Here is a 144,179-nt window from a genome sequence, read left to right as displayed (position 1 = left end):
CAGGGTCACGCTGGCAGTGTGTTTAGCGCTGCTGCCTCACAGCGCCAGGTACCAGAGTTCGATTCTGGCCTTGGGTGACCGTGTGTGTTGTTTGCTTGGGTTTATTCCAGATATTCCGATTCTCTCCCAAATTTCAAATAAGTGCAGTTCATGTGGATTAGCCCACTAATTTGGCCCTTCGTGTATAAATGCATGTATGTTACGTGGATGTCCTCTGAATGTGTGCCCTGTGATGGTTTTGGGAGTAACCTATCTACCATCCGGTGTCTGCCAGAATAGGCTACAATTCCCCTGAATAGGAGTAAGCGGTTAGTAAATTTTATCCTACTTTTGCCTCAGTTACATACAATCTTACAACTTCTATATACCCATCTTGATTTACATATCAAACCCACCTCTTACCTTTGTTTCAACGCGTGCCATGACTGTTTCTTAATCTAATTATTATAACCCCACAGAATAACCTCACAATCCCACCAGAATGTTTATAAGAAATGTAACTTTGATATCATGGAAACAAAAATATTACAATACCTTGTTTTTTTATGTGACTCTTCTGTGCTCTCCCTAAACTCTCCAGGTCATTCCTTAATTATGGAGCCCAGTTTTGGACACGATAACACTAGTGCGATCTAACTCATCTTTGATGCAGGCTTACCGTAAGGTTATGCCTTTTTTGTAACCTATATCTCGATTTATAAATCCCAGGATCAAGTTAACAGCTCTACTTACCCGTCTCATTACCTCCAGAGTTTTTTTCAGTTATCTCAGGTCTCCATGTACTTGCACCCTTGACAAATGTGCACTATTTATTTTTTATGATATTTCCACGTTTACCTAATCTAGTAGCTCACGTATCTGTCAGTCCCATTAAATATTTGAAAGACTGAAACCAGTTTTCATTCAATGCTCCAAACTCAGTCTGCAGCTCTCAACAACATCCTTCTCCCTGAAACAGATTGAATACAGACTTGGTATCAGGTATTCACAGCACCATGAAGACCGCTTGTTTTTACATTCATCTTTGCCTCTGCTGACCCACTCTGGGAATTCTCTTATATGTAGACTCGACTATTCCAACACATTTCTGGATAATTGCTCATATTTTACCCTTCAGAAAAGTGAGGTGGACAATGCTTGTTTCTGAGATCACACACAGTCCCATTTCCTATCACATCTATGTTTGAGGAAGTGACGAAGATGATTGATTAGGGTAGGGCAGTGGATGTTGTCTACATGGACCTCAGTAAGGTCTTTGACAAGGTACCTCATGGCAGACTGGTGCAGAAGGTGAAGCCGCACGGGATCAGAGGTGAGCTGGCATGGTGGATACAAAACTGGCTCGGTCAAAGAAGACAGAGGGTAGCAGTGGAAGGGTGCATTTCTGAATCGAGGGCTGTGACAAATAGTGTTCCTCAGGGATCAGTGCTGGGACCTTTGCTGTTTGTAATATATATAAATAACTTGGAGTAAAATGTAACTGGATTGATTGGTAAGTTTGCGGACGCCACAAAGATTGGTGGATTTGCGTTTAACGATGAGGACCATCAGAGGATACAGCAGGGTATAGATCAGTTGGAGACTTGGGCGGAGAGATGGAAGATGAAGTTTAATCCGGGCAAATGTGAGGTAATGCATTTTGGATGGTCAAATACAGATAGGAAATATACAATAAATGGCAGAACCCTTAGGAGTATTGATAGGCAAAGGGATCTGGGTGTACAGGTAAACAGGTTACTGAAAGTGGCAATGCAGGTGAAGAATGTAGTCAGGAAGGCATACGGCATGCTTGCCTTCATTGGCCGGGGTATTGAGCTTAAAAATTGGCAAATCATGTTGACGCTTTATAGAACCTTTCTGAGGTTTACCTAATATAGTGTTCAATTCTGGTCGCCACACTACCAGAAGGATGTGGAGGCTTTGGAGAGGGTACAGAAAAGATTTACCAGGATGTTGCCTGGTATGGAGGGCATTAGACATGAGGAGAGGTTGGAGAAACTTGGTTTGTTCTCACTGGAGCGACAGAGGTTGAGGGGAGAGCTGATAGATGTCAACAAGATTATGAGAGGCATGTACAGAGTAGATAGTCAGAAGTTTTTCCCCAGGGTGGAAGAGTCAATTACTAGGGCGCATAGGTTTAAGGTGCGAGGGGCAGGTTTTAAAAGAGATGTACGAGGCAGATTTTTTACACAGAGAGTGGTGTGTGCCTGGAACTCGTTGCCGGGGGAGGTAGTGGAAGCGGATACGGTAGTGACTTTTAAGGGGCGTCTTGACAAGTACATGAATGAGATGGGAATAGAGGGATATGGTCCCCGGAAGCGGAGGGTGTTTTAGTTAAGTCAGGCAGCACGGTCATTGCAGGCTTGGGGGGCCAAAGGGCCTGTTCCTCTGCTGTAATTTTCTTTGTTCTTTGTTGTTCTTTGCATTACGCACTCAATGTGAGTCAATTACTCCTCACAGTGTGTGTGAGTGTCAGCAGCAAATTGATGGAGGTGCTCTCTCTCCAGTCTGTCCTCAGAGGCAGTAAATAAACCCAGAGAGTGTGTGTGAGTGTGCATGTGCACGTATGAAACCCAGTGTGTGTGTGTGTGTGTGTAGTCCTGGATATGAATGCACGTGCATGGATATATTTGTATGCTTGCATATGTGCGAGAGTGTTTTGGTATGTTTGTGTATATGTTACCTTGTGTGATTGTGAGGATTTCAATGGAGGGTAATGTGTGTCGGTGTGCGCGTGAGAGAGAGAGAGAGGGCATGTGGTTGTGATTCTATGCTTTATTCTGTGTGCTCTGCTGTGTGTGAGAGATAGTGAGCAGTGTGGACTTGTGAATGTGTGATTTGTGACAAAAAGATTAATAGGATCCAGGACCCTAACCTCAATGTATACTATAAAGTCAGGTTGGACTCCAACATTATTATTTTTTCAATTTTCGCATAAATAGGAGGAAAGGGGGCTTCACTCCAGGTGTGATTCCACTGACAATTTGCAGTTCTTTTTTTTATCAAACCAAACTTTATTCATAACACACTTTAAGTGAATCTCTAACAAAATGAAACAGATTAACACTTAACAGTTGAACAATCTTCAAAACTGAAAAAAAAACCTTTACTTCTAACTCATTACTGTTCAGTTCCGATTAAGAAATATTTCCCTTACAGAATTAAAGCACGATTTAATTGTCGTTGCCAAAACATTGACATACCTGCTCTGACTTGGGTCTTTCAGAGTGATTCTTCAGAGAGAGAGAGAGAGCTACCTGTAGGCTGCTAACATTAACCAGCCCTCGAGAGCAACTGCCTTCTTTTAAAATAAAAATGAAAGTGTTTTTATGTTCTACGAGCCTAGGTCCTCCCCGTGAACTTATTTTTTAAAATGCTCTGTCCCTGCATGACTAACGCAACTTTCATTCTTGCCATCAAAAACACCCTGTTAAGCCTTCTGCCAAATAAAGACATGCATGGCTAAAATGAATAATGATAATGCATTCCAGCATCTGTCCTACGACTGCAAGAAAAACTGACTGCTTGTCAAAAAAGACGGAATCTTAAAGCAGTAAGGAGCATATGGAATATTTAAATGATTTTTTTTATTATTTAAATGAATTGTTCGTTTGACTACAGAAGGCGGTCTTTGTGGTAACGCTGAATAAATGTATCAATAGCACAGTTACATCACACTTCTCACCTTAAAAATGAACTGGCAATATAAAGAGATGACTTTTTTTCTGAAACCTCTGGTTTTCTCGCACTATTTATACTCTACATGAGATATGTCACATTACATCTAAGCATGCATAGTTAAACAGTTGTGTAGTCCAGTCCAGTCTTTCATTTCAAATGTTGGACGTTCCGTCCTGCATTCACATCAAAGTCGTGATAAAGCATCTGAAATCACATTCTCTCTTCCTACCACATGCCTTGTTTTCAATTTAAATGATTCTAATAATCAACTCCACTTAAAAAGTCTTTATATTTTACTTTTAAACTTCTCCAGAAACTTTAATATATAATGGTCAGCATAAAGAATTGTCTCTGATGTATTGCTGGTAAGATAAAAGTTAAAATAAATTCAAATTCCAGTACCAGACTAAATGTCTCCTTCTCGATGGTCGAATATTTAGTTTGATGAATATTTACCTTTCGGAAAAAATAACCATGAGAACTTTCTATTCTTTTCATCACTTTCTTGTAACAGTACAGCACCAACATTTGTATCAAACGGCATATGAAATTACTTTGCGTAATTTGGTGTTGCCAAAACTGATGTGGTGACTAAGGGTTTCCGATTGTCAAATTCTCCTGACATGCAGATGTCCACTGAAATTTTCTCTGCTTTCTCGCAGTGCAGTCAGTGTAGAAACCAACCTGTTAAAATTTAACACGAATTTCCCATAAAAATCACTCACGCACAGGAATATAGTATTTGTCTTCTCGTTGACAGTATTGCGAACTCCTCAACACGTTTTATTTTCACTTTCTGTGGGGGCTTCTGTCCACATCCAAAAAACGTGAGAGGCTTTTCTTTCAAATTCACTTTTAGTCAACTTTACCACAAAGACTGCCTTCTATAGTCGAACGGACAATTCATTTAAATTTTCCACATGCTCCTCACAAGTCTGACTGAAAACCATCTGATCGTCTAGGTACATGGCACAATTGCTTAGTCCCAGAAATTACCTTTCTAAATAGCATTTGGAATGATTATGGCACATTGTTCATTGCAAACAGCATGACTTTAAAATGCTAAGGCACATTTGGTGTCAATGAATCTGAAATCTTTGTCACTCTTTCGGAACATTGTACTTGCCAGTGTCCTTCAAGTAAGTCAAGTTTAGTGATGAAATTCGCTTGCCCCACCGTTAAAATACAATCTTCCAAACGAGAAATAGTATACTAATCTGACATAGGAACTACACTGACTTTTCAATAGGCCACACGTACTGTTGTATACCATCTGGTTTTGCAACTCACTTTAATTATATCTTTCTTAAGCATGCTTTCAATTTCCTTTCGAACAACCTTAGTGGATTAAGTCTATACCGATGTTGCTTAATTGGAACAACATTTCCTCTACTTCCATCACGCAAAATGAATGTGGTACTTCCCAGTTTGTTCCAACATATAGTTCTACCCGATTGTAACAACTCTTTCTGGTCATTTTGTTGTCCTTCAGGAAGTTACGAATTAATTTGTCCCAATTTCTGATTCTTTCCTCATGGCCGCATACAATTTTCCGAATTTCAATCGAGCATCTAACACATTCTCATTCTGTTTTCTGACGGAATCAAAATAATGTTTGAGCATATTCACATGTCATGCTCTGTGATTTTGCATTCTTTATGGTGGAGTTCTTATCAAATAATTCACCTCATATAACTTTCTTTCGGCATGATAAGGTCCTTTAAACCTTGCATTTCATGGTTCACCTAACAGTGGTTAAACTACTAAAACTTTCTCCCCACAAGCAAAACTGCAAATTTTTGATCCCATATTTGCTTATTTTTTCTTCACATTCTGTGCCACCTTTAGATGCTGTCAAGTGAACTCACCAGTCTGAGTTAATCCCTCCCAAAAGCTTGATGCACTGTCCAACAACGTAATCGGAGATCACTGACTCATCAATTGCTTCTCGATCAATTTACCTGATGCCCAGAAATTAATTCAAAATACTGATTTTAGTTCATTCATTAGCTGCATTCCTAATTGCTAAAAAAGTACAAATGGAAATCCTTTAGCCCAGATCGCTGGATAATTATAACTATAGCCCCTCAGCATGGTCTTTCAAGCTTGATACCAGATTTCTAATGCTCCATTTGATTTTGCAGGTTACACAGATTACACAGTGAATAACATTGATGCAACATTGGATCATTGATCTGATGGGATTACTGTGGGCAGTCCATATCTGGTTTAAAAATAAAATAAATAGCTCCTCTACAAGTCTCTTCGCTGTAAATACTAAATGGAATGGCCTACAAAAATGTACTGGACACGTCCACAATGGTCAACGAACATTGATTCCCATTTTTCATTTTACGAAATAGTTCCATGCAATCAATAAGGACGCTAATGACTAGTTAATCAAATACCATTTGATGGAATTTAATTAACCAAATAACATCAAATTTGGATGCTGTTTAATCACCACTTAAAATTTTTCTTTTACCTGAGTCCACGCCAGTAAAACTGTTTTCCGATTTTCATTTGAGTCTTCCTTACTTCTAAATGACCTCCAACTGGAACTTCATGCAGTACCCTCTTAACATGTTTTTTTTTCCAGAACGCATCAGTAATAAAATTTGATGAACGTCTGCCAATTTTTCATCTATCTCTATATGCAAAGGTCTCCACTTTGTTATTATACCTGATCAGAAATCCGCAAGGTATAACACACAGTCAGACTCACCACAACCTTTTGCTGTTTTTGTGTTAGTTTGAAGAAGGATGTTTCAGTTCAGACACAATTCCACTGACAGACTGGGAAGTTTTTATTGAAACAAAATTTATTTAATGACACAGTTTAACTAAAGCAAATAAATTAAATTAAGATCTAACAGATTGCCAATATTTAAACAGGGCAAGCTACAATTTGTAGCTGCTATCCTATCCCTATGAGTTTCAATTCAAGGAATATCCCTCTTCCAGGTTTTAAGTTGTCTTCACAATTCATTAGCAAAACACGGTTTTACTTGCTGGTATTTAGATTGCCAGCCCTGTTGCTCCCAGACACCTTCGAGAGAGAGAGATAGACAGAGAGAGAGGGAGAGAGATAGATAGATAGATAGAGAGAGAAAGAGAGACAGAGATTGAGAGAGAAAGAGAGAGAGAGAAAGAATGTTTTCTTCTTTCAGAACTGGGTAGTAACTGATTGATTTATTAATAGAAGATTAGCTCACAGAGTCATAGAGGTTTACAGCATGGAAACATACCCTTCGGCCCAACTTGTCCATGCCGCCCTTCCTTTTCTAAAACCACTAAGCTAATCCCAATTGTCCGCATTTGGCCCATTTCCCTCTATACCCATAGTACCCATGTAACTATCTAAATGTTTTTTAAAAGACAAAATTGTACCCGCCTCTCCTACTACCACTGGCAGCTTATTCCAGACACTCACCACCCTCTGGGCGGCACGGTAGCACAGTGCTTAGCACTGCTGCTTCACAGCTCCAGGGACCTGAGTTCGATTCCCAGCTCGGGTCACTGTCTGTGTGGAGTTTGTTCATTCTCCTCGTGTCTGCGTGTGTTTCCTCTGGGTGCTAGGATTTCCTTCCACAGTCCAAAGATGTGCGGGCTAGGTTGATTGGCCATGGTAAAATTGCCCTTTAGTGTCCTGAGATGCGTAGATTAGAGGGATTAGTGGGTAAGACATGTAGGGATATGGGGGTAGGGCCTGAGTGGATTTGTGGTTGGTGCAGACTCGGTGGGCCGAATGGCCTTTTTCTGCACTGTAGGGTTCTATGATTCTGTGTGAAAACACTGCCCCTCTGGACACTTTTGTATCTCCCCCTCTCACCTTATACCTATGCCCTCTAGTTTTAGACTCCCCTACCTTTGGGAAAAGATATTGACTATCTAGCTGATCTGTGCCCCTCATTATTTTATAGACCTCTATACCATCACCCCTCAGCCTCCTACGTTCCAGAGAAGAAAGTCCCAGTCTATCCAGTCTATCTCATTATAACTCAATCCATCAAGTCCCAGGAGCATTCTAGTAAATCTTTTCTGCACTCTTTCTAGTTTAATAATATCCTTTCTATAATGAGGTGACCAGAATTGCACTCAGCATTCCAAGTCTGGCCTTACCAATGTCTTGTACAAATTCAACAAGACATTCCAACTCCTGTATTCAATCTTCTGACCGATGAAACCAAGCATGCCGAATGCCTTCTTCACCATCTGTCCACCTCTGACTCCACTTTCAAGGAGCTATGAACCTGTACCCCGAGATCTCTGTGTTCTGTAACTCTCCACACAGCCCTACCATTAACTGAGTAAGTCCTGCCCTGGTTCAATGTACCAAAATGCATCACGTCACATTTGTCTAAATTAAAATCCAACTGCCATTCGTCAGCCCACTGGCCTAATTGATCAAGATCCTGTTGCAATTGGAGATAACTTTCTCACTGTCCACTATGCCATCAATCTTAGTGTCACCTGCAAACTTACTAACCATGCCTCCTATATTCTCATCCAAATCATGAATATAAATGACAAACATCAGTGGATCCAGCACTCATCCCTGAGGCACACCACTGGTCACAGGCCTCCAGTTTGAAAAACAACCCTCTGCAACCACCCTCTGGCTTCTGTCAAGGACAATAAGAGTTTTAACAACACCAGGTTAAAGTCCAAAAGGTATATTTGGTAGCAAATGCCATTAGCTTTCGGAACGCTGCTCCTTCGTCAGATGGAGTGGAAAGCTGCTCTCAAACAGGGCACAGAGACACAAAATCAAGTTACAGAACGCTGATTAGAATATGAATCTCTACAGCCAACCAGGTCTTAAAGGTACAGACAATGTGAGTGGAGGGAGCATTAAGCACAGGTTAAAGAGATGTGTATTGTCTCCAGACAGTACAGCTAGTGAGATTCTGCAAGTCCAGGAGGCAAGCTGTGGGGGTTAGAGACACTGTGACATAAACCCTACATCCCGGTTTAGGCCGTCCTCATGTGTGCGGAACTTGGCTATCGGTTTCTGCTCAGCGACTCTGCGCTGTTGTGTGTCGTGAAGGCCACCTTGGAGAACGCTTACCCTAAGATCAGAGGCTGAATGCCCGTGACTGCTGAAGCGCTCCCCCACAGGAAGAGAACAGTCTTGCCTGGTGATTGTCGAGCGGTGTTCATTCATCCATTGTCATAGCGTCTGTATGGTTTCCCCAATGTACCATGCCTCGGGACATCCTTTCCTGCAGCGTATCAGGTAGACAATGTTGGCCGAGTTGCAAGAGTAGGTACCGTGTACCTGGTAGATGGTGTTCTCACGTCAGATGGTGGCATCTGGCATGTCTTGCAGAGGTTGCTGTGGCAGGGTTGTGTGGTGTCGTGGTCACTGTTCTCCTGAAGGCTGAGTAGTTTGCTGCGGACAATGGTCTGTTTGAGGTTGTGCAGTTGTTTGAAGGCAAGAAGTGGGGCTGTGGGGATGGACTTGGCGAGATGTTCGTCTTCATCAATGACATGTTGAAGGCTCCGGAGGAGATGCCGTAACTTCTCCGCTCTGGGGAAGTACTTGACGACGAAGGGTACTCTGTCCACCGTGTCCCGTGTTTGTCTTCTGAGGAGGTTGGTGCAGTTTTTCGCTGTAGCATGTCGGAACTGTCGATCGATGAGTCGAGCGCCATATCCTGTTCTTATGAGGGCATCTTTCAGCATCTGGAGGTGTCTGTTGCGATCCTCCTCATCCGAGCAGATCCTGTGTATACGGAGGGCTTGTCCATAGGGGATGGCTTCTTTAATGTGTTTAGGGTGGAAGCTGGAGAAGTGGAGCATCGTGAGGTTATCCGTGGGCTTGCGGTCCAGTGAGGTGACCATCCTTAATGGAGATGCGTGTGTCCAAGAATGCAACCGATTCCGGAGAGTAGTCCATGGTGAGTCTGATGGTGGGATGAAACTTGCTGATGTCATCATATAGTTGTTCCAGTGATTGTTCGCCATGACTCCAAAGGAAGAAAATGTCATCGATGTATCTAGTGTATAGCATCGGCTGAAGGTCATGTGCGGTGAAGAAGTCTTGTTCGAACCTGTGCATGAAGATGTTGGCATATTGAGGTGCGAATTTGGTTCCCATTGCTGTTCCGTGTGTCTGGATAAGAACTAGTTGTTGAAGGTGAAGACATTGTGGTCCAGGATGAAGCGGATGAGTTGTAAAATTGCATCTGGAAACTGGCAGTTGTCGGCGCTGAGCACTGAAGCTGTTGCAGCAATGCTATCATCGTGGGGGATGCTGGTGTAGAGTGCTGAGACATCCACTGTGACGAGGAGTGCTCCTGGTACAACTGCTCCATGTGCGTTGAGTTTCTGTAGGAAGTCCGTAGTGTCGCGACAAAAGCTGGGGTTTCTTTGTACAATGGGTTTCAGGATGCCCTAGACATAACCAGAGAGGTTCTCGCACAGGGTCCCATTGCCCGATACGATGGGGCGGCCGGGTGCATTTGCCTTGCATATCTTTGGGAGGAAGTAGAGATCCCCAACGTGGGGAGTACATGGGATGAGAGCACGGATGGTGCTCTGAAGGTCCGGATCAAAGGTCTTGATCAGAGTGTTGAGTTGACGGGTGTGTTCTTTGGTCGGATCTGTCAACGAGCCAATTTTGTATCCATTTAGATACCTCACCCTGGATCCCGTGAAATTTAACCTCATGCAAAACCTGCCATGTGGTACCTTGTCAAAGGCCTTGCTAAAGTCCATGTAGACAACATCAACTGCACTACCCTCATCTACTTTCTTGGTACCCCTTCAAAAAACTCAATCAAATTTGTGCGACATTGTTTTCCACTCACAAAGCTATGCTGACTGTCCCTATTCAGTCCTTGTGTCTCTAAATGTCTGTAGATCCTGTCTTGCAAACACCTTCCAACAATTTACCCACACTCACTGGCCTGTAGTTCCCAGGACTTTCCCTGCAGCCCTTTTTAAACAAAGGCACAACATTTGCTCCTCCCATTGAGCCCATGTCCCAATCCCTGCCAATCAACCTAATCACAACTCTACTCTGAAATCCCTAGTAAAACCTACTTAAGCACAAATGTATGAGTTCAGCATAAAACAAACACCCCAAGTACTTATCCTGTTGTCTTATCTACAAATTTAAAATATTTCTTCGAAAAATCTAAACCTTGCAAACTAGATCGAAGTTGAAACACAACTTGTAGGAAACATGATATTCTTACATGTGTCAAATGCACAGCATAATAATAATTAATTAATTAGTATCACAATTAGGCTTACATTAATAATAAAAATCCTCTAATTGCCGCACTCCAGCGCTTGTTCAGGTATACTAAGGGAAAATTCAGCATGGCCAATGCACCTAACCAGCATTGTGGATTGTGGGAGGAATCTTGAGCACACGGAGGAATCCCACACAGACACGGGGACTTGCAGACTCCACACAGGCAGTAACCCAAGCAGTGAATTGAACCTGGGTCCCTGGCGCTGCTAATCACTGTGCCACCATCCCGAACTAGCATTGCAGCTTACTCATTAAGACATTATTTGTAATGTGATAACACTCCGGTATGCATTCAGATTTTCGTTCTGTCTATGATTTCTCATACAACTGCTTTATTTAAGCATTTTTATGTTCTAATTCTGCCAACGTTCCCGAACTAATGATATCTGCTTTATCCTCCACATGTTCTTCTATTTTAGCACACATCTGGAGAAAGATTTGTTTCTGATAACTGAACCTGTCTCCTTATCTTTGCACTCCGCATTCTTCTTCTCCTGACAAAATAAATCGTTGTGATGTTCTTATCACAGAGTCAAAAACATCCGAGGGTATGCTTATTTCAAGAGATCATCTTTTGATTTTTCTCTGGACATTCAACCACAGTTGGCATCACTCCCACCCCCTGTGATCCAGCTATATCGTTACCCTTGTTTCCCTGAAAAAGTTCATTTATCTATTACTCATACCAGCACTTCCCCATTTTTCAGCAGACTCTCAATTCGTAACTTACCATGCAAGACACGACTCTTTTCATCATTAATTTCACATATTACCCTCTTTTCTGGCAATACTCCTTCCAAACGACACATCTCCACACCCCTCGCCATTAGAAATTGACTTGCTCCTATATACCTTAAGGTCTTACCGTCCTTACAAATTTTTCCTGGCATAAGTGAACCTTATCCACACAAATAAAATCCCAAAAAAACACTGGCAACTGATGATGAACCAACTTCGAAACCACCTGTACATTCTTGTGTACCTCTTGGGGTTCAAGCTTGGTTTACTTTGCTAATTAGCAAACGCCACAGACTTATCTTATTTCTCCCCACCTCTCTTCCAGGAATTATTTTAAGTAACCAGCACTGTGACTTGGTGTGTCCAACTTAATGATGACAATCATTTTAAGATTATAAGCGGCATGGACAGAGTGGACAAGGTACAGCTGTTCCAGTTAGTTAAATGGCCAGTTACGAGGAGACATAGGTTCAATGTGAGGGGCAGAAGGATTGGGGGAATGTGAGGAAAAAACGTTTTACACAAAGGGTGGTGATAGTCTGGAATGCGTTGCCTGAAAGGTGGTAGAGACGGGTTGCCTCAATCCTTTAAAAAGTATCAGGATGAACACTTGGCACGTCAAAAGCTTCAAAGTTATGGGAGAAATGCTGTTAGGTGTTAGGTGGGAGCACCGGTGTTTCATGCATTTCGATGCAGACTCGATGGGCCAAAGGACTTCTTCTGCACAGTGTGATCCTATGATCCTTACTCATCTTCTACTCTCACACATTGCCATTTTAAGTTGAGGAAAAGTATCTTACCTATTTCTACTGAGATCTCCTTTGCCTTGACTACCTGTGGATTTTTCCTTTCCCCAGATGTTCCCCTCACAGATTGCAATTGATGTCGAAAGCAAAGCCTTGATTCATGAACTAAGTCAAGATCTCGTCCCATTTCTGCTGCTAGTCTCGCAGTTTTAATCCTTTGTTCTTCCACATGAGTTCTCATTTCTGTGGGAAGTGAATTTTTATACTATTCCAAAAATATCCGTTTCCTAGAGAGTGACAGACATTTGTTAACGTTACTTTGAAGTCCATTAAAATTCTATGTACGTTTCATCTGGTTCCTTCTTGAGATTTCTAAACTTCTGTGTGCAGACTTCTAGCATTACTTAAGATGGCTTTCTTCGCCTACTCATATCCTTAGACACCTCCTCTGATAGTGATGCAAACACATCATGAGCTCTCTCTATCAACTTTGTTTGAACCAACAACACCGACATGATCTGTGTCCATTTTCATTTCGAGCTACATTGTTAAATTAAATGAAAAAGGCTTCCACATCCTTCATCACAAACCTTGAATATATGTAAATGTATCCCCACTTGGCCTTTGAGAAAAATGCATTAATTCTTCCTTATTTTCCTCATCACTTCACTCAGCTTTTGCGTTTTCATCCGCCATTTTAAGTTGATTTTCTTTCTCATTTCCAATTTTTGAAGTTCATAATTTCTGTTTCCAATTATTTTGCCATTACTACTCCCTCTCTCTCTCTCTCTCTTTCTCTGTCTCTCTTTCCATTTGTTCTGTGTGTGATACTCGCTCTATTTTCTTTTACCCAGTAATTAGCCCTCTCTATTTCCTTTCCCTCCATCTCTCATTATTTTGCATCTGATTCAATTAGTTTTAATTTTTACCTGAACATTAGCCAGTTCCAATGCTTCAAACGTGTCCAGTTCATTTCTCAACGCTCAAGGTAAAGTCAACTGCAGCCTGTTCGCCAGCTCCAACAAATTCGCTTTCACTACCCCCTTGTAAAGCACTCCAAACGACTTCTTGCACATCCAGGAAACACTTAGCCACTGAAAGAGCCATTTTCAACAAGGCACACCCTATTTTAAATAAGTGAAAACAACATGTTAAAAAATTCCTGTTCCTCAACATCGACTTTCTTTAGTTCATCAATCCCAAATCAAAGATAGACTTATAGTTTTTAATCACCTAAGATCCTCCAATTTTGTTAGGACAGTGGACATGAGCCCCAACGTACAAGATAAAGTCAAATTAGACCACAACAATTATATTTTTTTGTATAAGTAGGAGGAAAAAGTGCTTCTTCCAGATGATTCTAATGACAATTTGGGTTCATTATACCGGCATGGAGCTGATTACGCAAAAAAACACTCAGTGCCAGAGATGCGTGAAGGCCATGATGCCCAGCGGGAAGACCATGAAACGGCCTCCATTGATGTCTCCTGGCCCTCTGTGCTACTCGAGCAGTGCAGCGGACTGGGAGATTCGCCCCCGATGTCTTTTTCACTTGTTTGTTTATTTCTGTGCATGACTGTATGCTTCAGTTTGTGTGCGTGCGTGTGTGCAATTGAGAGAGGAAGTTGTGTGTGTGTCTGTGCATATGTGTGTGTGTGTGCGTAATTGAAAGAGGGTGATGTATGTGTGATTTGGATGTCGGTGTTTTTGCGTGTGTGTATTTGTATGTGATCCTGTGAGTAAGTGGGGAGTATTCCATCACACTTCTGACCTGTGCTTTGTAGATGGCGGACAGGTTTTGGGGAGTCAGGTCGTGGGTTATTCGCCACAGTATTACTAGCCTCTGACCTGCTCTTGTCGCCACTGTGTTTATGCGGCGAGTCCAGTTGAGATTCTGGTCAATAGTAACGCCAAGGATGTGGATTCAGTGATGCTAACACGATTGAATGTCAATGGGCAGTTGTTAGAGTGACTCTTATTGGTGACGGTCATTGCCAGGCATTTGTGTGGCACGAATGTTACTGGCAAACGTGTCAGCCCAAGCCTGAATATTAACCAGATATAGTTACATTTGCACGTGGACTGCTTCAGTATCTGAGGAGTAGCAAACAGTGCTGAACATTGTGTAATTATCTGCAAGCATCCCCACTTCTGACCTCATGACGGAGGGAAGGTCATTGGTGAAGCAGCTGAAGATGGTTGAGCCGAGAACATTGCCTTGAGGGACTCCTGCAGAGATGTCCTGGAGCTGGGATAACTAACCCATCATAACCACAACCATCTTCCTATGTAGCAGGTATAATTCCAAGTAGTGGAGATTTTGCCCCCTGATGCACATTGATTCCAGTTTGCCAGTGCTCCTTCATGCCACATTCAGTCGAATGCAGCCTTGATGTCAAGGGCTGTCACTCTCACCTCACCTATGGAATTTAGCTCCTTTGTCCATGTTTGAACCAAGGCTGTAATGACATCAGGAGCTGAGTGACCCTGGCAAAACCCAAACTGGACGTCACGGAGCACGTTATTGCTGATCAGGTGCTGCTGCATAGCATTGATGATGACCTATTCCATCATTTTACTGATGATCAAGAGTAAATATTGGGCGGTAATTGGCTGGGAGGAATTGTCACGCTTCATGTGTACAGGACATACCTGGGCAATTTTCCACATTGCCTGATAGATGCCAGTGTTGTAATTGTACTGGAAGAGCTTCGCTAGAGAAGCAGCAAGTTCTGGATAATAAGTCTACAGTTCTATTGCCGGAATGTTCGCAGGGCCCATTGCTTTTGTATTATCCAGTGAAACCAACCATTTCCTGACATCATATGAAGTGAATAGAATTGACTGGAGAGAGGAATTAGACGGAAAACACTGGAGGAGGCCAAGTTGGATCATCCACTTGGCACTTCTGGCTGAAGGTTGCTGCACATTCTTCAGCCTTATCTTTTGCACCGATATGCTGGGCTCCTTCCACGTTGAGCATGGGGATATTTGTTGAGCCTCCTCCTCCATTGAGTTTTTCATTGTCCACCATCATTCACGAATGGATATAGCAGGACTGCAGAAATTAGATCTGTTCTGTTGGTTGTGTGATCACTTAGCTCTGACTATCACTTGTTGCTTCTGCTGTTTGGCATGGAGGTAGTCCTAGTTGGTAGCTTCAGCAGGTTAACACTTCATTTTCAGGCATGCCTCGTGCTGCTCCTGGCATGCCCTCTTGTGCTCTCCATTGAACCAGGGTTGATCCCCTAGCTTGATGATAATGGTTGAGTGCGGAGTATGCCAGGCCATAAGATTGAATTGTGGAGAAGTGCAGTTCCTTTGCTGTTGATGGCCCACAGCGCCCTCATGGATGCCCAGTCTTGAGCTGCTAGATCTGTTTGAGTCTGTCCAATTTGGAATGGTGATAGTGCCACACAACATGATGTATTTTATTCTCATTGTAAAGATGGCTCTTCATTTCCACAAGGACTGTACGGTGCTCAGTCTTACCAATACTGTCATGGGCAGATCCATCTGCAGCTGGCAGGTTGTTAAGGATGAGGTCAAGTATGTTTTTTCCCTTTTGTTCGTTCCTTCATCTCTTGCTACAGACCCAATCTAGCAGTTATATCATTTAGGACTCGATCAGCAGTGCTGCTGCCGAGTTGCTCTTGGTGGTGGACATTGAAATCCTCCACCCAGAGTACACGTTGCGCCCTTGCCATCCTCAGTGCTTCCTCCAAGTGTTGTTCAACATGGAAGATGACTAATTCATCAGCCACAGGAGGGCGGTATGTGGTAACCAGTAAGAGGTTTCCTTGCCTCTATCCAAATTGAAGCTATGAGTCTTCATGGGGTCTGGGTTGATGTTAAGGACTCCCACTGCAATTTCCTCCCGACTGTATAGCACTGTGTCACCACTTCTGATGGGTCTGTCCTGCCAGCGGGACAGGACCTATCCAGAGATGGCAATGGTGGTGTCTTTTGATTTGATTTGATTTGATTTATTATTGTCACGTATTAACATACAGTGAAAAGTATTGTTTGTTGCGCGCTATACAGACAAAACATACCATTCATAGAGAAGGAAAGGAGAGAGTGAAGAATGTAGTGTTACAGTCAGAGCTAGGTTGTAGAGAAAGATCAACTTAATGTAAGGTAAGTCCATTCAAAAGTCTGACAGCAGCAGGGAAGAAGCTGTTCTTGAGTCGGTTGGTACATGGCCTCAGATTTTTGTATCCTTTTGCAGAAAGAAAAAGGTGGAAAATAGAATGTCCGGGATGTGTGGGGCTCTTAATTATGCTGGCTGCTTTCCCGAGGCAGCGGGAATTGTAGACAGAGTCTATGGATAGGAGGCTGGTTTGTGTGATGGATTGGGCTACATTCACGACCTTTTGTAGTTCCTTGCGGTCTTGGGCAGAGCAGGAGCCAAACCAAGCTGTGATACAACTAGAAAGAATGCTTTTATGGTACATCTGTAAACGTTGGTGAGTCTGGGGTGATATCTGTAAACAGTTTGCACATTTTTCCCTGTGTCTGATTGAGTTTTGACTGAGATTCTGGTTTCCTCCGTTAATCCAAATATGTGCAGATTCGGTCGTCTGGCCATGCTTAATTTCCTCTTGCTGTCACAAGATGTGCAGGTTAAATCGATTGGCCATGCTACATTGCCCCTTATTGTGCAAAGACATGTAGGTTAGGTGTATTAGTCATGGAAAATTCGTGAGGTTACAGAGATAGGGCAGAGGCGGGGGTTTGGGCCTGGGTGTGATGCGCTTTTAGAGAGTTGGTGCAGACTCGATGCTCCTTCACTGCAATGATTCTACGAGTATGTTTCTGTGCGTGTCTTAATGTGTGTGTGTGTGTGTTTGTTTGTTTGTCCCAGGGTGAGATAATGTGTGTGAGTGCATGTCTGTCTGCATATAGGTGTGTGTGTGTCAAAGAGAGAGAGAGTGATTCTATATGTGAGCTGTGTGTGTCTGTGTGTGAGTTGGTTTGTATGTGGGTGCTTGCATTTATCTGGATGTTTGCGTGTACCAGTGAGTTGTTGTGCCTATATGTCTGTTTGCATACATGTGTATGCACGTGCATATGTATGCCTCTGTCTGAGTATGCATGTGTGTTTCTTTGCTGTTATGTGTTGTTATATATGTGTGTGCCGGTGTGTGCCTTTCTGTGAATATGTATCTGTGTTTCTGTGCGTGTTGATGTGTGCATCTGCTCGTGTGTGTGCTGGTGTGTGTGGGTGTGTGTGTGTGTGCATGTCTGTCCGTTGGTGTGTTTGGTTGAAACCATTTGGTGGGAAATTATTGAGAGAGTGCATGTGCATTGGTTTGTGAATCTGTGTCTGTCTGTGGTTGCGAAAGTTAGAGTGTATTCCTGTCTGATTGTGTGTGAGAGTTTGTGTTTACTTGTGATATTTTGACAGAAAGAGAGGGAGGGGATGATTTTCTATGTAAATGAGTGTGTTAGTGCCCTCGCGAGTGAAATTGCAAATTTATCACTGTTTGTGCACGTGTCTGTGTTTCTGTATGCGAGTGTGTCTCTGTTTCTGGGTTGTGTGCGTTTGTGTGTGTGTGTTTGTGTGTTTATGTGCGTGTCTGTGTGTCCGTGCCCGTGTGTGATGGAGCGACATTGTGCACCTTTGTGCATGTGACTTTGTGACTGTGTTTGTGGACATGTCTCTGTTTTTGTGTATGCGAGCTTGGACTTATGTTCAACTGCCGCTCCGCATCTCGGCCCCTTGCTCCTCAACCACTCCATGTCCTCTAACTCACATATAACCCTCTCCCTTTAAGTTCTTCACAGACGAATTTAAGAACAGACAGCAATTTACAAGAATAGATGATAAAGTTTTTTTCTAAAAGACTATTTGGCTCATACAGTTTTCTTTCAGTCTATGAAGGGATTTCCAAATTCACTGAGTGTGTCTCAGCTCTGTGGCTTGCTCTGTCTCAGTTGAGGTAGCAATATCTGAGTAGCAGTCGGGTATTTTGCTCTTTCAGGAGGTGTGCTAATGCAGACCTTTACTCCAGTTCGCATGGGAAAAGCACGAGGGCCTTCCTCTGAAACAAACTGTCCCACTGAACGTGGCACTATCGAACAAATATGACTGATGTTTTCGCATTATTCTTCCCTGTATATATCATATTGCATGTTTTTTTTATTTAAGTAGGCCTACACACCTCCACAGTTTTATTCCTTCGATTTCAATTGCATAGGACACAGGGCTTGTTTTTGGTATGATATTCCCGCTGATCAAGGACGGACCAATTTTAAGTTGCTAACAAATATGTCATTTACCTCGAATGACCTGCCATCATGAACAATGTCATGATATCTCTTGTTTTATACCTTGTTTCAAAGAACAAAGAACAATACAGCACACGAACAGGCCCTTCAGCCCTCCAAGCCTGCACTGATCCTGTGTTCCTAACTAGACTATCCGTTTGTATCCCTCTATTCCCAGTCTGTTCATGTGGCTATCTAGATAAGTCTTAAATGATCCTAGCGTGTCTGCCTCAACCACCTTGCTTGGTAGTGCACTCCAGGCCCCCACCACCCTCTGTGTAAAATACATCCCCCACATACCTGTATTGAATCTTGCCCCCCTTACCTTGAACTTGTGACCCATTGTGTTTGTCATTTCTGACCTGGGAAAAAGCTTCCAACTGTTCACCCAATCTATGCCCTTCATAATTTTGTAAACTTCTATTAGGTCGCCCCTCAAGCTCCGTCTTTCCAGGGAGAACAACCCTAGTTTACTCAATCTCTCCTAACAGCTAATACCTCCGTACCAGACAACATCCTGGTAAACCTTTTCTGCACTCTCTCCAAAGCCTCCACGTCCTTTTGGTAGTGTGGCGACCAGAACTGGATGCAGTATTCCAAATGTGGCCTAACCAACGTTCTATATAACTGCAACATCATATGCCAATTTTTATACTCTATGCCCCACCCAATAAAGGCAAGCATGCCATATGCCTTCTTCACCACCTGTTCCACCTGTGCTGCCACCTTTAAGGATCTGTAGACATGCACACCCAGATCCCTCTGCGTGTCTATACTCCAGATGGTTTTGACATTTATTGTATATCTCCCCCTGAATTAGATCTACCAAAATGCATCACTTCGCAATTATATGGATTAAATTCCATCTGCCATTTCTCCGCCCAATTTTCCAGCCTATATATATATCCTGCTGTATTTCTGACAATGCTCATCACTATCCGCAACTCCAGCAATCTTTGTGTCGTCCACAAACTTACCAATCAGACCAGCTACATCTTCTTCCAAATCATTTATAGATATCACAAACAGCAGAGGTCCCAGTACAGAGCCCTGCGTAACACCACTAGTCACAGACCTCCAATCAGAATAAGACCCCTCCACTGCTACCCTCTATCTTTTATGGCCAAGCCAGTTCTGTACCCATCTTGCTAGTTCACCTTTGATCCTGTGAGGTTTAACCTTTTGCACCAGCCTGCCATGAGGGACCTTGTCAAATGCTTTACTAAACTCCATGTAGACGACATCCACGGTCCTTTCCTCATCTATCATTTTTGTCACCTCCTCAAAAAAGCTCAACCAAATTTGTGAGGCATGAACTTCCTCGTACAAAACCGTGTTATCTATTGCTAATGAGATTATTCAGTTCTAAATGTTTATAGATCGTATCTCTAAGAATCTTCTCCAACAATTTCCCTACCATGGACGTCAAGCTCATTGGCCTATAATTACCCGGGTTATCCTTGCTACCCTTCTTAAATAACGGGACCACATTTGTTATCATCCAATCCTCTGGGTCCAATGAAAAAACAATGATTTATGTTAGAGGCCCAGCAATTTCATCTCTTGTCTCTCTCTCAGCAATCTAGGACAGATGCCATCTGGCCCTGGGGATTTTTCTACCTTAATGCTTCCGAAAACACCTAACACTTCCTCCCTTGTAATTGAGATTTGTTTGTTTGCACCTTCCACGCTAAATTTGAACATAAAATCACCTCTTCTGTCACACCTAGGCCAAACAAATTTCAGCTGTTTCATCAACAACATTCCTTCCATCTTAAGTTCAGACGTTGGCACATTTGCTGATGATTGCAGTTTGCCCTGCCACCAGCCACTCCTGAGGTTCTGAAGCAGTTGATATCCAAACGCAGGAAGAACTGGACTATATACAGGCTTGGACATACACGAGGCAAGTAACATTCATGTCACACAAGTGCCAAGCAATGACCATCTCAAGCAAGATAAAATTTGCCCATTCCTCCTTGACTTTCAATGTCATTGCCATTGTTAAGGAAGACGATCAACGTCGTGAGTTTACCATTCATGAGAAAGTCAACATAAACATATTTATGTGGCACTATTGTGTGCCGTACTTATGTGAACCTGTGTTTCTTTGCGTGCCTCTGTGTGTGTTTACATGTGTGTGTTCGTGCATGCACAAGTGTGTCTGAATGCGTGTGCCTATGTAGTTGGGTGTCCATGTTCTTGTGAGTGTGTGTGCATTTGAACAAATTGGATTTGTGCGTGTATCTGAGTGTCATTGTTCTGTTTATATGTGCTTCTGGGTTGGCTTGAAAGTACAATTGTGAGATTGTGTAATTCCTTGCATTCGTGTGTTTGTGTGTATATCTGTGTGTGAATGTGTGGGTGTGTGTGTGTGTGAATGTGTGCACGTTTGTGCGTATTTGCATGTGTGTATGTCTTTGTGTGTGAACGTGAGTGTGTTTGTGTGTTTTAGTGCATGAATGTGTACATGCGCGTGTATGTGTAGCGTATGTGCACAGTTGCACGTACGTGCATGTGTATCTGTGCGTATGAGTGCTGGCGTCATTTTAAGGGTGACACCCTCTTTCTGTCTCATCTCTGGGATGGCGTTCACTCAGATTGAGAGTTTGGTTTTCAGGGTGTATGTCGAGGCGAGGTGACAACGTAGTTTATCATTTTGACTCTTGGTTTGCCCTTCACTCACAACTCCCCCACTTTTTCCCGCTCATCTGGTCTGGTGATATCCCTATGATACTTGCTGGATCAATGGAGGATAACTGGCAAATTGTTTATAAAGGGAATGTTTAATGGATAAAAATTGACACCCAACATTATGTCCACAGAGCAGGGAGACAGTGCATGATGCACAAACATTTCATAACTGACATTGCACAATGTAAATGCTTGAAACATGGATTTACTAATATATGTTTGGAAGTTCAGAAACCAATTGATTTTATGAAAGATGAACGTCCCCTAGCCAAGAGATTTTCATCGGAAATTTGAATAACCCCGTTCAGAATTCACATCACGCAGTAAAACGGTGATAAATAATGTTTTGCTTCCTGTTATATTTAGATTAAGAACTGTTTCTGTCAGCAGAAAAGACAAAAATAGAAATGATCCGACATATTTGACAATAAAGCACCCTTCACCTCTGGCTCATCACTGTCACCCTCTACTCCCTAGTCTCTCCTTTGTCCCCATTTTACAGTACTAATCAAGATGGCCCAATATCCTGCCCTCCCTACCTCTCGACCCCCCCCCCCCCCCCGCCCCCACCTCCATCCTCACCTGCAAATCTTTTTTTTTAAATCCCAGTTCGCTCCACTTTATCACAAACCTCTCCCTTTTTCCTTTCAGGTTTATTGATCTCATTAACTCAGAAGATGCTGTAACATATTTCACCCAAAATAATATCATTAATTATTTCATTACATTACAGTGAACCTAATCACAATTGTGATCCTGAAGTGCAAAAACTGTGCTCTGTCGAAATGTGTCACGTGTTACCTGGTGGCCATGGCAGCAGCGGATCTACTGGTTGCTATCCTTGACTTGCTGTTGAGACACATTCCCATTGTTTTTCCGGAACAATTTGATTTCCTGTATTCCATCCCCGTGTGTAATATCCACGCTGTCCTGCTTTATGCAGCCACTGACTGTTCCGTCTGGTTCACCGTCACATTCACGTTTGACCGATTTGTGGCCATTTGCTGCCCAAAGCTGAAAAGCAAATATTGCAGCGAGAAAACTGCGGCTGTGGTTCTGGGAACGATTACTGTGCTCAGCTGTTCAAAGAACATTTTTTGGTATTTTATGTTATTAGGTCGATACTCGCTGAATAATGATCCGTGGTTCTGTGAGTTCACAATGGATGTTCTGCTCTCTACATTCTGGGGAATAATTGAATTCCTCCACAACATTCTAAACCCGTGTCTCCCATTTGCCCTGATACTGCTGCTCAATGTTTTCACCGTCAGACACATTTTGGTGAGCAGCAGAGCCCGCAGGAGACTCCGGGCTCACAACAGTGGGGAGAGTTCCAGAGACCCAGAGATGGAGAGTCGAAGAAAGTCCATTATTCTACTGTTTGTTATCTCAGCCAATTTCATCATGTTATGGTCAGTTTTCATGTTTTATTCTATATGGAACCGGATGCAATGGTTAGGTTATAAGTCTCTATGGTTGGATTGGTTTGTTGTGGAATTAGGCTTTATGCTGCAGCTCCTGAGTTGCTGCACCAACACTGCAATTTATGCAGTGACACAAACGAAGTTCAGAGAGCAGTTTAAGAATGTGCTGAAGTATCCTTTTACTCAAATATTGCGGTGTATTAAATGATAAGAGGAAATTAATTACTGATTTTCAGGAATGTTCCAGTTTGTTTAAATTCACATTTCAGGATGAAGTGGAAGAATATGTCGAATAGCCCTTTTCTGCAATTTTAAAAATAGTTAAACCTGGGAGAACTGAACCATTAAGTGGTTAAATATACATTTATTTTACAGTACAAACAACAGTTGAAGATTGTGCTTAAATTGACTCAAATTCTTCAATTCATTCAGTGAATTCACTTCTTTTTGCATTTCCAACTGTCCAGCATCAAACCCGCTCATACTGATTGGACAAGATAAACATCTTTTAGCATCTCTGCTCTCCCATTGTGCACTCTGTCCAAACTCGAACTCCCCCATGATGATTAGACAAAAAAAAACACTGATCTGCCAGTTCCATCCCCACATGTCCAGTCTGCCAGTTAATCATTGCGCTCCTTCAAACTATCTGGACAAAATAAATACCTTCTGAAATCTCTACCGTCCCATTGGCAAACAAGTCTGGCAATTATCATGTCCCCTGACACAGATTAAAGAGCAAAACGACCAAAATGGCAAACAATACCTCTTGCTGGAAATCAAACTGTGCATCATCACTTCCCCACGCACTAATTGGACAGAAAAAAAAACCTGGCACCTCTTCCTGCTTATTGGCAGGTCCAACAATCCAGCATCACAACCACCGGAGCCATTGGCGACAGGAAGAAGCAACCTTGGCACTTCAACCCGGCACACCCCTGAAGAGGAAAAAACAATGACTCTGCCCCAGAGGAGGGAAAGGAAATAGGATCTAACCCTCATAATGACGCACTGGCATGTACAGGGGAAAACACATACGCACACCCACACATACATATAGACATACACAAACGCACACACACACACAGACACAGAGACACAGACACTTAAAGACAGAGATTCAGACACATTCGGACACAGTAACACAACCGAGCGCAGGATCATTGGCATATACACACATATCAGACGGCATGGTGACATAATGGGGAACACTGCTGCGGCACAGCACTAGTGACGCAGGCAACATTCGTGCCTTGGCAGGTTGTCTGTCTGTGTATAGTTTGCCCATTCTCCCCGTCTATACATAGGTTTTCTCTGGGTTCTTCAGTTTCCCCCCACAGTTTAAATATGTGTCGTTTAGTTGGATCACTCCTGCTGAATTGCTTCTTACTATCCCACCATGTGTAGGTTGTGCGGTGTAGCCATGGTAAGTGTTTATTTTTTGGGGACAGAGTGGATGGATAGGACTGTGTAAGCTGTTGTGCCGCAGACTCGTTGCAGACTCAAAGGACTTAATGGTTTCTTCCTGCATTGTAGTGGTTTATAATAACAAAAAAGTAGTCAGGCTCCGAGATAAATGCATAAGAGACACACAAATAAACGGGCACACATGTTAAACATAGAATCACGCCACTGCTACACACATACATGAAAAGCTACACACATTATCCCAGTGGAGGTACATAAAGGAGGGCTCCTCCTTCTGTTTGTGGAAAGCAGGCATATGAACACACAAAACACATACACAAACTACTCTCATGTAAACATGCACACACACACATGCACAAACATGCTCTCACATTTTTGATGGTAGTCCCGCCATTCATATATGCGTGTATGATATCTATAATATATTGATGTATTTACATTTCAGGAGAATGTTTAAAACTCAGCTGTGTTCCACAGGGAGTCAATATGTCTGGAAAAAAAATTAACTCAGATGTTGTAAAAGCAGAATATTCATTTCAGCTAAGATTCTTTTTTTACTTTGACTAAACCAATTGTTTTTGTTTGCACAAAAGATTGTGTTGGAACTTGATTGACAGAGTTATGTGATAATGTGCTTCATGGACAGAGCTGGGTCTCCAGCAGAGAGGCAAAGATTTTGTAGCTTATTGCTGCAGTTCTAACTTGGGATTGATTGAAGACAGAAGCTTCTACAAGTTACTCTGAAAGTAACTTTCCCTCTGAAAAATTTAAGACTGTCTACACTCATTACAGAACGTATATTTCAGGTTGCTAATGGTATTTCAAGTGGCATTTAAGTGGGTGTGGGGAATACTTTTTTTTTTGGAACTGAGACAGTCATGTTAGAAAGTAGTTTTATTTTCATTTTAAATGATGTTCAACTGTTAATTGTTAAGCTGTTTCATTTGATTGAGCTATATTAATTATTAAATAAAATTTCTTTTATTGTAAAATATCTCTAATTTTTCGGTGGAATTACTCCTGGAACGAAGCATCCTGCCCTTACATTCATGGAAGAAATGGAAGAAAAGAAATGTAGGGTCTAGTCTGGTATTCTAATATAACTTGGGTTTCTGGTACAGTTCCCTAACAACACACAAACTCCTCACACACAAAAACACACACCACATGTATACTGTTACCAACACAGGAACACAACACAAATACAGAGCGCAACACTCAGGCACACACAGAAACTCATATTGTCTCAAACACATTCATATATTGACAGAAGAACACACACACATTCATAGACATATGCACGCATGAGAGAGAGAAATCCTGTTTCCTTTCCCTCCTCTGTGGCAGAGTACACACTCCGAGTACTTCTTTTCCTCTTCAGGAGTGTGCCAGGCTGCAGTGACAACCTTGCTTCTTCCTGTCCCCCCTTACTCCAGGGGATGTGATGCTGGACAGTGGGATTTGCCAATAAGCAGAAAGAGGTGACAGGATTTTTTTTTTCTGTCCAATCAGTATGTGGGAAAGTGATGATGCATAGTTTTATTTCCAGTGAGAGGTATTATTTGCCACTTTGTTAGTTTTCTTCTTCAAGGACACACAGTGGCACAATGGTTAGCACTGCTCACAGTGCCAAGGACCCAGGTTCGAGAAACTCCGAGAGAATGTACACATTCCACGCAGGACAGTCACCCAAGGCCGGAATCGAACCCAAGTCCCTGGCGCTGTGCGGCAGCAGAGCAAACCACTCTGCCACAGTGCCGCTCTTGCTATGTGTTGCCAAATCATTCCAGTAATTCGCACATCCTGCACTGTGTGTAAAATCAGTAATGCCCTGGGTAGTCAGCATGATCATTTGTGCCTCTGGCTGGAGCAACAAAAATCCAGGTTTTTGCATTTGAGTAGCAGCTGCGGGCACAACAATGCATTCACAAGTCTGAGAAGTGTATTGATAGTACATTGCAGGATGTTGTCACCATGCAGCTTAGCTTGACGAAGTTCAGGCAAAAAGGGAATGGGTAACAGCCCCAGGCAGAGGATATAGTCGAGGCAGAACCTGAGGGAATGATCCAATTATATATTGCTCGCAAACCATTATTTAACCTTGAAAAGTGGTAAGACTGGTGGTTCCTCTGTGGAGACCAACCAAAGCCAAGGACTTGGCACTGTAGGTATTCCAGTCGCTCCTTTCAACAGAGGGGGCAGGGGTGATGAGTTGTGGTCTGGTTTGTGTAGAACGGAACTAGTGGTTGTATATTCGTTTGTGAGAGGTGTCAATAGATGCCTGTGCAGCCGCAGATAAACTCCAGGATGCTGGATGTTGTGTTGCCTTCCAGGTGCCAGGGTCAAGCCTGTCACACAACTGTTGCAGGACGTTCTGAAGGAGGAAAGTGAATAGTCAGAGATCATGGTCCAAGATTGGAACAATGACATAGGAAGATAGAGATGCTGAGTCCTGCAAGCAGACTTTAGGGAATTAGGTTGGAAATTGCAAAGCAGGTCTTCAAGGGTAGAAATCCCCGAGGTCTCCCAGTATCACACTATAATATGTATAGGAACAGAAGAATAGAGCAGAGGTTTGTGCGATGGAGAGATGCTGAAGGATAGATGCTGAAGGATAGAAAACGTTAAACTCTTGGGGCACTGCGACAATTTCTGGGGGATGAGGCACCTGTACAATTTGAACATTTTAAATCTCAACTGCAAATTTCGGGAAAGTGAAGAAGATTGCATGCAATAAACTTTGGTGGGTAGAATATTGTTTTTTAATGATATAAAGAACAAGCAAATAACTAGAGAAATTATCGAGTCAATTAGGGACCGTGTAGATTATGTGTGTATGGTCCTGATACACATGGGGAAAGTCCTGAATGATCACATTCTGTCAATCTTCAAAATAGAAAAGGACCATGCAGATGTAGACATCAGGGTGGAGGAGTGTGAAATATTAAAGGAAACTAACATAGAGAGAGGAGATACTGGCAAGTTTAACAGCCTTAAATGTGGATAAAACCACAGACCTGGGTCAAGTCCAGCCAATGCTGCTGAGGGATGCAAGAGAGGAGATATCAGAGGCACTGTCAGATATTTTCAAATCCTCTCTGGCCAGAGGTGTGATGCCAGATGACTTAAGGATTGCTATTGTTGTCCCATGATTAAGAACATTGATTCAGGGATTGACCAGGAGATTAGATGCCAGCCAGTTTAAACTTGGTTGTCAGAACGTTACTTGAAAGAATTCTGAGCGATAGAATTTCCCTGTGTAGCTGGAGCAAGAATGGCTACAACAATAAATTAACAAAAATGGCAATTGTGGCTTTAATATGGCTATGCTTGCTGAGAGATAAGCATGCTGGAATTTTTGGTCAACTTACAATTCAAACTAGGTGCAGGTTGTTAAGTTGTTCAGAGTCAGTTATCTGGTTTGGGAAGGGTGATTTGAAGCTTCCTGTGTTGGTCCAATATGGGAAGTTGTTTAAGTCGATAGCTCCAAGGTAATGGGGTATATGTGGAAAGCATGCTGGTCTGAACTATGCATTTCATTGGATGATTGAACTGTGTGATCAGTTTCTGGTTATACAGTTGGCTGGGTGAAAAATAATTTTCTGGAAGCAAGTGGATGATATGGAGATTAAAGACACTGCAGTCTTTTGTTTGCATGCGACAACTGTAAAGAAATTAACCATCATAAGACATGTGACCTTCAGGATGCTTCAGCGAAGATAGATTCTGCATCGGGGATATTTCTGGGCCAAGCTTTTTCCACAACTCTCAGCATCTTTTTTCAGTTAAATAATTAAAGTTATTTTTCAATTAAAGTTGATATTCAGTTAAGAGTTAAAGTTCAGTTGAGAGTTGATCTTCGGTTAAGTGTTCAGTCAAAGAGTTAGTGAACTGCAACTGTTTAAGTTTCAGTTGGTACTGGAAGTGTTAAATAAGGAAATAGTTAATTTACTTAAAGAGTCAATTACTGCTTTTGTTTGTCTCATTAAACTGGAATGCTTGCAAAGTGTATAAATTGAAAGCTGAATAATATGTGTATTTGCATAGACAGAGATTAATCAGGTATAGTCTGCAAGGATTGAGGGAAGGTCGTGTTTGAAGGTTTGATCTTTTTCTTTTGGAGATAACTAGGAGTGTTGATGGGGGTAATCAATCTGAAGTGGTCGGTATGGGCTTTAGAAAGGCTTTTGATAAGATTCCTCATAACAGACTGATAAAGTAAGTGAGGGCAATTGAGATCCAAGGCAGGGGCACATTGTATCCAAAATTGGCTGAGAGGCAGGAAGCAGAGAGTGATGGTAGAGGAATGTTTATGTGACAAGGAGTCTGTTTCCAATGGGTTTCCACAGGGCTCGATGCTGTTGTCCTTACTATTTTGGATATAATAATGATTTGGACTTAAATTTAAAGGATATCAAGAAGTTTGAGTAAACATTGCGAAGGATAGCCGTCAAGTGCAGAAAGATATCAATGGATTCAAGTGGGCAGAAATGTGGCAAATGGATTTCAACCCGGGAAGGTATAAGTAATACACTTGCAAAAGGCTAACAAGGTAAAAGAAACACTATGAATGGTAGGGATCTGGAAAGTACTCAAGGTCAGAGGGACCTGGGCATGCTGTGCACGATCCTGAATGTGGCAGGATAGGTTGATCAATTGGTGAAGAGAGAAAATAGGAAATTTACCTTTATTAGCTAAGGCACAGATTAAAAGAATGGGTTTGTCATGCTGGAACTGCATAAAATATTTGTTCGGCCACAACTGGAGTACTGCTCACTGCTCTCATCACCACATTGTAGGATGTGATTATACTTGAGAATGGGCAGATGAGATTTACCAGGGTGCTGCCTGAATCAGAGGGTCCTAGCTATGAAGGAAGATTGGATAGACTGGGAGTGTTTTCCTTCAAGCAATGAAGGTTGAGTGGGGACCTGACAGAGGTATATTTTATTTGCTTTATTATTCTCACATGTATTAGTATACAGTGAAAAGTATTGTTTCTTGCACGCTATACAGACAAACCATACCACACATAGGGAAGGGAAGGAGAGAGTGCATAATGTACTGTTACATTCATAGCTAATGCATTAAGGTCAACTTAATACGAGGTAAATATATTCCAAAGACTGATGGCAGCAGGGAAGAAGTTTTTCTTGAGGTCGGTTGGTACATGTCCTCAGACTTTTGTATCTTTTTACCAACAAAAGAGGGTGGATGAGATATGTCGGGGGTGCAGGGTCCTTGATTATGCTGGCTGCTTTTCTGAGGCAGCAGGAAGTGTAGACAATGTCAATGAGTGGGAGGCTGGTTTGAGTGATGGACTGGGGCTTGTTATATCATATACAAACCTATAAGGGCGTAAATATATTGCATAGAAAGGCATTTGTTCCATTTTTGGAGGGGTCGTTAACCACCTCAAAGTGATGGAAAATGAGATGAGTATCTTCAGATCTTTGTTGATCGGCATCAAATCGATGGGTGATTGACCTGTATCTCTTCTGTGAATGCTGACAAATCTATCAATCTCTCATTAGCTCTAAAACATTCACACACTTTCTATCATAGTGATTGAAACACAGACACAGAACACACAGGAAGACAGATTCACTCTCACACAGAATGACATATTTTGTCACAAATACACAGAGAAAGACTATCTCGCTACATGCACACAGAGACTCACTCACATACATACACAGGAAGATGCTCAAAAATAAACCCAGAGACTCACTCAAATACACACAGAGAGAAATACTTGTCCACAAACACACAGAGGAAGACAGAGGAGCTCACATACACACACAGACAGACCCACTCATACATGCGTACACAGACTCGCTCACATATACACATAAATAGAACAAAGATAATAAGAAACACACGCACACATCTTCAAAAAGACACAAATGCTCACACAGGCAAACATTCATGTACGCATTAACATATTTGCATACAAACACAAGTGTACACACAGACTTGAGTGCAGATACAGACACAGGCAGAAGCACACAAACAAGACAAGCACAGGATGTCCAATGGATATATAAGACACAAGCCTCCAGAACCAGCTTGGAACAGGCACACACACAACAACAATCATACATGGCACACACATGCACATGCAATTACACACACACACATATACACTCATAACAATACAGAAGCGCACACAAAACACTGACTCTCAGACACATTCAAACTTGAATAAACAATATTGCACCAAGTAACACAGACAGGAGCTTCATTCATACAGGTAGAACCACAGACACAAACACGCACACAAATATGTAAACTGTATAGACGAGAAGACCGTATCTGTGAATGTTTGTGTACATTTGTTTTTGTGTGACAGAACACACAGACACGCAACTCACAATGCGCGCGCATGCAGACAACACACACCACTCCACATTTGAAGTGAAAGGATGTCCGTGAAAGAGCATCCAGAGACTGCTTCAGCAGACAATTCATGATCTGGGGGAAACAAATCATAACAATGCAGCAAGATCCCTATTAATTTGATGGTAACTTTGAATGTAAATTTCAAAGCCAGCTCATTGAACAAAACAATTTGTGAACAACATGTAAAATGTGATGGGGAAAATTGGCCTGAGCTGTGTCTTTGTTAGTATGGATATGTCATTTCTGTTCTGAGATTGTGCTTAACTCACATTCTTAACGCACCTTCACAGTGTGGAGTGGAAAATATAAACATGGGGGATGCTTTAGGCACTTACACACACACACACTAAAATTTAGTGAAATTGGCAAAAATAAAAATCCACAAAAGATCTCTGAAAAAATCTCTATTCCCTGTTTCCTTGGTCTTACTGCGAGAGTTTGTGGAGCTTGTGTGAAATCATGGTTTGGAAATGGGGTGAGACAACCAACAGAGACAAGGAATATCTTTTCTAAAATTAAGCAGACAAAAATGACAGGCCAGTTCTGAAACCATTAAAGTCCTGGGATCAATGTATTAATAGGAGCATGGTGGCATCTCCTGCTATTAACATGCCAATGGAAGGTTTCCTGCCTTGGGAATTACACATCAATGGGCAGACCTCCAAGGGGAAGGACAGAGATATTCCAAGTGTTCCAGAAACGTGAGGTGGAGTCTGCAAACTGCTCACTCAGGATAAATGCGGGTTAGGAGATTCCAGTCCAAAAACCAAAGTATTCTCCATTCTGCTTCTACGTGCATTATGTTCTTTGCTTCTGAAGATTAGTTTTGGTATTGGATTGTTAGAGAAATTGAGATGAGTTTGAAAACTAACCCCTTGTTGCACAATGTTGTTCGGTTGAATAATTCTGTAAATTTGAACAAAAATAACAATACAACACAGGAACAGGCCCTTCGGCCCACCAAACCTGTGGCGATTACATTGTCCTATCTAGACTTACTTGTATCACTCCATGCCCCACCTGTTCATGTGTCTATCCAGATAAGTCTTAAATGTCACTAACGTGTCTGTCTCAACCACCTCACTTGGCAGTGTATTCCAGGCCCCCTCCACCCTCTGTGCAAAAGACTTCTCCCACACATTCCCACTGAACCTACCCCCCCTTAACTTGAACTTGTGCCCCCTGTAATTGTCATTTCTGCCCTGGGAAAAAAACTTCCAACTGTTCACCTTAACTATGTTCCTTATAATTTTATAAACTTCTATCAGGTCGCCTCTCAGACTCTGTTTTTTCAAGGAGAGCAATCCAAGTCTATTTAAACTCTCCTTGTAGCTAATGCCCTCCAAACAGGCAACATCCTGGTAAACCTTTTCTGCACTCCCTCCAAAACCTCCACATCCTTCTGGTAGTGCTGCAACCAGAATTGGACATACTATTCAAAATGTGGCCTAACCAATGTTTTATGCAAATGTAACATAATTTGCCAACTTTTATACTTGATACACCAGCCGATGAAGGCAAGAATTCCATTAGCTTTCTTGACCAACTTTTCCAGCTGTGCGGCTACTTTTAAGGAGCCGTGTGTGCGCTTTTCATTTTGTGTGTGGGCATTATTTTTAGGGGTGTGGAATGTGTGTCCACGTACGTTGGGATGTGTCTGTACAAATGTGCAGCAGGTGTGGAATATGGGTTTGGCTCTGTTTGATTATGTGGCTGTACGTGTGTGCATCTCTGTTTTTATGACAATGTATTTCTCTGTCTGTGCCTGTGTGGTATTATATTGTAATTGTGTGTGTCAGTGACTTGAGAGATTGAGAGTATTAAGCAGAAACACATTTCACCTTTGGGACAGAATCACTTTAAACATTCTGTGCATTAAAGATGGCAACAGTTCCAGAAGAGAGGAAATAGAGCATTTAGGTTATGTTCATGGAGTTTTCAACAAGGTGGCAATTAGACTCAGGAAACCAATGTCACAGGACAAAAAGTAAAAATTTCCAAGACCAGTGATCAATGGGAGAAATTATCTCAATGGTCATAGATACAGAGTACCCAGACCTCTCAAACAAGTTCTGAGGTGATCACTAAAAAAAAAACAGAACAATTATACATTTTTAAAATCAGATTCCCCACTCTTCATTAGTTTTAAAATTAATTTAATTTCACATACACACAACAAAAATCTCTTGTCAGTACTTCAGCCAACTGCATTGTACCTTCCAGCATAATGGTATCTCATTCGTCCATTAAATCTGGATGCTAGCTCCCTCTTTAGCTAAAGCTACTTTACTGTTGGCAGGTTACACTGGACGCTACCGTAAAGGTCAAAGTGGGTGTTCCCACCAGCCTACTGCCAAGTTGAATAGACATGTGTTTCTGCATCCAGGGGCTTATCCATTCTGTGTCTGGGCAGTGACGTTGCAAAATATCTCCTCATAAAAAACTTCCTGATATGAATTCTACTAATCAAAGGGATCCTAGGACTTTGGCTCCGAAATACTTGCCTTTAGCATCATGCCTTTCGGTAACTTGCTTTGGCTGAGTGAACAATGATTCACACAATACTTAAAATACATTAATATCTGCCTTTATGTCTTAAAATCATAGTTACTTGTTTAATTCTCTTTCTGGATTCACAGATATGTAAGCTACTCTCTTGTTTTAGGAATCATTTAACTCTGTCAGTGACTTATATATGTTGTCTAAAAACTAAGAAAAATGCATAATAGATTCCAACTGAGGTGCTCTCTCTGTATCACCACAACCTGTGGAATTGTACACCAAGAGCTGCAAAATGGGAACAGTTTCTTTTCTAGTTGAGTGCGGACAGTGTGAATAAAGACTGAAAAGATGTAAAATAATAAATTTGGCTCAATAGAATGTTTGTGTTTTCAATGTTCAAAGAACCAGTCTGTTGAGACTATTTCAATGGAAACATAAAAACATTAGCAAAATGCACTGTGTAAGATTAGCCATGATCAGGGTGCAGCAAAGTTCACCCACTCCCATTCTGAATGACATTAGTATCTGATAACTGTACCAAATGTACACATTACAGCCTGATATAATCCCCAACTACAATCTCCAGATAATGTCTCCAATGGGGAATGAGGGAACAAGAGTTCATGTGCAGTGTCTGGTGATAAAAGGTGAATTCACCAGCCGAGGTTGCTGCTGCAAACTTCAACCTGATAATATTGCTCAATATTTGCACTTCAGCAACCGGTTCCAGGTGCAGACATGGGAGTTACTGAACTTGTTTGAGGCTCACAAAGATCAGTGCCTGCAGTAGCTGTAAGTCACGAGCAGATGGTGGCATTGTATCACTTTAATGACAAGCTTGGGAAACAGGTTTTAAGGGGAGGCTTGTGGAATATTCATTCACAGTGACAGAGAGGAAACTCTCAAGGCCTTTACTAATCTGCTCTCTGCTGGATACACTCAGAATCATACCCGCACACTTCTCTCTGGAGAAATATTTTTGCTGCTCCCTTTTGAAAGGTAGATGAAGACTTTGGTGCTGAGAACACTGACAATACATTGTTGTTTAAACAATGGTTTCCAGCAATATTTCCTTAAATGTGGAGATCAAAACTGCACACAGTTTTCGAGCTGGGAATCTCAATCAAGTAAGAAGTTTAACAACACCAGGTTAAAGTCCAACAGGTTTATTTGGTAGCAAAAGCCACACAAGCTTTCGAGGCTCTGAGCCCCTTCTTCAGGTGAGTGGGAATTCTGTTCACAAACAGAACTTATAAGACACAGACTCAATTTACATGAATAATGGTTGGAATGCGAATACTTACAACTAATCCAGTCTTTAAGAAACAAAACAATGGGAGTGGAGAGAGCATCAAGACAGGCTAAAAAGATGTGTATTGTCTCCAGACAAGACAGCCAGTGAAACTCTGCAGGTCCACGCAACTGTGGGAGTTACAAATAGTGTGACATAAATTCTGATTCTAGGATCGCATGATAAAGACTCAGGAGGAAAAAAGCAGAAATATTTATGTGAAATAGTGTGACATAAACCCAATATCCCGGTTGAGGCCGTCCTTGTGTGTGCGGAACCTGGCTATCAGTTTCTGCTCCGCGACTCTGCGCTGTCGTGTGTCGCGAAGGCCGCCTTGGAGAACGCTTACCCGAATATCAGAGGCCGAATGCCCGTGACCGCTGAAGTGCTCCCCAACAGGAAGAGAACAGTCTTGCCTGGTGATTGTCGAGCGGTGTTCATTCATCCGTTGTCGCAGCGTCTGCATAGTTTCCCCAATGTACCATGCCTCGGGACATCCTTTCAATCAAACCAGGTAAGCAGGAAAATCACTACCTGGCTGGATGGGCTGATGAAATAGAGAAGGAGGTGGGCAGGAACCAAGGATTTGGAAGGGGCTGTCGAAGATCTTCACAACAAGTCAGAAATTCACTAAGCGGTGGAGCAGCAATGCTTATCAATTGAAATGTTCACAATATCACATGTAATCCCGGTCTGGATTCCTTCAGAGACTCCAGCTGCTTCCTTCCATTGAGACTGAAGTGATTCCCTCCCAGCCTGAAACAGATTCAAGATGAAACAGGAAATAAACAGATTGAACAACTGTGTAAATAACAGGAGACTGGAGTTAATGGGACATATCTTCTGATCACTGGATCATAGACAGACGTACGATTGAAGATGAGCATCAGGGCACTGTGGATGTCGTGATGCATGGATCTACATGGGAATTGGCCCATAGGTTTGAATTCCCCTGTTGCCAGGACCCTATGCCAATGTTTCTGTTGCTGTGATAGGACAGATCCAGACGATTGACCTGGACAGCTGCTCAGGTAATGTTATGATGTGGAGATGCCGGGGTTGGACTGGGGTAAACACAGTAAGAAGTCTCACAACACCAGGTTAAAGTCCGACAGGTTTATTTGGTAGCACAAGCTACTAGCTTTCGGAGCGCTGCCCCTTCATCAGGTGAGTTCTGTTCACAAACAGGGCATATAGACACACAAACTCAATTTACAAAATAATGGTTGGAATACGAGTCTTTCTTGCATCTTTGTAGAAACTTGATGTCTGTGTCGATATGCGCAATCTTCTTAGAGATCTTCTCCACTTGGAGCTGGCAGTTACCGCAAACTGTTTGTGAACAGAACTCTCACTCACCTGATGAAGGGGCAGCGCTCCAAAAGCTCGTAGCTTGTGCTACCAAATAAACCTGTTGGACTTTAACCTGGTGTTGTGAGACTTCTTAACAGGTAATGTTAGGCAACACACAACCTGGTCTAACATCTCTAACTCCACAACTGAGTCCTGCAGTCACCGCCCACTGACCAGTATAATACACCTCCCACAATCCGATCTTCCCCCGATTAATCTCAAATACCCCCAACCACCCCACCAATCCGACTACCACCCCCTCACTACCCCCTTGAACAAATCTGACCACAACTTGACCACACCCCAACCCAACCTCTCCTGACAGAACTACGCCTAACTTCATTAACTGTGACCCAACCCGACCCCACTACTTTCTTCAACTCGATTACTAACCCCAGCCCCACACCATTCAACCAGATCGGATTAGACCCCAACCACATGATCAATCCCCAACTACCATCCAAACCCCTGATTAACCCTTGCAACCCAACCACTCCCCCCAATATTCAGAATAATTCCTCCAACCACTCCCTGATACCCTCAACTATTGCTCCAAGCTTTCCCCAGCTCTATGATTAATCATTCATTCTGCTACAAACCCAACCCATTCACTCCACCATTAACTAACATTAATTAAATGTCTGGAGCTTCAACCTTACCATGTAGCAGCTAGTGTTGTAAATAAGGTGTGCTCTCTCACTTCCCCGACTCTACTCTGCTCTGGTGGAACTCCCCGGGGTCCCTGCGCTGTAAATAGGGTGTGTGCTCTCTCCTCCCTGCCTCTACTCTGCTCTCATGGAGCTCCCCACATCACTGTGCTGAAGACCCCAGGAGAAATATGCAGCAGTTTCAGGTTGGGAGAATCTTCACACACATCGGCAATCTGCTTATCATTGTTGCTTCTTGGAAGATTCAGGTCTATTTATATTTTAAAATTCCATTTATATTTTAATCATTACACTAAAAATTAACACAAACACTCACCAGATCCACTCCAGACTCCTGCAGGTCTCTATAAAATGGCAAAGAGCAGGGACAGATTGGTCTGTGAAGGAGTTTGATCTCAGGTTCAGAAACCTCAGTGACTGATTTGTACTGAGAGCAGAGGCGAGATCCTCACAACAAGAATCTGTGAGAGTGTTATTGCGCAGACTGTAGAGAGGGGAATCAGGGTAAATCCCAGTGTTTTAAAGAATACTGTTAATAACAATAATGTATCGTATGAGACATTCAAAAAGCACAACTTGCATTTCGATAGAACAATGAATTACTAATGCTGAAAATTAAATATAAATAGAATATACTGGAAATAATCAGCAAGTTAGGAAAGAAAAGTTTGAACTTTCACTAGAACTGGGAAACGGCACTGAATTGACAGGTTTGAAGTGACAGCAGTGGGTGGCTGGGGAAGACACAAAGAAAGGACAAAATTGAATTGCAGGAGTGATGAAATGACAAAATGGATACCGGGACAAGACAAAAACAGAATGCCCATGTCCTTATCGGACAGGCTCAGGAGGGATATGGGATGGTCAATGCAGTACGTGGTGAAGTTGAAGATATTGGCTGTGATTTTACCAAAAGCTCTTAAGTCCCAACATGGGGATCGGAAATGGGTGGTGTTTCTGTGTGGGCAGGATCGGTAGAATTATGAAGGTGATATTATCAGAGGTGGACAATTAACGGCTGGCAGACAGGGGGTGGTCCACTCAGGCAGTGCAGACAGGGGTTAGTCCCGGTTCAGGCAATGCTGGCACCATTCTCAAAATGTGGAGATGCTGGCGTTGGACTGGGGTAAGCACAGTAAGACGTCTCACAACACCAGGTTAAAGTCCAACAGGTTTATTTGGTAGCAAATACCATAAGCTTTCGGAGCACAGCTCCTTCGTCAGATGGAGTGGATATCTGTTCTCCAACAGTGCACAGACACAGAAATCAAGTTACAGAATACTAATTAGAATGCAAATCTCTACAGCCAGCCAGGTCTTAAAGGTACAGACAATGTGGGTGGAGGGAGCATTCAACACAGGTTAAAGAGATGTGTATGGTCTCCAGACAGAACAGCTTGCAGAATCTTGCAGAATCTCACTAGCTGTTCTGTCTGGAGACAATGAAAGACTGAAATGACAAAGCAGATCAAGGGTTCTCAACAATCACTAATGCCTCCCCACAGGTGCTCCTTCCGGCTGCTTAGGCTCGGAGGGAGGTCCTATTCCCTCAGTATGGGAGATTATCCCATTGATTCAAACAAGTCTGGATGGAGATTCCCAAAGAGGTGAGCAGGTGTGAGACACATGTTTGCAGCGAGGCAAAAGGATCAATGTCCAGATGTGTTCTGATAAGGTGATATGCACTGTCTGATGTGTGAATAAGGATGAAAGTGAAATTCGAGAAAGAATACCTCCACTCAGACACTGGCAATGCAAAAGCAGCAGCATTGATTGTGAGACACGTCAGTTAGACTGGCACCAACAGTTTTGACCAAAAACTTTGCATATGGCAGTGGGGACACATTTTAATTTTTTTCTCACTCAAGGTGCTGATGAGCAAATTTCAGAATGATCAAGTTTGGTGCAGCATGAATTTCAATTAAAAACAAAACAGATATGAACAGAAACAAGTTGCTGAGCACAATAATGAGTAATAAATGAGTATTATGGTTTAATCCTGATCAATCACAAATTGTTTCTCTTCCACATTAGCTGTAGATTGGCTCAAAAACCTATCAGCGGCAAACATGGGAAAGAAACAGCATGTGATTGGAGGAGCAGCTCCATACAGATGCTTCCATTCAGACGCTTCCATTCAGACTTCACTCAGACTGATATTTTGAAAACTGGCTATGGGGACCACATTGAGTGGCTTTGAGGGTCACATGCAGTTCTTGATCCACATGTTAGGCAACCCTGGGTGAGTGCATGTGCTTGCTGGGTGAGTAAGATTTGAAATGTGTGTGTTTGGATAGAGAGCAAATGACGTCAGGGAATGATTTAGTAAGAGTGGAGATGTCCAGAACTTGCCATCTTTATACCAATGGAAGATGAAATGTCCGATTCTGCCTAAATTCTTGCTATTGTCTCCTTAACTTTTATCTTTGACAGAACATGGACGAACAAACCTGTAGTTTCCTGCTCTCTATCTCCCTCCTTTCTTGAACAGAGGTGTGTATTTAGTGATTTTCCAACCCCCGGGACCGTTCCAGAATCTTGGGTATTTTGGAAGATCATAACCAAGGTATCTACTATCTTTGGAGACACTTGATATAAGACCATCATGATAAAGTGCAGGGGATTTGTCAACTTTTAGTTCCAATTGTTTGCCTAATACTTTATCCCTGGTGGTTGTGATTGTTTTAGTGTCTCCTTTACAATTACCTCTTGATTTTCAAGTATTCGTGGGATGATTGTATGTCTTCTACAGTAAATACAAACCCAAAATACCCGTTCAACACTTCTGCCATTTTTATCTTTCTCATCAGAAACATAGAAAATAGTAGGCCACTTGGGCCCTTCAAGCCTGTTCCACCATTCAACAAAAACTAGAAGCAAGAGTAGACCATTCAGCCATTTGAGCCTGCTCTACCATTCATTATGATCATGGTTGATCATCAAATTCAATATCCTGATCCTGTCCCCACCCCACCCCCATGTCCCTTTATCCCCAAGAGCTATATCTAATTTATTCTTGGAATCTGTGATCGTGAATTCCACACATTCATCACTCTCGAGGTGAAGAAATGTCTCCTCATCTCAGTCCTAAAAGGATTACCCCTTATCCTCAAACTATGATCCCTAGTTCTGGACTCCACACCATTGGGAACATTCTTCTTGAATCTATTTTGTCTAATCCTGTTAGAATTTTATAAGTTTCTATGAGATCCCCCCTCACTCGTCTAAACTCCAATGAAGACAATCCTCACCGAGTTAGTCTCTCCTCAAATGACAGATCCAACATCACAAGAATCAGCCTGTTCAAACTTCATTGTACTTCCTCGATAGCAAGGACATCCTTCCTCAGAAAAAGACACCAAAACTGCACACAATATTCCAGATGTGGCCTCACAAACACCCTACACAACTGCAGTAAAATATCTCTATTCCAATACTCAAATCTTCTCGCGATGAAGGTCAAAATACCATTTGCCTTCTTCACTGCCTGCTGTACCTACTTTCAATGACTGATGCACAAAGGTCTCATTGAGTGTCCACCTGTTTCAACTTACATCAATTTAAATAATAATCTGCCTTCCTATTGTTGTTACTAAAGTGGACAACCTCACATATATCCACATTATACTGCATCTGCCATGCACATCCCCACCCACTCAGCCTGTTCAAATCATGCCACAGCCCATCCTCCTATCCAACTTTATCATCTGCAAATTTGGAGGAAAAACACTTCGTTCTCTCTTGCAAATCAATAATGAACAGTTGGGATTCTAGCACTGATCCTGGTGGTACCCTAATAGTCACTAACTGCCAATCATTTATGCCAACTCTTTCATTCCTATCTGCCAACCAGCCTTTTATCCATTTCAGCATACTACCTGCAATCCAATGCGCCTTGATTTTGGAGTAATCTTATATGTCAGACCCTGTTGAAAACCTTCTGAAAGTCTACACAGACCACATCCATGATTTCTCCTTGGTCAACTCTACTAGTACATTCTCAAAGAATTCCAATTGATTCGTCAAAAATGATTCCCTTTTGTAAATCCATGCTGACTGTGTCTGATTATACCACTACTTTCCAAATGTTGAGCTATGAAATCTTTGATAACGAACTCCAGCAACTTCCCCAGGACTGACAAAGAACAAAGAACAGTACACAGCACAGGAAACAGGCCCTTTCAGCCCTCCAAGCCTGTGCCGCTCCTTGTTCCAACGAGACCATTCGTTTGTATCCCTCCATTCCCAGACTGCTCATGTGACTATCCAGGTAAGTCTTAAACGATGCTAGCGTGTCTGCCTCCACCACCCTACTTGGCAGCGCATTCCAGGCCCCCACCACTGTGTAAAAAACATCCCTCTGATATCTGAGTTATACCTCGCCCCTCTCACCTTGAGCCCGTGACCCCTCGTGATCGTCACCTCCGACCTGGGAAAAAGCTTCCCACTGTTCACCCTATCTATACCCTTCATAATTTTGGACATCTCCATTAGGTCTCCCCTCATTCTCCGTCTTTCCAGGGAGAACAAGCCCAGTTTACCCAATCTCTCCTCATAGCTAAGACCCTCCATACCAGCAACATCCTGGTAAACCTTCTCTGCACTCTCTCTAAAACCTCCACGTCCTTCTGGTAGTGCAGCGACCAGAACTGGACACAGTACTCCAAATGTGGCCTAACCAGCGTTCTATACAGCTGCAACATCAGACTCCAGCTTTTATACTCTATATCCCGTCCTATAAAGGCAAGCATACCATATGATTTCTTCACCACCTTCTCAACCTGTGCTGCCACCTTCAAGGATTTGTGGACTTGCACGCCTAGGTCCCTCTGTGTTTCTATACTCTTGATGGCTCTGCCATTTATTGTATAACTCCCCCCTACATTAGTTCTTCCAAAATGCATCACTTCGCATTTATCCGGATTAAATTCCATCTGCCATTTCTCCGCCCAATTTTCCAGGCTATCTATATCCTGCTGTATATTAGGCTCACTGTTCTATAGTTACCTGTTTTCTCTCTAGCTCCCTTTTTGAATAGCGGGTTTACATTAACAACTCTTCAGTCTGTAGGAACAAGTCCAGAGTCCAAAGAATTTTGGATAATGACCATGAATAGATCTACTATTTCCAGGACCGCTTCCTTAAGTACTCTGGTATGAAGATTATCAGTCCCTGAAGAATTATCCATCTTCAATCCCATCAATTTCTCCAAAACCATTTCTCCACTCATTTCCTCACTAAAACTTGTTTCTCTCAGAACTTCTGCATTATTCACGTCATCGGGCGGCACGGTAGCACAGTGGTTAGCACTGCTGCTTCACAGCTCCAGGGTCCCGGGTTCAATTCCCGGCTTGGGACACTGTCTGTGTGGAGTTTGCACATTCTCCTCGTGTCTGCGTGGGTTTCCTCCGGGTGCTCCGGTTTCCTCCCACAGTCCAAAGATGTGCGGTTTAGGTTAAAATTGCCCCTGAGATGTGTAGATTAGCGAGTAAATATGTGGGGGTAGGGCCTGGGTGGGATTGTGGTCGGTGCAGACTCGATGGGCCGAATGGCCTCCTTCTGCACTGTAGGGTTTCTATGATTTCTATGATCCTTTGTGAAGACAGAAGCAAAGTATGAATTTAGTTCCTCAGCCATTTCTTTGTTCCCTATTATAAATTCTCCTGTTTCTGACTGTAAGGGGCCTACATTTGTTTTTGACAATCTTCTCTTTACATACCTATAGAAACCTTTACAGTCAGTTTATACATTCCCTACTAGCTTACTTGTGTACCTGTTTCCCCCTTCTTCATCAATCCCTTGGCCATCCCTTGCTGAATTTTAAACACCTCCCAATTCTCAGATCTATGTTTTTCTTCTTGCAAGTTTTTATGCTTCTTCCTTGAATCTAATACTAACTAAAATTTCCCTTGTAAGCCATGGTTTGGCCACAATGCCATTACCAGTCTTGCACCAAACAGGAATAAACAACTTTTGGAGTTCACCTATTTGTTCCTTAAACAGGGAGGCGGTGGCCTAGTGCTATTATTGCTGGACTAATAATCCAGAAACTCAGCTAATGTTTTGGGGACCGAGCCCTGCCACGGCAGATGGTGGAATTTGAATTCAGCAAAAATATCTGGAATTAAGAATCTACTGATGACCATGAAACCATTGTTGATTGTCAGAAAACCCATCTGGTTCACTAATGTCCTTGAGGGAAGGAAATCTGCCGTCCTTACCTGATCTGGCCTACATGTGACTCCAGAGCCACAGCAATGCGGCTGACTCACAACTCCCTTCTGAAGTGGCCTAGCAAAACACTTAGTTCAAAGGCAACTAGGGATAAGCAATACATGCTGGCCAGCCAGGGACGTCAATGCCCCACGAATGAATTTTTAAAAATGCCTGCCATTGCTTGTTCACAGTCCTTTCTTTAAATAATGTTTTCCATACACGGTACATACTCTTGCAATTCAGCCAACGTTGTCTACCTGATACGCTGCAAGAAAGGATGTCCCGAGGCATGGTACATTGGGGAAACTATGCAGACGCTGCGACAATGGATGAATGAACACCACTCGACAATCACCAGGCAAGACTGTTCTCTTCCTGTTGGGGAGCACTTCAGCGGTCACGGGCATTCGGCCTCTGATATTCGGGTAAGCGTTCTCCAAGGCGGCCTTCGCGACACACGACAGCGCAGAGTCGCTGAGCAGAAACTGATAGCCAAGTTCCACACACACGAGGACGGCCTCAACCGGGATATTGGGTTCATGTCACACTATTTGTAACTCCCACAGTTGCGTGGACCTGCAGAGTTTCACTGGCTGTCTTGTCTGGAGACAATACACATCTTTTTAGCCTGTCTCGATGCTCTCTCCACTCACATTGTTTCGTTTCTTAAAGACTTGATTAGTTGTAAGTATTCGCATTCCAACCATTATTCATGTAAATTGAGTCTGTGTCTTTATAAGCTCTGTTTGTGAACAGAATTCCCACTCACCTGAAGAAGGGGCTAAGAGCTCCGAAAGCTTGTGTGGCTTTTGCTACCAAATAAACCTGTTGGACTTTAACCTGGTGTTGTTAAACTTCTTACTGTGTTTACCCCAGTCCAACGCCGGCATCTCCACATCCAGGGGAGAGCCATGGACCACTGAGCAAGAGGACAGGACCTCAGTGTCCAACACTCCATTATTCCCCTGCACCCTCGACACAATGATTTGTGGGACTGGCATCCCATTGCCTCGGGATCAGAGACAGAAGCACTAAGAGTTAGAGTAAATACAGTTTTTGCCACTAATAACTGACACCAATAGCAATGAACAGTTTTTTTTATACTAATACCAGTGCGCAAAATATATTGTTGGATATTCAGTTATTATAAACAATAATAACAGTCTGGTACTTACAGCAGTGTCTGTATTTTACAGTCCGGTTTCCTCAAAGCAGCAGACAGTGTTTTCACTCCTGAATCTCCCAGTTTATTATCATCCAAATTCAGATCGATCAGCGACTGGTTTGTACTGACAGCAGAGGCGAGGTCCTCGGCACAAGATTCTGTGAGATCATTACGATAAAGACTGGAGATCAGAGTGAGAAAAACAACAGGAATCAGGGTAAATCCGCAATGTTTTAAGAATACCATTATTAACAATAATAGTGTACAGACTGGGACATTCAAGAAACACAACTTTAGTTTATACAGAAGACAAAATATGATTGATGCTGTAAGTCTGAAATATACATAAAATATGCTGGGACCTCTCAGCAGATCAAGCAGTATCTGTGAAGAGAGGAAGATAATTATTTCAGTTTGATTACCTTCAATTAGAACTGGGAAATAGCAGTGAATTAAATTGTTTTAAATGACAGAGAGCTGGGGATGGGCGGGTGACAAGCAAAGGACAAAATGGAAGTACCGGAGTATTTAAATGACAAAAAGGAAGATGGTGCAAGAGAAAAGCACAGAATCCCCATGTCCTTACCCTGAGTCACTTGGGAGGGACATGGGATGGTCAGTGGCTCAGGAATGGAGTTTGTGGTGGGGTTGAAGATGATGTGAGAAAAATCTTTTTCACGCCGCCAATGGTCGAGTCTGGAAGGCAGAGCCTGCAAGTGTGGTGGAGGCAGGCTGAATCGAAGCATTCAAGAGGGCATGAGATGAAAATGTCAATCAAAACAATGTTCAAGGGAACAAGGGAAAAGGTAGGAGAATGCCACTGTCACACTGCTCGTTTGGAGAGCTGTGCATCACAATGAGCTGAATGGCCTCTTTTTGCACCTTAAAAATTCTGTGAAGATAATTGTTGGAAATTTACCAATAATTCGACTGGAAGCTGGTGTTATGGCAATGTGGACAGGGTTAGATAACTTGACTGTAGTCCACAAAGGACCATTGGTATCTCTCTTCAATAGAGAGACACAATTTGTTATCTGTAGCTTCAGGAGCACAACTTAGTAAACATAGGGCAATGGGAGGAGATGTGATTCCATGAACTTCCACAGCCCCTATGGGAGTCAAACCATTGAGATTAACATCACACTACATCACAATCTAGACACCAAACCAACTGAACTCAACTCCTCCACACACAATTGCCAAATCTGGCACATTAATACCTGACAAGTGAGGGGAAGATGTTCGCTTGGGCAGCACAGGAAGAATCACTGGATTGTTACAGAGCAGAAGGAGCCCATTTAGCCCATGTTGTCTGCACTGACTCTAATAATGCGCAATTCACTAAGTCCCATTCCCCCACAACCCTGCACATTCTTCCTTTTCAGATAACGGTCCAATTCCCTTTGGAAAGGTTCAGTTGAACGCGTCTCCACCACACTCTCAGACAGTGCATTCCAGACCTTAACCACTCGCTGCAGGGGAAGTCCTAGTTCAGGCAATGCTGGCATCATATTTGAAGGCAGGCAGCAACACTTTCAAAGGCAGCAGCTTTGGAGGGAGTAGTGAGGGAGCCCTGGTTACTGAACAAAGGGCTGAAGTGACAGGACGCAGATTAATTGTTCCCCCCCCAACACCCAATTCAATGATGCCTCCCTGGAATTGTTCCTCAAGGTTGCTTGGACTTGGAGTGAAGTTCTGTTCCCTCAGGATGGGAGAAGATATTCTGCCCATCAAACCAAGGAAGTCAAACCTGAGCAGGCATGGGGCATGTGTTTGTATTGACGCAAAAGGATCAATGACACTATGTATTCTGACAAGGTGAGTGGGGCAGCTTATAGCATTTAATATGAGAAATGTGGAGCAAAATGAGAATAAATGTGAAATTGGTGGGACATTCTTAGCCGGACACTGGCAATGTCCAGATAGTAGCATGGACAGTAAGAGTCAACCTCTCTGTGGAGGGCCTTAATCAGTCAAAGGTGACTCCTGCACTGCCAGGATGAAGTGGTCACATCCAGGAGACATTCCTGAGAAGATGTGATGGACAGTCAGGCTGTCAACAGCATAGGCTAGTGTGTTTTTGATAGCTGAGTAATGGAAATTTATGTGCTTGTAGAAGAGAGCACACAATGTCAGGGAATGAGCTAATCATGGGGGCAGCATACAGATCTTGCCATCCTTACACCCATAGAAGATGAAGTGCTGGAGCTGGAAGTCCTGGAGACAGAGCAGGAAATCGCTGATGGTGAGATGGGTTATGGAGCTGAGTGTGAGTGGTCGAATGGATGGACACAGGAGACCCTCCTCAGAGGGTACGCAGTCACATTATTCCCCCACCCTCATGACAAAAATTTGTGGGACTAACATTCCATTGCCTTGGAATCAGAGAGAAATAACAGGAATCAGTGAAAATGCAGTTTTTAGTCTGTTTCATGGGACATCATATCTGGGAGGCGTCCCAAAAATCCATTGGAGAAATACGGGAAGACATGAAAGGCTGCAAAGCAATTGACTTGGAAGTTCAAACTTCTGTTGAGCAATTGCCCCGAAATTAAAACCATCTAATACTCTGATTTTAAACCTAAATCTCAGATGCTTCCAACTTACATTAATAGTTAACCAGAAAAATGTTAGAACAATTAAAACTGCTTCTCAGTAATGGATAACTATAGTTCTGACCATCACAACTGTCCGAGAGACTCCTCCAATTGGCCTGACTCCCCCACGACGACCCCCCAGATTACAGCCCACCTCCGATTCATCCGCACCCCGCGCCAACTAAACTGCCTAGCCTAGTTACCTTCTCAATCCTGTAAAAAATGCAAGTATTTCTTCTTTCCATTCAACTCTCCCGCACTATACTGAAGGGGTTCAATTTTCCAGCCCTTCCCGCCATCAGAATCATCCAGTCTTGCCAAAGGCAACTGCCATGTTGGGTTGAAGGGTGGTGGAGGGTGTGAGCCACACAAAACACCGTTGACATGGGCAGGACCAGAAGATCCAGCCGGCAGTTAATGGTGAGAGCCCGAGTCAAAAGGTGGGGCTGGGGGGGGGGGGAAGGAGAGAGCGAGCGGGAGATCAAGTGAAAGGTGCGGCTGCATTTAAGGGTAAATTGCATGTGGTTTGGCAATCGGACTCTGATTGTCACTCCTCATGTAAGTTACGGCTCTGTCACTGATAATAATGAAAACTGTTTATTTGTGATACTAATAATAGTCCTCAAAATATATTGCCAAATGTTCCGTTAATACAAACACAATTGCTCTCAATCCGATACTTACTCCAGTTTCTGTACTTTACAGTCCGGTTTCCTCAGAGCCACAGACAGTAGCTTCACTCCTGAATCTCCCAGATCATTATAACCCACATTCAGATCTATCAGTGACTGGTTTGTACTGAGAGCAGAGGCCAGGTCCTGAGCAGAAGAATCTGTGAGATCATTGACACTCAGACTGAGGAAGATGAGAGAAAAAAAATGACAGGAATCAGGGTAAATCCCCAGTACTTTTCAGAATATCATTGCCAGTAAAAATGTGGAACACTCAAGAAATACAACTGCCATGTATACAAAACAAAAAATGCTTTTGATGCTGTAAATCTGAAATATAACAGAATATTCTGGAAATATTCAGTGGGTCAGGCATTACCTTGGAGAGAGAAACAGATTTAATGTTTCAGTTTGATGAGTTTCAATTAGAACTGGGAACTAGCAGTGAATTAAATTCTTTTTAAGTGACAGGGAAATGGGGATGGGGTGGGGGAGGGGGGGGGGGGTGATTTACTAATTCCTGCACCTCCAAGGAAAGAACAAAATGGCGGTGCAGGAATGAGTAAATGACAGAAAGGATGATGGTGAAAACAAAAAGCAAATGATTGCCATATCCATATCCTGGGTCACTAGGGAGGGAAATGGGATGGTCAGCGGCTCAGGAATGGAGCTGTTAGTGGGGATGATGCAGTATGGACAGGGTTAGGCAATTCAGCCATAGTCCACAAAGGGCTATTGTTATTTGTCTCCATTAGAGAGACAATTTGTGATGTCTACTTTTACAGACACAACTTAACAAATCTGGAGTAACGGGAGGAGATGGGACTCCATGAACTGCCATAGCCGGTGTGGGGATCATAGCCTCAATGGGCAGCACAGTGGCATACTGGCGAACACTGCTCCCTCAACCAAATCCTCCACTCACCTGATGAAGGAGCAGCGCTCCGAGAGCTTGTGCTACCAAATAAACCTTTTGGATTTAACCTGGTGTTGAGAGACTTCTTACTGTGCCTTCCCCAGTCCAAGGCCGGAATCTCCACATCATGGCCTCACAGAATCAGGAACCGAGTTCAATTCCGAATCTGGGTGACAGTCTGTTTGGAGTCTGCATGTTCTCCTTGTGTCCTTCCTCTGGGTTCTCCGGTTTCCTCCCACAGTCCACAGATATGTGAGATAGGTGGATTAGCCATGCTAAATTACACCTCAGTGTCCTAAGACGTATGGTTAGGAGATTAGCAGGGTAAATACATGAGGTACGGGGAAGGGCTACGAGGATAGGACCTGGAAAAGATGCTCTGTGTCTTGAATAAATTCTGAGCTGGTGCAACAAATAAAGAATCCTTCACCGCATTACTGGATCTTTAGCAGTTCACTGGTAATTGTGAGATGGGAAATACAACACCAAATGCGGTTAATACATTTCCAATGTCTTTTCCTCATGTAGTGATGACTCCAGAAAAAATGTTAAACCATTCATTCAAAGGAACAGCAACAGGGCTGCAGAAGATGGAAGATTCATTATTATATTGAATGGGTGTGCGAATGAGGCTCATGTGAAACGTGTCTGTATGACTGAATCTCAATCCTCCCTGACACATCCCATGGTCCTTGGCCTGTGGTCTATGCAGTTCTTCGTGTAGCGTCTGGTCAACAACCATATCCTCATTAACAGAAGATCAATCACACTCTGCGATGTCCTCATTGTTCAATGCTTCTCCACTCTAGCTCTCGGTTGTATAGAGCACAACACAACACCAGGACATTCGAGCCCCTTGCTGTTTATATTGGAGGGCTCCACCAGATCTATCCGGAGAGCAGAATTTCATCTTCAGAAACCCTCAAGTTTCCCTATAGCAGGTGTTATATTTCTGCTCTGTAACTGTGTTTGGGTTATACACAGGCACAATTACCCATCCCTTCAATGGTAGTGCATGTCTTGTCTTTCGTAATTCTTTTATGTGATGATATCGTCACTGGCAAAGCTAACACTTGTAGCCCATCCCTAATATTCTTTGAGGAGGAGGTGGTGAGCCATCTTAAATTCTGCAGTCCATTTGGTACAATGCTGTTAGAAAGGGACAACCAGGATTTTGATCCAATAGCAGTGAAGGAAAAGCAATATATTCAAAGTCAGGAAGGTGTGAGGCTTGGAAGGAAATCTGAAGGTGGTTGGTGTTCTATTTTTATGATGTCCTTGTTCATCTCGATGATAGATAATGTAGGTTTGGAAGATGCTGTCTCAGGAACCTTGGTGAGTTGCTGAGTCCGCCTTATATATGGTACACGCAGCTGCCACTAAGTGTCCATGGTGGAGGGAGTCAACATTTAATTTGGTTGATGGCCTGCTGATCCAGTGGGTTCCTTTGTCATGGGTGAGCTTCTTGGGTCTTTGGAACTGCACTCAGTCAGGCTAGATGAGAGGATTCCATCACACTGCTGACTTGTGCTGGGTGATCATTTGGGAGACAAGAGATGAGTTACTTGTCTCTGAATTCCCAGTCTCTGACCTACTCTTGGAGCCATAGTATTTATAGTTCAGTGTCTGGTCAATATTAACAGCCACCACATCCATGCCCCCTCAAAATGCTGTGGGGTTTGGGGGGATTCAGTGATGATAATGCCACTGAACGTCAAGGGAGGATGATTAGAGTTCCTCTTGTTGGAGACAATCATTGCCTGACAGTAATGTAATGTAGTGAAAACATTACTTTCCATTATCAGGCTAAGTCTGAATATTGTTCAGGTCTTGCTATTTATCGGCATGGACAGGTACAACACGTGAGGAATTGTGAACAGTGTTGAAAGTTTTACAATCATCAGCATACATCCTCAATTCTGACTCCATAAGGAAGGTCACTGATAAAGCAGCTGAAGGTGATTGGGCTTAGGACATTACCCTGCGGAACTCCTGCAGTGATGTTCATAAGGCACTGGAAAGAGAATGAAACCAAAAGAGAAAACGCTGGAAAATCTCAGCAGGTCTGGCAGCATCTGCAAGGAGAGAAAAGAGCTAACGTTTCGAGTCCAGATGACCCCCGAGTCAAAGGGTGTTTGACAAAGCCTTGACAAAGGGTCACCTGGACTTGAAACGTCAGCTCTTTTCTCTCCTTACAGATGCTGCCAGACCTGCTGAGATTTCCCAGAGTTTTCTCTTCTGGTTTCAGACTCCAGCATCCGCAGTAATTTGCTCTTATACTGGAAGGAGAATGACACTTTCTGATGATCAAGAGTAGACTGATGGAGCAGCAATTGGCCAGATTAGATTTCTCCTGCTTTTTTCTCCCACGTTGTCAGGTAGAACAGCTTGGCTAGGGGAGTGGCCAGTCCTATAGCACTGGTCTTCAGTTACATTGCTAGGATATTGTCAGGCTGACAGTTTTTGCAGTATCGAGTGCCGTCAGTCATTTCTCTCCATGCAGTGAATCAAACTGGAGGAGGCCGAGATTAATCATCCACTTGGCATTTCTGGCTGAAGATGGCTGCTAATGTTTCAGCCTCGTCTTTCGCAGTGACACTCTGGGCTCCATCAGTGACAATGGTGATATTTGTGCCGTGTCAGTGGCATGCCCAACATTTGTGGGATGCCCAACACCATTCATGACTGGATGTGGCAAGACTGCAGATCTTTGATCTGATCCATTGGTTTTGAAATCATTTAGATCTGTCTATCATGTGCTGCTTCTGCTGTCCAGTAGGCAAGTGGGCATGTGCTATAATTTCTCCAGATTCACAGTTCTACAGCTCATTTTTAGATACACCCAAGTCCAAATTGTTAACATATGTAATGAAAAGTTATAACACCATACTGATTGCTGGGGAAAGCCACTGTATGCTTCCTCCATCTGAAAAAACTACTGTTCACCACTACGGTGTTTCATGTAAGTCAGACAAATTCATATCCATGCTGTGACCGTCTCTTTTATTTCATGGCATTCCACTTTTTATGCGTCTATTAATAATGAAGCGTATTTTTCATAACACAAACACGGATAGTAGCGGTACATTTAGTATAATTGCGATATTAGAAACACTTTTCATTATTAACGGGTACATAATTAGACTATTCTGTACTGTGATTATTACCATTGGCAGCTGAGTTGAGCCTTGAGCTGTAAGACCTGGAATTCCCTTCCTAATCCTCTCCATCTCGATATCTCCCTTCTCTTTTAAGATATTCCTTAAACTCTGGTTAACACAAATCTATGGGTGGATCCCCTGGGATGTAACTCATCAGAATACAAGGTTGTTGGTTAATTGCCTTACCAGGATATGGCAGTGTTCTATTTTTAAGCAAACTGAGAAGCTTACAAACAGGGTGGCGATAAAGATAGATACAATAGTAGCGTTTAAGGGGCTTTTAGATAAGCCACATGAATATGTAAGGAATAGAGGGATATGGAGCAAAGGCAGGCAGAGGGATTAGTTTAATTAGGCACCATGCTCAGCACAACACTGTGGGCTGAAGGGCCTGCTTCTGTGCTGTACTGTTCTATGTTCTATCTATAATCTGAATTAATTAAACTAAATTAAGCATGTGACCTGCCATAAATTATAATTGTATCAACATTTAATTATTTTGTCCATCTTTTTAATCTGATGCATGTTTTTGAGAATAATTTGAGATTGATATTTATAGGTTTCACTCCTGAATCTTGCAGTTTATTGTAACTCAGGTTCAGACCCATCAATGACCGGTTTGTACTAAGATGCAGGATGAGAATATCTGAGACTGTTACTCTCCAGCCTGGAGATCAGAGAGAGAAACATTATGGGAATCAGAGTGAATCCGTCGTGTTTATCAATTTTTCCTAAGATTTACAGGAATGATAATGTGCAGTGATTATTAATGACACTATTGCTGATACTAATAAGTAAGTTACAATATCAGACAGTTATTATAAAAACAATCTCATACAATCAGGAACTTACTTCAGTTTCTGTATTTTACAGTCTGGATTCTTCAGAGCTGCAGACAATTGTTTTACTCCTGAATCTCCCAGATTATTGTAACTCAGACTAAACAGAGAGAGAGAGGGAGAGACACATTAAAATCAGCTAAACTTCCACCAGGCAAAATAAGTTGGGTTTACATTCGGGTAAGAAACTTACCACCAGTGGGGAGCTAATTAAAGTTACGATACAAGAGCTCAGCCAATTGTCCTTCCAGTTGAAAGAAAAGTTTTGAGGTGTCCAGATCACCAACAATCTGTCCTGCCCACTCCCCCCCCATGCCAATACTATCGATAAGAAAGCCCAGCAACGCCTACATTTTCTCAGAAGACTAAGGAAATTTGGCATGTCAAATACGACTATCAGCAATTTTTATAGATGCACCATTCTGGTTGTATCACAGCTTGGTATGGCTCTTGTTCTGCCCCAAGACCGCAAGGAACTACAAAAGCTCGTGAGTGTAGCCCAATCCATCACGCAAACCAGCCTCCCATCCATTGACTCTGTCTACACTTCCTGCTGCCTTGGCAAAGCAGCCAGCATAATTAAGGACCCCACGCATCCCTGACATTCTCTCTTCCACCTTCTTGTGTCAGGAAAAAGATACAAAAGTCTGAGGTCACGTACCAACCAACTCAAGAACAGCTTCTTCCCTGCTGCTGTCAGGCGTTTGAATGGACTTACCTTGCATTGAGTTGATATTTTTCTACACCCTAGCTATGACTGTAACACTACATTCTGCACTCTCACGTTTTCATCTCTATGAATGGTATGCTTTGTCTGTACAGCACGCAAGAAACAATATTTTTCACTATGTTAATACATGTGACAATAATAAATCAAAGCAAAAATCGTGAGCAGTGAAAACTGCAAATTGACATCACTGCAGGAGTTCCTCAGGGGAGTGCCCTCGGCCCATTTATCTTCAGCTGCTTCATCAACAAACATCCTTCCATCATGAGGTCAGAAGTGGAGATATTCACGGATGATGCACAATCAGCAGCATTCCCAAATCCAAGATAGTGAAACAGGATGTGTCCATATGTAACAAGACTTGGACAAGATTCCTGGAAGAGCTGACAAGTTCCAGGCAATGACTATCTCCACCAAGAAAGAATCAAACCATTTCCCTTAACTTTCAATGGGATTATAATCCCCAGAATCCCCTACTGTCAACATCCTGGAGGTTACCATTGACCAGAAACTGACTAGCCATATCAATACAGTGACTACAAATGCAGGTAGTGGCCAAGAATTCTGTGGAAGGTAACTCACCTCCTGACTTCCCAAAGGCTGTCTGCCATCTACAAGGCACAAGTCAGGAATTTGACATATTATTCACTTGCTGCGTGAGTGAAACTCCAGATTCAAGAAGCTCGCCACCATTCAGGAGAATGCAGCTCCCTTGATTGGCACTCCATCCAGCACTTTCAACATTCACTCCTTCCACTACAGAGGTACAGTGTGCACCATTTTTAAGATACTGTGCAATAACTCACCCTTTACGCAGCACCTTGCAAAACCATGATTGCTAGCACCTAGAATGACAAGGGCCACAGATGGATGAGAACTTCACCACCTGGAATTCCCCTTCCAAGTCACACACCACCCTGACTTGGAACTAGATCGCCGTTCCTTCACTGTCATTGGGTCAAAATCCTGGGGACTCTCTTTCTAACAGCACTGTGGATGTATCAACACCACAAAAGTACCTGCATGCCATGATGGTGATATAATAGAGAGAATAGCTGCTTTCCAACCTGTAGATATGGGTTTAATTCCCAGCCATCACATTTTGTTGGAGTGGGTGAAAGGAGGATGCAGAGGCAGAAACCACCACCTCGCATCGTTCAGTGAATCCAATTCAGTCCAGCTGTGGCTCCAGACTTGAGCAGTTGTGCTCAACTTATCTGGGAGTTGGAGAGACAGTGGATTGTTCAGCTACTTAATTGGTGCAGACTTGATGGGCCAAATGTCCACTCTTTGCACTGTAGGGTTTCTATGATTCTGTGAACCGGTCCACGCTGAGTTCGAAAGGAAAGTGGTAAATCTAATAGTGATATCACAGGAAAACTAAGTTCATTGGTTGATAAGAAACTGCCATTTGGGCCGGCCTTTAAATTGCTGTAAATTGAAAGTAAAAAAGTAGAAGTAAAAAAGTAAAAGTAAAGTTTATTTATTCGTGATAAGTAAGGCTTGCATTAACACTGCAATGAAGTTACTGTGAAATTCTCCTAGACACCACAGTCCGGCGCCTGTTTGGGTCAATGCACCTACCTGCACGTCATTCAGAATGTGGGCGGAAACCGGAGCACCTGAAGGAAACCCACACAGATATGGGGAAAATGTGCAAACTCCACACAGACAGTGACCCAAGCTGGGAATCGAACCCAGGTCCCTGGCACTGTGAAGCAGCAGTGATAACCACTGTGCTATCATGTTGCACTTCAGAAGATGTAACAAAGGGTCGATGACAATTCTGCTGTTGATGCTGTCTAGATGGACATTCAAAAATAATTCGATACAGTGCTACACAACAGGCTTGTGATTAAAGTTCATGAAACAAAAGGAAAAGTAGCAATGCGGATTAAAAATTGGGGGAACAAAGTGTAATTTCAATGCATATTTTTCAGGCTGGAGGATGTTAGTGGAGAACTCATGGGTCGGTACTAGGATCCCTTTTCCTGATGTATATTAATGATCTTGTTCTTGGAGTGTTTCAATTTGTTTTTACCACGGGAAACATCAAAGCATTGTAAACAGTGAGGAGAAAGTTTGGAATTTCAAAACGTACCATGGCAGATGAAGTTCAATGCAGAGATCCATTTTGGTGGCGTACACAGGAACAGCCAATAAAAAATAAGGGGTAAAATTCTTAACAGAGCGCAGGAACAGAGGGACCTGGAAGTATATGTGCATATATCATTGAAGGTAGCAGGGCAAGAATAGGGAGCAGCTAATAAAGCATAAGGATTTTTACTGTTATGAAATAATTTATGTTTGTGGGTATTAGATAATAATCTATAAATTTAAGCTTAATTTGTGTTTCTGTGTTTGCTTGCTAAGAAAGGGTTAAAACTTTAGTTCAGCTTCATGTTAAACAAAGGTGCCTGCTTGTCTGCGGTTTTGGTTTCGCTTAAACCGTGCCTGCATTTTAGAGTGTCATCCCCTTATCTGCTATGCCTGAAATTAGATTCCTAACCCTTTCCAAATTCTCTGTCCTATTATTTCTGCTGGAGACTTTAATAACCTCTCCTCAGTCTCATTCCCCTTAACGACACAGCAATACCTCCCTCCCCCACTTTCTTAAACTTCCACATTTACAATGTAGAAACAGTTATAGAGGTTAAAAAAGAGCTGTTGCTTATAACCATGAAGGATAGAAGCACTTATGTTCAGTTGGAGCCAGGTAACCCAAGAAGCAAGATGCTGTTCACAGAGGCTGCCAATACAGACAGGACAATACAGGGGTGCAGAAATAGGTCCCAGAAGCTAAAGAACAATCTGAAACACAGAGATGAGGTAAATGTGGAAGTTTAAGAAAGTGGGGGAGGGAGGTATTGCTGTGTCGTTAAGGGGAATGAGACGGAGGAAAAGTTATTAAAGTCTCCAGCAGAAATAATAGGACAGAGAATTTGGAAAGGGTTAGGAATCTAATTTCAGGCATAGCAGATAAGGGGATGACAATGAGAAGGTGGGGGGGGGGGGGGGGGGGGGTCAATGCAGGACTGAGGGTGTTTTATTTGAATGCATGAAGTATACAAAATAATGTAAATGAGCTTGTAGCACACTGAAATTGGCGGGTACAATGATGTGGGCATCTCAGAGATGCGGCTGCAAGGAGGTTAGCGCTGGGAGCTCAGTATCATCCTATCAAAAAGACAGACAGGTGGGCAGAGGGGGCAGGGTTGCCTTGTTAGTAAGAAATGAAATTAAAGCGATAACAAGAGGAGATATAGGGTCAGAAGATATACAATCTATATAGGTAGAGTTCAGCAACTCCAAAGGTAAAAAGACCCCCGTGGGAGTTACGTGCAAGTCAGGATGTAGGGCAGAAAATACATGCCTTTTCTGTCGCTGGCTGCAAGAAAGGCAATGTTACAGTGATCATGCGGGATTTCAATATGCAGGTGGACTGGGAAAATCAGGTTGGTTGGGGACCCCAAGAAAAGGAATCCCATGGAATATTTATGAGATGGCTTTTTGAAGCAGCTTATGGTAGAGCTCACTAGGGAACAGGCAATTCTGAATTTGGTGATCTGTAATGAGACAAAGTTGATAAGGGAGCTTAAGGTGAAGGAATCCTTAGGAGGCAGTGACCATAATATGATAGAATTCACCCTGAAGTTTGAGGGGGAGAAGCTGGAATCAGATGTAATGATGCTCCAGTTGAGTAAATGTAACTACAGAGGAAGGAGCTGGCCAATGTGGATTGGAAGAGGAGCCTAGCAGGAAAGACAGTGGAGTAGCAATGACAGCTGTTTCTGGGAGTAATTCAGAAGACACAGCAAAATTTAATCCCAAGGAAGAAGAAACTTACTAAGGGGAGGACGAGGCAACCATGGCTATGGAGGGAAGTTAGGGACAGCATAAAAGCATACAATGTGGTGCAGATTAGTGAGAAAGCAGAAAATTGGGGGGGCCTTTAAAAACCAGAGGACAACTAAAAAAGCAATAGAGGGTAGAAGATGAAATGAGGGTAAGCTAGCGAGTAATGCAAAAGAAGATTGCAAGAGTTTTTTTTTAAGGTATATAAAGGGTAAAGGAGAAGCGAGAGTGGACATTGGACCAATGGAAAATGATGCTGGAGAAGTAATGATGGGGACCAAAGAAATGGCGGAAAAACGGAATAGGTACTTTGCATTAGTCTTCACGGTGGAAGACACCAGTAATATACCAAAAGTTCAAGAAAGTCAGGGGGCAGAGTTGAGTATGGTTGCCATTACTGAGGAGGAGTAAGCTGAAAAGTCTTAAAGTTGATAAGTCACCTGGACCACATGGACTAGATCTCAGCGTTCTGAAGGAGATAGCTGAAGAGATTGTGATTGCATCAGTGTAATCTTTCAGGAATCACTGGAGTCAGGGAGGGTTCTTAGAGGACTGGAAAATCACTAATGTAACACCCCTGTTTAAGGAGGGAGGGAGGCAAAAGATGTTAGTCTGACCTAGGTCCGATTTTAGAGTCCATTATTAAGGATGAGATTTTGGAGTACTTGGAAAAGCATGGTAAAAAGGGCAAAGTCAGCATGGTTTCATCAAGAGGAGGTCATGCCTGACAAGAGGAGTGTCGGGAAGGCTGAAGTCAAAGAAGCAAAGAACTGGAATCTGAACAAGCTCATTGAAGTTAATGAGAGGGGCAGAGAGAGGCTTCCAGTTAAAGACAGAGCTGTGAGGTGAAGACATGGTAACGTTTGCTAACGAGATTGGTTCCAGGGACGAGAAACTTCAGTTACGAGGACAGGTTGGAGAGGCTGGCACGATTCTCCTTGGAGGGAAGAATGCCATGAGGAGATTTGATAGAAATGTTTAAAATCATGAGGGCACTGGACAGAGCAGATAGCAAGAAAATGTTGCCGCTCCTACAAGAATCAATAGCAAGATTTAAAGTGAATTGTCAAAGAAGTAAATGTAATGTGAGAAAAATAAACTTTTTTAAAAAAGAGCATCTGGTTCAGATGTGGAATGCACTGCCTGGAACTGCAGTGGAGGCTAGTCTATACCAAGACTTTTTACGAGGCTAGTCAGAACCATGGAACATAAAAACTCGTGGGTTGCTGTAACTTAACGGGGAGGTTTGTTATCATAACTGTGGACACTGTAAGGTTTACTATAAGACTGAACCTCCACTGCTCCCGACTGATAATGTCACCAATGCTAATGTGACTCACCTCAAAGAAACACTGTCCCAACATCACTTACACTAACTATAATACATAACAGAAGCAGGTTCAATCAAGGAAGCCAAGACGGAATTAGATGATTATTTGAACAAGAAAAATGTACAATGGTCACAGGAAAAAGATGGGAGAATGACACAAAGTGATAATGCTCATTTTAGAGCAGATGCAAACACAATGGACCTTCTGAATCTGTAACAAATCTATAATACTATGCGGTTCTATAAGGCAGATTTTCATGGAGAAATAGGGATGGGCAATAAATATTGGCCTAGACAGCGATGACGACATTCCTTGAATGAATACAAACATTGTTGCAAGAAATAATAAATAATTACAACTGTAAAGGTCTTTGTACAAAATCAAAAAGGATATTTCACTCTCTCGAACCGAACCCATCTGATTATTTACAATGCGATAAAGGACTTGGTTTCCCTTGTGTTCAGTATAGCTTACAGTTTATGTGGTTAATCAGGATTATTTTCCCTGCACTTGTGTTCATTATGGTAGAATCATGGAATCCCTACATTGCAGGAAGAGGCCATTCAGCCCATTGAGTCTGCACCGACTCTCCGACAGAGCTGCCGACCCAGGCCCAGCCCCTGCCCTATCCCCGTAACTCCACGCATTCATCCCACCAATCCACCTACCCTGCACATTTTCGGACTGTGGGAAGAATCTGGAGCATCCAGAGGAAAGCCATGCAGGCACAGGGAGAACGATCAAACTCCACACAGTCACCCAAGCTGGAAATGAGCCCGGGTCCCTGGAGCTGTGATGCAACAGTGCTAACCACTATGCCACCGTACCTCCCTATTGTAACATCTATTGACAATAAAACAATATTCTCTTCTTGTAAACAGATTTCACTTTTCTTTGCATCTTAATTCAATGCTCAAACTCTGAGTCACCATTCAGTAAACCAACAACTTTTTAGCAAAGGCATCATTCTTATTTTCCACTCATCGTCTTAGTTTGTAACGATTTTCTGACTGTCCGTCTTGGTTCAAACTGGAAGGTTATACTTAGAACAAAATAAATGGCTCCTCAACAATTAAAGTATCAGGTATAAGACCAAACAAGCAGTTACCTCAACTCCTGACATTTGTGCAGAATGGATCCCAGCTGCTGGAGTCCTTCACACTGAATGTAGCATTCCTTTAGATTGAGATGTTTTATTGTATCACAGAGTCCAATGACATGAGACAGGATCACACAGTCAATCGGGGTCAGTCGCAATTCACTAAATGTAAGTTCTTTCACAGATCCCACTGTGTTCTGAGCCAGTGCTTTATTCTGAGACTCAAACAGGTAGTGCAATGTGTTCAGGAGGTTCCTTTTCCTAGTTTGACTCCCTGTATTTCCAATCTGCCCTTCAACCTTCTCCTTCACCCAGTCAATCACTCCGCAAGTTGTTTGATGAAGAAATGGACCCAGAAACTTGTCCAGGCCTCGAGCTGACCGTGGGGAGGAGAGACCAGCAGCAAAACGGAGAAATATCTCAAAACGCCCATCTTTCTCGCTGTGAGCTTCACTGAGGAGTTTCCCGATGTCCCTGGGATTGGGAGTCAGGAATTGAGAGAGTGCAGCTACAAACTCTTGGATGGTGAGGTGTGGGAATGTGTAAACCACACTCTGGGCAGAATGATCTCTCTCCAAAAGTTCCATCAAGAACCCAGACAGGAACTGGGAAGGTTGCAGATTGAACTTGATCAAATCGTCCTCGTTAAACACAATCCTCTTCTCAGACACTCCGGTGAAGGCCATCTCACCAAGCTTCAAAAACACATCACGGGGGCTTTCAATCTCTCGGCTATGGTTTCTCAGAATATTGTAAATATAGTAGGAATATAGTTGGGTGATGGTCTTGGGAACTTGTTGCTGTTCCCTCCTTCTTTGTGTGAAGAAGGGACCCAGTGACAGACCGAGGATCAAGCAGTAAGAAGGGTTGTAACACATGGTGTACAGGATCGCGTTCTCTTCCACGTATTTGAAAACAGCTGCTGCCACCGTCTGATCATCAAAAAACTTGTTGAAATATTCCTTCCGTTCTTCGCGAACAAATCCCAGGATTTCAGCCCAGACACTGATCTCAGCCTTTTCCAATAAATGTAATGCAGTGGGGCGGCTGGTCACGAGCACTGAACATCCTGGGAGTAGCTTGTGTTGTATTAAATTGTACACAATGTCAGACACTTCACACCAGCATTCAGGATCTGTGCACATGAACTGAGGTTCTGTATTTCTCCGATTGTCGGCAAAATCAATGCTGTCCTTGAATTCATCCAAACCATCAAATATAAACAGCAATCCCTCTGGGTTCTTCCAGAGCTCTCCCAGACTATTCCCAAAGTAAGAATACTGGTCCAATATCAGATTCCTCAGATTTATTCTGCCGTTAAAAGTGTTCAAATCCCGGAATTTAAACCTGAAAACAAATTGGAAATGTGGGTATATTTTCCCAGTGGCCCAGTCATAAACCATCTTTTGCACCATTGTTGTTTTTCCAATTCCCGGGACTCCGCTCACTACTGCTGAACTCCCAGATTGGGATTTTCTCTGGGAAAAGCTGCTCTGGAACAACTGATCAGTTCGGATTTTTTCCAGTTCTCTGTGGAGAAGTCTCTCTCTCCACTCTTCATGGTCTCGGCCTCTTGCCAGCAGTTCATGTTCGACAAGTGTCCGATCTCGAACAGTAGAAATAACCGTTAGCTCAACGTATCGATCAACCATTTGGAAAGTCCTAACCTTCTCCTTTATTAGGATAGTGTTCACTCTCAGTGTTTCAGTTTGTTCCCGGAGTGTCTCCTTGTGTTTCTGTTGTACATCTTCAATTCAAACAGACAGAAAGTTATTCTTAAAGTTAGTTGTATTGACATATCAACTTCCTAATAACATTGCACTAATCCATAAAATATTGAAGAGTTAATTAGTTCCAAAATAGATGTGCACATGACAGTCCTGTCCAACGAACAGCCTGTGAGTCAGATTCAGCCCACTCAATATGGCTGGACAGCTCGGCTCTGAAGAAGTCAAATCGGAATCCAAACTTTAACTCTGTTTCTCTCTCCGCAGGTGCTGCAAGATCGGCAGAGTTCTTCCACCATTTTCCCTTTTTATGTAATTTGCTGTACAATAGAATTAGATTGTTAAAAATGACTTGAAGCTACTTGTCCAATCAGAAATGCAGCAAATGTGGGGAGAAACGAGGCTCTGACCGGATAAGCAGCAAAGAGTTGAAAGCTAAGTATTCTCTTTCAGTTTGCTGCTTACAGAACTCGTAGCACGGCAGCCAGTAACAGGGGTCAGGCTGGGGCAGGGAAAGAGCCAAAATACTGGGGGACAATTACTGCGGGTGGGTGGGGGTATTTTTGTGTGTGTGTGTATATGTATATAATATATGTGTGTGTGTGTGTGTGTGTGTGTGTGTGTGTGTGTGTGTGTGAGAGAGAGAGAGAGAGATAGTGCATGAGAGAGAAAGACAGAGATTGAGAAGGAAAGAAACAGAGTTTGTGCGAGAGTGTGGGAAAGTGTAAGAGTGACAAAGAGAGTGAGAACAGACAGAGAGTGTGAGGAAGCATGAGAATAAGATAATGTGAGACTGAATGCGTGAAACAGAATGAGAGAATGGCAGAGGAAAGAGTGAGGGATAGAGGGTGTTAGAGAGAATGACAGAAAGGGCGACGGAGCGTGAGTGTGTGAGAGAAAAAGAGGGGGTGAGATTGAATAGGTGAGTCAGAATGTGAGATTGTGTGCAAGAGAAAGAAAGAATGAGAGTGAAACATTACATTACCAAGTTTATCTGTGTAAATTTGAGATGTAAGAGAGCATGAGAGAGTGAGAGTGTTTTGTGTGTACATGAGTGAGATTGTGAGTGTGTGTGATAGGAAGAGCGAGAGAGAGATTATGTGACACAGAATGTGTGCACAAGTGAGTGCATGGGAGTGTAGGTGTGTGAGCGATAGCATGTTTGAGAGAGAATGAGAGGTAGACATTGTGGAAGAGAGAGTTCGTGGGAGACAGTGCATGGGAGAGGGTGCGTCGGAGACTTTTGTTTTCATTATTAATTTTGGGATGAAGATGTCACTGGCTAGGCCAGCATTTATTGCCTATCCTTGATTGCCCGAGAAGGTGTTGGTGAGCTGCCTTATTGAACTGTTGCAGTCCTTAAGCTGCAGGTACACCCATTGCGCTGTTAAAGGCAGCATTCCAGGATTTTGACCCAATGACGGTGAAGGAAGGGCTGATACATTTTCAAGTCAGGATGGTGAGTGATTTGGAGGGGAACCTCCAGGTGGTGGTTTCCCAGGTATAAAATGATTATACAGCTTATAAAAATGCCCTTTGGTCGCTCATCTCTGTGCCAGTCAAAGTCAAACCACTCACTATTCTAATTCCAGTTCCCAGCACTTGGTCCATTGCCCTGCATGACTTGGCATGGCAAGCATACATCTAAATACTTAAGTATCGTGATGATCTCTGCCTCCACCATCCTTCTACGCAGTGAGTTCCAGACTCCCACCAGTGTGTGTGAAAAAGATTTTCCTCATCCTCTCGAAACCTCTTGCCTTAAATCTATGCCCCCCAGTCAAGCGGTCTGCTGCTCTTGTCCTTTAAGATAGCAGTGGCTTTGGAAGGTGCTGCTGAAGGAACCTTGGTGAATTCATGCCATGCATCCTGTAATTGGCAGACACGACTGCCACTGTGCGTCAGTGGTGGAGGGGTTGAATGTTTGCCAAAGAGGTAGCAATCAAGCAGGCTGCTTTCTCCAGGATGCTTGCTAGCTTCTTGGTGCTAAACTCATCCAGGCAAATGGAAAGTAATCCATCATACTCCAGACTTGTGCCTTCTGGACAGTGGTCAGCCTTTGGGGAGTCAGGTGGTGAGTGACTCACTGAAGTCTTTGATGTGCTCTGATAGCCACAGTATTTATATAGATAGTCCAGATGGTTTAGTCAAGGTAAATGTGCAGGCTGATGGGGATAGGGCAATGGCCAGGATGTTGATAGTGTGAGAGGAAGAGTATGTGAAAGAGACTATGTGACAGAGAATGTGTGTGCACGTGAGTGACAGTGAGTATGAGAATCCATGTATGTGAATGCAAGTGTGCGAGTCTGTGTGATACACTGAAGGAAAGAGAGTGTGTGCGTGAGGAAAGTGCAGAGAGTGCATGGGAGTGGGTGCTGGAGTGTGTTGTGGGCCTATGGACAACAACTGGTCAGACAGGAGTGTTTCGGGGGACAATGGGATCTTGATTAAATTAATCTCATTAAACAGTCCACCCCAATCCAACGCCGGCATCTCCACATCATCAAACAGGAATATCCTGTTGATTTCAATTAATGAGTTTAAGTCGTAATGAGATGAGAGAACTCAGGCCACACTACCAATATCCTGGCCATTGCTCTATCCCCATAAGCCTGCACATTTACCTTGGCTAAACCATCTGGACTATCTATATAAACACTGTGGCTATCAGAGCACATCAAAGACTCGGCATCCTTCAGCGAGTCACTCACCTCCTGACTCCCCAAAGGCTGACCCACCGTCGACAAGGCACAAGTCTGGAGTTTGATGGAATACTCTCCATTTGCCTGGATGAGTTTAGCACCAAGAAGCTAGCAAGCATCCAGACTCACCACCAGCAGAAATTGGATAAAAGAACATCCGTGACTTTAGGAGTTAAGTCCTGGAGGACCAACCATCTTGGAAGGAGGCGCCCTAAATCCAGGACTTGGAGAAGATGACGACCCAGCCGGGAATGAGACTGATCAACTCACCTTGCAACGGGTAGTTTTTGCGTTAAAGCCATGAGTCTTATGCTTTGATGGAGCAAATAATCAGTATTTCAGCAAGTGTTGAGTAAAAAGGAAGTTTAAGTATTTAAAGAATCGAGGGTAATCGACATTCCGGCAAGTTAAGGAAAGAATAGCTGATGTTCGTTGAGCAGGCAGTTATATGGGTAAGATGGGTATAAAGGGATATGGGCCAAATGCGGGCAATTGGGACTAGCTTAGGGGTTTAAAAAAAGGGTGGCGCGGACAAGTTGGGCCAAAGGGCCTGTTTCCATGCTGTAAATCTCTATGACTCTATGAGTAAAAAGGTTGAGTTTTATGAAATCTTGTCCATAAGTGTTTCTTTGTCCGCTACATCACTTGAAACCCTATTCTGATGGTCAATATTTGGCATCTCTGGGTGGACACAGTCAAGTGATCATCTTAATGTCATGCCGTGTCTGAATCACAGAGCCGTTGGACAAACAGCGATAATGGAAAGTTTGGAACACTCGGAGTGCCGACGCAGGAGTCTGGAACCTATACAGCAAGGCACGGTTAAATGATTGCCTCAATCTTACACCGTGTGCAAATTAAAATTTCAGGTCATAATGCAGATATGGAAAGTGTATTCCGGGAGTCCCTAACTGACAAATTGCCTAAATTGGTTGAATATGCCGATAAACCATTTGAGGGTCCTGGACCTCTGGACAGCAGCACAGAGAAGAGGCAAGGGAAATATGCCTCCAAATGGAGTAAGGCTACAGCGATAGATATTTGCATGAGAAAATTATCAGGGAAGCAACTAGAAGATGCAAGGTTAAAACTGGAAAAACAGACAACACATGTTTGGAAAAAGCTAACTAACAATCTGGAAAGGAATTTGAATCATTGCATTCTAATGCATATTTAAAACACAATGCACGTTGATGAGGAAAACTAGTGTTTGAGTAAGTTTGTGTGATTTGATAGCATGCAAGAAACAATACTTTTCACTGTATACTAATATGTGTGACAATAATAAATCAAATCAAAATCAAAAAGTTGATAAGGAAAACTAGTTAAGTTTATGTCTGTCTGTATGTTACAGGTCCATGTGATTTTTCTTGTTAGTGAATTTGTGTCTAGTGTCTGTATCATTGAAATCTTTTGGGTAGCCCTCTGTGGTCTGGTTCTGTTAGTTGTTTTAAAGTTGCTTGTTTAATGTATGGAGTTGTACTTTGAATTAGATTGAGTAAGGAGAAGGCTAAATTGTAATAAAACGAGACACGAGTTTTTAAAGCACTTGCCTTGTTCTGGCGGGATAGCGGCGAGAATGGGGCAATAAATGCAATGCTTTACACTTCGGTTTAACTTCGAATGATATTTGTAGCTTTGAAAGATTGTTAAACTTACAACATTGCTTCTCATTTCTTGAGAAGTTACCTTTATCTTTGAGTTTAATTACAGTTTTTTGAGAAAGAATAATGACAACTACTGTCTTAACCTATTTCCCTTGTTTTCTTTTAATATCATTTCAGTTTTAAAGTATTAACAGTGAATGAAAGCAAACTTGACTGCTATGGATGCGAAGCTTCCATGAATGAATGAGAATGAATGTCTAATAAATCACTTGTATGGATATTTCTTTGCTCTGTTGCTAGTTTTAATGTTTATGTAGTTTTTCACCAAATTGTGATTTTGCAATAATAGTTTCAATAATGAGTTTAAAATCAAATGGGAGCCATGAGCTGAATTAAAAGTGAAAGTTTATATCCGGTAAATGTTTGAAACTTCTTAATCATGGGATTGGTTTCTGGTCACATCTTTTGTTTTTTAAGGGGCGATGAAGGTGTAATTATATTTGAAAACCTCAGAATCCTTACAGTGCAGAAGGATGACATTCGGCCCATCAAACCTGCACCGACAACGATCACACCCAGGCCCTATCTCCGTAACCCCACGCATTCACCATTCTAATCCCCTTGAAGGGTAGGTCGTGCCTCACAAACCTTATTGAGTTCTTTGAGAAGGTGACCAAAGAGGTGGATGAGGGTAAAGCAGTTGATGTGGTGTGTATGGATTTCAGTAAAGCGTTTGATAAGGTGCCCCACGGTAAGCTATTGCAGAAAATACAGATGCATGGGATTGAGGGTGATTTAGCGGTTTGGATTAGGAATTGGCTAGCTGTAAGAAGCTGTAAGGTGGTTGATGGGAAATGTTCATCCTGGAGTTCAGTTACTAGTGGTGTACCGCAAGGATCTGTTTTGGGGCCACTGCTGTTTGCCATTTTTGGATGACCTGGATGAGGGTGTAGAAGGATGGGTTAGGAAATTTGCAGATAACACTAAAGTCGGTGGAGTTGTGGACAGTGCAGAAGGTTGTTGCAGGTTATAGAGGGACATAGATAAGCTGCAGAGCTGGGCTGAGAGGTGGCAAATGGAGTTTAATGTGGAAAAGTGTGAGGTGATTCATTTTGGAAGGAGTAACAGGATTACAAAGTACTGGGCTAACGGTAAGATACCTGGTAGTGTGGATCAGCAGAGAGATCTCGGTGACAATGTGCATAGATCCCTGAAAGTTGGCACCCAGGTTGATAGGGTTGTTAAGAAGGCGTACGGAGTGTTAGCTTTTATTGGTAGAGGGATTGAGTTTCGGAGCCATGAGGTCATGTTGCAGCTGTACAAAATTCTGGTGCGGCTGCACTTGGAGTATTGCGTATGGTTCTGGTCACCGCATTTTAGGAGGATGTGGAAGCATTGGAAAGGGTGCAGAGGAGATTTACCAGGATGTTGCCTGGTATGGTGGGAAGGTCTTTTGAGGAAAGGCTGAGGAACTTGAGGCTGTTTTCGTTAGAGAGAAGAAGGAGGTTAAGTGGTGCCTTAATAGAGGCATACAAGATGATCAGAGGATTAGATAGGATGGATAGTGAGAGCCTTTTTCCTCAGATGGTGATGGCTAGCATGAGGGGACATAGCTTTAAATTGAGGGGTGATAGATATAGGACAGATCTCAGAGGTAGGTTCTTTACTCGGAGAGTAGTAAGGGCATGGAATGCCCTGTCTGCAGCAGTAGTGGACTCGCCAACATTAAGGGCATTTAAATGGTCATTGGATAAACATATGGATGATATTGGAATAGTGTAGGTTAAATGGGCTTTAGATTGGTTTCACAGGTCGGCGCAACATCGAGGGCCGAAGGGCCTGTACTGTGCTGTAATGTTCTATGATACTGAGGGCCAATTTAGCATGACCAATCCACCTAACCCACACATCTTTAGACAGAGAGGAGCCGGAGCTGAGCCCTTATATATAAGTAAATCTGAGATAGAGCTTTGATCAGCAAGGGAATCAAGGATTATGGGGAAAGGGAAGCAAAACTCCAGATACAAGCAAGGATAGGCTTTCAAAAGTGTATTAACCAGAGTTCAGGGTAAGCACATTCCTCTTCGAGTGAAGGGCAAGGCTGGCAGAAGTAGGGAACCCTGGATGACTCGGGATATTGAGGCCCTGGTGAAGAAGGAGGAGGCAGCACATGACATGCATAGGCAGCTGGGATCAAGTGAATCCCTTGAAGAGTATAGGGGGTGTAGGAGTAGAGTTAAGAGAGAAATCAGGAGGGCAAAAAGGGGACACGAGATTGTTTTGGCAGATAAGGCAAAGGAGAATCCAAAGAGCTTCTACAAACACAAAGGCCAAAAGAGTAACAAGGGAGAGTGTAGGGCTTCTTAAGGATCAACATGGTCATCTATGTGCGGATCCACAAGAGATGGATGAGATTCAAAATGAATCTTTCTCATCAGTATTTACTGTTGAGAAGAGCATGGATGTTAGGGAACTTGGGGAAATAAATAGTGATGTCTTGAGGAGTGTACATATTACAGAGGAGGTGATGCTGGAAGTCTTAAAGCACATCAAGATAGATAAATCCCCAGGACCTGATGAAAGGTATCCCAGGAAATTGTGGGAGGCTAGGGAGGAAACTGCCGGTCCCCGAGCAGAGATATTTGAATCATTGACAGTCACAGGTGAGGTGCCTGAAGATTGGAGGGTGGCAAATGTTGTGCCTTTGTTTAAAAAGGGCTGCAGGGAAAAGCCTGGGAACTATAGGCCGGTGAGCCTCACATCTGTAGTGGGTAAGTTGTTGGAAGATATTTTGAGAGACAGGATCTACAGGCATTTAGAGACGCAAGGACTGATTCGGGGCAGTCAGCAAGATTTTGAGTGTGGAAAATCATGTCTCACAAATTTGAGTTTTTTGAAGGGGTAACCAAGGTAGATGAGGGCAGTGCAGTTGATGTTGTCCACATGAACTTTAGCAAGGCCTTTGACAAGGTACCGCATGGTAGGTTGTTGCACAAGGTTAAATCTCACGGGATTCAGGGTGAGGTAGCTAAATGGATACAAAATTGGCTTGATGACAGAATAAGAAGTCTCACAACACCTGGTTAAAGTCCAACAGGTTCATTTTGTACCAAATACCATATGCTTTCGGAGCGGTGCTCCCTCGTCAGATGGAGTGGAAATGTGCTCTCAAACAGAGCACAGACACAAAATCAAGTTACAGAATACTAATAATCAGTATTCTGTAACTTGATTTTGTGTCTGTGCCCTGTTTGAGAGCACATTTCCACTCCATCTGACGAAGGAGCAGCGCTCCGAAAGCTTATGGTATTTGCTACCAAATAAACCTGTTGGACTTTAACCTGGTGTTGTGTGACTTCTTACTGTGTTCACCCCAGTCCAACGCCGGCATCTCCACATCTTGATGACCGAAGCCAGAGGGTGGTTTGTAGAGGGTTGTTTTTCAAACTAGAGGCCTGTGACCAGCGGTGTGCCTCAGCGATCGGTGCTGGGTCCACTGTTATTTGTCATATATATTATTGATTTGGATAAGAATATAGGAGGCATGTTTAGTAAGTTTGCAGATGACACCAAGATTGGTGGCATAGTGGACAGTGAAGGTGGTTATCTTGGATTGCAACGGGATCTTGATCAATTGGGTCAGTGGGCTGACCAATGGCAGATGGAGTTTAATTTAGATAAATGTGAGGTGATGCATTTTGGTAGATAGAACCAGGGCAGGACTTACTCAGTTAATTGTAAAGCTTTGGGGAGAGTTATAGAACAAAGAGATCTAGGGGTACAGGTTCATAGCTCCTCGAAAGTGGAGTCACAGGTGGACAGAGTGGTGAAGGCGGCATTCAGCATGCTTGGTTTCATTGGTCATAACCCTGAATACAGGAGTTGGGATGTTTTGTTGAAGTTGTGCAAGACATTGGTCAGGCCACACTTGGAATACTGTGTACAGTTCTGGTCACCCTATTATAGAAAGGATATGATTAAACTAGAAAGAGTACAGAAAAGATTTACTCGGATGCTACTGGGAATTGATGGTTTAGAGGGTTAAAAGGAGAGGCTGGATAGATTAGGACTTTTTTCTCTGCAGTGTAGAAGGCTGAGGGGTGATCTTATCGAGGTCTATAAAATAATGAGAGGCATAGATCAGCTACATTGTCAATATCTTTTCCCAAAAGTAGAGGAGTCTAAAACTCGAGGGCATAAGTTTAAGGTGAGAGGGGAAGGATACAAAAGGGTCCACTGGGGCAATTTTTTCGCACAGAGGGTGGTGAGTGTCTGGAACAAGCTGCCAGATAGGCAGGTACAATTTTGTCTTTTAAAGACAGTTACATGGGTAAAATGGGTATAGAGGGATATGAGCCAAATGCGGACGATTAGGACAAGCTTAGGGGTTAAAAAAAAAGTACAGCATGGACAAGTTGGGCTGAAGGGCCTGTTTCCATGCTGTAAACCTCTGACTCTATGAAGCTGGTAGACATAGATAAATTGGAAGAAAGGATTCTTGTCACTGAAGGAATTAAACAGAATTAAACAGTACTTTGGGCAAGTACTTTGAAAAGTATGAAACTAACAGTAGATTTTTACTAAGACTTGCAATGGGTCACAAAACAGTTAGCTGAAACTCAACAAATTTTTGTCAGTCATTCAACAAACAGGGAACACCAGACAAGAGATTGAAGCAAAGAAAATGAAACCAACTGCAGGGATCAAGTTTGGAATTAGGGTACAAATGTACATATACAAACATGGATAAGAATTGCTTTGCATGTTGTAATTATTATTGTAGTTATGACTGATGTATCAAATGCATACTTTGATCGTAAATGCTGGAGAGTTGAAAGGGAACAGAAGTACGAAATTGCATTGTATACAACACATGAATAAATGACGGATACAGCTAGAATGTAACATGGCATGGATTTGAATATCTGGTTAAACATGGCAAGGTTTGAGAAGGCTCAATTGTGAACCAATTCCCCCATGTTCAATGGATCAAGAGGAGGGCTGGTGACTTATGGGCTAACAGCAGAATATCTGCAGAGCATGAAGGGGTAAAAAGTCAACTTTACACAAGCTTGTGAATTGTGGCAGATAAGGAACAAGAAGAACAATAAACAGAGGCCATCAGGCTCGAACTGGCTAATAGCTGGTCAGACAGGAGTGTTCCAGGAGACAATGGGATCTAAAATAACTTAATGAGTGTGTTTGTCCAAGCTCGAGTGAGTGAGCAGAATGTAAGTGCAAATTAGAGATGGTGACAGACATAGTATGAGAGACAATGTGAGAGAATCAACATGAGAAGTGAGTTTGTGAGAGAGAGTGAGAAAGAATATGAGGTGAGTGAGAAAGCATGTGCAAAAGTGAATCAGAGTTTGAAAGTGTGAATGAGTGTAAAAGGGAGGATGTGATAGAGAGAGTGACCGAGTGAGTCAGAGAGAGAGATGATAGTAAATGTGAGGGAATGAGCATGAGTGCGCGCAGGCACGAGGGAGGGAATGGGAGAGATGGAAAGCTTTTTTGGGAGGGGAGTTTGGAAACCCCTATATGACAATCATCTGACGGGATTCTGAGGAGATATCCGCAGATACCATCTTGTGTGCTAATGAGACAACCGCAGCTTCAAATGTAAATTGTCACGCTTATTACTCTGAAAATTTGGGTGTATTGGGGAACTTAAAGCAGGAGTAAAGGAGTATTGTATTATAATCCATTTTTCATGTTTAATAAATGTTTCTTTCTTGTTGTTAAAATTAATTAGTGGTCCTGTGCCTCTTTTCCTGCACGTTTGATTTTTTAAAAAGGTTTGATATGTCACATATATTAGTATACAGTGAAAAGTATTGTTTCTTGCGCGCTATATAGACAAAGCATACCGTTCATAGAGAAGGAAACGAGAGAGTGCAGAATGTAGTGTTATAGTCAGAGGTAGGGTGTAGAGAAAGATCAACTTAATGCAAGGTAGGTCGATTCAAAAGTCTGATGGCAGCAGGGAAGAAGCTGTTCTCGAGTCGGTTGGTATGTGACCTCAGACTTTTGTATAGTTCTTCCGACTGAAGGTGGTGGAATTTCCTTAGTCTTCTGAGAAAGTAGAGGCGTTGGTTACAATCATAAAAAAGTTAAGATCTTTTGAGTCGTGAATCCATTCTGGGATCATTACAGAAGTGAGGACCCGCCTGGGATTTCAAAACTTCGGGAAAGGTTTATTGGATTCTTAGTAACTCATTGGAAATTTGAACACATGGAAAGCAAGTTACTGGATGCTAAATGGTAAAACTTAATTTGGTATTTATTGGTAAATCGTGGGATCTGTGGATTCTTAAAGTAGGGGACTGAGGTCCGGACAAAAGATTTGGAGTTACTGTGCGGTATATTGTACAGGTTAAAATCAAAAATGCTGTTGGAAATTTCAAAGACATTCCTAAAGATGGAAGATGCAACACTGATGGGTTTACTGAAAGTAACTAAGAGTTAGTTAACTGAATTGGAATTAGGATTACCTGCAAGGGTAAGGAAATCAGAAATTCAACAAAACATTTAAAATTGCAAGAATTGCCTGATAGACCAAGTTCTCTGAGAAGTGAGGAAACTGGACACTAGAGGGAGCAGGAGAACCTAAAGGCTGCCTGCTGAATGTTGCCTGATTTACCCCAACATAAATCCACTTCCATCCACTAATTAAATCATCCCAAAATACTTACTGTGTATAGATATAGACACAGAATGGGCCAAGCCATGAGACAGAAGAATGGCAAGTGCTTGAGGGAGACAAACAAAGAAGCGAAAAGTCACAGTCCCTCTCCAAATGCCAGCATCACAGCTGCCCAAGCCCCACAATCAGGTATGGAAAAGTCAGAGCTGAGCACTGTCCTGATTGAATGGAGAAAAATCCGGAAATAAGTTAATGACGCCCTTCGGAAAATGAACAATTCCATCTCAGAACTGGAGCAAATTGTCAGCGGGTTTCAAAAGTGGGTAGTGGAGTCTGGGATCACAATTAGTAATGTTGAGGATAGCAACATACGCAGCGACAAGGTACTCTCTTATTTATTCTGGAGAGACAGGTAGTTAGAGGATAGATGTGAAGACCTCAAAACTTTCAGGAGGCAGAATAACCTGTGAATTGATAGGTTGCCAGAAAACTCAAAGCAGGAACATTATCCAGTGGGTCAAATTCTCTCTCAAGGACCAACATAAACTCCCATTCAATTTTCTACAATTAGAGGAGGCTCAACAAAAGCCATTGGATGCTAATGCACCCCCAAGATCATCTGTGGTAAAATTTCTCAGATTCCGGATGAAACACTATATTCTCACCTAAACTTAGAGTGAGAAAAGCCTCCAGTTGAAAGGAAGGTGAACCATGCTACTTCTCGCCAACACTGCAGCAGAAAAGATGTAAATATGTAGATATTAAGCAGCAGCTAAGGGAGAAACACAGAAGATTCCAAAACGTTAACTGGCGAGGACAAGACAGCATCAAGGATGGAAGCAAAACCTTTTCAGCAGCACGGGGGCTGCAGAGGGGCTGAAACATCTGGGCATTACTGTGAGGCTCTTGGAGGGTAAATGGCTGGAGAGAGACATGCGCCCATGTACTGCATCGGATGGCACACTGCTGATAAAAATCAATTACGATGCGATTTCCTGATTAGCCGCCCATGCAGAGATGCAATGGGAGGTGGTGTTTAAACAGTGGTGGTGGGTGTCTCAGATATCAGTGGGAGTGAATGGAACTGTTTAAATTGCAGACTCTTTAACTTGTACAATACCTACAGACTGAATTATCTAACTAAAACTCACTTGTGTCCAGCTTGATAGGTGCAGCTCAGTGTCATGTTAGGTCTCCTGCCTGGTTGCCACCCCCAATGCTTTCTTCTCTGATATCAGGCTATTTGTCAAGCTGGCCGCTAATTGAATAAAGATTATTATGGATATGTTCAAGGTAACTAGCTGTAATGTGAAAAGTAATATAATGTGACATAACCTATGAAGAGAAAATACTCTCAGCTGAAACATCTAAACTGGAAAATTGCATTTTTACAAAGAACACATTTGTCAGACATAGAACATAGTAAGCTGGGCAGATCTTGGGCAAACCAGGTGTTCTTTTCCTCTCATACATCTGGGAAAAAATGGGTATAACATCCTTATTTCAAAGATCAGTGAACTTCTGTATCTATGCACAACATAAGGACAATGAAGGCAACTGTATATTGCTTAACAGAACGGTAGATGGGACAGAGCTATTATTGATAAATGGATATGTCCCAAATGAGGATGGCCCACAATTTATTAAAAAGATCTTCAATCTTATGTTAGATAAAAGTACAGGGTGCTCTGATTGGGTGGGGATTTTAATTGTGTTCTGTCCCAAATGGCAGACAGGCTCTCAGCATCATCAAACCCCTGCTCCACGATAAGCAAATTGTTGAAATCATGTTTTGGAAGTGGGGCTTGTAGACACATGGCAGCATCTGTATCCGAGTAGCAGAGACTTTACATTTTACTCCAACAGGCACTGTTCTTTCTCTTGTGTTGACTACTGCTTTACAATTGAGTCAAAAAGCCCATAGAATGATTGACAGTAACATCCTCGCTATAACTCTCTGATCATAGGCCCATAGCTGTGACTTAGGATCTGGGTCAAAAATCTCCCTCAAAGGTGATGGAGCTTGAATGCATCTCTCTTAAATGATAAAGTACTTGTTGAATTTGTCAGAAAATAATTACAACTCTGTCTACAACTTAATGCAGCACCGGATACCTCATTCCTGACGCTATGAGACTGCGTGAAAGAGCATTTAAGAGGTCGCATCATCTCACGTGTGGCAAAATGAAGAAAAATGAATTGAAGTGATTGGATGTGAACAGGAAATTCAAAATTTATAACACAAAAAGCTGCACTCATCAGCTCTGATGGCTTCCCTCACAAAGTAGAGCTCCCGACAGTTTGCTTTCAGAAAAAGTTGGGAGTGTTCATGAGTTACAAAAAGATATTATGAACATGCTTACAAGTGAGCCGCTACAGTGCTGAGAGACAAAATCCAGCCCATCGAGTCTGCACCAAATCTCCAACAGAGCATCCCGCCCAGGCACTTTCCCGTACCTACACATATGTACCCTGTTAATCATCCTAACCCACACATCTTGGACCAATTTAACATGGTCAATCCACCTAACCTGCATATCTGTGGAGTATGGGAGGAAACTGGAGAACCCGGAGGAAACCCATGCAGACACAGGGAGAATGCACAGGCAGTCACCCAAGGCTGGAATCAAACCCAGGTTCCTGATGCTGTGAGGCAGCGGTGCTACACATGTGCCAACATGGCGCCCCAATTAAGAAACAACAATCATGCTGTTTCAAAAATAAGTCATGATGTGGAGATGCCGGCGTTGGACTGGGGTAAACACAGTAAGAAGTTTAACAACACCAGGTTAAAGTCCAACAGGTTTATTTGGTAGCAAAAGCCACACAAGCTTTCGAAAGCTTGTGTGGCTTTTGCTACCAAATAAACCTGTTGGACTTTAACCTGGTGTTGTTAAACTTCTTACTGTCAAAAATAAGTCACAGACAGCCCAAACCAAAGGAAATCTCTTCTGATTTTGCAGTTTTCTATAGGAAATTGTCTAAGGATTCTGATGCCTGGAGGGATTGGCGAAAAATTAAATACTTTCCGCAAGACATCAACATAACAAGGAGATCAGGTATTTGTAGATTACGATGTAGTAAAGAAAGTTATCCTTAATGCATATGGTTTGGTTGCTGAGTCATCCAGGCAGAAATTTCAAAATGGATAAAAGAGGCCTGGATAAACTTATACTGAGTTTGAGCAGGTGAAGCAAAATAATTTTGAACATTGGGGAATGGTGTTAAGGATAGAGAAAACATATGAAGCCCTTAGAGAGGTGATTCTTTTAGAAGAATTTAAAGATGCACTTCATTTGGTTATTAGGATGCATATTGAGGAACAAAAAGTTAAAACTGCTTGATAGGCTGCAGAGCTACTGATGACTACAAATTGGTCCATAGAACTAAACCTTCTTTTGTGTAATTATTTTAATTAAGGAAAAAAGAAAACAAATAATCAAGAAAGAGATGGAAAAGATGGGAAGGGTCAGGAATTTTTGCCTCAGATCAAAAAGGAACGTGCTAAGGGTGGTAGTGACAGGAGGAGGCCCAAGTGTTTCCATTGTAACAAAGTGAGACACATTAGGGAAGATTTTGTTAATTAACTGGAAAATCAGTTTAGTACGACAGCAAGAAGAAGAAAAACCAATGCTTTTAAACCTGATACACAAGCAGATCAATCATCGCCAGTAGCTGACGATACAATTTGTATTCCAAAGTTTCACGAAGGAAAAAGTACCAGTAAGAGGTATTAATGGAAGGGATAAAACTGTTTTTTTGTGTAAAGTTAACTTAAGAAGAAATTTTGTGAACTAAATTGTTCTGGTGGGAATTATTCCTAATTTATATGCTGGAGGAATAGATTTCCTCCTATGTTAATGATCTGCCTTGTAAAGACAGCAATCTGTCGAAAACTGTATTGCAGTTGATAATGGTGATCTTAAACCTTTGGAAACAACTGTGCATAATAATGAGACACATTGCAGATAACAAGCAACTGAAGGAAAAACTGATTAACACAAGAATGTTGAACTTCAAGCATCAGAAGTCTTTATAAAGTATTGTGGAAAATATCTAGAAGAAGAAAACGAAGTTCTGCTAATTCAGAAAAAAATGGCTGAGGGCAGAATTATGAAGCAGAACAAACAGAGTTCTAACAATTTGTCGTGAGAAGAACAAAGAGATTTTTAACTCGAGGCAAAATGGAAGAAATGAAGATGGATAGTATAGGGCGTTGCACCTTGAAAGGTGTTCCTGTGAATAAAACTTCATTGTTGAATCGTGATCAAGTTGAGCAAAGAACTGCTCCAAGTAAAATTACTGAGGTATCAAAGTCAATGAACAACATAAAAACAACCAAAGTACCTGCAAAATTCGAGAGAACCAATTATCAACCAGAAAGGCTGACATTGCAAAATGATCTGTCTGAGTCAAAAACTAGAGATATTGATTTAAAAATGCTCATCAGTGATACTACACAAGATGTAATAGTTGGAAGAAAGGCAAGTAAGCCGTTTGACGAGGATCATTCAGTACCTACTGAGAACTGGACTGAGATGGTTCAAAAACTGTGCAAAAATGTTGAACATTAGAACAAATTATGAAACTTCAGAGAGAAGACGTGATTGATATGGCTCAAACAGAGTTTGAATATGTTTCAGAGAAACAACAAGATCACGGCACAAACAAAGCAAGAGTACGATACTATTTTGAACAAACACAAGAAACATCTTAACGACATCCTTGAAACAGCTAAAAAGGATTGTGACAAAAGAAAAGAGACGTTAATGCACAAAACTGACATTTTGACTGCATTAAATCAAAATGGAAATTTACCACGTGAATTTGGAAAGTAGAGAATGGAATTGTGCCCACTATTGACAAAAATGGACAGTTGTACTGTAGACTTTTTCAGAAGAAAAAGAAACACAAGACGTGGATATGATAATAGTACCAACTATAAAGTTTGTTAAATGCTGTTGGGGGTGATTCTCCCAAAAATAAATTCTAAATGTCGAATTTGCGTAAAAACTGGAGTATATCCTGCTGGTATTTTCATGATGGAGTATTTCAATAATGGAGACTTTTGCAGGCCCGGAGACTTCAGTCTCGGGCCCGCTAATAAGGTTTAAATTGTATGGAAATTAGAACTTCCATAATTTATTCAGCTCCGTGCTGAAATCCAGCGCACGGGGACTCGCGGAGGCCATGGTGCCCAGCAGCGATCCCACGAAACGGCCTCCGCTCGAGTCTCCCATCCCACTGGGCTGCTTTTGTGTGCAGCAGGTTGGGAGAATCGCCCCCATTGTCTTCATTTAGTTAAATCATTGTAATTAAATAATGTTTATCTGTGAACTCTGAAAACTGGTATAATGTAAGATGTAATGTGGTTAGACATTTGTAACGCAATGTTTGTAAAGTCGATGCAACTCCAGTACAAAGACATTCACTAAAAATACTTATTTCTTTTGAAGGGGAATAATTAGAAAAACAAAGGTAGTTTAAGGGACTTATATCTGTATGGACAAATAGTATTAATATAATCTAGGTTTAATTTAACATTTCTGAGCCTAGAAAGAAATCTGTAGCTAGATTTCATGCTGAGCAAAAGTGTTTGTCTGAATGGGGATTAGTTCCAGTTACAGCTGTGATAATATTGTGTTTAAAAAGCTATGGTGTGAGGAAATATAATTGTTTTGGTCCTTGTAAGGGAAGCCACAGCTTTTTGTTCTTTTGTTTCAGCTGAAAGTAGTTGTCGGCAGTTGGAGTCAAACTAACTCTCTCTCAGCTCTGCTCAGAGAAGTTAAAGAGAAATTAGGTCTTTTAGCTTTGCTCTACAATAGAGTAATGCTTCAGAAAGCCAGCATGGTAGCACAGTGGCCAGTACTGCTGCCTCACAACACCAGGGACCCACGTTAGATTCCCAGCTTGGGTCACTGTCTGTATGGAGTCTGCACGTTCTCATAGTGTCTGCATGGGTTTCCTCCGGGTGCTCCAGTTTCCTCCCACAGTCCAAAGATGTGCAGGTTAGGTGGATTGGCCATGCTAACTTGCCCCTTAGCATCAGGGCGACTAGCTAGGGTAAATGCATAGTGTAATGGGGATAGGGTCTGGATAGGATTGTGGTCTGTGCAGACTCGATAGGCTGAATGGCCTCCTTCTGCACTGTAGGGATTCTATGATATTCTATTATTCATCCGACATAAGAGGAAACAGATGAGAAGCGAAATAAATGAAGAAAGGTTTCTAGAAGATCTAGAATGAAAGGAAACAAAGAAGAAACTGGGAAATACATCAGGATTCTGTTCAGGGGACCAGACAAGTTGCGAAAAAACTGGTGAGGATACCAGTGAATTTTTTAAAAAAAATTAAATCTAAAGTTTGAATGTCTTAATATCATCTATAAATAAATTAGGATCTATTGATAGGATATCCAAATTTGTGTTACAGTGAAAATCTGAAAGAGCTAATCAATAATTCTGCCACGCGGTTACATCTAAAAGTGGAATGGAAGTTCCGGTCAGCCTGGTCTTTTTGGAAAACATGAACTGGATTTCTGGAATGTGGATCATTAGGCGAACACATTGGTATGAAAGAAGACTTGAAAATATATTTTAGGAGTGGATTTTAGAAACTCCTATATGACAATCATTTTGGGAGATTATTCATAGAGGTCTACAGCAGAGAAAAAGGCCTTCAGCTTATTTTATCTGCATTGGTCAAAAACAAATCAGCTAACAATTCTAAGGGTGGGATTCGAGAACTGTGGATAACCAGGGAAATTGAGGGATTGGTCAAAAAGAAAAGAGAGGCGTACGTTAGGTCCAGGCAGCTAAAAACGGAGGGAGCTCTGGAGGAATACAAAGAAAGTAGGAAAGAAATCAAATGAGGAATTAGAAGGGCAAAAAGGGGTCACGAAATGTCCTTGGCAGACAGGATTAAGGAGAATCCCAAGGCATTTTATTCATACGTTAGGAACAAACGGGTTGTCAGGGGAAAAAAAAAATCAGACCTCTCAGGGACAAAAGTGGGGAATTATGCTGGGAGCCCAAAGTAGGGGAGATCCTAAATGAATACTTTGCGCCGGTATTCACAGAGAGGGATGTGTTGACCCGTTAGCGAAAATCTCCATTACAAGGGAGGAAGTGTTAGGTTTTTTTACAGAATATAAAGACTGACAAATCCCCAGGGCCTGATGGAATCTATCCAAGGCTGCTCAGGGAGACGAGAGATGAAATCGCTGGGCCTCTGACGCAAATCTTTGTCTCGTCACTGGACATAGGTGAGGTCCCAGAGGATTGGAGGATAGCTAATATGGTCCCGTTATTTAAGAAGGGTGGAAGGATAACCCAGGAAATTATAGGCCGGTGAGCTTGACGTCCATGGTAGGGAAGTTGTTGGAGAGGATTCTTAGAGATAGGATGTATGCGCATTTAGAAAAGAAAAAACTCATTAACGATAGTCAGCATGGTTTTGTGAGAGGGAGGTCATGCCTCACTAACCTGGTGGAGTTTTTTGAAGAAGTGACGAGAATGGTTGACGAGGAAAGGGCCGTGGATGTCGTCTATATGGACTTTAGTAAAGCGTTTGACAAAGTCCCTCATGGTAGGTTGGTGCAAAAGGTTGGATCTCATGGGATAAAGGGGGAGGTGGCTAGATGGGTGGAGAACTGGCTTGGTCACAGAAGACAGAGGGTGGTAGTGGAAGGGTCTTTTTCCGGCTGGATGCCTGTGACTAGTGGTGTTCCGCAGGGCTCTGTATTGGGACCTCTGGGGTGATCAGTAAGTTTGCGGACGACACGAAAATGGCTGGACTTGCAGATAGTGAGGAACATTGTCAGAGGCTACAGAAGGATATAGATAGGCTGGAAATTTGGGCAAAGAAATGGCAGATGGAGTTCAATCCTGATGAATGCGAAGTGATGCATTTTGGTAGAACTAACGTAGGGGGGAGCTATACGATAAATGGCAGAACCATAAAGGGTGTAGATACGCAGAGGGACTGGGTGTGCAAGTCCACAGATCCTTGAAGGTGACGTCACAGGTGGAGAAGGTAGTGAATAAGGCATATGGCATGCTTGCCTTTATAGGACGGGGCAGAGTGTATAAAAGTTGGGGTCTGATGTTGCACTTGTACAGAACGTTGGTTTGGCCGCATTTGGAATACTGCGCCCAGTTCTGGTCGCCACACTACCAGAAGGACGTGGAGGCTTTAGAGAGAGTGCAGAGGAGGTTTACCAGGATGTTGCCTGGTATGGAAGGGCTTAGTTATGAGGAGAGATTGGGTAAACTGGGGTTGTTCTCACTGGAAAGATGGAGGGTGAGGGGTGACCTAATAGAGGTGTATAAAATTATGAAAGGCATAGATAGGGTGAACGGTGGGAAGCTTTTTCCCAGGTCGGTGGTGGCGTTCACGAGAGATCATACGTTCAAGGTGGGGGGGTTACACAGAGGGTGGTGGGGGCCTGGAATGCGCTGCCGGGCAAGGTGGTGGAGGCGGACACACTGGGAACGTTTAAGACTTGTCTAGATAGCCACATGAACAGAGTGGGAATGGAGGGATACAAAAGAATAGTCTAATTTGGACCAGGGAGCAGCGCGGGCTTGGAGGGCCGAAGGGCCGGTTCCTGTGCTGTATTGTTCTTTGTAATCCCATTTTCTAGCACATGGCCCATAGCCTTGTATGCATTGGGACTGCAAGCACACATCTAAATATTTTTTTTAATGTTCTGAGGGTCTCAGCCTCCACCATGGTGTCAGACAGTCATTTCCAGACTCCCACCACCCTTTGGGTGAAAAAGTTCTCACATCCAATCTAAACCTACTGCTCCTAATTTTAAACCTATGCCCCCTTATTATTGATTACTCCACCAAGGAGAAACATTTCATCCTCTCTATTTCATCTATGCATCTCAAAATTTTATACATCTCAATCATGTTCCCCCTCAATCTTTTCTGCTCCAAGGAAAACAACCCCAGTCTCTCTAATCTATCTTCATAACTAAAAGTCTCCAGCCCAGGCAACATCCTGGTAAATCACTGCACCCTTTTTAGTACTATCACATGCCTCCTATAATGTGGATTCCAGAGCTGCACACAATATATAATGTAAGAGTTTTAACAACACCGGGTTAAAGTCTAACAGGTTTGTTAAAACTCTTACAGTGTTTACCCCAGTCCAACGCCGGCATCTCCACATCACAATATATAATTCCAGCATAACCTCCCTACTATTAAACTCCATGCTTCAGCTAATAAAGGCAAGTATACCTTATGCCACCTTAACCACTTTATCCACCTGTCCTGAGTGAAAGGTGCTCGGGGGATACACAGGAATGTGAAGTGAAGGTTACAATGCGATTATTCATGGACTTGTTAAATGGTGGAGCAAGCTAGAGGGGCTGAGTGGCCTACTTTTGCTCCTAAATTTATGGTTGTATGAATTATAACTTGAACCTATGCAGAACAGATGAGAATGGATGACAAATTCAAACAATATTTAACCCTGTTTCTGAGGCTTTGATTTTTGGATTCCCAAATTCTGACAACTAATTGTCCAGATTCTTAGAAGTGAAATAAATGGTTTGAAATCTCCCGAGTCAACTCTTACCTTTCAGGTTATTGGGTAATTGCGATAAACCTCGTGGGATGTTCATGTAAACAAATGGATCAGGACCTGATTAAAGGAATTACATTCATGAAATCAAATATGTGTAATATCGTAGTAAAATCTATATTGTTTAATCTACTGCGTAATCTTATCGTACCAAGTGTGGGTAATTCTCTCAGAATTTTCTCCAACTTTGGTAGCCCTCGGTGCATTTCCACAAATGATTCCCACATCACCCGGAGAACCAGAGAGCCCTTTTCCATCACCCGATCTAGGAGAAGTTTGGAACAGTCCGCCAGGTTTCCCTTCTCTGTGGTCTCAGTTACTTTCTGTAAAGAGAAATAATGAATATATTGAAGAGCAGAGTGAAAGAGAAAAACTGAGAATGAGAAGGACAGCATCTGCTCAGGGATAGTTGTTTTGAGGACAAGAACCAGTTCTGGACTGGGTCCTGATCCATTCTGAACACTGAATAAAAATCACATTTGATTCCATTATTATCAATTGCACATGAATAAACCAAACTTTATAATTTAAACTATTTGCAGAGAGTGAGGAATCAGAGGTCCAAAAATATTTTTTAATGGGATTAGTTTTCTCTGTCCTTGGAATGCCCAACATGACATCAGATTACTGACTGGCAATATGATCCACTTGTTTTATTGTGCTGCCGCAGTGCATCTTATAAATGGTATACACTGCTGCCACTGTGTCTCAATAGTGGAGGGTGTGAATGTTGAAGTTGTTGGGATGAAGTGCCAATTAGGTGGTTTTGTCCAAGATGCTGTTGAGCTCCACTCATTCAGGCAAGTGGAGATTATTCCATCACACTCTGACGTGTGTCTTGTAAATAACAGACAGGCCTTGGGAAGTTAGTTACTCCCCACAGAATTCCCAGCATCTGATCTACTCTAGTCGCCAGTATTTTATGCCTCGCCCAGTTCAAGGTCAACAGAACCCCCCCACCCCCAGGGTCAGGATAGTGGGGTTTCAATGATAGTAATGAAATTCAATGTCAAGAAGGAATGGATGTCAAGAAGGAATGGATGTCAAGAAGAAATGGATGGAGTCTTTTGATGGCACTTGTAATTGCCTGGCACTTTTGAAGTGTGAATGTTACTTGCCATGTATCAGCTCAAGCCTGACTGTTGCCCAGGTTTTGTTGCACATGTGTGCAAACTGCTTCAGCATCTGTGCAATTGCAAATTGTGCTGAACATAGTGCAATCACAGTAAATATCCCCACAATTGACATTAAGATAGAGGTATCTCCACATCCGATATTAGATAGAAGGATGGTCACTGGTAAAGTCTTGCACTTGGCCAGAAGGTTGTCAGGGCCTATAGCATTTAGAGTTTCCATTTATTTCATTAGTTTCATGATATCATGAAGTGAATAGTTAAAGACTGGCATCTGTGGTGCTAAGGACCTCAAGAGGTAGTCAAAATAGATCATCTGCTGGATACTTCTGGCTAAAGATGTCTGCCAATGTTTCAGCTTTCTCTTTTGTACTGGAATGTTCAGGTGTACTCGAATTCCTTTCATTGAGGAACGGGACATTTGCTGCGCCTCAGTGGTTAAAGTTTCAAATTTTTAAAAGTTTAAAGTATATTTATTGTCACAAGTAGTCTTACATTAACACTGCAATGTGAAAATCCCATAGTCGCAACACTCCAGACCTGGTCAGGTAGACTGAGGGAGAATTTTAGCATGGCCAATGCACATAACAGCAGGTCTTTCAGACTGTGGGATGAAGCTGGAGCGCCCGGAGGAGCCCCACGCAGACACGGAAAGAACATGCAGCCTCCACACTGACAGTAACCCAATCTGGGAATCAAACCCGGGTCCCTGACACTGAGGCAGCACTGCTAACCACTGTGCCACCATGCCACCCCCATATTATTTAATCATCCACACCAACCATGGATGAATATGGCAGGAATTCAGAGCTTTGAATCTGATCCATCGGTTTTTAGGTTATTTAACTTATGCTGGTTCTGACATTTGCTATGCAAGTAGTCCTGTGTTGGGACTTCACCAGTTTCAGACCTGATTTTGAGATATACCTCACGCTTCCCATGGCATCCCCTCCTGCACTATTCATTGCACCAGGTTTGATACACTAGCAATAATGGAGCAGAGGACATGCCCGGCCATTAGGTTGCAGATAATGGTTGTACACAACTCTGCTGCTGCTGATTGCCGAGTGTCTCATGGATGGCCAGTTTTGACTCAGTTAGTCTGTATAAAACCTATCCCATCTATCTCATTGGTAATGCCACTCAATACATCAAGGCAAAGTCAGGAGTTTACCTCAAGGAAAGTTTGGTGGTCACTCTGACCACTGTCATCATGGACGGACGCACCTGCAACAGGCATGTTGATAAGGAGGTCAGATAAGTTTTTTTTCCCCTTTCATTGCGTCGCTCATCACCTGCCACAGACCCAGTCTAGCAATTTTGCCCTTTGGGACTTGGCTGGCTCATTCAGGAGTGGTGCTAACAAGTCAGACCTTCCACCCACAGCATATGTACTTTTAAAATCAATTCATGGGGTGGCAGTGTGATTGGCACTGCTGCCTCACAGCGCCAGGGACCGAGGTTCAATTCCAGCCTTGGGTCCCTGTCTTGTGGAGTTTGCACATTCTCCCCATATTTGCGTGGGTTTCCTCTGGGTGCTCCGGTTTCCTTCCACAGTCCAAAGATGTGCGGGTTAGGTTGATTGGCTATGCTAAATTGACCCTCATGTCAGGGGGATTAATAAGGTAAATGTGTGGGGTTATGGGAACAGGATCCGGGTGGGATTGTGGTCAGTGCAGACTCAATGGACCGAATGGCCTCCTTCTGCACTGTAGGGATTCTATGATTCTATGGACATGAGCGTCGCTGGCTGGCCAGCATGTATTTCCCATCCCTACTTGCCCTTGAACTGAGTGGCTTGATAGGCCATTTAAGAGGGCAGTTGAGAGTCAACTACCTGACTGTGTTTCTGGAGTCACATGTAGGCCAGACCATGTAGGGATGGCAGAATTCCATGCCGAAAGGACATTAGCAAACCTGACAATCGACAATGGTTTCATGGTCATCAGTAGGTTTTTAATTCCAGATATTTTTGTTGAATTCAAATTCCACCATCTGTCGGGCAGGATTTTCTGCCCTTGCCACTTTCAGTGCTTCCTCCAAGCAGTGTTCTGTATGGAGGAACACTAATTCATCTGCTAGCGGGCATGATCAGATGAAACCAGCAGATGATTTCATTATCCCTCTTTCAATCTGATTAGTGAGACTTCATGGAGTACAGACTCCATGTTGAGGTTTTCCAGGGAAATCTGTTCCCCACTGGATACCAGTGTGCCACCACCTCTTGTGGCTCTTTCCTGTCAACGGGACAGGACATACCCAGGAATGATGATGGTGATTTGAGACATTGTCGGCAAGGTATGATGAGTTTCATTAGGTCAAGGTACTGACTAATCAGCTGGACAACTCCCCCAATTTTAGCACGAGCACCACATTGGTCAAATTTGCAGGATTGACAGGGATGGGAATGTCATTGTACCATTTGGTTTCATTACTTTTAGACTTTGTAGCCATTTGATAAACTCTTGAATAGCCTAGCAGGCCACTCAGTTTATCACATTGTTTTGGAGCTGGGGGTCACACGTAGTCCAGGCAAGGACAGCAGATCTCAGCTTCCAAACCACATTTTCTTTATTTTTTTTATTCCAATTCAATCAAATCAAGTCCGATTCAGAGTCTCAACAAGTTGAGACATTCCCGATCCAAGCTGACAGGACAGGGCTCTCACCTCCTGTCTTGGGCTTGATCTACATGATCCAAGCTGATTGGAGTAGGCACAGCTCCTCCTCCAAGGCTTGAACTCATTTGCATCTGAGCCAAAAGGCCGAAATGCCGCTTTTACAAATTGCTTCAAATGAAGCTAAAATGTAACCTAATGACTTCAACCAAGCACAGCATGTCGATACTACACTTGATCTTTATTGAATTGCATGTGTTTTTACGTCAATTAATAATGTTTTCATGGTTACCATTACCAAAACTAGCTTTCAATTCTAGATTTATTTGTCTTTTTAATTTCCACCATCTTCCGTGGTGAGATTTTGAAAGCATGTGACCATAGTATTAGCCCAGATCGCTTCTCTTCTCGGCCTTTTGGCTAAGATCAAGTGTAGTATGGATTGGATGCTGCACTTGGTTGAGGTCATTAGGTTACACTGAAGCTTCATATGTTTCATATGAAGCAATTTTTAAAAGCGGTAACTCGGCCTTTTGGCTAAGATGCAAATGAGATCAAGTCTTGGAGGAGGAAGTGCTGCCCCTCCTCCAATCAGCTTGGCTCATGCAGATCAGGCCCAAGACAGGGTAGAGGGTTGTATGCCCTGTCTTGTCAGCCTGGATCGGAACTCTCTCAACTTGTTTGGACTTGATTTGATTGAATTGGAAAAGTATTTTAAAAAATTAGCCCAGATCGCTTCTCGGCCTTTTGGCTAAGATCAAGTTTGAAATGAAGAGGATGCTGCGCTTGGTTGAGGCCATTGGGTTACATTTAAGCTTCATGTTCATATGAAGCAATTTTTAAAAAGCGGCATCTCGGCTTTTTGGCTAAGATGCAAATGAGATCAAGCCTTGGAGGAGGAAACCTCCCCCTCCTCCAATCAGCTTGTCTCATGTAGATCAGGCCCAAGACAGGTGTGAAGGCACTGTCTTGTCAGCCTGGATCAGAAATGTCTCAACTTGTTGAGACTCTGAATTGGACTTGATTTGATTGTATTGGAAAAGTATTTTAAAAAAATTAGCCCAGATTGCTTATCGCACAGCTATATGATGGATGTGCTCTCCAAAATGGGCTTTGGGGAGGGAATGCGCAATTGGATCCAACTGCTCTACACAGACATCAGTAGCGCAGTTTCAATCAATGGGTGGGAATCAGATACGTTTCAGATCAGGTCTGGAGTCAGGCAGGACTGCCCTCTCTCCTCCGTCCTTTTTGTGTGTTGCATTGAACCCTTTGCCGAGGCCCTCAGAAGTGACCCAGGCATCAAAGGGGTTACAATCCCAGGCAGCGGAGGCACAAGTCAAAGCCTCCCTCGACATGGATGACGTGGCAGTCTTCTGCTCGGGCCCCTCATCTGTTCACAGGCTTTTTCGAGTCTGTGAGCAGTTCGAGCTGGCCTCGGGGGCCAAAGTCAACCAGGGTAAGAGTGAGGACATGTTCTTTGGGAACTGGCCTGACACATCCTTTGTCCCCTTCACCATCAAGGCAGACTACCTCAAGGTGCTGGGGATATGGTTTGGAGCGGCAGGGGCATGCGCCAAAAACTGGGAGGAGCACATCGCCAAAGCCAGACAAAAATTGGGATTGTGGGAGCAACGCTCCCTCTCTATCACTGGGAAAAATCTTGTGATCCGATGCGAGGTACTGTCCGTGTTGTTGTCCGTGGCGCAGGTGTGGCCAATCCCCAAGTCCTGCGCAGCAGCAGTGACCCAGGCCATCTTCAAATTTATCTGGAGATCAAAGATGGATCGTGTCCGGAGGGAGGCGGTGCACAAATCTCCAGAGAACGGAGGGAAAAACGTTCCCAACGCCGCCCTCATCCTGATGGCCACCTTTGTGTGCGGCTGCATCAAGCTGTGTGTAGATACTCGGTACACTAACAAGTGCCACTATTTTTTGAGGTTCTACCTGTCCCAAGTGTTGCGGAGGATGGGTCTGGCCACATTGCCGCGGAACGCTCCAAGTAGTTGGACCGGACCACAGCACCTGTCTTTCGTGGAGAAATTCTTCCGGAAACACACCTTTGACCACATGGCTATCAAGCAGTGGTCAGCACGTAATGTCCTTGAGGCCCTGAGAGAAAAGGAGACGGCAGATCCTGTCGGATGGTTCCCTGAGCAGACTGTCAATGTCATTTGGCAAAATGTCTCATCACCAGAACTCACAAACAAGGACCAAGACCTGGTTTGGCTGGTGGTGAGAAGGGCACTCCCCGTCAGATCCTTCGTGCACGCCCGAGGTCTCAACCTCACCGCACGCTGCCCTCGAAGCGGCTGCGGGGTTGATGAGACAGTCGCACACCTCGTTGTGGAATGTGCCTTTTCAAAGAAGGTCTGGAGTGAGATGCAGTGGTATTTGTCGCGGTTCGTCCCGAGCAGTTCGGTGACGCAGGACTCTGTGCTCTACGGGCTGTTTCCGGGGACGCACACCGAGACAAATATCAACTGCTGCTGGAGGGTCATCAACTCGGTGAAGGACGCGCTTTGGTCCGCCCGAAACTTAATCTTCCAGCTGAAAGAATTGTTCTCGACCGAGCGTTGCAGACTGGCACATTCCAAGGTCCAGGACTACGTGCTCAGGGACGCGCTCAAGCTTGGGGCAGCCGCCGCAAAGGCATAATGGGGAAATGCCACCGTGTAAAGCGTTTCAACCGAGGTAGACCGAGGGCCGGGCAACTGCTGAATACCCTCGGTCTGCGTAACTGTGTGCCAATCTGAAAAATAACAGCACACAGCAAACTCTGATGTACGTACATAGTTTTAAGTAATGAAATGTAATGAATGTAATGCTTTGTAAATAAGCACTGTCTTGTACTGCAAAAATTATTTTTTTTTGCACTGTTTGTAACTTTTGGATCTGTCGTTTTGCAATGTTTTATTTGAGAGTTCTCTTTTGTGAATAAAGTATATTTTTGAAATTAATTTTTTTTTAGCCCAGATCGCTTCTCGGCCTTTTGGCTGAGATCGGGTGTGGTTGTGCGGGTGCTGCACTTGGTTGGGGTCATTGGGTTGCATTTGGGCTTCATTTTCACGTGAAGCAATTTTGGGGGGCGGCATCTCGGCCTTTTGGCTGGGGTCAGGCCTTGGAGGAGGAAGACCTGCACCTCCTCCAATCAGCTTGGCTCATGTAGATCAGGCCCAAGACAGGGTAAAGGGTTGCATACCATGTCTTTTCGGCTTGGATCGGAAATGTCTCAACTTGTTGAGACTCTGAATTGGACTTGATTTGATTGAATTGGAAAAGTATATTAAAAAAATTAGCCCAGGTCGCTTCTCGGCCTTTTGGCTAAGATTAAGTGTAGTATCAACATGCTGTGCTTGGTTGAAGTCATTCGGTTACATTTTAGCTTAATTGGAAGCAATTTGTAAAAGCGGCATTTCGACCGTTTGGCTAAGATGCAAATGAGATCAAGCCTTGGAGAAGGAGCTATGTCTACTCCAATCAGTTTGGATCATGGAGATCAAGCCCAAGACAGGAGGTGAGAGTCCTGTCTTGTCAGCTTGGATCAGGAATGTCTCAACTTGTTGAGACTCTGAATTGGACTTGATTTGATTGAATTGGAATAAAAATACAAAAAAAAAATTAGCCCAGATCACTATTATTAGTTCGTGACATTATTTTCATTTGGGCAAAGGCGTGATGGGGATCATAGAATCACAGTGCTGCAGTGCAGAAAAGGCCCTTCAGCCCCTTGAGTCTGCACCGATGCATGAAATCCCTGACCTGCCTGTCTAATCCCACTTATCAGCACTTGGCACACCATAACATTCAAGGCTATGGGCCAAGTACTCATCCAGGTACTTTTTAAAAGGACGTGAGGCATCCCGCCTCCACTACCATCCCAGGCAGTGCATTCCAGACCGTCACCGCCCTCGGAGTAAAAATGTTTTCTTTCAAATCCCCCCTAAACCTCCCACTCCTCACTTTTAACTGGTGTCCCCTCGTAACTGACCCTTCAACTAAGGTGAACAGTTGCTCCTTATACATCCTGTCCATGCTTCTCATAACCTTGATTATCTCCAGCAGGTCACCCCTCAGTCTTCTCTGCTCCAACGAAAACAACCCAAACCTATCCAATCTCTCTTCATAACATAAATGTTCCATCCCAGGCAGCATCCTGGTGAATCTTCTCTGCACCTCCTCCAATGCGCTCATGTCCTTCCTGTAATGTGGCGACCAGAACTGCACACAGTGCTCTAGCTGTGGCCTCACCAAAGTTCTATAGAACTCATCATTGACCTCTCTGCTTTTGTAATCTATACCCTGATTGATAAAAGCGAGTGTGCCATATGCCTTTTTTACTACCCTATTTACCTGCCTGTCCACCTTCAGAGATCTATAGACGAAAAAACAAAGGTCCCTTTGTTCTTCGGAACTTCCCAGTGTCAGATCTTTCACAATATACTCCTTGTCAAATTAATCCTTCCAAAGTACATCACCTCTCACTTTAAGGTTAAATTCCATCTGCCACTTATACGCCCATTTGACCATCTCGTCTACATCTTCCTAGCCCAAGACACTCAACCTCACCGTTAACCACCTGGCCAATCTTTGTGTCATTGGCAAACTTGTTTTCTTCATTTCCGTCCTGAATAGTCTCCCCCTCATTGAGTGTGTCCCCAGTTCTAGATTCCCCAACCAAGGAAAACATTCTTCCCGTGTCTAGTCTGTCCAGCGCGGTTAAAGTTTTATACATTTCAATCAGATCCCCTCTCATCCTTCAAAACTGTAGCGAATACAGGGTCAATCAAACCAATCTCTCCTCACAGGACAATCCTGCTAATCCTGGCATAAGCCTCGTGAATCTCCGCTATACTCTCTCTATGGCAAGTGTATCCTCTCTTCGGTAGGGAGACCAAAACTGCATGTAATACTCCAGTTGTGGTCCAGCCAAGGCCCTGTATAACTGCAGTAAGACATCTCTACTTCTGAACACAGGTCCTCTTGCAATGAAGGCAACATTTCATTTGCCTTTCTAATTGCTTGCTGCACCTATCCCTCCAGTTTCACTAACTGGTGTACAAGGACACCCAGACCCCTGTGTATGTTCATACTGCCTAGTATATCACCATTTAAATATTATTCTCCCTTTCTGTTTTTCACACCAACTTGTATAACCTCACATTTAGTAGCATTGTGTTGTATCGGCAACGTTTGCGCCCACTCACTCAACGTGTCTAAATCACATTAAAGCCTCTTTGCATCCTCAATTCCGCCTAGTGCTGTGTCATCACCAAACTTCCAATCTTCCAAGGTGGCGCCGGAGCGAGGTGACTCCTTGCAAGCTGTGCCCAGCATACCTTCTAATTCTATCTTTTACTCTCGTTCTATGTTTCCAAAACTTCATTCTAACTCTTTTAAACTCTCGAACAATGACACCCTAGCTAGGACTGTAACACTACATTCTGCAGTCTCACGTTTCCTTTTCTACGAACGGTATGTTTTGGCTGTAAAGCATGCAAGAAACAAACTTTTTCACTATGTTAATACATGTGACAATAATAAATCAAATCAAAAAACTTGAAAATGTTACATTTGACTCCCTCATCCAGATCATTTACATATGTCACCAACAGCTGGAGCCCAAGCACTGACCTGGTGGTACCCCATAAGTCACTGCCTGCCATTTATTCTCACTATCTTTCCTGTCTGTAAACCCCCAATTGCTGATCCATGCTAACAGATTACTCCTAAATCATGTGCTTTAATTTTGTCCACTAACCTCTTAAGTGGAACCATATCAAAAGCTTTCTGAAGTCCAAATACACCACTTCCACTGTTCTCCCCATCTACTGGGTAGATCCACAAAAATCTCCAGATTTATTAAGCATGATTTGCCTTCCATAAATTCATGCCGGTCTTCTTCAATCCCGATAACATTTTCCAAATGTTCTTTTTAATCATGTCATCATCACTGTCAGGCTAATTGGTGTGTAATTCTCCATCTTTTCTCTCACTCCTTTTTAAATAGTGGGGTTACATTTGCCACACTCCAATCTGTAGGAGCTGCTCCAGAGTCTATAGAATTTTAGAAAATGACCGACAATGCAATCAATATTTGCAGGGCCACTTCCTTTAATATTGAGATGTAGATTATCCTGGTGATCTGTCAGTCTTTAAACTCATTAATTTCCCCAGCACATTTTTCTTACTCATACTGATTTCCTTCAACTCTGTCCGCTCACTGGACCCTTGGTTCCCTAACATTTGAGAGGCTTTGTGTGCCTTCTTTTGTGATGACAGAACCAAAATTCAATTCTTCTGCCAATTTTTTTTTTCAATACAATTTTCCCAGCTTCTGATAGAAGAGACCTACATTTGTATTTGCCAATCTTTTTCTCTTCACATATTTGTAGAAACTTCTATGGTCAGTTTCTATTCTGCCTGCAATTTAATCTCAATCTAATTCTTTCCACTTGATCAAATTTGCTGAATTTTAAAATGCTCCCACCCTCAGTTTTGCTACTTAATCTAGCAATGTTATATGGCTCCTCATTGGTTTTAATATGATCCTTTATTTTGTAAGCCATGGTTCAGCTACATTTCCTCAATTATTTTTGTGCCAGGCAGAATGTAATAATTGTAATTTGTACACCAATACTTCAAATATAAAGCATTTCCTTTCATCAACCCCTTTAGTAAGATTCCAAATCTGTCCCTGATAATTTGCGACTCATACCCTCTCAGTTTTATTTGCTCAGAAAACCTAGCTTTAGATTTAAATATTTCACTCTCCATCTTAAGGAAGAATTCTATCATTTAATGATCGTTCTTCTGCAAGGGACCCGCACAGCAACATTGTTAATTAATACTCATTGTACAGTACCCGATCTAGAATATGCTGTTCTCCGGTTGGCTCCTCAAAGTATTGGTCTAAAAAAAAAACCATCACGTATATATTCCAGGAACTCCCCCTCCACTATAACATTGTTAGTTTGGTTTGTCTTGTCCAAATTAGAGTCACCCATGATTACAGTTATGATTTTATGAATCTCAGATTTCTAGTTCAATATCTTCCCTTTTCGACCAGGGAGGAGGATTCAAGGTACTCGGATGAGCACTTGAAGTGTAATAATATTCAAGGCTATGAGTCAAGTGCTAGAAAGTGAGATTAGTGTAGACGTAATGTAGCATTGTCGTTACAGATTCAATGGGCTGAAGGGCCTCTTCTGTACGGTATGACTATGTAATTCTTTGACTTAAGCTGCACCATTCCATGACATCAGATCACCACCACCTTCTAAAGTGCAATATGGAATAGGCAATAACATCTGACTTAGATGGCAACAAGCACATCTTGGGAAAAATAGAATAAAGAAAAAGGTCAACTTTTTGAAAGGGGCAAGGAAATTTACCTGGTTGTCAGCAGTTTGAACACTTTAACGTGGTCATGCACATAAAGCAAGGATGTTACCAGAGTTGAGCAATTATTGCTAATGTGGGGATGTGAGAATTTTGGAATAAGTTCACTCGAGCTGAGTAGATTAAGGGATTTGTTGGTGAAAATTTAAGATTCTGAAAGCAGGTAATGAAATAAATGTACATCAAAAATGGGAAGCAGTTGGGATTTCCAGCCCCAAAGTTTTCATTTGTGTTTGACACATTTCCATCATTTTAATTCTGTTTTAAACTCCCTTTCTCGCACATAGCCTTTATGTTACCTCTGCACTCTCCTTTTTCTAGTGTCATGAAAATTATTTCCCTTTTTTCAGAATTATACCTAAATCGTCTGTCCTATTTACAGACACTGACAGATCCTTTGGCTATTTTCACCTCTTCAGAATATTGTTTCAAATTCACAATATTTGCTGTGTTTATCTCTTTCTTATTTCCCAGTTTCTTTCCTGTCAAATTCTACAAAGATCTAATTTTGCAATCACTCGCATTAGTAGTAGAGTGGAAATAAAATCATATGGTGGCGTGCATTTAACAGCAAATTATGTATTTGAATGAGTGAGGTAATCGTTCCTACTCCTAATATCAGGATTTTTCTGGGATGCAACAATTAGCCTTATACTCGACTACAGTACTGAGGATTGCTGAATTATTGGAAGTGCTGTCTTTCAGATGAAACATTAACACAAGATACAATCTGCCCATTCTAGCAGATGTAAAAGATCGCATAGCATTATTTCAGAAGAGTCGGAGATTTATTCCTCAATCAACCTTGTGAAAACATAACATTGTCTATTCATTGTCACATTGCTGCTTATGGGACTTGGATGAATGAAAATTGGCTGCCATGTTTCCTAATTACAATTACTACAATTCAAAATAAGTTCATTGATTATAAGGAGCTTTGAGATGGCTGGTAGATGTGAAAAACACTATATAAATCAAAGTATTTCTTTTTATTTCTGATGTGACTCTGTAATCCTAGATGCCTCAGTTCAAAATAATTATTGAAGGGACCGGATTTGGAATTACTGGGTACTTTGGACACATTCTGCAGCCTTCATCATTCCAGATGGTAAAAGTCGGGGTTTTGGAGGTTCTGACCTATAAGATAATGAAGGGGCTGGATAGGGTAGAGGTGGAGAGATTCTTTCCACTTAGAAAGGAAGCTAGAACTAGAGGGCACAGCCTCAAAATAAAGGGGGGTCAGTTTAGGACAGAGTTGAGGAGGAACTTCCTCTCTCAGAGGGTGGTGAATCTCTGGAATTCTCTGCCCACTGAAGTGGTGGAGGCTACCTCGTTGAATTTGTTTAAAATCAGGGATAGATGGATTCCTGATCGGTAAGGGAATTAGGGGTTATAGGGATCAGGCGGGTAAGTGGAACTGATCCACTTCAGATCAGCCATGATCATATTGAATGGCGGGGCAGGCTCGAGGGGCTAGATGGCCTACTCCTGCTCCTATTTCTTATGTTATGTTCTTATGATGGTGGGGGTTCAGTCATGTGGCTGAACGTCAAGCAGAGATGAACTTGTGTGGCAGGAATATCACTAACCACTTGTCTAATTCTTGCTGCAGAGTTACAAATTGAGTTGCACATTCTATCAGCAGCAAACATCTCCACTTCTGACCATTTGAAGGAGGAAAGGTCATGAAGCAGCTAGAGATTTTCGTGGAGAACACACATCGTTGAGGAACTCCAAAATCTGTGTCACAAGTCTGCCATCATTGGCCTCGAACAATCATGATCATCTTTGTGCTCGGTATGACTGCAGCTATCACAGAGCTTTACACAGTTAATGATTCCATTGTACTGCATTTCTTGATGCTGTTTGATCAAATAATGCCGTCATATCAGGGGCAGACACTCATGTTGCTCCATGAATGGCTTAAGGCTGCAATGAGATCAGGAGCCAAGTGGTCCTGGCAGTACCTAAAATGAGCATGTTATTACAGAGTATGTGCCACATTAAAGCACTGTCAATGGCACCATTTATCTCTTTGCTACTCAGTGAGAGTACGCTGACAGGGTGCCTGTTTTCCAGATGGATGTGTCCTGTTTTGGGCAGACTGGATAAATGTAAACATTTTTCTACATTGATGGGTAGATGCCAGTGGTGTAGCTGCACTGAGCTGGGGGTCTGAGGAGAGCGGAAAGACACGTTGGTCTTCTTTCGTCTAGTAATTTAGTTTTTACTAATTCCATCAGATCCGTGATGTTAAAATGGACAAAAATCACTGAACCCACTATATCCCGCACTTACATGACTTGTTTTTACACCAATATGGCTGTATTCTGTTAAAGTCAGACAGAGTCTCGCCACTCCTTCAATCGCCTGTTCTAGTCTATCCCGGTAGAATTGCGTCAACTTCAACAGTTGGTCATCGTCACACTTTGCCAAGAACTCTGTGATCTTACAGCTTGGATCTGTGAAGACAAATGGAAAAAAAATGAAACACATTTTGGAGTTCCTATTTAGACTGTTTCAATTCCTTGTAAACTTATAACACACAAAAACATCCTGTGAGCCATATTATGAAACATCTTTCAAAAAACATTGTGATATTTTACCTAATTTGTGACAAAACCCCATATACCCAGTTCGGCTCCAAATCACTTAATACCCCTGGTTAAGAAAAAGCTTCTTGATCTCAAATTTCCAGTGTGAATTGCCTTTGTGCAAGAAATTCCTGCATTTAGAAGAATTTTCCAATTTCACTCCTGAAAGGTCATGCCTTTATTTTCACTGCAATCGCCATCTAGAAATTCAGGAGCTTGTCTCCCTTGTAACATAACGCCTCCCCCTTTGTGTTCTTGTCCTCTGGATACAAGGGCCAGCACTACATTGTTTGTTTTTTTCTCTTTTCTCATGATATTTTAATAACCTACATTCATGAATTTCCAAGTTTATCTCGAGCTTCAAAATTTCTAGCTTTTCCCCATTTGGAAAGGGCCCTGTTCTATCCCGTTTTCAAAGTGGATGATCTCATATTTGCCTGCATTGTAATCTATTTGACACAATTGTGCCAATTTACTTAATTCACTGATACCTCTTTGCATATTTCCAACGACACTGCCTACAATGTTGCAAAACCTTTGTGTCATAATCAGATTTTGATGCGCGATATTTAATTCCAATATCGAGATTGTCAATAAATATGGTGAATAATTGAGAGCCTAACACAGATCCTTCTATAACAAGGCAAGTTGCATCCTGCCAGTCAGCCTAAATGTCCAATTACATACACTCCATCTCCTGTTACTCTGTAAATTTCATAACAAAGTGAATAATTTTCCATCAATTCCATGATTGAAACTTTCATAAAAAGTTTGTCCAAATGCTTTGAGTGTCCATAAAACCAATGCCCTGAGATATACCCTATCCATTGCTTTCAGCCCATCTTCAAGTAATATATCTGCTTAACTGGTTTATAATTCTCAGTGGTCATGTATTTCCACCTTCTTGTGTTAGCTGCAGGCTTTTGCATTAGATTTGGATTTATTAACGGGAGAGTGATTTTCTTTTTCGGGTATTTTCTGAACCTACCATTGTCCAATGTCATCCTTTTTGAAGATGTTGGATATTCTCCCCTACGGAAACCTTCAGCCATGGCTGTGACTGGTGTTTTCAGGCTCTGAAATAAATAGATTAATAGAAGGGTTAAATAGAAACAGAAAAGTGAAAATGCCTTGTTTGTAACTTTAAACAGTGAGTTGACATCCAGAATGTTTTTTCTGGAAGATTTTTTAACATTTACAATCTCACAAAAAACATAAATATGACTGGAAGATCTAACAGTCACTCCACAGTCTAACTGTTCTAGCGACTGTTCTGTGGACAGTGTTCTTGTGGAGTCTTCTGTTCTAGTGGAGAGTGACAGTCTCTCCACAGTCATTGTTCAACCGGGGCAAGGGAGAGAGGAGCGATTTGTGGCTGCAGTGAAAAGTGTAAGGGATTAACTTTATTTTCATTACTTTTTCGCAGGTTTCTTTTTTACGAGTTTAAGGGGAAGCGGAAGTAGGCCGGACGAAAGGTGACCTGGGAAGAAAAAAAACCAACTTTTTTTATAAGCGCGCGGGAGGTTTAAAAAGCAGGCCGCTCTATCCAGTGGGCAGCGTTGTGAGCAGGCGGCGGAGTGAGAGGGAGCAGAGTGAAGGCTGAAGGGCTTTGGCTCAACGGGCTTAGTCGGAGACCGGTGAGGCAGGGTAGGTTCAGTTAGTTTTTCCTGTGTTATTCGAAGAAAGGAGAATTATGAGTGTCAGGCCAGTTTGTTGTTCTCGCTGTCGGATGTGGGAGGTCCTGGAGTCTCCTAGCCTCCCGGACGTCCATATCTGCGCCAGGTGCGTCGAGCTGCAGCTCCTAAGGGACGGCGTTAGGGAACTGGAACTGCAGCTCGATGACCTTCGTCTGGTCTGGGAGAATGAGGAGGTGATCATAGAAATCATAGAAACACTACAGTACAGAAAGAGGCCATTCGGCCCATTGAGTCTACACCGACCATAATCCCACCCAGGCCCTACCCCCATATCCCTACATATTTTACCCACTAATCCCTCTAACCTACGCATCTCAGGACACTAAGGGGCAATTTTAGCATGGCCAATCAACCTAACCCGCACATCTTTGGACTGTGGGAGGAAACCGGAGCACCCGGAGGAAACCCACGCAGACACGAGGAGAATGTGCAAACTCCACACAGACAGTGACCCAAGCCGGGAATCAAACCCAGGTCCCTGGAGCTGTGAAGCAGCAGTGCTAACCACTGTGCTACCGTGCCGCCCGTAGAGAGGTGTTACAGGCAAGTGGTCACACCGGGGCCACGGGAGGCAGACAAGTGCGTCACGGTTAGGAATGGGAATGGAAAAGGTCAGGTACTAGAGAGTACCCCAGTGGCTGTGCCCCTTAACAATAAGTACTCCTGTTTGAGTGCTGTTGGGGGGAGCAGCCTACCTGGGGGAAGCAACAGTGGCCGTGCCTCTGGTGCAGAGTCCGGCCCGGCAGCTCAGAAGGGTAGGGAAAGGGAGGATGAGCAAACTGACCACAGGGAGCAGGGTACAGGGAGCCATTCAAGTGGGGGGCAGAAACAAGAAATGTAGTAGAAATTGGGGATAGTACACTTTTGGATGCTGTTGGGGCGGGGGGGGGGGGGGGGGGGGGGACTTAGCAGGGGTAAGCCATGGTGTACAGGTCACTGGCTCAGAGCCTGTCCTTGTTGCTCAGAAGGGAAGGGGGGATCGGAATGGGGGGATAGGAGTAGAGGATTAGTCATTGGGGACTCCATAGTTAAAGTGACAGATAAGAGATTCTGCGGGAACGAGAGAGGCTCGCAGTTGGTGTGTTGCCTCCCAGGAGCCAGAGTCCATGATGTCTCGGATCGTGTTTTCGAAATCCTTAAGGTGGAGGGGGACCAGCCCCAAGTTGTGGTTCACATAGGCACTCAAGACATAGGTAGGAAAAGGGATGGGGATGTAAGGCAGAAATTCAGGGAGTTAGGGTGGAAGTTTCGGGCTAGAACAAACAAAGTTATCTCTGGTTTGTTACCCGTGCCACATGATAGTGAGGAGAGGAATAGGGAAAGAGAGCAGTTGAACACGTGGTTACAGGGATGGTGCAGGAGGGAGGGTTTCAGATACCTGGACAATTGGGGCTCTTTCTGGGGTAGGTGGGACCTCTGCAAACAGGATGGTCTGCACCTGAACCAGAGGGGTACCAATATCTTGGGGGGGGGGGAAATTTGCTAATGCTCTTCGGGAGGGTTCAAACTAATTACGCAGGGGGGAGGGTACCTGAATTGTAGCTCCGGAGTAGTGAGGTCATGGATGAGGTTTCAGGGTCGCAGGAGTGTATTGGCAGGCAGGAAGGTGGTTTGAAGTGAGTATACTTCAACGCCAGGAGCATCCGGAACAAGGTGGGTGAGCTGGCAGCATGAGTTGGTACCTGGGATTTCGATGCTGTGGCCATCTCGGAGACATGAATAGAGCAGGGATAGGAATGGTTGTTGCAGGTTCCAGGGTTTAGATGTTTCAGTAAGTGCAGGGAAGGTGGTAAAAGAGGGGGAGGTGTGGCATTGTTAGTCAAGGACAGTATTACGGTGGCAGAAAGGACATTTGATGAGGACTTGTCCACTGAGGTAGTTTGGGCTGTGGTTAGAAACAGGAAAGGAGAGGTCACCTTGTTGGGAGTTTTTTTTATAGACCTCCGAAAACTTCCAGAGATGTAGAGGAAAGGATTGCAAAGATGATTCTGGATAGGAGCGAAAGTAACAGGGTAGTTGCTATGGGGGACTTCAACTTGACAAATATTGACTGGAAAAGCTATAGTTCGAGTACTTTGGATGGGTCAGTTTTTGTCCAATGTGTGCAGGAAGGCTTCCTGACACAGCATGTAGATAAACCAACAAGAGGCGAGGCCACATTGGATTTGGTAGTGGGTAATAAACCAGGCCAGGTGGGATTTGGAGGTAGGTGAGCACTTTGGTGATAGTGACCACAATTCGATTACGTTTGCCTTAGCGATGGAAAGGGATAGGTATATACCGAAGGGCAAGAGTTATAGCTGGGGGAAAGGAAATTATGATGCGATTAGGCGAGATTTAGGTGGCAAAAGGTTGGGGAAGGAAACTGCAGGGGGTGGACACAATTGTAATGTGGAGCTTGTTCAAGGAACAGCTACTACGCGTCCTCGATAAATATGTACCTGTCAGGCAGGGAGGAAGTAGTTGTGTGAGGGAACCGTGGTTTACTAAAGAGGTTGAATCTCTTGTGAAGCGGAAGAAAGAGACTTATGTTAAGATGAGACGTGAAGGCTCAGTTAGGGCGCTTGGGAGTTACAGGTTAGCCAGGAAGGACCTAAAGAAAAAGTTAAGAGCCAGGAGGGGACATGAGAAGTCTTTGGCAGGTAGTATCAAGGAAAACCCTAAAGCTTTCTATAGGTATGTCAGGAGTAAAAGAATGACTAGGTAAGATTCGGGCCAGTCAAGGACAGTAGTGGGAAGTTGTGCGTGGAGTCTGAAGAGATAGGAGAGGCACTAAATGAATATTTTTCGTCAGTATTCATACAGGAGAGGGACAGTGGTGTCTAGGGGAGTACTGAGATGCAGGCTGTTGGACTGGACAGGACTGAGGTTCAAAAGGAAGTGTTAGCAATTCTGGAAAGGGTAAAAATAGATAAGTCCCCTGGGCCGGATGGGATTTATCCTAGGATTCTCTGGGAGACGAGAGAGGAGATTGCAGAGCCTTTGGCTTTGATCTGTGTCGTCATTGTCTGCAGGAACAGTGCCAGAAGACTGGAGGATAGCAAGTGTTGTCCCCTTGTTCAAGAAGGGGAGTAGGGACAACCCAGGTAATTATACACCGGTGAGCCTTACTTCTGTTGTGGGCAAAGCTTTGGAAAGGATTATAAGAGATAGGATTTATAATCATCTAGAAAGGAATAATTTGATGAGGGATAGTCAGCATGGTTTTGTGAAAGGTAGGTCGTGCCCCACAAACCTTATTGAGTTCTTTGAGAAGGTGACCAAAGGAGGTGGACGAGGGTAAAGCGGTTGATGTGGTGTATATGGATTTCAGCAAAGCATTTGATAAGGTTCCCCATGGTAAGCTATTGCAGAAAATACGGACATATGGGATTGAAGGTGATTTAGTGGTTTGGATCAGGAATTGGCTCGCTGCAAGAACAGTAAGAAGTTTAACAACACCAGGTTAAAGTCCAACAGGTTTATTTGGTAGCAAAAGCCACACAAGCTTTCGGAGCTCTAAGCCCCTTCTTCAGGTGAGAGTGGGAATTCTGTTCACAAACAGAGCATATAAAGACACAAACTCAATTTACATGAATAATGGTTGGAATGCGAATACTTACAAATCAAGTCTTTAAGAAACAAAACAATGTGAGTGGAGAGAGCATCAAGACAGGCTAAAAAGATGTGTATTGTCTCCAGACAAGACAGACAGTGAAACTCTGCAGGTCTAGGCAACTGTGGGGGTTACAAATAGTGTGACATGAACCCAATATCTCGGTTGAGGCTGTCCTCATGTGTGCGGAACTTGGCTATCAGTTTCTGCTCAGCGACTCTGCGCTGTCGTGTGTCGCGAAGGCCGCCTTGGAGAACGCTTACCCGAATATCAGAGGCCGAATGCCCGTGAGCGCTGAAGTGCTCCCCAACAGGAAGAGAACAGTCTTGCAGCGTCGACAACGGATGAATGAACACCGCTCGACAATCACCAGGCAAGACTGTTCTCTTCCTGTTGGGGAGCACTTCAGTGCTCACGGGCATTCGGCCTCTGATATTCGGGTAAGCGTTCTCCAAGGCGGCCTTCGCGACACACGACAGCGCAGAGTCGCTGAGCAGAAACTGATAGCCAAGTTCCGCACACATGAGGACGGTCTCAACCGAGATATTGGGTTCATGTCACACTATTTGTAACCCCCACAGTTGCCTAGACCTGCAGAGTTTCACTGTCTGTCTTGTCTGGAGACAATACACATCTTTTTAGCCTGTCTTGATGCTCTCTCCACTCACATTGTTTTGTTTCTTAAAGACTGGATTAGTTGTAAGTATTCGCATTCCAACCATTATTCATGTAAATTGAGTTTGTGTCTTTATATGCTCTGTTTGTGAACAGAATTCCCACTCACCTGAAGAAGGGGCTTAGAGCACCGAAAGCTTGTGTGGCTTTTGCTACCAAATAAACCTGTTGGACTTTAACCTGGTGTTGTTAAACTTCTTACTGTGTTTACCCCAGTCCAACGCCGGCATCTCCACATCATCGCTGGAAGAAAACAGAGGGTGGGTGGTTGATGGGAAATATTCATCCTGGAGTTCAGTTACTAGTGGTGTACCGCAAGGATCTGTTTTGGGGCCACTGCTGTTTGTCATGTTTATAAATTACCTGGATGAGGGCGTAGAAGGATGGATTAGTAAATTTGCAGATGACACTAAAGTCGGTGGAGTTGTAGACAATGCGGAGGGAAGTGGCAGGTTACAGAGGGACATAGATAAGCTGCAGAGAGGTGGCAAATGGAGTTTAATATGGAAAAGTGTCAGGTGATTCACTTTGGAAAGAGTAACAGGGTACAGAGTACTGGGCTAATGGTAAGATACTTGGTAGTGTGGATGAACAGAGGGATCTGGGTGTCCATGTGCATAGATCCCTGAAAGTTGGCACCCAGGTTGATAGGGATGTTAAGAAGGCATACGGTGTGTTAGCTTTTATTGGTAGAGGGATTGAGTTTCGGAGCCAGGAGGTCATGCTGCAACTGTACAGAACACTGGTGCGGCCGCATTTGGAGTATTGCGTACAGTTCTGGTCGCCGTATTATAGGAGGATGTGGAAGCATTGGAAAGGGTGCAGAGGAGATTTACCAGGATGTTGCCTGGTATGGTGGGAAGGTCGTATGAGGAAAGCCCGAGGGACTTGAACTTGTTTTCGTTAGAGAGAAGGTTAAGAAGTGACTTAATAGAGGAATACAACATGATCAGAGGATTAGATAGGATGGATAGTGAGAGCCTTTTTCCTCGGATGGTGAAGGCTAACATGAGGGGACATAGCTTTAAATTGAGGGGTGAGAAATATAGGACAGATGTCAGAGGTAGGTTCTTTACTCAGAGTAAGGGCGTGGAATGCCCTGCCTGCAGCAGTAGTGAACTCGTCATCATTAAGAGCATTCAAATGGTTGTTGGATAAACATATGGATGATATTGGAATAGTGTGGATTAGAGGGGCTTTAGATTGGTTTCACTGGTCGGCGCGGCATCGAGGGCCGAAGGGCCTGTACTGCACTGTAATGCTCTATGTTCCAAGTGTGGTTGTTATTGCCTCTTCGAAAAATCACCTTCGTCAAATTTGTCCCTGAAATCCGGTCCATGTTCAGCCTTCCTTTCTCTCCAAAATACTTCACATTGTCATTAACTCCTAAATCCACAGACAACTTTCTTGGAACTTGTAAGTTTCCACTTCTGCCACAATATTGAAACAGCTCTTATCAAAGTCAAAAATGACATTCTATTAGAACAAGTGGTCAATGAAGTCCCTTCAGCCGTCGCTACCTCACTGAAGCCTTTGGCACAGTTGATCACATGATCCTCATCTCCACTGTTGTCCAACTGGATATAAATGGTTTGATTGTTCCTTCTTAAATTTTTATCTCTTAAATTCACGAATCACTGGCATGAGTTTCTCTTCCCACTCCCACACTATTATTTATGGAGTCTCGCTGTCTATCAGTTTCTCATAAATTTTCAGAAAATAAAATCACTTTACACATGTAAGATGAGGACAGCCACTGCTCTAAGAGCCTGCTTCCTGTAACCTAACCTGCAGCAAGTCTCATTTTCCCATCACCTGTGCTCATCGTCCCAAACCAAATATTTTCATGGCCTCACCCTGCCCATCTATATAACCTACTCCAACCTTAGATGTTGGCAATATTTCTGCATTCCTGCAGAACCAACCCTTATTTGAATTTTTCTACATGTGGGGGCCTTGCCTTCAGCTGCCAACGTCCCAAGCTCTGGAATCCTGTTCATAAAACTCTCCTGCCTATAAATCCCTTTTCAACTTTAAGCTACTCCTTAAAAGCTATGCATCTGTTTCTGAGAGTCCTTCCTGGTACTCCTTCTGTATTTTGGGATACTACCTCAAAGTAAACAGAATCTCAAAGGAAAACTGAAAGATCAAAACAAAATCTCATTCGAGTTTCAGTTTGCATCCCAGTCCCTGCGATGCCCACCAAGTAAGGAATTCCTTGATCATGCTGGCAGACATGTCATGCTCCCTTTCCATGGGAAAGCAGCAACTAGCATGGCCAGAGTAAAGACACAAGTTTTCTAAAAGACAACCCATTGAATTTTCTCTGCACATAGCGAATAATCGCCGACCTGGCCAAGCTCAGGAGCAGGCCCACAAGGAGCTCTTCCCTCTCCCTCCACTTTCTCTGTACCGAGTACACAGAGATCAGAAATGTGGGACTATAAACAAAGTTGATGGGGGCGACACAGTAAGACAGCGGTTAGCACTGCTGCTTCACAGCACCAGGGTTCCATTCCCGGCTTGGGTCACTGTCTGTGTGGAGTTTGCACATTCATAGAATCATAGAAACCCTACAGTGCAGAAAGAGGCAATTTGGCCCATCGAGTCTACATCGACCACAATCCCACCCAGGCCCTACCCCCATATCCCTACTAATTTTACCCGCTAATCCCTCTAACCTAGGCATCTCAGGACACTAAGGGGCAATTCTAGCATGGTCAATCAACCTAACCCGCACATCCTTGGACTGTGTGGAAACCGGAGCACCCGGAAGAAACCCACGCAGACACGAGGAGAATGTGCAAACCCCACACAGACAGTGACCCAAGCCGGGAATCGAACCCAGGTCCCTGGAGCTGTGAAGCAGCAGTGCTAACCACTGTGCTACCGTGCTGCCCATTCTCCCCATGTCTGTGTGGGTTTCCTCCGGGTGCTCCGGTTTCCTCCCACATTCTGAAAGATGTGCTGGTTAGGTGTAATGACGCGAACAGACGTCGGACTGTGGCCACTAGGGGAATTGTACAGTAACTTCATTGCAGTGTTAATGCAAGCCTTACTTGTGACTCATAAATAAACTTTTTAAAAAGTTAAAAATGGGAGCAGCCTTGGACGTGGGAGGGGTGATTGAGGCTCAAGCAAAGGAGGTGACAGGTATGCAGCAGAAGACCTTGCAGGCAAACCCTTCCCACTGCGGTGTGAAAGGTATGGGGAGAGGGGATATTTCCAGAAGTCGATTCAAATTGCGGGCACTGGTTCCAGAGGGAAGAGTTTGGAGCTGATGTGAAATTCCACGTGTCACACTGTACAGTTGCACACTTCCTTGTCTCCAACTAAGCTGTGCCCTTTCATTTGCCCAATGAGCAAATGTAAATGTAATTTAGTCTCAAATCAGTAAATTCTGCAAATTTAGCTGAAACTGTTCCCCAGCGTTAAACCATCAAATTTCAGATCATGTAAAATTCAATTATCTGTTGTTTTACTCACAGTGATAAGAGTATAGAATCCCGACAGTGCAGGGGGCGGCGATTCAGTCCATCAAACCTGCACCGACAACAATTCCACCCAGGTCCTATCATCCCAAACATTTTTGGGAAGAAAATGCAAACTCCACACTGAGAACCCGGTCCCTCACACTGTGAGTCAGGAGTGCTAATCACTGTGCGTCAGGAGTGCTAATCACTGTGCCACCGTGCCACCTAAAGGAATGACTGAACCAGATTGTTTTTTTTAAAAACAGTAATGATTTCATGGTCATTGTTAAGACTTTTACATTTATTGGGTTCACAATTTGTCTGGAGCTCTGCACGGCAATGTTCCAGTGCGACAGGTGAGTTATGGTAGGTTACAGGAACCGTGGTGCATGAAAGCTGTAACGGATTTAGTGAGGAAGAAAAGAAAAGCCTACAAAAGGTTCAGGGAGCTAGGTAATGTTAGAAATCTAGAAGAGTATACGACTAGTAGGAAGGAACTAAAGAGGGAAATTAGAAGAGCCAGGAGGGGACATGAGAAGGCCTTGGCAGACAGGATAAAGGAAACCCCAAGGCATTCTACAAGTATGTGAAGAGCAAGAGGATAAGATGTGAAGGAGTAGGACCTATTAAATGTGACGGTGGGAAAGTCTGTATTGAACCGGTTGAAATGGCAGAGGTACTCAATGAATACTTTGCTTCAGTATTCACAGTGGAAAAGGATCTTGGTAGTTGCAGTGCAGACTTGCAGTGGACTGAGAAGATTGAGCATGTGGGCATTAGGAAAGAGGATGCGTTGGAGCATCAAGTTAGATAAATCGCCGGGACCGGATGGGATGTACCTCAGGTTACGTGGGAGGCGAGGGAAGAGATTGCTGATCCTCTGGCAATGATCTTTGCGTCGTCAATGGAGACGGGAGAGGTTCCGGAAGATTGGAGGATGGCGGATGTGGTTCCATTAATCAAGAAAGGGAGAAGAGATAGCCCAGGAAATTATAGACCGGTGAGTCTCACCTCAGTGGTAGGTAAGTTGATGGACAAGATCCTGAGAGGTAGGATTTATGAACATTTGGAAAGGAATAGTATGATCAGAAGTAGCCAGCACGGCTTTGTCTGAGGCAGATCATGCCTTACGAGTCTGATTGAGTTTTTTGAAAATGTGACTGGACACTTAGACGGGGGAAGAGCGGTAGATGTGGTTTATATGGATGTCAGTAAGGCGTTTGATAAGGTGCCCCATGCAAGGCTTATAGAGAAAGTGAAGGGGCATGGGATACAAGGGGACGTTGCTTTGTGGATTCAGAACTGGCTTGCCCACAGAAGACAAAGAGTGGTTGTAGATGGGTCTTTTCCAGAGTGGAGGTCGGTCACCAGTGGGGTGCCCCAGTGATCTGTTCTGGGTCCCTTGCTCTGTGATTTTTATAAATGACCTGGATGAGGAAGTGGAAGGATGGGTTGGCAAGTTTGCTGATGACACAAAGGTTGGAGGTGTTGTGGATAGTGTAGAGGGATGTCAGCAGTTGCAACGAGACATAGATAAGATGCAAGACTGAGCGGAGAAGTGACAGATGGACTTCAACCCAGATAAGTGTGTGGTGGTTCATTTTGGCAGGTCGAATAGGATGGAAGAATGTAATATTAAGGGTAAAACGCTTGGCAGTGTGGAAGAACAGAGGGTTCTTGGGGTCCGGGTTCATCGGACGCTCAAAGTGGCGTCGCAGGTAGAAGCTGTGGTTAAGAAGGCATATGGAATACTGGCCTTCATCAATAGAGGAATTGAGTTTAGAAATTGGGAGATAATGCTGCAGCTGTATAGGACCCTGGTCAGACCCCACCTGGAATACTGTGCCCAGTTCTGGTCGCCTCATTACAGAAAGGATATGGAAGCCATAGAACGGGTGCAGAGGAGATTTACGAGGATGTTGCCGGGATTAAGTGGTATTCCTTATGAGGATAGGTTGAGAGAGCTAGGTCTATTCTCCTTGGAGAGGCGAAGGATGAGAGGTGACCAGATAGGGGTGTATAAGATGTTGAGGGGTATTGATAGAGTAGATTCTCAGAGGCTTTTACCCAGGGCTGAAATGGTTGTCACGAGAGGCCACAGGTTTAGGGTGTTGGGGAGTAGGTATAGAGAAGATGTTAGGGGTAAGTTTTTCACTCAGAGGGTGGTGGGTGAGTGGAATCGGCTGCCAGTCGTGGTAGTGGAAGCGGATTCGATTGAGTCTTTTAAGAGACTTTTGGATAGGTTCATGGAGGTTAGTAAGATAGAGGGTTATAGATGAGCCTAGAAGGTAAGGAAATTGTTCGGCGCAACTTGTGTCCTATGTTCTAATTTCACCATCTGCTGTAGTGAGATTTGAACTTGTATCCTCAGAGCAGCATCCTGGGTGTATGGATTACTAGTCCAATGACAATATGACTATGCCACCACCTCCCCATAATAAATACTTTAACAGTGTGCATTTCCACATAGAGTTACATAGAACATTACAGTATAGGAACAGGCCCTTCAGCCCATGATATTGAGCCAAACAGGACACCAAATGAAACTAATCCCTCCTGCCTGCCCTTGGTCCATATCTCTCTATTGTATCTGTCTATATTATCATCCCTGGCAGCGTGTTCCACCGTATCTACTTGTGTGCCAAATCCAATGTCTAATATAGTCCCAATGTTTGAATATAGAAACATTTGATTCACCTAAAAGAGCTGAATTGCCTGCTCTTGCTCCTAATCCCTATATTACATAGAAACATTGAAGATAGGAGCAGGAGGAGGCCATTCAAGCTTGCTACGCCATTTATCATGATCATGGCTGATCGTCCAACTCAATAGCCTAATCCTGCTTTCTCCTCATAACCTTTGATCCCATTCACCTCAAGTGCTATATCTCGCCACCTCTTGAATGCAAGCAATTTTTTGGCATGAACTACTTCCTCTGGTAATGAATTCCACAGGCTCACCACTCAGTGAAGCAATGTCTCCTCATCTCCATCCTAAATAGTCTACACCAAATCCTCAGACTGTGACCCCTGGTTCTGGATATCCCTGATGTGGAGATGCCGGCGTTGGACTGGGGTAAACACAGTAAGAGTTTTAACAACACCAGGTTTAAGTCCAACAGGTTTATTTGGTAGCAAATACCATTAGCTTTCGGAGCGCTGCTCCTTCATCAGATGGAGTGGAAATCTGCTCTCAAACAGGGCACAGAGACACAAATTCAAGTTACAGAATACTGATTAGAATGCAAATCTCTACAGCCAACCAGGTCTTAAAGATACAGACAATGTGAGTGGAGGGAGTATTAAGCACAGGTTAAAGAGATTGTATTGTCTCCAGACAGGACAGCCAGCAAGTCCAGGAGGCAAGCTGTGGGGGTTACTGATAGTGTGACATAAAGCCAACATCCCGGTTTCGGCCGTCCTCATGTGTCCCACCATCAGGAACATCCTTCCCGTATCTGCCCTCTTTAGTCCTGTTAGAATTTTATAAGTCTCTGTGAGATCCCCCCTCATTAATCTGAAAACCAGCAAAAACAATCTTAACCTAGTCAATCTCTCCTCATACATCAGTCATTCCCAGAATCAGCCTGGTAAACCTTCGCTACACTCAAGAGCAAGAACACCCTTCCTCAAAAAAGGAGACCAAAACTGCACACAATACTCTCAATGTGGCCTCACGAAGGCCATGTATTGCAGGAACACATCCCTGCTCCTGTACTCGAAACCATTCGCAATGAAGGCTAACATACCATTTGCCTTCTTTACAGACTGCTGCACCTGCATGTTCCTATGTCACCACACACAGTCTGATCTCCCTGGCTCCATCCTCCCCGCCTCCATCCTCCCCGCGATAAATACTGTCTGATGTTTCACTGTTTTTTCTGTCTCGGGTTTGGTTTGGTTTCGTTTCGTTTCGGGTGAAAGGCGGAAATTCGCCATTTTTTCTCCAGACTGAAGATTAATAAACAAGGACTGTTTCTGAACATTAAACAATATAACAATAACACTAGATATACTCAGTGTTATAACCAGTTAATCTCTATGTTCAGGCTATAGTGATCAATATTCAAACTATTTCTTATTCATCTCAAAGCATTTCCGCTCGCGCTCACCTGGCCTGACCGCGTCTCACTCAAAAAGGCAGTGCGGCGCATGCGCTCTGAGCGGATCCGCGCCTTTCCTGTTTGTGGGGAGATTCTGTCCTTGCGCAGCGCCCAGTGTGACGTCACACTCACTGTGTCCGGGACGCGGGCAGGTGGTTTAACGGCAGAGGCGCGTCACACGCACCCCAGATACAATTAGTGCTTTAATCCAGTTAATTCTCTATATTCAGACGAGATTGATCAATCTTCAAACTGTTGCTCAGCATTAATTTCAAACCATTTCCGCTCGCGCTCATTTGGCAGCGCTGCACCCCGCCCCCATGGGCGGGACTCGACGCAGACCCTCCGCTGGTTGGCGGATCCGGGTGTCAATCACCCAATCGCAGCCAATAGGAGGCTCGGGCGTGTCATTGATTGGCACAATTGAAACAAACATGAGAAACAGAAAATGGTTCAGGGAGGAGAGAGAGAAAAAATGGTTCAGAGACAGAAATATGGTTCAGGGAGGAGAGAGAGAAAAAATGGTTCAGAGACAGAAATATGGTTCAGGGAGGAGAGAGAGAGAGAGAGAGACAGACAGACATAAAGAATGGTTCAGTGACAAAAGAGAGACACACATAATGGTTCAGGGAGGAGAAAGAAACACACAGAGAGAACAGGTCGGAGAGAGGAAACAGACAGAATGGCTCAGGTCGGAGAGAGACACAGAGAGGATGGTTCAGGGAGGAGAGGGAGAAGCAGAGAGGATTGTTCAGAGAGGAAAGAGAGAACGGTTCAGTGTTCTTGTGTGAAGTACATTTTAATCTTTAGATTTTAGCTTTATCTCCAGGCAAATGTAGCCTTGACAGCACAACCGCACTGCTGTGTTTCTCTGACTGACGGTACATAGGAACATTGGAGTTAGAGAAGAAGTTGCCAAACTCAGCACTTGGAGCCTTCCCCGCCACTCAATCAGATCATGGCTGATCTCCTCCTGGTCTAAAATCCACCTCTCCACCTGTTACCCATATCCCTTTATCTCTCTTTTATTGGATGTATATCTATCTTGAAACCATTCAACAATTCAGACTTCACTGCACTACAAGGCAGTGAGTTCCACAAATTCACCACCCTCTGCAAGAAATGGTTCCTTCTCAGCTCCTATACCTCGATTTGATCTCGTCTCATCCTTCTAAACTCCAGCATGTACAAGCCCAAACTGTTTAACTTTTCCTCATACGTCAACCCCTTCATTCCCGGAATCAATCAGGTGAACCTCCTCTGAACTACTTCCAATGCCTTCATATCCCTTCTCAAATAAGGAGACTAAAACTGGACACAATACTCCAGATGTGGTCTCACCAACACCCTGGCTCTTGTATGAGTTGGTTGACAGCACCAATGCACACCTTTGCAATCGAGCCGCCGCACTGGATGGTATCCCACTTTACGGTCATGTTAGCAGGAGAGAATTTCAAAGAAATTACTCAATGCTTAGGGTTGGTCCTCGCATGAAATAGTTTATTTTCGCTGACTTCTGTTAAACCCAGTGCCTCTCTCCAATGAACAAAGGAAAAACACCATTCTTATACATTTTTCAAACATCTGCACAGCCCATCACAGCTGGACCTTATTCAATAATATTGATTACAGATTACATGCAGCAGTCACATATCCAATGAAAAGGCATTACGTAAGGTGGGCTTGTGCATGATCAGCTCGTGGTCTCATGGACACGACTCATGGTACCTCTGTCAATATTATCTTTGTTCCATCTGGAGTCCTTGAGTGTACAATATTCCTTGTCCAGTGGGCCTTCTTATCATTTTCCATGACTGTCCTCCCTAATCCTCCGTGTCTAGTTCTCATCCGAGACCTCAGATCATAGACTGGTACCAGTCACTAGTATCTGTGGTCTATTGTACACAAGATTATGATCAAGCCAGCTAATGGTGTTCAGGAATGTGGCTAAAAGCTAGCATCCATCTTGTTTTGTTTTACTATCCTGAGTTCCTGTTAACATGGTGGAGTTTTCATGCATGCCCTTTGTGACCATATAACAGTAAATTCATACATATTTATTATATATTATTTATTCTGACGAATATAAATTGCTATACTGGTACCTTTGAATATAAATTGTTATACAGCCACCTAAACCAAAGATACTGCTCCCTCTAAACCTATTCTTTAAATCTCTCTTCAACAACCCCCCCCCCCTCCCTTTTGGTAAGGGGCTGACTCCACCAGCCCCCAAAACCAAAGTTTTAAAGTCAATGTTAAAAATTTGGATCGCCCAGTATTCCCTGCCACATTGTGCTGCAGTCACATGATTCAGGAATAATGGTCGGTTATATCAAATTGAATTGGTCCGAATTACCATGCCCACCATGTTGAGTCATGCTCCTTAAGGCTTTAGCAGTGGTCCTCATCCTTTTGTGTTGCCAGTATTTCTTGCAGGACCGACAAGCGATAATGCCCTATACAGGGGCTAGTAGTAGTTGTAGGCCTACTATTATGTGTGAAATGATTCAAATCCAAGGCTGTATATTAACATTCGGTCTCCAATCCCACACGCTCCGCCACCAGCTCTCTTCCTGCAATACTATTTTGGTGTCTTTTTCCAAAGTCTGATTTTTTGTTTGTAGCTGGTGGTATAGCTTAACTGAGTTTCCAACTTTAATTCTTAGCCCTCTCAGAGTTTCTGCTAGGTGTGGGATAGAGGCCAGTTCTGATGCTTTATAGTCCTGTAAGGTATCATGTAGGGTATCTGTGACATTGATAGCCTCTATGTTTCAGCGTCTAACTTGAATGATTCTAGCTAGGCCTATGGTGACGGGCCGAAGGGGCGTGAAACAAAAGTTGGGTTGGGGGATCATGCATAACAGGCCACTATAATGATAGGAGGTCACAGTGGTGGAGACACAGTATTTGCCTTTGTCCGCATATCGTGCGGGCAAAGTGCCCAAAGGCTGGCTTGCATCCCTCAGTACGGTTGTAGCCACATTCGTCCATGTCTCCCTGTCCCACAGGGTGGGGCCACACGGTAATGTCACCCCTCTGCTTACACCCCACAAGGGAGACTCCATAGAAGGAATTGTTCCTATGTATGGCTGCTGTCTCGGTCAGGTGATAACAGAGGGAGGTATTTCCTCATGTTCCCCAGATGTTTTCCAGCTGGAACAAGGGAAATGGTTCTGAACCCGGTGTAACTATAGGGATCATCAGAACCATCCCCACCCCAGTAGCCTCGCTCATCCCACAATCAGGGACTACAGGGTGGACTCTGGTGAGGCCTTTGAGGGTGCATTTTTCCAATGCCTCTGTTTGTCTGGCTATCTGTGCCAGACGGGAGCTGTCAATCCAATCGGGTACCTTCCCCCTTTGGATCTGACAGAGATTGTGTCTGATCTGTCCCACCATCCATAGACCGTATACATGACAAAGTTGACTCTGTTGTAATTGTGCAGCGTCCTCCCTTTCTCTGCCTATCAGGTGAATAATCTTGCGAGCATGGTCCTCCAGCACTGTTATTGCATCTAACTGGATTTCCATACCCGCCTCCCCCAAAGTTGCTTGTGTCTCTCTTGTGTTTCCTCTGATCATTTTACGAGATCCCTCATGACCAAATTGAGTTGTTCTACCTTCTCATTTAACCCCTGTATATCCAATGAATTCACTAGGGAGGTTTCTGTGGTTACCCCTATGAGCACGTCTCTTTTTCTCCGCTGTCTCTGAACTCTAGAGGTCCCCATGGCGTCGGCAGCCTGTCTCATAACAATTTTACTTAACGAAACATACATGCTTTTAGATTGTTCTGAACAGTATTCTAGCATTTAAATTGCAGAAATATTGATCGGGACAGGTACAATCTCATGTTCCACATTGTCATACAAAATTTCTCCTTTGTTTAAAAGTACAATCCCATTCTCCGGTGCCTTAAAAACCATGGGACATGGCAATATTGCTGGAGAGGGAGTCGGAGTGGATGGTGGAGTAGGAGGAGGGGAAAAACAAACATACAGGGACAGTGCTGCTGCATCCGTCTCCTCATAATATCTGCCTACTCCGAGTCCCTTCTTGGGCAGTTGGGATGGGCCAAGCCCAGGTGCACGTATAATTCCAAAAACACATCCATCCTTTTTCCGCACTTCCCTGTGATCCACACAACCGGTGGTCCCATCGGAAGTACATTTGACACACATGCGATCCTTGTAACCAAGCATTAAAGTAAGTCCTATCTTTAGTCCAGTCTTTTCCTGCCAGAATGCAGATTCTGTCGGTGAAGTTGTACAGGGCTCCGTAGCCCATGGGATTTTGGCCAGCCAAGGTCTGTTGCATTTGAAGAATCGGGTCGACATCATTTTGGGGGGTTGTTTCTGAAGAGACTCCCAGGATGATATGTCCACAAAGCTGAAGTATACATTTGTATTCCATGACTTATGGGTTTAAAACAAAAGGAGCCTGGGGCACCATAAGTTAGAAATCGGTACTATTAATTTAACTCCTTCCATGCGAGCTGACATCCTAAGTGTAAAAAGGAGAGAATCTGATTTAGGTTAGGGATGTCTTAACATTTCTATCTCTTCAGGTGGCTCCGGCAAGGGGTGCCTTGGTCGAGTCCACGATATTGCCTATTTAAAAATAACGTACATCCCATATAAAAGAAAAATAAATGTGAATGCCCAATTGCAATGTGTTGCAGAGCACTAACCCATGCCTGCTAATTTTCAGCATACCGGGCAGTTTCCCATATCGGGACCATGGTGGGCTCAGACATTATCCTTTGTCTTATAACTCTTCAGTTTTCATATAAATACCAGCACAAGTGTCACTGGTCATAATGATGTCATAGGGTCCGGTCCATTTGGGTGCAAACTTTACTTGTTCAGGGGTCACTCTCACTAATACTCTGTCCCTGCTGCTGAGCAAGTACAGCTGCTTGCATTCCATCATTTTCCTCACAGAAAATGTGGAATGGTTTGGTGACGTCAGGCAATCCCAAAGCTGGGGGGGGGGGGGGGGTCACAAAGCCTGCTTCAAATCTGAGAAAGCATGTACTTCTGCATCTCCCCCCTCTATCTTTTCCTGACTAGCCCTTCCTCCCCTTATCAAATCCTGTATGGGCTTGCCCACTTGGGCATAATCTTCCACAAACTTCCTACAATAGCTAAAAAGTCTTCAATACTTGTCTTACCCCTTTTCTGGTGAAAAGCTTTTGTACACAAACAACCTTCCCCTGGTCCTCTGCAATCTTTTTTTCCCCAAATTCTATAACCTAATAACATTTTTGAAACAGAAATCAAACCTTTCAATTTGACCCGAGGCCATAACTTGTTTTGGTTGTTTGTTCTTACCTTAAATCTCATCATTTTGTTAAGGTAACTTGCTTACAGCACATTTTCTTATGTCAGAATCATCCCAAACTCAGGAAACAGTGTTTTGGGCTTTCAACTGCCCATTAATGTCTATCTTATCTTTTCTTCCTTTTAACAAAACTTTGTTGCTTCATCCATAGCTATCACCTAAACTACATTCTACTTCCTAGAATCCCTTTAAATGTCTCTCTTATATCCAATGAATCCCACTTTTGATTCTGTCCTCCTCTGTTTACTATCAGCTCCTCTATAACATGTATTTTATTACCCTGTTCATTTTCTTTTCTCATTTATTCCACTGAATTATTTCCCTCATCTCTAATTATATTCATCTGTCAATTTGGTTTTATAGGCGGGCTGGGCTCTCTCTTTTAGCCCGTCTGGCATCTAATGCAGTTTTCAACCTTCCCATATTCAAAATTTACGACAGGGTGTGATTTGTGTTCTAAACTACTCCTCCAGTCTTGTGGCTGATGCATATCCATGTCACACATTTTAACCAGAATGCATTATGGCATTATAATAATTCCCATCATTAAACACATACTCCCATTCTACCTTATGTAACTCCCCACTAAACGTTCACTCCCCTTTCTGTTAGATTTTTGATTTTATGTCTTAAAATTACTGCAAGTAATGGATTTACAACCATTTAGAAAGATGCGGATTAATCCGAGATAGTCAGCACGGATTCGTGAAGGGCAAGTCGTGCCTCACAAATTTGATAGAATTTTTTGAGGAGGTAACTAAGTGTGTTGATGAAGGTAGGGCAGTTGATGTCATATACATGGATTTTAGTAAGGCGTTTGATAAGGTCCCCCATGGTCGGCCTATGATGAAAGTGAGGAGGTGTGGGATAGAGGGAAAGTTGGCCGATTGGATAGGTAACTGGCTGTCTGACCGAAGACAGAGGGTGGTGGTCGATGGAAAATTTTCGGATTGGAGGCAGGTTGCTAGCGGTGTGCCGCAGGGATCAGTGCTTGGTCCTCTGCTCTTTGTGATTTTTATTAATGACTTAGAGGAGCGGGCTGAAGGGTGGATCAGTAAATTTGCTGATGACACCAAGATTGGTGGAGTAGTGGATGAGGTGGAGGGCTGTTGTAGGCTGCAAAGAGACATAGATAGGATGCAAAGCTGGGCTGAAAAATGGCAAATGGAGTTTAACCCTGATAAATGTGAGGTGATTCATTTTGGTAGGACAAATTTAAATGTGGATTACAGGGTCAAAGGTAGGGTTCTGAAGACTGTGGAGGAACAGAGAGATCTTGGGGTCCATATCCACAGATCTCTAAAGGTTGCCAGTCAAGTGGATAGAGCTGTGAAGAAGGCCTATAGTGTGTTAGCTTTTATTAACAGGGGGTTGGAGTTTAAGAGCCGTGGGGTTATGCTGCAACTGTACAGGACCTTGGTGAGACCACATTTGGAATATTGTGTGCAGTTCTGGTCACCTCACTATAAGAAGGATGTGGAAGCGCTGGAAAGAGTGCAGAGGAGATTTACCAGGATGCTGCCTGGTTTGGAGGGTAGGTCATATGAGGAAAGGTTGAGGGAGCTAGGGCTGTTCTCTCTGGAGCGGAGGAGGCTGAGGGGAGACTTAATAGAGGTGTATAAAATGATGAAGGGGATAGATAGAGTGAACGTTCAAAGACTATTTCCTCGGGTGGATGGAGCTATTACAAGGGGGCATAACTATAGGGTTCGTGGTGGGAGATACAGGACGGATATCAGAGGTAGGTTCTTTACGCAGAGAGTGGTTGGGGTGTGGAATGGACTGCCTGCAGTGATAGTGGAGACAGACACTTTAGAAACATTTAAGCGGTTATTGGATAGGCACATGGAGCACACCAGGATGATAGGGAGTGGGATAGCTTGATCTTGGTTTCAGATAAAGCTCGGCACAACATCGTGGGCCGAAGGGCCTGTTCTGTGCTGTACTGTTCTATGTTCTATGTTCTATGTAAGTCTTATAACACAAAGATCCATCCTGTCTGGGACAGAATGGGTTAATTCTCTGCTTGTTTCAACAGGGGCGGAGTAAATTCGCTCAGATTGACATCATCAATTCAAACAGTCCGGAATAATTCTTTCCATTTATCTTTTCATTGTCAGTTCTATCAAGAATACATTTTCAAATTTAACAAAAAGCCTGATCCAGATTAATCGAAAATAAGATTTTTTTAAATCACTTTTAAATATCCCTACTAAATTAAGGCTTTTACACTTTCTTACAATCTCTCCAATTTAAGCTCAAAATTTGCATGATTAATTATTTCTACAGCTCTGCCTCTGTAAACAGCACAGGCAGATACAAAATCAAATCAACTGTGTGCTGTAATGGTTAACTCTCTTTACAACTTTTCAGATGTAATGTAATGCCATCTTGAAATTGATTGTCCTTTCCCAACATGGGAGAGCTCAAATCTCTGTCCGATTCCCAATCTTGAAAATGACCTTGGCCACTAAGATTAAGGTATCCTGACCCTGCCTCAATTGCACTATCATAAAATTTAAATTGGGGGAAAGTAATTTATTAAACTTGCACACAGAGAAGCAACTCACTTTGACCTGCTATACTCTATTCCACCACATGATGTTCTAGATCGCACAATCACATCCTCTCTCTCTCTTTGCCACAGTAAGAAGTCTCACAACACCAGGTTAAAGTCCAACAGGTTTATTTGAGAGCAAAATCCACTAGCTTTCGGAGCACTGCTCCTTCATCAGGTGAGTGGGAGTTCTATTCACAAACAGAGCATATAAAGACACAAACTCAATTTACAAAATAATGGTTGGGATGCGAGTCTTTACAGGTAATCAAGTCTTAAAGGTACAGACAATGTGAGTGGAGAGAGGGTTAAGCACAGGTTAAAGAGATGTGTATTGTCTCCAGACAGGACAGTTAGTGAGATTTTGCAAGCCCAGGCAAGTCATGGGGGTTACAGATAGTGTGACATGAACCCAAGATCCCGGTTGAGGCCGTCCTCATGTGTGCGGAACTTGGCTATCAGTGTCTGCTCAGTGACTCTGCGCTGTCATGTGTCGTGATTCACTTTGTATCCTTCATCTGCTATTCAATTAGTTGCTATGGGTGACTATTGTGAGTTTCACACAATCCCTTTCAATCTGATAGTAGATGTGATTTGGGAGCTGGGATTTCTGTATAAACCTGTCAGAGGGACTGAGTTGGAGTGAATTGGAAATGATTTATTGCTCTCCTGCTCTGCGTGAATATTGCTGTTCTTCATACATAAACAATTAGGAGATGACCTAATAGTGGTTTTCCAGATGATGTGAGGTTTGAAGAGAGTAAATGGAAAATATTCTCTCTGTTTGAAGATCAATTACTAGGCGTCGTGGTTTCAAAGTCATCGAGAAAAGATAAAAAGAAGACTGGAATAGAGACATAATTTTCTCTGAGTTGATGGGATCGCAAATGTTTGATCTGAAGAGCTGGTAGAAGATAATTTCAAGGATTTTAAAATGGAATTTGAAAGTTATTTGAAGACAAGCATCCTAAAGACACACAATGAACAAAACCACACAGGAATGATAAATAAAAAGCATGCAGAAAGGTAGCAGCACAAACTCACACAATGACATGCACACAGACAACTAGATATATAATTAGACACAGAGTGACTTAGACAAAGGGAGGGAGGGCCAGAAAGAAGACTGTCACTCGTTCAACTGTTTCTGGCTCTACCTACAACTGACATTTTGAGTATAAGAATGAGAAAAGTGTGGGATACTATATTACTGGAGGCACGATTTGCCCAAATAAACATGGAAACTGATTGAGAAATAGAAAACAACATTGCTGGCAGGATTCAAACCTTCACAAGGAAATCACAAAGAATTTCAATATGATCATGTCTGATCTATGCCAGTCTCAAGTTTTTCTCTGTGCCATTTCTCCAGAGCCCTCTATTCCTCAATCTATGAAATATTTACCCACCCCTACTTTAAATACATCTAATCGTCCAGCCTCCACTACCCTTTGCGGCAGAGAATTCCAGAGATTTACCACGCTCTGGGAGAAGAAACTTCTACTCACCTCAGTTTTGAATCACCGGCCCTTTATCTTGTAGCTATTTCACCTTGCTCACACTCTCCCACTAGTGAAAACATCTCACTGTCTAACCTGTCCAGCCCACTCAAGATCTTATATGTTTGAATAAGATCACCCCTCTCTCTTAAATACTTCAAGAAATACAGACCCAGACTATTTAGTCTCTCCTGATAGGACAAATTTCTCATCCCAGGAGTGAGCCTGGTGAATCTCCTTTGGACTGCCCCCAATGTTAGTACATCCTTTTAAGGTAAGGGGACCCAAAACTGTACACAGTATTCTGGATGAGGCATCACCAAGACCCGATACAATTGCAACAAACTCTCCCTATTTTTAAACCCCAACCTCATTGGAACAAAGGACAGACACTGGTTGCCTTCTTAAATACATGTTGGGCCTGCTTGCTCACTCTTTGTGATTCCTATACTAGAGCACCATAGTCCCTCTGTACTTCACTCACCTGCAGTTTCTCTCCATTTAGATAATAATCTGTCCATTGATTCCTCCTAACAAAGTGCATGACATCATACTTCCCCATATTAAACTCCATTTGCCAGTGTTGGAGAAAAAAAATCCTAGTAGGCGCGAGAAATTTTAAATAATCAGGGATTTAAGTCACTAATAAAATACTGACCTCAGATCAGACAAACAGCTTAACAGGGAAACTGCCTGCATAATGGCATATAAGAATGAGATTTGACAAGTGTTTCTGATTTCAACATGTATTTTGGTATTTTAAATGTATGAACTGTATTTTGAAAAGTAATTGTGCTCATTAGTCAAGAGCAGGCTGCTGCGAGGGATGATGGGATGAAGCCTTAGCGTCAGAACCACATTCTTGAAACAACAAAACCTCAGAATGTGCAAGTTCTTATCAGGATAAGTTGCGAGCAGTGAGGATCTCTACTTATGAATACATTATTTCACACTGTCCAGATAAGACAGGTCCCTTCTCAGATGTGAAAACATACATCTATCTGGTTTGGCCAGTGACATAGCAGGAGTTGGTGGAAACCCTAACTTTGATCTTTGTAGCTAAGCATCAGGGGTCACTTGGCAACAGAGGAAGAAGCATCAGCGATAGGGGAGGAAGCATCCGGATTCTATGGACCAATGAAATCCCATGATGTCAGAGAGTAGAATGCAATTGGCTGAGGTATGTGAATGGTGTTACTAATAACTGATTTATATTGAAGAAGATTGGGTCATAGCTAATGAAATGTGGCAAAATTTGATATGAAAAATGTAGAATTGATCGATCAGTGTATTGTAATCTTGGAGTTATATTGGAGGCTCAGAGCCTTCTCTGTCGAGAGGCATTGGAAGGGCCAATGATATCTCTCCCTTCAATTGTTGGTTAATAAAGATACGTCTTTGAACCGGGACACTGGTTTTTGTGAGTCTTTGTGTTGACTGAGGTTTTGGCGATACCTAGTCTCCAGAGAACCCTGCAACCGCCAGGTTTTCACCCAGTCACCCAATTTGTCTAGATCCTGATGCAGAATCACAATATTCTCATCACAACCTATTTCATCTATCTTCGTATCATTGGCAAATATGGAAATCTTACATTCTGTCCATACCTCCAGGGCATTAATGTAACTAGTGAACAATTGCAGGCCAAGAACTGATCCCTGAGGTACTCCACTAGTTACACTCTAAAAAGGTCTAATTTATTCTAACTCTCTGTTTTCGATCTGACAGCCAGTTTTCAATCCATATTAAGACTCTTCCTCCAATACTATGGGGTGGAGCATTGACCTCGAGTGGGATTTTACAGTTTCGGAATGACCGCTGCCGTGAAGTCACGTCCAGTGTATTCAGATTTCCAAATGGCATTTGACAGGATGCCAGAGAAGAGGTTAGTATGTGAAGTAACACCCCATGGAATTGTGTGTTAATGCAGATTGAAAACTAGCTGTCAGATAGGAAATAGATTTTGAATAAATGGGTCCTTTTCAAAGTGGAAATAGATAACTAGTGGAGTACCTCAGGAATCAGTTCTTGGCCTGCAATTGTTTCACTATGTCTGCAGGGCCCCTGCCATCTATTCTCTGTTACATCTTAAAGAATTTGAGCAAATTTGTCAATCATGATTTACCTTTCATAAAACCATGTTGACTAGATTTTATTATATTTGGCTTTCTTAAATCATTAGCTATGTTCTCTTTGATTATTGATTCCAACATCTTGTCACTAATAGATGTTAAACTAACTGACCTACAGTTTCCTGCCTTCTGCCTTTCTCCCTTTTTGAATAAGAGTGTCACATTGGCTGTTTTGCAATCTTCTGCTATCCTTCTGGAGCTTGGCAAGTTACAAATACAATTCAAACAATGGGTCCACTATCTTTGCAGCACTTCCATTAAAACCATAGCATGTAGTTCATCGGGTCGTGGTGACTTAGAAACATAGAAAATAGAAGCAGAAGTAGTCCACTTGACCATTCAAGCCAGCTCCGCCATTCATTTTTTTATCATGGCTGATCATCAAACTCAATATCCTCATCCTGCCTTCCCCCCCATATCCCCTGATCCCTTTAGCCCCAAGAGCTATATCTATATTGACTTGTCTACATTTAGCCCCTCGATTTTCTCTAACACTCTATCCCTTGTGATAGGGATTTTTGTAATTCTGCCTGTCATTCGAAGTCAGCCCATCCAATCATAGAAATCATAGAAACCCTACAGTGCAGAAGGAGGCCATTCGGCCCATCGAGTCTGCACCGACCACAATCCCACCCAGGCCCTACCCCCACATATTTTACCCGCTAATCCCTCTAACCTACACATCCCAGGACTCTAAGGGGCAATTTTTTAACCTGGCCAATCAACCTAACCCGCACATCTTTGGACTGTGGGAGGAAACCGGAGCACCCGGAGGAAACCCACGCAGACACGAGGAGAATGTGCAAACTCCACACAGACAGTGACCCGAGCCGGGAATCGAACCCGGGACCCTGGAGCTGTGAAGCAGCAGTGCTAACCACTGTGCTACCGTGCCGCCAATGATTTAGGAGTATTTGCAATATCTTCCATGGTAAAGACTAATACAAAAATGTATTTAGCATAATCCACCATTTGTTTGTTTTTCTTTGTTATCAATTCACCCGCTTCATTCAGTTGGAGTTCCACATTTACCTTAGCTGCCTGCTCCCTATTTATATGTCAATAGAAACTCTTACTGTTTGTTTTAATGCTGAATGCAAGTTTTCGCTCAAAAATTATTTTGTCCCTTCTTACTGTTTACTGTTTAGCTGCTAAGAAAAACTTCACAATCCTCTGGTCGACCATTACCCTTTGCCACTTTGTATATACTGCTTTTCAATTTAACATTATCCTTGACCTCCTGTGTTAACAATAGATTTTGCCTCTTCCTTATTGAATCCCCCTTATTGATTGGGAAAAACTCCTGCTGAGCATTTTGGACCAGCTGTTTGACTATATGACACTGCTCATCGACTGAACTGTATCTCAATTTGTATATCCAGATCACCTTAGACAAAACCTCCCTCATACCATTACAGTTACGCTTTTAAGTTCAGGGCACTGGTTGTCGACCTACGGCGATAACCCGCAAATTATACCTGGAATTCTATCATATTGTAGTCTGGTTTGAATAGACCCGGGTTCTAACTAGCTTGTATCTGATATTCCAGTTTGTACGTTTGTTCCGCGCGTCTTTTCACTTCTGTTTGAATTTGAATCTAAAATGTCGGTTCGGGCAGGCAGGAGGAGGAGCTGGATGGTGAAAGACATTTCACTGCTCTGTCTGTCTCTCAGTCTCCTCCCCGCCCCGCCTCTCTCTCTCTCGCTTTCTCAGTCAGGTCGGGGCGAGCTGTATAATAAAGGAAGCTGCAGCAGCTCCTCTCACATTCAGCAGCGATTTGACTGAAGAAGAATCATGTCTGGCAGAGGAAAAGGAGGCAAAGGACTGGGGAAAGGCGGAGCAAAGCGGCACCGCAAAGTGCTTCGTGATAACATCCAGGGCATCACCAAGCCAGCCATCCGCCGCCTGGCTCGCCGTGGCGGGGTCAAGCGGATCTCGGGCTTGATCTACGAGGAGACCCGCGGGGTGCTGAAGGTTTTCCTGGAGAATGTGATCAGGGATGCGGTCACCTACACCGAGCACGCCAAGCGCAAGACGGTCACCGCCATGGATGTGGTGTACGCTCTGAAACGCCAGGGCCGCACTCTCTATGGATTCGGCGGCTGAACAAATTCACCCAATTCTCACAAAACCCAAAGGCTCTTTTCAGAGCCGCCCACATCCTCACATTGAGAGCACTGGCCTTAGTAAAACGGCTTGGGGTTGAAATGTTTGTAAATGTTTTGAAAGATCCGCCATTTTGATTTTCAGTCATGAATTTTAAAGTTTTATTTGATACGCGCGGTGAAACTCCAATGCCAATTGGACCATTCCGCCTGATCCTTTTGTTTGTCCTGTTACTCAACAATCAGCAATATTGTTTCAGAGAGATGTCTGTGATTGTCAATGTGTATCTGACAGAATGACACACTGCCTGGGAGGCTGAAAAAAATGAGCGATAGAATGTGTCAGATTATATACTTGACTTTGCAATTTCTTGTTAATCCATTATTACCATTAACATTTGCGGGTGTTTTAAACCGATGTATCTCTGTGGTTCCCAAAAGGTGTGGCGCGCCACACTGTTAAGTCTTAACACAAAGAGAGATGGCATGAAATCTGGAAACTTCTACGGGTTTCTATACATGAATGTTTAAATGTTTCTTTGATTGTCCTTGAATCTTCCCGCCATCCTCTCTCGCCGCACCAGTGTGGCGCGCCGCATCCTTTGGGAACCATTTGATCTGCAGCAATTCACCTCCTTTCAATCGTCTAAAGCTTGTTTTTAAATCATTCTTAGAAACCACAGAAACCCTACAGTGCACAGAGGCTACTCGGCCCATGGAATCTGCACCGACTGTCCCAAAGAGCATTTTGGGCCTATCCTTGTGAAACTGCACTGCACTCACCATAATGTCGACTTCGCAAAGGCTAGGATTGCTTCGGTTTTGTATTCTGATCAGGTGTAGCTTTTTCCAAACATTACATTCTCGCTTCATCGCACTATTTTCACTGTCTTCTCTTTTGCGTTCTATTCGTGGTCATTGAAACATGCAACTGACCAAAGAACAAAATAGCACAGGAACAGGCCCTTCGGCCCTCCAAGCCTGCGCCACTCCCTGGTCCAAACTAGACCATTCTTTTGTATCCCTCCATTCCCACTCCGTTCATGTGGCTATCTAGATAAGTCTTAAACGTTCCCAGTGTGTCCGCCTCCACTACCTTGCCCGGCAGCGCATTCCAGGCCCCCACCACCCTCTGCGTAAAATACATCCTACTGATAGCCGTGTTAAACCTCCCCCCCTCACCTTGAACCGATGACCCCTCGTGGACGTCACCACTGACCTGGGAAAAAGCTTCCCACCGTTCACCCCATCTATGCCTTTCATAATTTTATACACCTCTATTAGGTCACCCCTCATCCTCCATCTTTCCAGTGAGAACAACTCCAGTTTACCCAATCGCTCCTCATAACTAAGCCCTTCCATACCAGGCAACATCCTGGTAAACCTCCTCTGTACTCTCTCTAAAGCCTCCACGTCCTTCTGGTAGTGTGGCGACCAGAACTGGGTGCAGAATTCCAAATGCGGCCGAACCAACGTTCTATACAACTGCAACATCAGACCCCAACTTTTATACTCTATGCCCCGTCCTATAAAGGCAAGCATGCCATATGCCTTATTCACTACCTTCTCCACCTGTGACGTCATCTTCAAGGATCTGTGGACTTGCACACCCAGGTCCCTCTGCGTATCTACACCCTTTATGGTTCTGCCATTTATCGTATAGCTCCCCCCACGTTAGTTCTACCAAAATACATCACTTTGCATTTATCTGGATTGAACTCCATCTGCCATTTCTTTGCCCAAATTTCCAGCCTATCTATATCCTTCTGTAGTCTCTGAATGTTCCTCACTATCTGCGAGTCCAGAAGCTGAGATTGATATTTACCAATCTTCGCCGATGCTGAATATCCCCTTTGTCCCTTAACACCTACTCAGCTTTGATATAGACAGCCCCATACACACAGGAAGTTTGTGTGGTGCTCCATTTTGCTCATATCACTCGGAGTTTTGTCCCTGTTTGTTATAGGTCTATCACGGAATGAAGCTGAATTTATTCCTGGATTTTTTGCGATTTAAAAAAAAAATTGAGACAATTCGCTTCAAAGTCGGTTTTCTTTCATTTCCGTGTCTTGTCCCTCAGATCAGCGGGGTTTTGAAATTGGTGAATTGTCAGAGTTCCAACAATCGGGACCCTGAAACCCTTGGTGCCCAATCGCTCTTTTCAAACCCGTCCATGGAATGGGGCAACATCCACTCAGGAGCAGAGGGCGGTGATTAGAATGTATTCAATAGACACTGATCATCTCTTCCTGTTGGGGAACACTTCAGCGGTCACGTGCATTCGGCCTCCGATCTTCGGGTAAGTGTTCTCCAAGGCGGCCTTCACGACAACGCAGAGTCACTGAGCAGAGACTGATAGCCAAGTTCCGCACACATGAGGACGGCCTCAACTGGGATCTTGGGTTCATGTCACACTATCTGTGGCCCCCATGACTTGCCTGGGCTTGCAAAATCTCACTAACTGTCCTGTCTGGAGACGATACACATCTCTTTAACCTGTGCTTAACCCTCTCTCCACTCACATTGTCCGTACCTTTAAGACTTGATTACCTGTAAAGACTCGCATTTCAACCATTATTTTGTAAATTGAGTTTGTGTCTTTATATGCCCCGTTTGTGAACAGAACTCCCACTTACTTGACAAAAGAGCAGCGCTCTGAAAGCTGGTGGCTTTTGCTACCAAACAAGCCTGTTGGACCTTAACCTGGTGTTGTGAGACTTCTTACTGTTCTATAGACACTCACAGAGCGGCGCCAGCATTCTCAGCCTTTGTGTCCCACACAGTTACAGATCATGGCCTGAACTAAACAGACTCCAGGCCGCCCGGAGGGATAGCTCCCCCGCAAGCAGCTGGCTACCAAATTACTGGGTGTTTCTTCCACTCAGCCATCTCCCTGCTCACTGTGTGGGATGTATTCGTTATCAATTGTTTGGCAGTGTGTAATTAATTTAAACTTAACACTGGAGAGGCCCGAGTTTAAATAAATGCAGCAAGATTAATCTTTGTACAAACATCAAGTCTCTCACAGTAACCCGCCTTTCACAGATAAATTGGGAGCTTCTCAATCCAGCTCATTTTAGTGACAACAAAAGAGGAATTCTCACAAATTCGCCACGAGAGACGGTCGCCCTTTCACAGAGAAAGTAACTGGCTCTGAAAAGAGCCATAGGGTTATTAGATTTCAGTGTTCGCTTCACTTGGTCTTCGATGCCGCAGAAGTTTTCTTGGGCAGCAGCACGGCCTGGATATTAGGCAGCACCCCGCCCTGAGCGATGGTTACCCCTCCCAGCAGCTTGTTGAGCTCCTCGTCGTTGCGCACGGCCAGCTGGAGATGTCTGGGAATGATGCGGGTTTTCTTGTTGTCCCGGGCCGCGTTGCCAGCCAGCTCCAGGATTTCAGCCGTCAGATACTCGAGCACAGCAGCCAAGTAGACCGGGGCTCCGGCACCCACACGCTCCGCATAGTTGCCCTTTCTCAGGAGCCTGTGAACACGGCCCACCGGGAACTGCAGTCCAGCCCGAGAGGAACGAGACTTGGCCTTAGCCCGAACTTTTCCGGTCTTTCCTCTTCCAGACATTGTCACAATCTCACAAAGAGTTTGACAGAGAACGAGAAAAGCCGCCCAGATTCACTTCTCTTATAGCTTGGGGAGGGATGGCGGTGCACACATTGCTGATTGGCTATGGGAAAAAGCTAATGACACCTCCTCTACAAAACCAATCAGATATCTGTTTAAAGCACCAATCGGGAAAGGCGGAAAGTAAGGGCGCCAAATTCTCAGATTCCAACCGATTCTTTATTTCAAATTTGAAATGAGTGCCAAAATACACAGAAAAAGTTGAGTAGGGATTGTAAAATTGCTAATACGTAATTCAGATTTCAGTTCAAGATTAGAATATACTCCATTTATTTAACTTTATCATGCAGGTTCTGATGTTGTGTAGACTTTCTCTAACTGCCCAGGAGCCAAAAGAAAATATTGGACATACTGCGGGAAATCTGAATTAAAATCAGAGGGCGGAAAGTCCGGAGCCACATTTTCAAATTCCATTGTTTTTCACATTTAAAATTCCGTCAATGTGTAAAACAAATAATAAACCAGTGTTTAATGTGATTTTTAACATTCAGCTCTTCCTCTATTTCCTGATTGTGTGTCTGGTTAATGAGGACAGGGTCAGAGAACAAAAATGCGAAGTTAGCAGAATCCCAAGATGTTTTTTTTAAAGAATTCAACATGTGTGAGACTGCCAATACATGTCAGAAACTAGAAAATGCTTTCATCCAGAAACACCGCCGAATGACAATGTTTAGAAATTATCGTACATTATTTTTTATAGCCAGTTACCTATCCAATCGGCCAACTTTCCCTCTATCCCACACCTCCTTACTTTCATCATAAGCTGACCATGGGGGACCGTATCAAACGCCTTACTAAAATCCATGTATATGACATCAACTGCCCTACCTTCATCAACACACTTAGTTACCTCCTCAAAAAATTCAATCAAATTTGTGGGGCACGACTTGCCCTTCACGAATCCGTGCTGACTACCCCGGATTAATCTGCATCTTTCTAAACGGTCGTAAATCCCATCCTTAAGGACGTGTTCCATCAACTTACCAACCACCGAAGTAAGACTAACCGGCCTATAATTACCAGGGTCATTTCTAGTCCCTTTCTTAAACAGAGGAACAACATTCACCACTCTCCAGTCCTCTTGCATCATCCCCGTGGACAGTGAGGACACAAAGATCAAAGCCAAAGGCTCTGCAATCTCATCCCTTGCCTCCCAATGAATCCTAGGATATATTTCATCAGGCCCAGGGGACTTATCGACCTTCAGTTTATTCAAAACTGCTAGTATATCCTCCCTGCGAATATCTACTTCCTCCAGCCTATTAGCCTGTAACACCTTCTCTTCCTCAAAGACGTGGCCCCTCTCCTTGGTGAACATTGAAGAAAAGTATTCATTCATCACCTCTCCTTTCTCTACTGACACCATACGCAAGTTCCCACTACTGTCCTTGTCCGGCCCTAACCTCACCCTGGTCATTCTTTTATTCCTCACATAAGAGTAAAAAGCCTTGGGGTTTTCCTTGATCCAACCCACCAAGGACTTCTCATGCCCCCTTCTGGCTCTCCGCAGCCCCTTTTTCAGCTCATTCCTTGCTAACTTGTAACCCTCAATTGAGCCACCTGAACCTTGTTTCCTCATCCCTACATAAGCTTCCCTCTTCCTTTTTGCAAGACATACCACCTTTTCTGTGAACCATGGTTCCCTCACTGGGCCATTTCCTCCCTCCTGACAGGGACATACCTATCAAGGACACACAGTATTTGTTCCTTGAAAAAGTTCCACTTTTCATTTGTGCCTTTTCCTGACAGTTTTGGTTCCCATCTTATGCCCCCTAATTCTTGCCTAATCGCATCATAATTACCTCTCCACCAATTATAAACCTTGCCCTGCCGTACGGCCCTGTCCCTCTCCATTGCAATACCAAAAGACACCGAATTGTGGTCACTATCTCCAAAGTGCTTTCCCACAACCAAATCTAACACTTGGCCCGGTTCATTTCCCAGTACCAAATCCAATGTGGCCCCACCTCTTGTCAGCCTATCCACATATTGTGTCAGGAAACCCTCCTGCACACACTGCACAAAAACTGCCCCATCCAAACTATACGACCTACAAAGGTTCCAATCAATATTTGGAAAGTTAAAGTCCCCCATGACAACTACCCTGTGACCCCCACACATATCCTTAATCTGCTCAGCAATTTCTTCCTCCACATCTCTATTACTATTTGGGGGCCTATAGTAAACTCCTAACAACGTGACCACTCCTTTCCTATTTCTAACTTCAGCCCATATTACCTCAGCATGCAGATCCCCCTCGAAGTGCCTTTCCGCAGCCGTTAACCTATCCTTGATTAACAATGCCACTCCTCCACCTCTTTTACCAGCTTCCCTACACTTACTGAAACATCTATACCCCGGAACGTCCAACAACCATTCCTGTCCTTGTTCTCCCCATGTCTGGGTAATGGCCACAACATTGTAGTCCCAAGTACCAATCCACGCCCCAAGTTCATCTACCTTGTTCCGGATGCTCCTTGCATTGAAGTAGACACACTTCAACCCACCTTCCTGTCGACTGGTACCCACCCTTGATCTTGATACCTTCCCCAATACCTCACTACCCTCAACACTGACTTCCAGACTACAACTCCTTGTCCCACCCCCCTGACAAATTAGTTTAAACTGAAAAAGACAATTTGAAATAATTCATAAAATTATGATAGTTTCGCTATCTCACAAAAGTTGTGGGTGGCTCTTGAAAGAGCCGTTTGGTTGTTTTGGGTGTATTTTTTTCAGTGCATTGTACATTTTCACTTGGAGCTCATGTACTTGTTCACCGCCTTTGTCCCCTCCGACACCGCGTGCTTGACCAGTTCCCCGGGCAGCAGCAGGCGCACGGCAGTTTGGATCTCCCGGGAGCTGATGGTGCTGCACTTGTTGTAATGGGCCAGGCGGGAAGCCTCGCCCGGGATGCGCTCAAAGATGTCACTGACGAACGAGTTCATGATACTCATGGCCTTGGAGGAGATACCAGTATGGGGGTGAACCTGCTTCATCACTTTGTAGACGTACAGACTGTAACTCTCCTTCCTGGATCTCCTCCTCTTCTTGCCGCTTCTTCTGGGCTTTTTTGGCACCCTTTTTGGAAGCTTGGAGTTTCTTTTCTTCAGGCATCGTGCATGGAGACTGCAAATAACTGAAACCTTAGCCAGAACTTCTCTCTTATAGACTAACCCAGATAACTATGCAAATGAAGAATGGGCGAGAGACATGATCACCATTGGCTAAGCAGCAATGATGTGAAGTTTTCTACATATTGGATTGGTTAGTTCAGATAACCAAGCACAGTTACTGCTCGTCACGTCCACAAATTCTCTCTGCCGTCACATTCTCCACTCCTTATTCAAACAATCTCGTCTTCATCTTTCTCCTGCGGCACCAGTGCATTCTCTCTGCTGGTAAAACCATATTATTAGACAAAATACTAATGACACAGTTTGCATCTTTTCACTTTCTCACCAGCGCCAACTGTTCCTCATTTCTTTCTGTCATTTGGATGTAGCAGTCCAGAATTTTTAAGTTCAAACTCAAAGGCTGATTAGCACTGCTACCTCACAGCATCAGGGACCTGGGTTCCATTCCGGCCTCGGGTGGATCTGTGTGGATTTTGCACATTCTCACCGTGTCTGCATGGGTTTCCTCTACATGCTCTGGTTCTTTCCCACACTCCAATTATTTATTAGAATCACAAGTAGGCTTACATTAACACTACAATAAAGTTACAGTGAAAATCCGCTCGTCGCCACACTCTGACCCCTATTTGGGTACACTGAGGGAGAATTTAGCATGACCAATACACCAAACCAGCACCACTTTCAGACTGTGGGAGGAAACCAGAGCACCTGCAGGAAGTCCACGCAGACACTGGGAGAATGTGCAGAATCCGCACAGTCAATGACCCAAGCCAGGAATCGAACCCGGGTTGCTAGCGCTGTGAGGCAGCAGTTCTAACCACTGTGTCACTGTGCTCTCCAAAGTTGAACATGTTAGGTTGATTGGCTATGCTAAATTACCTCTGCATGTCTCAACATTTGTAGGTTAAGAGGTTAGCTGGATAAATACGTTATAGCGATAGGGGGCTGAGTAAAATGTTCTTTCAAAGAGAAGCTGTAGCTTCGATGGGCCAAATGGCCTGCTTCTGTACTGTAGAGAATATATGATAAACTGCAGCTCATGTGCACATTGCTGACACAGGTCCTCCAGCTGACATGGATACTGGGTCAATAACAAAAACGTGACTGACAAAAAAAAAACTCTGCAATCTATCTGACCCTCATGCATACATGTGTTTTTATTCTGTAGTAGACATTTTATGTTACATTATTACCATCAATACAATTCCATAATTTCCAGCTTCTGACATGGAAGTTTTATTAACTCTGTTTCTCCATAAGTTTCCTGCGGATGCTCCAGTTTCCTCCCAAATTCCAAATATTTGTAGTTTAGGTAGATTAGCCATGCTAAATAGTCCCTTAGTGTTCAAAGATGTGCGGGTTAGGTAGATTAGCCACAATACATTGCCCTTTAGTGTCAAAAGATTGGCAAGTTAGTTGTAGTAACCATGGTTATGGGGAGATGGTAGAGGGTAGTGTCTGATTGGGATGTTTGGAGTGTCGGTCAAGCTTCTTTCTGCACTGTAGGGATTCTATGCTTCTATGTCTGGGAGTTTTCAAATTAATCTATCTGTTGCTGAAAATCATGTGTGTTATTTTTACTCTGCTCATGTCAGCGCATGGAGGATGTGGGTTGTTCTCTGTAGCTGCCAGACTTTGTTAATTGTGTCAATCTGATTCTGTTAACCACGTGTAAGTAAGTATGTTATTTCATTTTAGTTTCTGATTCTGATGAAGGAAATTATCATGGTTTCAGTCCTTGTCATTTTTGGAAACAAAAACAGAATATGTTGAAAAATCTCAGCAGGCCTGACAGCAGCTGTGGGGAGAGAATAGAGTCAACATTTTGAGTCTAGACGACCCTTCATCAGAGCTGAGAGCAAAGAGAATCGGCTGACATTTGTACTATGAGGGTGGAGTGGAATGGTACAAAGGGAATGTTAATTGGGATACAGAAGGTGCTAAAAAGTCTCCATTAAGTGATCAGAATGCAGGACAGCCACAACAGAGATGCAGATTGTTAAAGGACTGCCTGAGGAATGTGGATATGCCCTGAAGGGAGGAGGTAGGTGGGGGAGGGGGGGGGGGGTGGTGGAGGATCGTATGGGGAAGGGGGCAAGAAGAAGAGCTGGAATGGAAAGTGGAAAAGTGGAAGTGAGAAAGTAGGATGATAAATTGGATGAATAGGATGAAACACAATGAAATAAAATAAATAGAAATGAGCTAAAGGTGGAGGAGAGAGGTAATGCTCTGAAGTTGTTGAACTCAGTGTTCAGTCCAGAAGGCTGTAAAGTGTCCATCCGGAAGATGAGGTGCTGCATCCCCAGTTTGTGTTGGAGTTCACTCGAACATTGCAAAAGGCCAAGTACAGACATGTGGACAGGAGAGCAGGGTGGTGTGTTGACGTGGCAAGTGACAGGAAGTTCAGGGTCCTGCTTGCAGATGGATGAAGGTGTTCAGAAAAGTGATCACCCATTCTAAGTTTGATCTCTCACCAATGTAGAGTAGACCACATTGGGAGCACCAAATGCAATAGACCAGATTGAATGAGGTGAATGTGAAGCACTGCTTCACCTGAAAGGGGTGTTTAGGACCTGGGGCAGTGAACAGGTTGGAGGTAAAGGGGCAGGTGTTGCATCTTCTATGGGACATAGAAGGTGCAACATGCATGGAAACATGCTATGGGCAGGAGTGTGCGGTGCTGGGTGTGATGGAGGAGTGGACCTGAGTGTCCCGGAGAGAATGGTCCCTGCAGAATGCTGATGGGGAGAGAGGGGGGTGACGGGAAAATGTGTTGTGCAGTGGCATCATGCTGGAGCTGCTGGAAATGACAGAGGATGATCCCTTGAATGCAGAGATGGGTGGAGTGAAAAATGAAGACAAGGGGGACACTATCCTGGTTCTGGGAGGGAGGAAAGGCTGTGGAAGCAGTGTCCTGGGGGATGGGTTGAGAGCCCTGTCAACCACAATGGGTGGAAAACCATGATTGAGGAAGAAGGAAAACGTATCGGCAGCGCTATTTTGGAAACGGGCATCAACAGAACAGATGGGTTGGTGGAAAAGGAATTGAAAGAATGCAATGGAGTCCTTACAGGATGTGAGGTGTGAACAGCTGTAGTCAAGGTAGTTGTGGGATTCAGAGGGCTTGTAATGGATACTAGTGGACAATTTATCACCAGAAATGGAGACAGGGAGGTCAAGGAAGTGTCAGAGATGGACCATGAACAGGTGATAGAGGGGTGGAATAATTCATCAATTTTACTTTCAAAGTCCAGATGAGAGCATCAAGTGGCAATGAAATAGTCGTTGATGAACTGACAAAGGAGTTGTGGGAGGGGACTGGAGTAGGACTGGAACAGGGAATGCTTCACCTAATCTATAAAGAGACAGGCATACCTGGGACCCATGTGGGTGCCCATAGCCACACCTTTTATTTGGAGGAAGTGAGATGAGTTAAAGGAGAAATTGTTGAGTGAGAGAACCAGTTCAGCCAGATGGAGGAGAGTGGTGGTGGATGGGAATTGTTCAGACCTCTGCTTGAGGAAGAAGCAACGAGCTTTGAGGTAATCCTGGTGGGGAATGGAGGTGTAGAGAGATTGGACGTCCATGGTGAAGAGGAGGTGGTTTGGGCCGGGGAACTAGAAGTCATTAATATGCTGTAGGGTATTAGAGGAATCACGGATGTAGGTGGAAAGAGACTGGACAAGACAACAAAGAATGGAGCCAAGGTAGGAGGAAATGAGTTTGGTGGGGCAGGAACAGGCTGACATGATGGGCCTACTAGGACAGTCCTGTTTGTGGATCTTGGGAAGTAGGTAGAAGCGGGCTGTCTGGGTTTGGGAGACTATGTGGTTGGAGGCTGTGGAGGGAAGATCTCCAGAGGGGATGAGGTCATTGACTGTCCTGGAAAAGATGGCTCGACGTTTGGTGGTCGGGTCATGGTCCAAGGGGAAGTAGGAGGAAGGGCCAAGAGTAGGCATTCAGTCTCTGTGAGGTAGAAGTCCATACACCAGACAACAACAGCACCGCCCTTGTTGCTGATGACAAGGTCCTACTTGCAGATGGATGAAGGTGTTCAGCTAAGTGATCACCCATTCTGAGAGTGAAATTTCACTCATATGTGATTATGTGAATTTCCTTTGAATTACCAGTCTCTCCCACATTGTGAGGTTTCTAATCTGGACTGGGGAGATTTGTATTACAGAGTATGGATTATGTCTGTATCAGTACATATTTGGCATTTGACGTGTTTTGTGTATAAGCAAATTCCCGGCCAGCGTAGTGATGAGAAACTAATCCTTTCTTTTGCATGTTATATACAGAATTGTGAATGTGGATTTAAATCTGTACCACTTCGATTTAGCAATCAGCATGTTTATTTTCCCCTTTGTATTCAAATTTATTTTCTTCGAGAATTTTATTTTTTCTTTTTCTATAAAATTGTTGTCGTACCGATGGTAGTTTTGCTTGGGAGGTGTGAATTTCTGATATGTTAGTTGGCTTTCAATCTGCAATTGTCAATTTCTGTTGTGGAAGATAAGAGTTTATATCAGTTACTTCCAGGCTGGTAAATATAGCATTATTATTAGCCTGTCAGCGTCTCATGTGTTATTTTAAAATTACACTTTGCACATCAGTTTCTAATGTGTGAATCCAGATTTGACTCAGTTACAACTATGTAAATTATCGTTTTACTTTGTATATGGCAGTTTCTGATATGGATGAAAGTCATTTTCTGTACATTTTATATTCTGGTAAGTTTATGTGGGGACTCTCTGAACCTGTCACATTCTGAAATAATCGTTACTCTCTACCTGTCCTCTTTTGATGTACTCTGTAACTGTCCATAACTTATCTATTATTTTTGATGTTATTCTGTACCATTTTACACTATATATATTTTTTTATTTTTACTCAGCACCTGTCTGCTTCCGATAATGTGAGTGTGTATTTTTTAAATCTATCTGTATTCATTATAATTCTGTCATAATTCTGTAAACATTTTATTGAATAACATTAGGGTTTTCAAACTATATCTCTCTGTCTCCAGAATGTGGATATAACTGTTATTCACTATCTTTACCTGAATTTGAAATGTTGCTTTTTACCCCCTGTCCTGTTCCTCACATTTTAAAGTGAGCTGTACAATGCACCACTTACAGGAACACAATAAATTGCACAAGATTAGAGCACGTGGCCCAACGCTCCTGCCTCGCCACTCAATGTGAATGATGTTGGATTTCAAACTGATTTTCCAAACTGTTCCATACCCTTCAGTTTCTCAAGACATGAAATTCCAGGGAATATAAACCTAATTTACTCAGTCTCTCATCATAGGGCAACATGAAGACTGATACCAATTTAATGAACTTTTGCTGAATAGTCTCAAATGTGAGTATTGTTAACTGGAGCAATCTGGTTCTCAGAACTTTTTATGAGATTCTGGGTTTTAGAATTTATTGTTCTGCAAGTGGGTATTCACTGTCAGAATAATATTTTCCTTCTATATCAGTCAGTCTGTGGTACTCTGCATGTTGTTTTCGATTCTTGAGAGTAGAAATCCTTTTGTATGACAAATGCTCTTAAGGATTGTGAAATAGGGTGTGAGTGTGCCACTATCTGTGTCATTCAGTGCCTAATACATTGCATAATTTTCAGACCACATTGTATTTGCTTGTATGGTAGATTCTGTATTCATGCAGATTTTATATGGACAAGATTATTTTCCCAATTCTTCCATTTCAGAGAGTGTTTGTGACTTTGGGATTTATTATACAGATTTCAGTCTTGGCAATTTCTATAACAAAGGGCTCCATCCTCAATCTGTCGGCCTCGAGTATGGTGTGTATATGTAGGAATCATTCTGTCATAGTTTTTCTCTTGTATGTGTTGGATGGAATTGTTCTTGTGTCTGTCTGAGGCAAGAATGTGAATGGCAGATTCATTTTGCAGCTATGATTCTCTACTTATCAATATAAGTGTAGTTTTCAATCTGTATCTCTTTTGTCTTATGCAAGTGTGGGATATTCTGTATCTGAACTTTATTTTTATATCAGGCATGGTTTTGGAATTTATTCATTTATCATCTTAACATATTGATATCTGTTTGTGATCATTTATAATATGGATTTGATGTATGTTATAGTAATAAATTAATCTCACTAGCTAGATTTGATTTGTGGAATGGTGTTCATTTGAAACTATATGAATACTCTAATAAAATGTGGATACATCAATCAGATCCATGGCCTCACATGTAATTCCTGCAGTGTGTAGAAAAGGAATTGTCATTTCTGTTTCTGTTTTCCATAATGTGCTGGGATTTTTTAATGTTAGACTGTATGCAACATGTGCTCTTGGCTGAATTATTGGGTAATTTATACAGCTTCTGTTGATAAGTTATACTTTGTCCGTTCCAGCTAAGAATAGCTATTTGATTTCTGACCAATATCACAAAGATTTTTAAATCTGGCATTTTTAAATTCTGCAATTGAAGTCTCCTCTCACCTGGGTTAGAGGGAAATGTAAAAAAGTAATCCAATGCTGTTCTGTTTTACTCTTGGATTGGAAAGTAATCTCTGACCGTGGGAACAGTGTGGGACTGAATAATTATATTCTTTGTTACATTGGGCCTGATAATCTGGTAGTATCTGTGTATATATGAATGACACTTTCGCTACATTGTGTCAGAATTATCTCGGCATTTCAGGTATTCAAGTTCTGTCTTTTTAAATTGATACTATTATGCATCTACTTCAATTACTGACTTCAGAAGGCATCAGGAATATCCATTACCCGGGTTTGCTTGCATCTTTCGTGTAAGTTTCAGCCAACTACTATTTTAATGATTATTGACTTTAAAATAATTTATTAATTTAGAGGCCTACACTTCTGTTGCAACAAAGTTTCTATTCAAGAATTTTACATTGAAAACACGTCTGTGATAAAACTTCTTTAAAGTTCTTATTTTAACGGTGATCTACTTCAATGCTGGAAATATTTAATTAAATGCATTAAAATTGTAGAAAATATGGGAATACTGCAAAAGCCAGGAATCAAATTATGGGCAGCATGGTGGCACAGTGATTAGCACTGCTGTATCACAGCACTAGAGATCCAAGTTCAATTCTGGCCTCGGATCACTGTCTGTTTGGAATTTTCACCTTCTCCCTGTGTCTGCATGGGTTTCCTTCGGATGCTCTCGTTTCCTCTGACACTCCAAAGATTGTAAGACGTCTCACAACACCAGGTTAAAGTCCAACAGGTTTATTTGGTGGCAAAAGCCACTAGCTTTCGGAGCACTGCTCCTTTGTCAGATATGTGGGAGTTCTGTTCACAAACAGAGCATATAAAGACACAAACTCAATTCACAAAATCATGGTTGGAATGCGAGTCTTTACAGGTAATCAAGTCTTAAAGGTACAGACAATGTGAGTGGCGAGAGTGTTAAGCACAGGTTAAAGAGATGTGTATTGTCTCCAGCCAGGACAGTTACTGAGATTTTGCAAGCCCAGGCAAGGGCTTGTGGGGGTTACAGATAGTGTGACATGAACCCAAGATCACGGTTGAGGCCATCCTCATGTGTACGGAGCTTTGCTATCAGTCTTTGCTCAGCGACTCTGTGTTGTCGTGTGTCTCCAAAGATTTGCAGGTTAGGTTAATTTGGCCATGATAAATTGCCCCTTAATGTCAGGGAACTAGCAGGGTAAATAAGTGTGATAACGGGGATAGAGACTGGGTGGAATTGTGGTTGGTGCAGTCACGATGGGTCAAATATCCTCTTTCTGTACTGTCGGGATTCTATGCTCAATGGCTTGGAAGGCAGCTCTTCTCACAGCTATCTGCTCATTGTACTTCAAACTATGCTACATGCTCTGTATTTATAGAAATTCTGCATATCCTTGATACTTATAACTTTACGTATGAAGAATATAATAATTTGCAAACAGCTGAATCTAACGGTATGCGTTTCCTGCTCCCTCACTCCAAGTTAAAATGTTTTTGAATGAATATTTACCTTCTATGGCTCATGTTCAACCAGCAGATGGCAACAATCCACAATAAACTAGACCTTGGTGTCTGTGAACAGAAAATGAAAAGCAATGGGCCTGATGCTGCACTTGGAGTTGGTGCAGATAGCCTTCGCCAAGAAGCAAATGCATTCTCATTTCCTCCATATTGTCCTCCATATAGCACTTCACAATGCTTTTATCTTCTACTGCTCCTGCAATGGAAAAAGGACATTAGCTTTCAGTCACTGGGATTCATTTATGCATTTCTATTCTGTCCCTGTTTTCTCGGAAGGAAAAGTGATCTGGCTCCCTAGGTCAGGTATTTGATTCTCATTAAGCTCCATGTGTTGATTTTTGCTTTGTGAGTGAGTGGAAACTCGAAATTGTTGTGTGAATTTACAGGAGTGTGAGTATGTTTCTTTTCCTCATGCTTTTTGCATCAGTTTCAGATTTAGAAAGTTGTCAATAATTGACATGTGAGTGTGGGTCTTTATTTTGATTTGATTTATTATTGTCTCATGTATTAGCATACAATGAAAATTATTGTCTTTTGTGTGCTATACAAAGCATACCGTTCATAGAGAAGGAAACGAGAGAGTACAGAATGTAGTGTTACAGTCAAAGCCAGGGTGTGGAGAAAGATCAACTTAATGCAAGGTAGGTCATTCAAATGTCTGATGGCAGCAGGGAAGAAGCTGTTCTTGAGTCAGTTGTTACGTGACCTCAGACTTTTGCATCTTTTTCCTGATGGAAGGTGGAAGAGAGAATGTCCAGGGTGTGTGTGGTCCTTAATTATGCAGGCTGCTTTGCTGAGGTAGTGCAAAGTGTTGGCAGAGTCAATGGATGGGAGGCTGGTTTGCGTGATGAATTGGGCTACATTCATGACCTTTTGTAGTTCCTTGCGGTCTTGGGTCGAGCAGATGCCATACCAAGTGTGATACAACCAGAAATAATGCTTTATATGGTGCATCTGTAAAAGTTGGTGAGAGTTGTAGCTGACATGCCAAATTTCCTTAGTCTTCTGAGAAAGTAGAGGCATTGCTAGGCTTTCTTAACTATAGTGCTGATAGGGAAAGTTTCAAATTTTGATAAAGGAATGTAAATGTTACCCTGGGTTTCTCAATCTAGGATGTGTGAGCGTGTTTTTGAGTCTACCTTTCAGTTTCTAACATGTAAATGTTTGTATACATTAAAAGTATCAGTTCATCTTATTTGAGTGTCACATTCATTCTGTATCTATGAATATTTTGTATGCAAATGTAGATTTACTTAGCTTCTATCAGCAGTGTTATGGTGTTTGGTGTTTGTGTGTTTATGTTTCATTAATTTCTATTATTATGGAAGGGATTTTTCTCTCCAACTGTCAATTTCAACCTTAAAACTTACTGGTTTATCAATATAATCAACTGCTCTTATAGTTGTATGGCTTCATTCTATAACTATCCAGTCACAGATGTATTGTTCTTTTACAATTTTTCAGATGACAGTATTGCAACGTTCACTTTATACCTTTCAATGTACTATGTGAGCATTCACCTTTCCCACCAGTGTCTCCCAATTCACTCTACACATTACAGTTGCTTACATATCATAGAATCCCACAGTGTAGAAGATGGCCATTTGGCCCATCGAGTCTGCAGCAACCACAATATCACCCGTCCTATCCCCATAATTTTGACTTGGGTATATGATATTCTGTTCTGTAAGTGTGAGTTTAATCAGCAGCTGACCCTTTCAGGAATGAGAGTGTTGTATTCACTCTACCTGCTCATTTCTAGACTGTGATACAAACATGACTGTTTATATTGGCATATGTTGATGATACGCTGGATTTATTGTGAATGTTCCACTCTGAAGTTCCAGTATGGATATTAAACTGTTAGTGACATGTATATTTTATTCTGCGTGAAAATCTATGTTGGGCAAATGGTACATTTAGCTTTGTTCCTGTCAGTATCTGATGAACTGAACATAGGTTATGTTGAGAATTAGTTGATTAATGTAATGTGAATGTGGAGTTAACTTTGTGTGGTTCGGATTTTGGCATGAAGGCTCTAACTAATGCATGAAGTAATATTCACAAGTGAATGGTGGCGATCTCAAGAAAAAAAAGAGGTAGTACTGGAAATGGTGAGCAGGACAGTCCAAACCTGTTAAAATAGAAAGTTCCCTGCTATCTACAGAATTTCAGGGAAGAAAGTATGCCATCACAGCTACTGTCTGATACTTACATTTGGACTTCATTGTAACAGGCTGCAGGTAGCCCTATTAATGTCTGACGTGTGTGTGTGTGCATATTCTATGTATGGTGGGCGGGTGGCGTTTCTGCACCTGCTGGTTTCTGGTTTGGGAGAACATTTTCTTTTCTACACTTTTTAAATGAGGCCAAGTGAATGCGGGATCCCTCTGTGTCTGTCAGTTTCCTTGATCTTACCGTGTTTTGAACATTGTGTTTTTGTATGGGAATTTTACTCGTAGAGGTCATAGAGGTTTACAGCATGGAAACAGGCCCTTCGGCCCAATTTGTCCATGCCACCCTTTTTCTTTTAAGACCCCTAAACTAATCCCAATTGCCCGCATTTGACCCATATCCCTCTATACCCATCGTACCCATGTAACTATCTAAATGCTTTTTAAAAGATAAAATTGTACCCGCCTCTACTACTACCTCTGGCAGCTTCTTCCAGATACTCACCACCCTCTGTGTGAAAAAAATGCCCCTCTGGACACTTTTGTATCTCTCCCCTCTCACCTTAAACCTATGCCCTCTAGTTTTAGACTCCCCGACCTTTGTGAAAAGATATTGACTATCCACCTTGTCTATGCCCTTCATTATTTTATGGACTTCTATAAGGTCACCCCTCAGCCTCCTACGCTCCAGAGAAAAAAGTCCCAGTCTATTCAGCCTCTCCTCATAACTCAATCCATCAAGTCCCGGTAGCATCCTAGTAAATCTTTTCTGTACTCTTTCTAGTTTAATAATATCCTTTCTATAATAGGGTGACCAGAATTGCACAGAGTATTCCAAGTGTGGCCTTACCAATGTCTTGTACAACTTCAACAAGACGTGCCAACTCCTGTATTCAATGTTCTGACTGATAAAACCAAGCATTCAGAATGCCTTCTTCACCACACTGTCCACCTCTGACTCCACTTTCAAGGAGCTATGAATATGTCCCCCTAGATCTCTTTGTTCTGTAACTCTCCGCAACACCCTAAAATTAACTGAGTAAGTCCTGCCCTGGTTCAATTTACCAAAATGCATCACCTCGCATTTGTCTAAATTAAACTCCATCTGCCATTCGTCAGCCCACTGGCCCAATTGATCAAGATCCCGTTGTAATTGGAGATTTCACTGTCCACTATGCCACCAACCTTGTTGTCATCTGCAAGCTTACTAACCATGCCCCCTATATTCTCATCCAAATCATTCATATAAATGACAAATAACAGTGGGCCCAGCACTGATGCCTGAGGCACACTGCTGGTCACAGGCCTCCAGTTTGAAAAACAACTCTCTACAACCAGCCTCTGGCTTCTGTCAAGAAGCCAATTTTGTATCCATTTAGATACCTCACCCTGGATCCCGTGAGATATAACTTCATGCAACAATCTACCATGCGGTACCTTGTCAAAGGCCTTGCTAAAGTCCATGTAGATAACATCAACTGCATTGTCCTCATCTACCTTCTTGGTTATCCCTTCAAAAAACTCAATTAAATTTGTGAGACATGATTTTCCACTCACAAAGCCATGCTGACTGTCCCTAATCAGTCCTTGCATCTCTAAATGCCTGTAGATCCTGTTTCTCAAAATACCTTCCAACAATTTACCCACCGCAGATGTGAGGCTCACTGGCCTGTAGTTCCCAGGCCCTGCAGTCCTTTTTAAACAAAGGCATAACATTTGCCACTCTCCAATCTTCAGGCACCTCACCCGTGACTATCGATGATTCAAATATCTCGGCACATTACTGATTGCTGTTGTGCAGCAATTTGATATATTTGATCTGTGTTACTGACTGCAAGTTTTATTCTGAATTTAACATGCTCTGCAAGATGTAGAAGGGTGATATTCTGCAAATAATTTGCCTGCTAAGGATATATGTGCTTCAACCTCATTGTGTGTTTCTGAAATGTAAAATGTTTCCAATGTGTGTGGATTCCATTCAGCATCGTTAACTCTGTGGCATGTAATTGCAATTATATATTCTTTCTGTATTTGTCAGGGTCATATATTTGGTCCATGAATTTATCCTTTGTCCCTTAGTTGATGGTAAACAAATGTGGATTTCAGTATTTCTTGTCAATCTCTGGAATGAGACTTTAGGGGTTTAATGTTTACTTGTTGGATTCTAGTATGTGTGCATTGTTTTTACTTTATGTCTGTCATTTTCTGTTTCACTGTGAACCTCTGATATTTGAGTGCAAAGTTCACTTTATACCTTTCAATGTACTATGTGAGCATTCACCAGTGTCTCCCAATTCACTCTACACATTACAGTTGTATGCACATGTTTACATGTTATAGAATCCCACAGTGTAGAAGATGGCCATTTGGCCGATCGAGTCTGCAGCAACCACCCACCCTATCCCCATAATCCCATGCATTTACCCTAGCTAGTCAGGGGCAATTTAGCATGGCCAATCCACCTAACCTGCATCTATTGTATCTAACCGTATCTGTTGTAGCTATCAATGTGTGCTTTCAGACTAAGTTTATCCTTCTTATCTTGAAAAGCTGGATATACCTGTTATAATATTTATGTTGTGCAAAACGTGGTTTCATTCTGCACCTCTTTAACTGTGTTGTGGGTTTAGCATTGCGACTGTCTGTCCACATCATGGGAATCTGGGTCCAGTCTGTATCTTTTTTTAAATTCATTCGTGGGACATGGGCGTCGCTGGCTGGCCAGCATTTATTGCCCATCCCTAGTTGCCCTTGAGAAGGTGGTGGTGAGCTGCCTTCTTGAATCGCTGCAGTCTATATTCTGTGGGTTGTCCCACAATGCCGTTAGGGAGGGAATTCCATGATTTTGACCCAGCGACTGCGAAGGAACGGTGATATATTTCCAAATCAGGATGATGAATGGCTTGCAGGGGAACTTGAAGGTGGTGGCGTTCACATTTATCTGCTGCCCATGTCCTTCTAGATGGAAGTGGTCGCGGGTTTGACAGGTGCTGCCGAAGGATCTTTGGTGAATTGCTGCAGATCTTGTAGATAGTACACACTGCTGCTACTGAGTGTTGGTGGTGGAGGGATTGAATGTTTGCACATGTGGTTCCAATCAAGTGGGCTGCTTTGTCCTGGATGGTGTCAAGCGTCTTGAGTGTTGTTGGAGCTGCACCTATCCAGGCAAGAGGGGAGTATTCCATCACACTCCTGACTTGTGCCTTGTAGATGATGGATAGCTCTGGAGAGTCAGGAGGTGAGTTGCTCACCATAGTATTCCTCGCTTTTGATCTGCTCTTATAGCCACTGTGTTTATGTGGTGAATCTGGTCAATGGTAATCTCCAAGGGTGTTGACAGTAGGGGATTCAGTGATGGTTACATCATTGAATGTTAAGGGGTGGTAGTTAGAGTGTCTCTTTTTGGTGATGGTCATTGCCTGGCATTTGCGTGGTGCAAATGTTATTTGCCACTTGTCAGCCCAAGCCTGGACATTGTCCAGATCTTGTTGCATTTGAACATGGACTGAGGAGTTGCAGATGGTGCGGAACATTGTGCAAACATCCCCATTTCTGACCTTATGATGGAGGGAAGGTCATTGATGAAGCAGCTGCAGATTGTTGGGCCTAGGACACTCTTCTGAGGGACTCCTGCAGAGATGTCCTGGAGCTGAGATGACTGACCCTCCAAAACCACAACCATCTTCCTATGTACCAGGTATGATTCCAACCAGCGGAGAGTTTGCCCCCTGATATCCATTGATTCCAATTTCACTAGGGCTCCTTGATGCCACACTCGGTTGAATGCAGCTTTGATGTCAAGGGCTGTCACTCTCACCTCACTTCTGGAATTCAGCTCTTTTGTCCATGTTTGAACCAAGGCTGTAATGAGGTCAGGAGCTGAGTGACCTTGGCGAAACCAAATTGGGTGTGACTAAGCAGGTTATTGCTCAGCAGATGCTGCTCGATAGCACAGTTGATAACTACTTCCATCACTTCACTGTTGATCAAGAATAGACTGATTGGGCAGTAATTGGCCGGATTGGATTTGACCTGCTTTTTGTGTACAGGACGTTCCTGGGCAATTTTCTACATTGTTGGGTAGATGCCAATGTTGTAACTGTACTGGAAGAGCTTGGCTACAGGAGCGGCAAGTTCTGGAGCACAAGCCTTCAGTACTATTGCTGGAATGTTATCAAAGCCCATTGCCTTTGCATTATCCAGTGCCTCCAACCGTTTTTGATAACATGTGGACTGAATCAAATTGGCTGGAGACTGGCATCTTGGGAGGCTGGGGACCACTGAAGAAGGCCGAGATGGATCATCTGTTCAGCACTTCTGGCTGATGATTGCTGTGAATACTTCAGCCTTTTCTTTTGCACTAATGTGCTGGGCTCCTCCATCATGGAGGATGGGGATATTTGTGGACCCTCCTCCGCCAGTGAGTTGTTTAATTGTCCACCACTATTCTCGACTGGATGTGGAAGGACTGCAGAACTCAGATCTAAACTGTTAGCTGTAGGATCACTTAGCCCTGTCTATCACTTGTTCTTTTTGCCATTTGGCATGCAAGTAGTCCTGTTTGGTAGCTTCACCAGGATGAAGAAGAGGGGCCATGTTTTTGAGGAAGAGAAGGTGTTACAGGCTAATAGGCTGGAGGAAATAGATGTTCGGAGGGAGGATGTCCTGGCAGTTTTGATTAAACTGAAGGTCGATAAGTCCCCTGGGCCTGATGAAATGTATCCTAGGGTTCTTTGGGAGGCAAGGGATGAGATTGCAGAGCCTTTGGCTTTGATCTTTGGGTCCTCGCTGTCCACGGGGATGGTGCCAGAGGACTGGAGAATGGCGAATGTTGTTCCTCTGTTTAAGAAAGGGAATAGAAATGACCCTGGTAATTATAGACCGGTTAGTCTTACTTCGGTGGTTGGTAAATTGATGGAAAAGGTCCTTAGAGATGGGATTTTCGACCATTTAGAAAGATGCGGATTAATCCGG

The 144,179-nt window shown here is 43.1% G+C and overlaps 3 protein-coding genes and 2 pseudogenes across 5 annotated transcripts; 2 read left to right on the top strand and 3 right to left on the bottom strand.

The window, feature by feature from the left end:
* Nucleotides 1-32,800: 32,800 nt before the first annotated feature.
* Nucleotides 32,801-108,930, bottom strand: LOC144493861 (NACHT, LRR and PYD domains-containing protein 3-like). Of its 3 annotated transcripts, none has more exons than XM_078213435.1 (11): nucleotides 108,620-108,930; nucleotides 96,057-96,144; nucleotides 94,773-94,936; nucleotides 81,475-81,646; nucleotides 81,318-81,383; nucleotides 59,054-60,791; nucleotides 52,046-52,132; nucleotides 47,130-47,300; nucleotides 43,859-44,029; nucleotides 36,784-36,951; nucleotides 34,307-35,202 (listed from the first exon to the last, which is right to left on the bottom strand). In XM_078213435.1, the coding sequence occupies exons 1-11, from the start codon at nucleotides 108,659-108,661 to the stop codon at nucleotides 35,115-35,117; spliced, it is 2,955 nt and encodes a 984-aa protein (XP_078069561.1). In that variant the 5' UTR covers nucleotides 108,662-108,930; the 3' UTR covers nucleotides 34,307-35,114. The 3 variants fall into 3 exon arrangements, with proteins under 3 accessions (XP_078069563.1, XP_078069561.1, XP_078069562.1); XM_078213436.1 differs by lacking the exon at nucleotides 108,620-108,930 and adding an exon at nucleotides 108,257-108,365; XM_078213437.1 differs by lacking the exon at nucleotides 36,784-36,951 and having other exon boundaries at nucleotides 32,801-35,202.
* Nucleotides 85,474-85,677, top strand: LOC144494521 (U2 spliceosomal RNA; annotated as a pseudogene).
* Nucleotides 108,931-121,902: 12,972 nt separating the features above from the next.
* On the top strand, nucleotides 121,903-123,061 carry LOC144494187 (histone H4). The gene has a single exon (XM_078213789.1). The coding sequence runs from the start codon at nucleotides 121,940-121,942 to the stop codon at nucleotides 122,249-122,251; it is 312 nt and encodes a 103-aa protein (XP_078069915.1). The 5' UTR covers nucleotides 121,903-121,939; the 3' UTR covers nucleotides 122,252-123,061.
* A 1,947-nt stretch (nucleotides 123,062-125,008) lies between these two features.
* On the bottom strand, nucleotides 125,009-126,313 carry LOC144494189 (histone H2A-like). The gene has a single exon (XM_078213792.1). It carries the CDS (start codon nucleotides 125,825-125,827, stop codon nucleotides 125,444-125,446), a length of 384 nt encoding a protein of 127 aa, XP_078069918.1. The 5' UTR covers nucleotides 125,828-126,313; the 3' UTR covers nucleotides 125,009-125,443.
* A 2,327-nt stretch (nucleotides 126,314-128,640) lies between these two features.
* Nucleotides 128,641-129,004, bottom strand: LOC144494186 (histone H2B type 1-B-like; annotated as a pseudogene).
* Nucleotides 129,005-144,179: the final 15,175 nt, after the last annotated feature.

Source organism: Mustelus asterias, chromosome 5 (genome assembly GCF_964213995.1).
Source record: "Mustelus asterias chromosome 5, sMusAst1.hap1.1, whole genome shotgun sequence".
In the NCBI taxonomy this organism is placed as follows: Eukaryota; Metazoa; Chordata; class Chondrichthyes; order Carcharhiniformes; family Triakidae; genus Mustelus; species Mustelus asterias.
Note: the sequence above shows the minus strand (reverse complement) of the source record. Positions and strands in the feature narration are given on the sequence as shown.

Coding starts and splice junctions, on each gene's coding strand:
- LOC144493861 (XM_078213435.1), bottom strand. CDS start 108,661: ATGCGCCGCACTGCCTTTTTGAGTGAGACGCGGTCAGGCCAG. Junction 47,301..52,045: donor TGTAAAATACAGAAACTGAA/GTAAGTTCCTGA, acceptor CATCTTCCTCAG/TCTGAGTGTCAATGATCTCA. Junction 35,203..36,783: donor AGGAGTCTGGAGTGGATCTG/GTGAGTGTTTGT, acceptor AATCTGTTTCAG/GCTGGGAGGGAATCACTTCA.
- LOC144494187 (XM_078213789.1), top strand. CDS start 121,940: ATGTCTGGCAGAGGAAAAGGAGGCAAAGGACTGGGGAAAGGCGGAGCA.
- LOC144494189 (XM_078213792.1), bottom strand. CDS start 125,827: ATGTCTGGAAGAGGAAAGACCGGAAAAGTTCGGGCTAAGGCCAAGTCT.